We start from the raw sequence: 144,179 nt of genomic DNA, 5'->3' as shown, positions 1-144,179 counted from the left end.
CACCTGTGATCAAAACAAGTTGGCTGAGTCCATTGTCTGCTCTCATCACAGAATTTCTGAAAAGTTTTCAGAAGCTTTTCCCTGACAACTTCACTCCAAAGATTCACTTTATGGTTCACTATCCTCGATTAATCAAACAGCACGGTCCACTGAGAGCACATTGGTGTCTCAGGTATGAGGCCAAACACCTGTACTTTAAACGCCTTTCATCAATTGTAAACAATTACCAGAATATTGCAAAGACTCTGGCAAAGCGCTATGAAATGCGCCAGTGTTGGGAAGCACAATCAACTGGAAACCATGGCTGGAAGATGTCCCGTACTCTTTAATAGAGATACGTTTGAATGCACTACCCTCTCAGCTTAGAGAGATTATTGCAGAGGACACTGCTGAACTGAGTGAGACACTCTGGAAAACCAAACAAGTGCTATATGACAGAGTCAAATACACCACTGGAGACTTCTTGATCCTTGACCTTGTGCATGCTGAGGAAATCCCAGTTTTTTTGAAAGTTATACATATTGTCAAGTACCACAGTCAGTGGAAATTGTGCGGAAGACTCTACCAAACTTGGTGCTTCTCTGAGCATCTGCATGCCTACGGTGTCCAATCGACAACTCAGTGGGTGGCCATTTCACCTGGGGAGGAAACTGACTTCCATGCCCTTGATGCATACACAGATCAAGAGGACAACCTTGTAAGGACTGGGCTAAGTGGGTGAATCTGAATAACTAAATACATCCGGCTAAAGACCAAAAATCTCTGAATGTAAATTAACCCAAACACACACACACAAACACACACACACACATTCCCCCACCAGTGAAGACCACACTCAGGACAGAGCGTGGTGTCCGATTACAAGACATTTTATGACTGATCGGAATGTCCCAAAGGAAGTGGATTCCAAAGCGAAAAGAAACTTCTTTTCTTTAAAAGACATTTAACCAGATATATTCAATGTGTTTTTATGTGTGTCCATTTGCCCATGTCACATTGGAATGACTATGATTTTATCGTAGCTTAAAGTGAATTATAAATACCTTCATTATGCATTTTAAATATAACTGTCTATTCCCATAACTTGTACACATAGTTCTGGACACCTCCAGAATGCTTTCGGTGTGATCAATCAGAATACGTACAGTAATATCCAGTAAAATATAGTTTACTATGTTTTCCATCTTTGGAGTGAAAAGAGACCAAAACTAACATCACTGGTGTTCTTAGATAACGGCGTTTACGACCCAAAGGAATGTTCACAGAACTGTGGCCCCTCTCTGAATTCTAACCAAGGAGGAGAAATGAATCCTGTATTCATATATATATATGCTATTATATATCCACTTGAGAATTGTATGAACAATGTATCTAAGTTCCCTATTTCATGAGTTGCCTTTTTGTGGTTTGGTCTATGTTTCTCGACAACTCTATTGCGATAATGTTTTAAACTTTGCCAACTAATGTTTAACCAAATCCATTTGTGGCAAGTTTGGTCTCGATAAACTCCAATCTTCATTCCCCATTTGTTAATTGACATTACATTTTGCTAAACTTGTGACACATTAGTATTATAAGAATTGTGAAGATTCTGCTCTTAAACACCGACGAAATTAGGGTTTCAAATGTCTCTCTCTTAGACAAAGAGCAATAAAAACCAAAGTCCCGCCTGTGAAATTCCAACCCTCTAATTGGCCAAGTCAACAGGAAGAGGCCGGATTTCTCCAAGGTGATAAATGACGCTTCCCCCCTCCGCTCGCTCTCTTACTCCGCCTGTCTTTTTGTCATAATGTAAGGTCTCGCCTCCGGGCGAGCTCTTCGCCTTTCTTTTATTTGTTTCTAGTTTAGTTTGTGTTTTTCAGTCTTAGATAAGTCTCCGTGTTTAATTCCAATCGCCGAGTGAAAAGAACACCGCGTGACATATCTCTTCAGTAAATCCATCTACAAGGGACCTTTAAACGAGCGCGCGCTCGTTTTGAAGGAGAAACACGTGCACGTGACCACGTGGCGAGAGACGCACACACGCTTCTTCACCAGCCATGCAAAGATGTGACGTTAACTCTGCGTGATTTCCCCGTAGAGATCTTTATTTCTTTTCTTTGTTAGTCAAAGTTTTGTTTTCCGTAGTCGACTCTGTTCACTTCCACAAAGTGAAACGAACTTAGCCGAACTATTTTCCTTTGGTAATGTTACCCCAAAGACTTGGAAACTCCGTTCAACACGCGCGCCAAGCCGCACCCAGTGACGCTTCCTAAAGGACTCCGCTCACGCACGCGCAGGAATGCCGCGACACAGAGAGACCCAGAAACTTAAGTATATCTCTTTATAGAGCTTCTAAGAAGCATTAAGATGATGTTTTCGTGTTGTTACAGACAGGGGACTGTCAGGGTGAATGTTGCCAATGCTCTCTCTCTCTCTCTCTCTCTCTCCCTCTTCCCCTCTCACACGTGTTTCCATTGTCCACACTCTATGCATTTCTCGTTCATCGATGCTTTATTGTGTTTTGTTGTTTATTATGTTTGTAAATACATATATCCCATGTAACCGTAGTAAATACATAAGTAGTTCTGCCGTATTAAATTCATTATATTCATGTTGATTGTTTACTGGCTCTTTGCTCATTTTCAAGTCCCTTAAGTGAAAGATTAGCTACAAGCTTACAAATTAAAGATACTTTAAAGAGTATTTGTTTATAGGGCAGGAAACCCAATTCTTGTGGCCACAGAATTGTTTTTCCTGAAATCCTATAAAGTAGGATGATATTGTGGATCCCCACAAATATTATTCGGACAATTGAGCTAATTAATTTTGCCTGTTTTGTAGGACGTGGTCCGTGTAATTAATTACAATCAACTTGTGATTAATTGCAAGGATACGCATGCATGCAGGTAAAATGACATTTCATGTCATGATTCTGCCCTCATGTCCTTGATTTTCTCTATTCTTGAGGCAGGATCATGACAGAATCATGTTTTGTGTGCAAGCACATGGTCTTGTGTTTTGGCCATGTGCTTGTGTTGTCTCGTTCCCTTGCCCCGCCCCCCTGCCCCGCCCCCCTTGTTATCCTCGTTCTGTCCTTATCACCTTATCTGTATCACCTGTTGATCATTAGTGTTCCCTTTATAATCTCCTTGTGTTTGCTGTCCTGTGCCGGTTCATTGCCTTACGTGCCTTGTCAATACCCAGTGAGTACCTTGTCGAGTGTTTTGTCTAAAAGTTGCGATCTTGTAAAAGCCTGTCTTGTTCCTGTATAGTTTAATGTCAAAGTCTTAGTCTAGTGTGGTTAGTCGTTTACTTTATCTTGTACTGTTTTGCCCCCTCGTGGGTTTTGTTTTCCCCTGTTTTTTCTGTTATAATAAACGTTGTGTGTTTGCATACCGTCTGCGCTTGGGTTCATCTGTTATCTACATAACAGAATGAACCGGCCACTAAAGAACCCAGCAGACAATATGCCTTCCCTGCTCCAATCGGAATTCCGTGAGCGATGCTGGTTGCCTGCGCCCACCGACGTGAGCGGATCAACTGCCTAGTCCCGTCCCAGGGTGAGCGGATCATGAGGGATTACGCCCGCCTCTGGGATCTTCTTTCCCGGGAGGATCCGCAGGCTTCTTCCTCAGGCTCTCCACCCTCTGCTTGTCTGCCCGTGATCCCGGAGGGTCGCGTCCTCGCCGTGGCTACAATGGGGAACCAGACTCGTCCCAGCTCGACTCCCGAGACACCTACCGCATCGGTCAGCCTCCGCGGTAAGCGAGGTAGACATTTATCGTGGGAGTCAGTTTCGGAATCCTCCTCTCCAGAGTCTTCCTTGCCGGTGGTGGTTTCCCCAGCTCCAGCGAAGGACCCCGGTGATTCTTCATTTCCGGCTACTAGTTCGGCTGTGGCCTCTGCTCCGCGGCCAAGGAGAAAGAGGAGGAAGAAGAGGGCTCTCTGTCCTCCGTCCCTATCTCCCCCTGTGTCCGCTATGAGTTCTCAACCTGCCGCGGCCACAGTGAGAGCTGTTCCTGGACCTGCTGCAGGAAGCACGATGCCCGAGTCTGTGGCTGAGAAGGCTGATCCTGAGTCTGCTGCAGAGAGGACGGTTCCAGAGTCAGTGGCAGAGAGCGCTGTTTCTGACTCAACTACTGAGAGCGTAGTTCCAGATTCAACCGCAGATAGCGCTGTTTCCGTGACAGATTCGGGGAGCTTGGTTTCCGAGTTTGTTTCGGAGTGTGCTGATCCCGAGTCTGTTTTCATGAGCGCCGAGTCCGATTCAGAGAGTTCGGTTCCCGCCCCACAGCCGCCTGCTACACCCCCTGTTATGTGTCCTGTTCCTTTTCCCTCTGTTTCCCCGGTCAAGAGTCTTGTCTCGCCACCCTCAGCTTCCCCTGTCGTGATTCCCGCTCCGTCGCCCACTGTACCTCCTGTCCCTGTTCAACCCCGGACTGTTTCCCCCAAGACTTCTCACACTACACCACCCAAACCCGCCCGGATCCCTCGTCCTATGCCCACATCCCGTAAACCCAAGACCACCGTCCCACCTACCCACCCTGGACAGTTCCCCAAGGACCTTGTTGTGCCTCCGCCTCCCCTTCCTTGTTTATTATTTTTGATGTTTCATCCTAACACTGTTGTTGTGTTTTCGTGTTTGCCGTTACTGTTATTTGTCATGTTTTGTTGGTTTGTGTCGATGTCTCAGTCTGTCATGTCCCGTGTTTGATGTCCCCTTGAGGAGCGTCTGGTAGCCGCTCCTTAAGGTGGGGTTCTGTCATGATTCTGCCCTCATGTCCTTGATTTTCTCTATTCTTGAGGCAGGATCATGACAGAATCATGTTTTGTGTGCAAGCACATGGTCTTGTGTTTTGGCCATGTGCTTGTGTTGTCTCGTTCCCTTGCCCCGCCCCCCTGCCCCGCCCCCCTTGTTATCCTCGTTCTGTCCTTATCACCTTATCTGTATCACCTGTTGATCATTAGTGTTCCCTTTATAATCTCCTTGTGTTTGCTGTCCTGTGCCGGTTCATTGCCTTACGTGCCTTGTCAATACCCAGTGAGTACCTTGTCGAGTGTTTTGTCTAAAAGTTGCGATCTTGTAAAAGCCTGTCTTGTTCCTGTATAGTTTAATGTCAAAGTCTTAGTCTAGTCTGGTTAGTCGTTTACTTTATCTTGTACTGTTTTGCCCTGTTTTTTCTGTTATAATAAACGTTGTGTGTTTGCATACCGTCTGCGCTTGGGTTCATCTGCTATCTACATAACATTTCATCCCTTATCAGGAGATGTATTAACATGTAAGACTGATCTAATCCAAACATGTATGAATAATTATTAATTACCAATTATTAATTATGATATGCAAATTCCCCATGGATTAGATCCGCCCAAGAGTCTTTACAACCTGTTCATCACACTTCTTCATCAGCCTGTAAGATATACTAAGTTATTTGCAACTTCAAATTGATTTAAATTTATGCTAATGATTTGTTTGATTTCAGTGATGAACAGAATCGGAATCTTGATGTTAGCGATGCAATGTCAAGCTTTAATTTGTGATTAACCAATACCACTCAACCTATACCATGAGATTTTTCCAATGCTCTCCCAAAAGGAGAGTTGCAAAGTTATAAATTTTCTAAGCTACAACATCATTAATTTAGCTCTTATTGCTGTAATTGATCAACAGAATACACATTTTTCACAAGATTGTCACTCCCTGGAATGTAGCTGTTAGGTCACGAATCACAGGATCCAAATGCAAGTACTGGTAAAGTTTATTTATAATCAGCAAGACAAGCAAAGTAGGAAGTCTGAGATCGGCAGCAGATCCTTGGCAGCGCAGGGTGACTGCAGTGAGCAATCTGACAACAATCTGACACTGAACATTAGTGATGTGTCCTCCCGTATCGAGGCTTCGAAGCGTGTGTCGAGTAATCCGGGATTATTTCTGTGAAGCGCGTATCGAGGCTTGTGTCGGTGACGTATGTGGTGACGTTTGAAGCCTCGCGAGCCGCCTGTACCACGTGACTGCTTCAGGAAGTGGTTCGCGGTTTGGCGGTCTATTTGAAATATAAGGGCCAGCAAAATGCAATGGATTCCCCCTCACATTTTGTGGACTTGGGACTTTGCGAGTTTGTTAGCGATCTATTCAAGCTTCTTTTTTTTGCGATGGAACCAGCAAGAAAAAGGAGATTTTCCCCTGTCTGGGAACACTTTGAGCTGATCTCACCAAATAATGTATTTACATTGTAATAATAACTAGTGTAATATAAATAAACGCGGCAACACAAGGTATTACTTGTTCTAATGTCTTTCTTCTTATTTCTGGTATTTTAAAAGGTGAAGTGTCTGTTGTGTTCCAAAGAACTTGGATACAACAAAAACACCTCATCTATGCTGAGGCATTATAGAGCCCTGCACGTAAACAAGGAGACCAACCAAGGTGGACCAGGCTCAGGTAAGCCATTTTAGGATGCAATGATAAGACAGCATACCAACATAAAATGACATGGTATATTTGTATTATACAACATTAACTGATACTGTAAATAATTTATTAATCTAATTAAAGGATTTTTGTCATCAGGAGAGAAGAAGGATGTGGATGAGGGCTTGGTCAATATGGTGATTGAGGATTCCCAGCCTTTCACTATTGTGGAGGACAAAGGGTTCAGAAAGCTTGTTAAAGCTTTGAACCCAACCTATGTTCTCCCCACAAGGCAGGTGCGTATGTGAGCACATGTATTTTTCCCTTTTTTCCCATATTTGCCATTCCAAGAGTGTTCTCTTCTTTCCTTTAGGCTTTGAAAGCTATGGTGGAGGACAAATATAAGGAATCCAAGGAGAAAGCCAAAGCCTTGGTGTTGAAAGCCTCAGCAGTTAGTTTAACATCAGATATGTGGACCTCTATAAACACCGATGCATATCTAGCTGTGACATGCCATTTTATAGATGCAAGCACCTCTTTGCAGTCTGTTGTTTTAGGGGTGCTGTATTTCCCTGAGGCACATACTGCTGAAAATTTGGCACAAGCAAAAGCAGCACTTATGTCACAGTGGGGTATTACAAACAAAGTTACTTGCCTTGTGACTGATGGTGCTGCAAATATGGGTGCTTGTCCCAAGGAGCTTCGTTTGCGTCACACAAATTGTGTGGCGCATACTTTGAATTTGCTTGTAAAAAAGGCTCTTGACCAAAACGCTGTGTTGTCTGTCATCCGGGCAAACTCAAGGAAGATAGTGGGCTATTACAGGAGCAGCACAACTGCAAAGGTGAAGTTCTTTATTTCATTGCAATATTCTAAATGCCACTGTTTTGTGCTGCTGCAGTGACACTTGCATTAATCACTTTTTGATTGCTAATTTTACAGGAGAGGCTGACACAGGTGCAGGAGCAAATGGGCCAGCCAGCACTGAAGCTAGTTCAAGAAGTGGATACACGTTGGAACAGCACATACCATATGCTCCAACGTCTTTATGACCTCAGGGAACCTGTAGGAGCAGCTTTGGCAGGCCTTCGCACTGACATTGCCCACTGTCATCAGAACAGTACAATATTATTGCAGAATGTCTAAAAGTGCTGTCCCCATTTCATGATGCCACAGTTGAGCTGTCAGAGGAGAAGAGAGTGTCCGGATCAAAAGTCATTCCTCTTTTGTCAATGCTACACCACACACTGGAGGAGGACATGGGAGTTCTCCAAACTCCAGAGAGCAAAACAATGGCTGAGAGTCTGAAAAGACAGTTACGGGAGAAGCTATTCACATTGCAATCAATGAGCATCATGTCACTGGCGACACTGCTTGATCCCAGGTTTAAAAAGATAGGCTTCTTTAGCCCCAATAAAGCAGCAGAGGCCGAGAAGAGGCTCACTGCTGAATGTGCTGCTGTTATTCGAAATAGCCCGTCCTCCTCCTCGTCCTCCTCACAACCACACACATCAGAAGCTTCTCAGCCTTTGACTCAAAGTAATAGATACTGGATACATTCTAATTGTTGTGTAATAAATGTCTAATTATTAGTCACTTAAAGCCTGTCTGTCTGTCTTAGGTAACAAACTGTGGCATCGTTTGGACACCACAGTCCTGCAGTCTAGGGCTCAAAATGTCACTGCAGATGCAACAGTGGAGGTCCAGAAGTACTTGGGTGAACCAAACATCGCCAGAGTGGAGAACCCCCTGGAATATTGGGAAAGACAGAAAAAAGTATATCCCAACTTGTACCAACTTGCTATTGCTTTTCTCTGTACCCCTGCTTCATCTGTGCCCTGTGAAAGGGTATTTTCTAAAGCAGGTGAAATAATCTAAAAAAAAAAGAAACCGCCTGAAGCCAAGCACTGTGGAGAAGTTGTTATTTTTAAATAAAAATGAATAAAATGCTGACTGTGTCAGCACAGTCAAAAAATAAGTAACACAAGCACATTCACATGACAACGCTCTCCCTTGTTTCCATTTTTCATTTTGACCCTGTCATTGTATCATAAAGACAGACACCATATAAAAGTTTATACTTTATGTATAAGCATCACAAACATCATTGATTAATTCATTCAATGCTTCAGACATCAAAGCCATAGTGTCATTATAATCACACTGCACGTTTTAACATTTATTGTCCACTTGATGGCACAATAGAGCAAATGAAACACCATGAAGCTTCGGCACATGAGTGAACCAATTGGATGGAACCCTTCAATGCTTTATGAAGCTTCATCTCGCCATCACTACTGAACATGACAAACACAGCACTACATATAGGACTATAAACGAGGTACACCTGCGACTGACCTGACTGCTTGTCAGCACAGCTGACGCTGATAGGCAATCAGATCAGGGCAGTAACACACAGAATGAATAAGCAAACCCGCGAACCGTGACATTAGCTTACCCAATCACAATGCAAGGTCTAATTGGTAAATTCATAACAATGCTTGCTATTTATTGAACCTCTCCTTCTTTCCTTCTTAATTAAATGCTTTCTCGTTTCTAGAACATGAGATAGATGGAGCCACTCTTGCTATTATCTCAGAGAGAATGTCTGAGAGGCTCATTCCGGTCATTCGCAAACAGAGTCTGTTTCTGGCCCAGTTGGAGAAACTTAAAAGTAGTGATGGGCAGATCGAGGCTTCGTGAAGCAATGAAACAGTCGAAGCAAATGTGCCATTTTGTTTCGAGGCTTCGAATCAATCCGAAACCCGTCTCCACGGTGACACCTAGTGGTCACTTGCAGGTGTTGATCTGAAACAACCTTTACAAAGAGCTAATAAAAATTTTTTTTTTTTTTTTTTTTTATTATTGTATTTTTGTAATATATGAAGCTTGTAACCTGTAGTCTCTTCACATTGCATAATGTGATTTTGGTCATGAAAAATGAATATTAATAAAAATAAATCAAGCCACAATGTCTCCCTTTCTTATAGATTTTTATTCAAAAATATTAATTTCTCTGCTGTTGAAGGACTCAGCCTACTTCTTTTTTTACAGATAATTTCTCCAGCCTTTGAAAAAATTCTCTCACAAGGGACACTTGTTGCTGCATACAAAGATATTTTTTAGCTAGGACATACAAATGAGGAAAGATTACTGCTCTCTCTTTCCAGTAAGTTAGAGGATCATGAGTTCTGGGCAAAAACGCATCGCTGAGGTATTTTTTCACTTCCACTGTGGCATCAGCTGTAGGATTGTGTATCATCTGGGTCTCACGGATACGATTGTCAAAATGTTCCCATAAACTGTCTTGTGTTTCAACTGGTGTTGATGATGATGGGCCTGATGTTGACATTTGTGGTTCTGAATTAAAAGAAAACGGCAATTAGTAACAAATCATAAACTGACAACACATATGAAGTATAAATTTCATGAATCACATTACATAAGATAACATAGACTGAAACTCACCAGGAGTTGTGTTTGAACGCATCAGTGAAGCACACTCCAGTGTGATGTGCTTTTCAGCATCCAGGGCTTTGGCAGGATTTCCAAAAGCCACATTTTTAAACCTTGGGTCCAGCAGTGTAGCCAGTGCCAAGGCTCTAAAAGTCTCGTACCCTCCACATCTGGAGTGCAGACCTTCTTGTAGATGTGAGCCTATGAGCCAACACAAGAGAAAACCATATTAATTAAAATAATGACAACAATATGAGAGTTATGGCCAATTACACGTATGGTCATAGTGTCCTACCTAATTGTACAGTTGATTCCTGCGTTGCATTTCCTTTTTTCTGTGCAAGCTTGTGCTGCAACATCCTGTACAATGGTATGAGCTTTGAAGCAGACACTCTCTGTTCCTCTGACATCTCTGTTGTTGCTAGTTTGAATGGTTGAAGAAGTGTCAATGACTGTTGAATAATGTCATACTCAAGACTTGTCAGGGGAGCAGTATCACTGTTTAAATTGGCAAGTGCAGCACCCACTGGCTCACGTTGCTCATACAAGCGTTGTAGCATGTCGAATGTGCTGTTCCATCTCGTTTCAACCTCCTGTATCATTTTCAGACTCGGTCTGCCCATCAAGCTCTGCATCTCCACAAGCTTGTCCTTTGCTTTGCAGCTGGATCTGAACAACCCCACTATCTTTCTGGCTTTCTGGCGAATTTCATTGATGACTGGGGTTTGATCCAGGGCCTTTTTCACTATCAAATTCAAATTATGAGCAAAACATGGGACATGGCGAAGGTTGAGTAGCTGGGCACTTAGGATCATGTTGGATGCATTGTCAGTCACCATGCAGTGAACTTTGGAGGTTATTCCCCACTCAGCCATTAGCAAGGCTTTAGCCTCCATGAGATGCTGGGCTGTGTGGGTTTGGTAAAACCTCCTTACACCCAGTAAAACAGTTGCCATTGTTGCCTCTGGTGTTATGTAATGGCATGTTACACCAAGATATCCATCCATATTAATGGAAGACCACATGTCAGCCGTAAGGCTAACAAATTCCGCCTTTTGTAGGTCCTCCATTGTCTTCTCCTTGGTTGTGTTGTACCTTTCGCTGACCATTGTTTTAAGCACCTTCCGGGATGGGAGGACATAGCTTGGATCAAGCTTGTTCACAAAGGCCCTGAAACCCTCATCCTCCACGATGGTGAAGGGCTGCAGATCCTTCACCACCATGTTCAGAAGAGCCTCATCCAATTCCCTCTGTCTGCCTTTTAAAAGAGAAGACAAATATATTGGAAAAATAGTAGCCTACCGTGAAAGTAGTCTACTGGTTCATTTGGAAACCTTCCTAAACAAAGTTATGTTATGAATATTTATGCTCAGTGTGCAGAGAAAGATAAAGTGCATTATAGAAATACAACAATTACAAAAAACAAAATGATGTCTTGGCTGTAGATTGGGTACTCATATGTAGACACATAAAATGTATATTCACAAAGTATAATATTATATTGACAACATTTGTTTTTAAAGTGATTGGCAGTTGTGATTGGGATGTTAGGCATGTCTTAGTCCATGGCCTTTCTAAACAATGGCCCAACACTTAGTTATTATATTTCACTTATAATTAGCCTATATTTCAAACAATGCATACCTTGCTTAGATGGCCCAGCAGTGTCAGTAGCAGGCCTTGGTACAGGGGGAACACTACCATCCTCTGCACCCTGCAGAATGGCAGGATGAATGCTCCTCAAATGGCGCATCATGGATGATGTATTGTTGCAGTAGGCTAGCTGCCGATCACAATACACACATCTCACTTTATTTGGGGTTTCCAAATGGAAATGCTCCCACACCACAGATGTACGGCATCTCTTCTGTGGAGCCTCCATTTCTATCTATCTATCTATCTATCTATCTATCTATCTATCTATCTATCTATCTATCTATCTATCTATCTATCTATCTATCTATCTATCTATTTTATATGTAGCCTATCTATCTAATAATCTATATGTATCTGTAATATATGTATCTATCTATTAATCTATATATATATATATATATATATATATATATACTATCAATGCATCTATTAATGTGTCACTATATGTACTCTGTGTGTCTCTAAGTCAATGTGTAAATGTAAATTAAATCCTAAATATAACTAAACAAATCGCACTATAAATGTCACTATATCACCAAAAATCACTCAAAACCAAACTCCTCTCACAAAAACCCACGATATGAAAATGCGTTGACAAAACTTTTATACTGTGTGATTGTGTGATTTGTTCCCGAACCGACCAATCAATGAAACCCTGATTCGGAGGAGCACTCCACCTGATGAAACACTTAGACGCTTCATTTAGCCGTTGTCACGTGACGTGGGTGTTTTGAATCACGCTTCGGATCAGTGTTTCGAATCATCTTTGCTTCGGGATCTCGCAAAGCTTCGGAACGTCTGTTTCGCGCCAGCCATCCTTACTTAAAAGCACACCAATGAGCAGGTAATCAGAACAGTATCCCATACGCCAAAACACATCACTGTGCCCATTCTGTTACATTGTAGTTCACCATTGTTTTGCTACTGCTAGTTTGCTATTTTAATTTTTATTTTTGTTCTTGGTGGTGGCCCGGTTGCGCATAAACAATATTTAGTGTGAAAAAAAAAAAAAAAAAGTACAGGCCATAGTGTGACATGCTTAAACCAATGGTGTAAACCTAAATCATAGATGACGTCACAGGGTTTTATTTAAAAGAAAGAACGTAGCCTATGTGTCATGATTCTGCCTTCAGGTCTTTGATTTCTCCAGTCTTGTGGCAGGATCATGGCAGACCCATGTTTTGTTCAAGCGCATGGTCAATTATTTGGGCCATGTGCTTGTCACGTTACCCCGCCCCCTTGTTATCCCCGTCTTGTCATTATTGTCTAGTCAGTTTCACCTGTCCTCGTCATTAGTGTTCCCTATATAATCCCCTTGTGTTTGCTGTCCTGTGCGGTTCATTGTTTGACTATGTTTGACATTGTCATACGTTGTGTGAGTCTTGCCGTAAGTGATCTGTTGAAAGTCTTGTCATCTAGAAGTGTCTGTTCCTGTCGTAATTGTTAGTTTACTGTCTGAGTATTTGCCTTGCCCTGTCTTGTTTTGCCCCATCGTGGGCTTTTGTTTTCTGTTTTTGTCGTATAATAAATCCTGTTAAAGTCATTTGCTGTCTGCGCTTGGGTTCGTCTCCTATCCTCATAACAGAATGAGCCGCCAACTACAGAACCCAGCAGACAGTATGCCTGTTCCCGCAATACTCCAACCGACTAGCCCGGAACTATGGTGGCAGTCGGCTATCACCGACAGTTGGGATGGCAAGCTTCCCATTCCCCCCCCAGGGTGAGAAGACCCTGAAGGAGTACGTGCGGGTTGCAGAAGAGAGGAGGTTCTTCTTGCCTGACCCCCTCTTCAACCGTTACCTCATCGCGGGCCTCAGAGAACTTCCTCCTCTGGACGAACGTGAGAGGCTGGTTCGTCGCCCTTTCCGGGAGATGGTGGCCGGTTTGTCACGGAAGGAATCACGGGCTCCCATCATATCGTCTTCACCTGGCGTGCTGGCTGTGATCCCGGAGGGTCGTGTCCTCGCCGTGGCTACTATGGGGAACCAGACTCATCCCAGCTCGACTCCCGAGGCATCATCTGCACCCGTTGATCTCCGTGGCAAACGAGAGAGACGGCTGTCGTGGGAGTCGACTTCGGAGTCCTCTTCCACTGAGACCACAGTTCCTGCTGTGCTTCCCCAACCGGTCACAAGCCCGGCTACGGCCTCTGCTCCGCGACCCAGGAAAAAGAAGAGGAGGAAGGGGTTCTCTTGGACTCCGTCTCTGTCTCTCCCTGAGTCCGCGATGGCTGTTCCAGAGCCCGCTCCTGCAGGCGCTGTTCCAGAGCCCGCTCCTGCAGGCGCTGTTCCAGAGCCCGCTCCTGCAGGCGCCGTTCCAGAGCCCGCTCCTGCAGGCGCCGTCCCAGAGCCCTCTACTGCAAGCGCCGTCCCAGTGCCCTCTACTGCAAGCGCTGACCCAGTATCTGCTGAGAGAGTTGCGGCCGATCGAGCCGCTAAGGAGGTCCTGCAAGCAGTTTCGGCTCGTCAGGAGAGGCCCGTCATCATTGCCGCCAAGGCCCTTTCTGACTACTTGTCTCGTCTTGTCGCGATTCTTGAACCCCCTGTCTGTCCTGTCTCATCTCCAGCCCCCACGCCTGCCGCCGAGAGCGCAGCACCCACGCCTGCCGCCGAGAGCGCAGCACCCACGCCTGCCGCCGAGAGCGCAGCACCCACGCCTGCCGCTGAGAGCGCAGCACCCACGCCTGCCGCCGAGAGCGCAGGACCCACGCCTGCCGCCGAGAGCGCAGCACCCACGCCTGCCGCCGAGAGCGCAGCACCCACGCCTGTTCCTGCTCTTCAACCGCCTGATGCCCCCCCTGTTTTGTTGCCTCCTGTTTTCCCAGTCAAATTTCCTGTCCAGTCACCTACAGTACCTGTGTGTGTTTCCCCGGCCGTTCCTGTCATCGTTAAGCCCCGGACTGTTTCCCCCAAGACCTCTCCTTGTGTGTCTCCGTCTAAACCTGCCCAGAGTCCTCATCCTCAGCCCTCATCCCGTGGACCCCAGACCCCAAGTCCTCCCATCCACCCTGGACCTTCCCCCATGAACTCTGTGTTTCCTCCACCTCCTCTGCCTTGTATGTTGTTTTTGTTGTTTCATCCCAACCCTGTTATAGTTTTTTCATGTTTGCCTTTATTAGTGTTTTCCATGTTTTGTTGGTTTTTATCTATATTACGGTCTGTCTTGTCTTGTGTTTAGTTTCCCTTTGAGGAGCGTCTGGAAGCCGCTCCTTAAGGGGGGGGTTCTGTCATGATTCTGCCTTCAGGTCTTTGATTTCTCCAGTCTTGTGGCAGGATCATGGCAGACCCATGTTTTGTTCAAGCGCATGGTCAATTATTTGGGCCATGTGCTTGTCACGTTACCCCACCCCCTTGTTATCCCCGTCTTGTCATTATTGTCTAGTCAGTTTCACCTGTCCTCGTCATTAGTGTTCCCTATATAATCCCCTTGTGTTTGCTGTCCTGTGCGGTTCATTGTTTGACTATGTTTGACATTGTCATACGTTGTGTGAGTCTTGCCGTAAGTGATCTGTTGAAAGTCTTGTCATCTAGAAGTGTCTGTTCCTGTCGTAATTGTTAGTTTACTGTCTGAGTATTTGCCTTGCCCTGTCTTGTTTTGCCCCATCGTGGGCTTTTGTTTTCTGTTTTTGTCGTATAATAAATCCTGTTAAAGTCATTTGCTGTCTGCGCTTGGGTTCGTCTCCTATCTTCATAACACTATGTTTGTATGTAGGCCTAGGCAATTTATATCCTCAATACTTACTAAAATATAATTAATATTGTTTTATTGCATTTGTAGTAGTTATTTGAAGAGTAAAAAATAATCGTCCGGTCTTAATGCAAGTTTACAACCAGCAAGTCGGTCGGACTAAATTGACAGGGTCGGTCAAGTTACGGCAAACAAGAATATTTTTAAGGATGGTCTAAATGCACATCGATGAAATGAGGTAACTAACCAGACACAGGTGGATGAAGATGAACTAATCAGGGACTGAGAACAGGTGCAGACTAGACCGAACATAATTGTGACAATGTGCCCTTACCTTAGAATTTTCAGTGTGTAGTTGCTATGGCTGGTATAGTTACTAACACCAGTATGCTTTTTTCCTTCTGATTTTCCTGTTAGGTACCCAACTCATCTTCAGTACATTGAGCTTCTGTCAAACGTGATAATGGACCACCCATTTCTTAGGGAAAGTATTGGGTCTGGATATGTACGTTTTCAGTTGAATGTAATGTTATTCAAAATGAATTCATAGTTTTGAAAATTAATAATAATAATTAGAAATTAATTACTGGTGATATCAGTTTTTTTTGTCAAGAATACCTTTTCTAACCAAGTAGGTCCATCTGGTAATTTATTCCATGGCAGTAAAATGTTTTCTGAGGAAGAAGGCTCTTTATTTTCATGATGCGTTTAGGAATTTCTAAAAAGTTTTTACATCTAGAAGTCAAACTCTTCAAGAACAAACTGCAAGTATGCATGTATCCAAAATGTAGATGGTCAAAAATGTGTATACAACAACATAAATTTGCTCCATAGGTTCTGCAATGTGTCTGACTGTTAGCATGAAGGTAAACTTTTCATTAAAAACTACAATCTCTTGTTGTTTTAAGGATTCCCTGCTTAAATCACTGAGAAACAAGTTTAAGAAGGAAAGGCAGCCGCTTGTTGCCAACAATGAAATACAGCAAATGAAAGAGAGATGGGCAAGAAGGAAGCAACCTCTTCAGACAGCTGAAGCTTATCCAAGTACCACGGTAAAATCTCAAATTCGACAGTAAACTTTGTATAATTGCAATTTCTGCAATAGTCCATGGACATCAGAGAAAACCCTTTTAAAGGGATAGTTCACCCATAAATGATAATTCTGTCAGTAATTACTCACCCTCATTTTGTTCCAACCCCGTAAGACTTTCATTCATCAATCTGAGAGCTGTCTCACTCCTTCATAGGCTGCTAGGTCATTTCATCTGCCAGCCCAAAAAGTTAGTAAAGGCATCGTCACAATAGTCCAACTGACTACAGTGGATCAACCTTAAGTTTTTCAAGCAACAAGAATAATGACTCCAAATAATGACTTTATTCAACCATCCGTTCTCTTCCATGTCATTCTCCTATGCTTTTGACATAGTGTACACGGTTCTACGTCAGAACGTAGGCTCACTATTGGCCGACGCTGGTCATGTGAGTGTGATGCTGGCCAGTAGTGAACCTACGTTCTGACGTAGAACCCAGAAGCGCTGCACAGTTTACAGCATAGGAGAATGACATTGAAGAGAAGGTTGAATAAAGCCGTTATTTTGGCGCACAAAGTATTCTCGTCGCTTTATAAAATTAAGGTTGAGTCACTGTAGTCACTTAGACTATTGTAACGATGTCTTTAACTTTCTGGGCCAGCAGATGAAATGACCTTGCAGGCGATGAAGGAGTGAGACATACTATGAGCTTCCCATTTTGGAAAATTGAAATTCGATAGCTAATAAGATGTCTTATGTTCTATTGAAGAAATGATACTACAAACTGTACTTTGTATCAACCATTACAAGCTTTGTGTAATTTGTGACTACAAGTCAATGTCATGCCAAACAATGGTTAAATCGAACCTTGTTCCGACGAGTTGATTGGTCACTATAAATATGGTGGGATAACAACTAAGACTATCTTGTGTTTTTTGTAGTTATAAATGAGTCTATGCAGAATGACCATTAGGCCTTTTCTCCTCATAGTTTAAAAGTGACTGGTCCCAATGTTTTAGTTTATTGAGAGTTTGTAACAATTTAACTACCCCAATAGGTTGATGCAGGAGAAGATTAACTAAGCATCAGGGAACATCTGCGAGTAATGAAGGAGGAAACCGAGAAGCTTCGACCAAACATAGAGCTTCTCAAAGAAAGGATGACGCTGATAAAATGCTACCAGAAAGATTTTGTGTCAAACCACAGCACGGAGGAGACTATCTCTGAGTTCCCATGTTTCAGACTGGCCAAAATGGTAAGTACAGTAGTGTATTAATTGCCTCCTTAATTATGACATATGACAAATGAGTTATGACTATATTTTAATGTCTTTTCTACTTTGCCTTCATCTTAACATAAGCTCCTTTGGGATCTGAGAGACCATACCAATGTTGATGTGGACCAACAAATTCTCTCTCAGATCTCTGTAATGGCACCTCAAGTCCTTCAAGTTTCAAGGAGCCCCCTGAGGGAGAAGTTCAGGCGTGTGATTGACGACTGTGAAGATGGCAGACTGAAAAAAGGTAATTAAATCTGCACTGATTTTCAGTGTATCACTGACTGACACCCTATCTGCCTGAGATCATACATTCCTGCATGTATCTGTTTTGCTTAATAGTAATGACTAATTTCTAGTTAAGGGTAATTAAAGGTAGTACTAATTATTGTCTTAGTAATGCATTTTTAAAAAACAAAGAAAACCTATTAGATAAAAGCATCCACCATGTTATGTTAACCTAATTATGTTATTTTGTTTAAAGGCCTACAGTTGGAAGCATCTACTCTGCTCTTGCCTGCACTGTTTAAGGAGAACCCGGGGTTGCTGTTTGAAGTTGAGGTGAGCCATGAACAGTTGACTACAGTGTGTGAAGCAAATCTAATCCAAGCACTACAGTACACTTATTGCTCATTTTGTTGTGCAAATGACTTCAATGCAAACATTAGTTTTTTGTTTGCTGGTCTACACAAACTATGCTATCAAAGTGAAGAGAAAATTACATAAATTTTCTCTTCCAAAAGTAACATTTTCTGGCCAAAAGTATTTGAGCAGTTGTATGACAGGAGTTAAAATCAATTATAAAACTGATAGTTCAGGTCCTTGATTCTAATTAGTTGAGCTGCGTTCAAAGCCGTTGTAAATTACTCAACAAACATACACCTGTGACCGCATTACATTAAGGTACACTGTGTAATTTAAGTATTTTATTAGCTAAAATTAATGTCTTTATTCATAAATATGTCCTCATTGGTGTAAAATTACCTCAGCCAATGATCTGACTTATCCTTGTAAGCGAAGAATTTCTTATCTTTATTTACATAGGACGGTTAAGTCCACGGAGGCGTCCATGACGTTCCGCCATCTTGAAAAACTATAATAGCAGAGGGACAAAAAGCACTAGCCTACCACAGCGCATTTTGGTTCAGAGCCAGCATCATGTGACTGAAACCAGCAGAAGTGGAGGAGTGATCAGTGAGGCGCTGTCACTGCCCCGGCAAATTTGAGGAAGACTGTACTTCATAATGCAGAGTGAGGAGCTAGAGAGCACTATTCGTTTGAATGCAAAATACAATTTCACCGCTAAATGGGAGAAATTCCTACACCGTGTACCTTTTAATATTACTGCGCAACTGCTGTTTGTCACTGTCTTTGTTGCTTAGCAACCTTAGCTTTCTAAATTCACAGTAGAACAAGGCTTCAATGGGCTTATTGTTTTATTTAACTATTTTTAAGGTTTGCCTTTCAAATAAGTATGAGAATATGGTTAATGCTATTATCCCCTCTCCCCCATGGCCATGCTCAGACCTGCCCTCCTGACACCCCAACACCTAAAATGGTACTTAAAGGCTGCAGGGAGGGTCATCCCATGCAGTACGACCACATTGTCATGTTGGATGGCCAGTCAATTACAGAGGAGAGTGAGGACATCTCAATGGCACTGGGCCTCGTCCTTTGTGTATATTTTCTCTTTGGGATCCAGTATCCTAAAGGACTGAAAAAGACACTGACCTTTTTGGAGTGCGTTTTAAAAAAAAATTAAGAATGCAGCCGGACTTCCTGTCACGATTAAAAGGGTGTACAACTCAATCTGTGCATAGACCGGAGTCTCTCTCTTTTTCTCTTTCTGGGCCTCTTCCAGTTCCAATTTCTATTTTATTTTTCAGAGTATACAACTCTGTTAGCCAGTGTTGTTAATGTTAAAAAGCATTGATTATATCTGCAACTGAAATAAATGAATTAAACTGCTTTGAAAGTGTAATGCATTTTGTTTCTCAGTAAGCTTTTGTACAGGATTTTGAATCTTTCAATCCACGATTTGGTAAGTAAAAGTTTAATTTAGAAGCATATTTTGACTCATCAATTGTAGTATCTGGCATGATAATGGCCCCTACTACCTAAAGAAAAAAAAGGTTCTATATAGCACCATTTGACAAATGTGCTATAAAGCTTCTTAAGTGCCATACAGTACCAAAAGAGGTTCCAAATAACCACTGTCGAGCACCATTTTTATTGAAGCAATTGTAAACAATCAAGGTGCTTTATGGCACCTCTTATGGTTCTATATGGCAACCTCTTATGGTTCTATATGGCAACCTCTTATGGTTCTATATGGCACCTCTTATGGTTCTATATGGCAACCTCTTATGGTTCTATATGGCACCTCTTATGGTTCTATATGGCAACCTCTTATGGTTCTATATGGCACCTCTTATGGTTCTATATGGCAACCTCTTATGGTTCTATATGGCACCTCTTATGGTTCTATATGGTACCTCTTATGGTTCTATATAGCACCATTTGACAAAGGTGCTGTATAGCCCCTTTAAATATAGGTGCTATATGGCACTTAAAGTGGTTCCCCTATGATTACAAGCCAATAAACCACTCTTAGTGCTATTTAGCACCATTTTTGTTTAGAGTGTATCTCACTCTTGAACTAATTTTCTTTCCTCACTCTCTTTCTTTCTGCAACTCGTATGAATGTGTGTGCGCGTGGTTTTGTGTTAGATAAGGGTGTCACGATTTCGATTTTAAATCGAAATCGATCGAAATTAATTCACAATCTCAAAAATCTAAATAAAAAATGGAATCGTCGATACTGCCACGCCCCCATGTCGCGCCCGTGATGGAAAGTTCGGATCGTTTTACTGACTCTATTGTTCAGTCTCGTTCATCAAAATTAACTAATCTTTTTTCTAGTCATTTCAGGGGCTTTAAATGTTATACTTTTAACAGGCAAATTCCCCGAACACATCCAACGCAATCTTGATCATATTCTGAATTAAGAAATCATTATAATGCAGTCAAAAATAATTTACAGGGAACATTAATAATTACTTGACCTTCCGAGTCTTTTGTTCATTTGTCGCATGACAGAGGAAATGAACGGATCGTTCATGAACGACTCATCACAGCGCGGGGAAAAATACACACGTGTTGAAAGGCTGTGATTCCTCTGACTTAGATTCTATGCCCGAGCCCGAACTTGGCCCGACCCGGGCCGATATTTCCCGTCACTATCCTCGGGCCGGGCTCTTGATCTATAGACGTGCACTCCCAACGCAATAGAGTGCGGCGCGGGACTAGATTTGATGGCCGAGTGCGAGCGCGGGCGGTAATGCACTCACTCTGTGTGTGCGGGAGAATAAAACGATTCGCAGACTCCCGCAAACTAGAAATATCTATGAATAAAACATAAAAACTAATAAATTTGTATTTATCTGTTGCAGAAAAGCAACAAGAACAACTAAAACAAAATAGAAACGATTTACAGGCCAGAGATTCTATTTATAACATGTTTGCAGCGTTGAGCGATTTAGCCAATCACAGACATATGTGTTGATTTCTTGAACGCAATGACCAATCAGAAGCATTTAAGATAGACTCTACTCACCGCTCAAAACAGACTTTTTGTTCAGTGCTGAATTCTGTAAGCTGGCAAATCCTCTAATTATAACAAACAAAGTGTAGGCTATATATTATGAAAGATTCATTGTGCAGTCAGCTTCATTGATAATAACAGAGATGTGCGAGATTGCGATTAACTGATGTCAGCTTTTTAGGAGCAACAGCAACCTGTGCTTAAAAAAAAAAAAAAAGTAAAAATCGAGAATCCAATTGAACCGTGACCTTAGAATCGAAAATGTAATCGAATCGAGGATTTGGAGAATCGTGAAACCCCTAGTGTTAGATATTAGTTTTATGTTTTAGAATAATCAAAGTCTTGTTTATATTTTAAAGATAATTGTCTTGTGTTATGTGCTTACAGTTGTCTTAAACTGCTGATCTAAGTTACCTTGCTAATAAATAGTGTTTCACTATAGTTTGGATATTTATATCCGTTTTAGAGCTGATAGTTACGGCCCGTTCAAATGAACGCTGGACGAGTCATTTGCAAGCCGTTTCAGTGATTCTTTTAAGATTCCCTATAAATTAATTAAGAATTCCTTTTGAGCTAAATTGACCTGTCTGACACATTACCTACAAACCGCTTTGCCTCTTTAACGGATCTTTACAGATGGCATTGAAATGCTGAATGGATTAATTAAATTATAAGCACTTAACGTAAGCAGCACAATACACATATAGGGCAGAGGCACATTATTTGAAGGGTAAGTTCACGCGTCAATGAGTAACAAAGGAATAAGTAACTGGATTCAGCCTTGTCCCTGACCGCACAGGAATCATTATTTATTCAGATTTCTTTCATGTGACGATCAAGCTTTTATATGTAATTTGGGGTAACAAAAGGTTTTTATAGATTTGACTGTAATAATGCAAAAAACTGACACTTGAAATTAAATTGACAAAAAGTAGTTTTTGATCATACCTAAATATGTATCCAAATGCTAAATGTAATAAAATTGTCTGAGTTTTTTTTTTTAGCAACTAGGAATTGCACAAACCTTTTCATATATATTTTATATAGGGATATACAGGCATCTACAAAACGGTATTATAGATGATAAATGGTGCATAATTTACACTTTAATGGTCAACTTACAACTAATGCATTCAGATTTGAAAACTGCGTATTTCACAATGCACTGAACTATGTACTGTATATTACTGTCAACCAATATGGATGTGCCAAGGAACTGCAGTCTTAATCATAGGGATTAAGCATGTCCTTACAAATCAGAATAAACAAAATATTGGAGATGATTGTAGTGACAGACAGGGAAATACTGGAAATGCTAATTGTTGTCGGAAGATATATTTCAAGAAGTCTGTGGTACAAGGTCATTCAGTAAACTGAAACTTACATAATTATCTGCAATCTACAATGGATCAAGACCGATTAGTGCATCTGGCACTTATATCAATAGAGCATGCAATTGCACAATCCACACTTTGATGAAATGTTAGAATAATAATAATACATTTTATTTGTATTGCAAAAAAATAAATAAACTTTATTCCTATGGTTTGCTTTCTCCTTTTCTCTAGCTTTAAATAACATTACTACCGCAGTAGGGATTTCTCCGCCAGAAACTATCATCTTCTCTTCCTTTACTTTCTTCCCTGCTGCTGCAGTGAGCTCTTCCTCTGCTCCCACAGAAGCCCTCTTTCTCTTTTCACTACCTTTACTTTCTCCTTTCTCTATCTTTACTTTCTCCATTGCTACAGCAGCCTATTTTGTCAAAGCCCGCTGGAGCCCCATTCTCCCCTCTGCCCAATATTTATACACTGCCATTTCCAAATTTGTTTGCCATCATTTATCAAGACAAGATGAGCAGGTGAACTTGTGACACTGGTGTTAACTCATATTTGTCTTTTCACCTTAGACTTCATGCCGCTGAAAGAGGAGTGTCAAGATCTCAATGACGTGGAAGAGAAAAATCAATTTGAGAAACATTATGATTTCATGATTGTAGAAAAATCCACACGGACTGAAAAGATGACCTCATAAAAAAGAGCTCTAAAGATCAAATCTAATCCAACACGAAAACAAAACCTTGAAGTCCTCAAGAGAGTACACACAGGAGAGAAGCCTTTCACCTGCAAACTGTGTGGGAAGAGCTTTACACGAAAAGAATCACATGAGAATTCACACGGGAGAGAAGCCGTTTGTATGTGATCAGTGTGAAAAGAGTTTCAGATGTATAGAAAAGCTTAATTACCACTTGAGGATTCACTCAAAAGAGAACTGTTTCATATGTCATCAATGTGGAAAGAGTTTCACAGACAGGAAACACCTTAAGAATCATGTAAAGACTCACACCAGAGAAAATCCTTTCATGTGCCAACAGTGTGGAAACAATTTTAGATTCAGTAAAAACCTTAAGACTCACATGAGAATTCACACTGGAGAGAGGCATTTCACGTGCCATCACTGCGGAAAGAGTATCTGTTATAAAAATCACATGAACATTCAGCCTGGAGAGAAGGCATTCACATGTGAACAGTGTGGAAAATGTTTAATGTATAAAGCATCCCTTAATGTCCACATGAGAGGTCACACTGGAGAGAATCCTTTCACCTGCAAAATGTGTGGGAAAAGCTTCTCGCTTAAAGGAAATCTGAAGACTCACATGACAATTCACACTGGGGAGAAGCCATTCATATGTGTTCAGTGTGGAAAAAGTTTCAGACGTAAAGAAACTATTTTTACTCACATGAGAATTCACACTGGAGAGAGTCCTTACACCTCCAAACTGTGTCCGAAGATCTTCTCACGAAAAGGAAATCTGAAGACTCACATAAGTCACACCGGAGAGAGGCCTTTCACATGTGATCAGTGTGAAAAGAGTTTCAAACGTAAAGAAATTCTTAATTTCCACATGAGGATTCACTCAAGAGAGAGCAGTTTTATTCTCACCTAAAGGATTATCAGGAACACCTGGTCAATTTCTCATTAATGCAATTATCTAATCAACCAATCACATGGCAGTTGCTTCAATGCATTTAGGGGTGTGGTCCTGGTCAAGACAATCTCCTGAACTCCAAACTGAATGTCAGAATGGAAAAGAAAGATGATTTAAGCAATTTTGAGTGTGGCATGTTTGTTGGTGCCAGACAGGCCGGCCTGAGTATTTCACAATCTGCTCAGTTACTGGGATTTTCACACACAACCATTTCTAGGGTTTACAAAGAATGGTGTGAAAAGGGGTTAAACATCCAGTATGCGGCAGTCCTGTGGGCGAAAATGCCTTGTTGATGCTAGAGGTCAGAGGAGAATGGGCCGACTGATTTCAAGCTGATAGAAGAGAAACTTTGACTGAGATAACCACTCGTTACAACCGAGGTATGCAGCAAAGCATTTGTGAAGCCACAACACGCACAACGTTGAGGCGGATGGGCTACAACAGCAGAAGACCCCACCGGGTACCACTTATCTCCACTACAAATAGGAAAAAGAGGCTACAATTTGCAAGAGCTCACCAAAATTGTACAGTTGAAGACTGGAAAAATGTTGCCTGGTCTGATGAGTCTCGATTTCTGTTGAGACATTCAGATGGTAGAGTCAGAATTTGGCGTAAACAGAATGAGAACATGGATCCATCATCCCTTGTTACCACTGTGCAGGCTGGTGGTGCTGGTGTAATGGTGTGGGGGATGTTTTCTTGGCACACTTTAGGCCCCTTAGTGCCAATTGGGAATCGTTTAAATGCCACGGCCTACCTGAGAATTGTTTCTGACCATGTCCATCCCTTTATGGCCACCATGTACCCATCCTCTGATGGCTACTTCCAGAAGGATAATGCACCATGTCACAAAGCTCGAATCATTTCAAATTGTTTTTTTGAACATGACAATGAGTTCACTGTACTAAAATGACCCCCACAGTCACCAGATCTCAACCCAATAGAGCATCTTTGGGATGTGGTGGAACGGGAGCTTCGTGCCCTGGATGTGCATCCCACAAATCTCCAACTGCAAGATGCTATCCTATCAATATGGGCAACATTTCTAAAGAATGCTTTCAGCACATTGTTGAATCAATGCCACGTAGAATTAAGGCAGTTCTGAAGGCGAAAGGGGGTCAAACACAGTATTAGTATGGTGTTCCTAATAATACTTTAGGTTAGTGTATGTCACTAGTGTTGAAAGAGTTTCACAGACAGCAATCACCTTAAGAGACATGTAATAACTCACACAGGAAATAAGCCTTTTTTGTGCCATCACTGTGGAGAGACTGGTAAAAACAAAGCAATCCTTGATGTTCACACAAGAATTCACTCTGGAGAGAAGCCTTTCACCTTTCCTCACTGTGAAAGGAGTTTCACATTTAAAGGAAACCTTAAGTGTCACATCACAGTGGAGAGAGGCCTTTCAAGTGGCTTTAGTGTGAGAAGAGTTCCACATTTCATTAGACCTGAAACATTTAAACCAGGGGTCCCCAACTAAATTGGCAAGAGGTCCACTAACCCGATCAGCCCAGTAAACGAGGGTCCGGACATGCAAAAACACCCGGCAAAATAAGTGTTCTTTCATTTTATTAAATTGTAACCATGTCAACAAATTGACAAAATCTTTGACAATAAAATCTTTATCTTTAAATGTATTCAACTGATTTTGTTGAAATTCATTCAAGTATTATTTAATTTTAGTCCAAATATTCAAATGTCAAACCTTTCAACATCAATAACAGCAACAGGAAGCATAAAAATAAAGACTGAAAGTCACAATCTTAATATATTAGGTGCAAATGATTTACCTTCATAACTACTCAAAGAAAAACGCATTCAGTGTTGTGAACAGCTGCTATTGCACATAAACTTGCAAACATTGCACTTCAAAAGTGCAAAAGGTAACAAATAATGCACCTCATAATGCATTATATTACAAAACGTTAAACAATACTTCTATTAGTGCAACAAAAAAGAAAGTAAACATTTTTGTAAACAAAGCAAGTTTTTAAACTTGGCTCAGTGGGAGAAATTTGCATTGGCACTGGCAGCCAATCTCTTAAATCTGGGTAGGAATGGAGTCAAAGCAATTCTCAGACATCCATGCACATGGTCATTGGTCAGTTGTGAGCGGTACTTATTCTTAATGATGTACGCGTAGAGCGTAGAGAAGGCTGACTCGCAGCTATAGGTAGAGCCAAACATTGTTAATGTGTACACTGCCACTTTGTTAAGTACAGGAAACTTTGCCTTTGGCAGTCTGCAGCCAAAATGTGACAGGGTCAGAGGATTCACATTGCTCTCTTACACTACATCAGCCTGTAAATCTAATAGCTCCATTTGAAGGGCCTGTGCATTAGCCCATTTGTACATATGTACTGCCTCCTTTGAGAAAGAAATAACATTCTTAACAAAAAATGGACTCCTAACAAAGAGCATCAGCTGATCTCACAATGCAAAGCCATCAAAGCGAGCCTTAAAGTTTTCAATCAACTTTTGGATAAAGTCAGAATGAGCAGTGGCATTGATCTCCTGTATCTCCTTCATTGAAGGAAAATGTGTACAGTCCTGCGCAAGATCCATTTTCAGAATGTCCAGTTTCCTCTGACTGAACTACAGCCACCAAGTCACACACAGAATTGTCTTTCCCTTGAAGCTTCAGATTGAGGTCATTTAAATGCCCTGTGATGTCAACCAGAAAGGCCAGTGTGTCCATGTTACTTTCCTCTTCTAAAAAGTGCAAAAACACATGAGCCTTGTGATTTTTTTGTTGTGCAAGGAAATGTTTAATTTCTTTTCTTATCTTCCAAAAGCTATATCTTCCTTTACTCAACCATCTGACATTGGAGTGCAAGAGCAGGTCATTGGCAGGAGCATCTACTTCTGCTAAAAACTCCCTGAGCAGACGATGCTGGTGAGCTGATGAAGCCCTGAGAAAGTTAACTAGTTTGGTGATGGTGTTCATAACTTCTGCGTGGTGCTCTGAAAGTGTGGAGCAGAGAACAGACATGTGGATAATGCAATGATATGACAAGAGCTCTGGGTTGTCCTATTTCAGTCGACTGACTGCACCTTTTTCTCTTCCCATCATAGACGGTGCCCCGTCAGTGGTGATGGAGACAACATTTTTTACATCGATTCTCCTCTGTGTCAGCATTTCCTTTATGGCCAAATATATGTGACCCCGCCTGTGAAACCCCGGCTAAAGTCGCAGAATCTAATTATGAGTAAAAGAGCGTCAAAGTAGTCGTAGCCATAAAAATGACAAAAATAGGTCATGTGTGTTTATTGCTGTAAATGATAGATTATACCAAGGGTTTTCAGATGCAATACTCAAATTTTCATTTATAACATGATAAATACTAAAATTAATGATTTTATTGACACTACGTTATACTTTTGCGCAAAAAAAAATACCTGACGTGGACTTCCTAAACATTTCAATCGTCCCTGGGTTTATTTTTCGGCGCAACAACACCTGCTGATTCTTATATCATTCAGTCCAGGAACTTCTTTTCTACTCATTTTCTATTAGAAAGAGTAAACAGACCTTAATATCAATCCGCACGAGCGGCAATCAGGTCAACACAATGAAAAAAAAAATGCGACTTAAGCCGGGTTCAGATGTCATGAGGTTCATGAGGAGATTGTTTTGTGTTATCGCCAAACATTTAAGAACAGCTTATTTGTTTTGTAGCTCAGTATTCTGCCAATAATATTAATCTTATTTTAAGGACATTTTAGGCCTGCTAAGTGTCAATAATATAATTCGTTTGCTGGATGGTAAATTACTACGTTGTTTTGACATCTGACGGCAGCACCGGTGCATGAGCAGGAACGTAAAATAGCTGATTGCTAACAGCTTGTTAGATATTAATCTCGGTGGAATTGCCCCAAATTATGATTTAACCGGTTTTATAGTGGATTATTTTCTGGAGGATGATGGTGATGATGTACAGGACACATTCTTTGACGAAACTGACGAGGAATTTGACGGTAAGTTTTTGTCATTATTTTTTTTTTTTCATGCTGAATATGTAACATAGGCCTACTGTCAATGTTCAGCCAATGTAATGCTAACACAGAATTCATCCTGTAATGCAAAAATAGTGGATTTAAATGTTTCTTACATTTGTTGATTGGGATTGAGTCAGTTTAAATTAATTACGTTTATGACATGATGTTTATTTGTTTGATTACACTCTGAATTGAAGCCATGGCCATATCCATACCTGTTTCTTGTCCCTATGCCCTCCCCTCAATTAATCAGATCCAGTCTGATATTTTCATATAAAATGCTTCATTATCCATTTTAAATGTGGATTTAAAATGTATAACCCCCCTCCCCCTGCATGTTTAGGTCTCCATTTAGGTCTCTTGCTTTGAATTGAAACAGTTCTCCTTGTTTTTTCAGGCAGTGACCAACATGATGATGAAGACGAGCCAGTTTTGGTGATTGAACTCCAAGCTAGTCTGATATTATATTTTCACTGATATTTCATTTAACTAATAAAGTTATACAAATCATTCAACTGAATTGACATGGTAATTTTTGCTACAATCAATCAAGATCAAGCTCTTCTGGTACCCCCATTCGTTTTAAATGTTTTTATGCTTTTAGCTTTTTGGACATGCGCATCATAATAAATAGGCCTGTTTTACAAAACTTTAAGAATTTTCCCATAAATGTGTCGTATATCACTAAAAAGGGGATAATCTCAGCTTTAATGTGGTATATAGCACATATGGAGGATAATTATGGATCAAATGTGTTGCAGTTTTAAAAATAAGCTTTTTTTTAAATTGGAATTTCTCAAAAACATGATTTTCTAAACCCGAAATTCAGCAAATGTTTGACATAGCCTTACTCAGTCAATATTAAAGATATCAAGGTTATATTTTCACAGAATGTTCTTTACATTATGTAGGATGATTTTATGTAGAAAACAGTGAATCACAAAAAAATGACTTTAGCTGGGTTTTCACAGGCAGGGTCACATATGTCCTCTCCCCTGGTGTGCGTTTTTAAAACTGTGACGCCTAAAATGTCCTCTACAAATGTTTTAGTCTCCTCATGATAGAATCGGACATACACCAAGAGCTGAGCATTGTCACTTACGTCAGTTAATTCATTTACATGTATTCATTTAGCTGACGCTTTTATCCAAAGCGACTTACAATTGCTATATATGTCAGAGGTCGCACGCCTCTGGAGCAACTAGGGGTTGTCATGCTCAGGAACACATTGGTGTCTCACAGTGGATTCGAACCCGGGTCTCTCACACCAAAGACATGTGTCTTATCCACTGCGCCATCACCACCCCACTGATTCGCCATCCACTGATTCAACAGCAGCTAACACAATGCACGGGGCACTTTGGATGGCGCCGTCAAGCTGGGACTGCACATCTTCCGACAGTAGCTCAGCTCTTCTTGTTGTTGTTGTGGATGATAAAGGAATCTGACGAACCTTTTGTTTTAGCTGCTGTTCTTCATTACCCTCAAACAGCGTGTCTGCCAACGCCTCCATACATTCTTTCACCATTCTGGAGTCAGTAAAAGGCTTTTTATGTTTGCCCAAAATCCACTGTACTCGAAGTGAGCACTCGTAGGCTCGTTGCTGTGCTGTAAGGGACTGTGTTATCACCCGTGTTGCACGCTCATACTGTCCTTTCAGTTCACAAATTTTCCTCGTCCTCGCAGGTGATCCTGGCGGGTAATTTTCATTGAAAGTTTTGTGTCTTGTCTCAAAATGCCGCTTGATGTTTCCACTTTTAACAACAGCAACAGACTCCGAACAAATAAGACACACGGACCTCGTAGAGCTCGATGACGGCAAAATGAACGCGTACGATTCAGTCCACTCATCTCGAAAGATGCGGTTTTCAGAGTCCACTTTTCTAATTTTTGACAAAGCCATAATAATCCATTCACGAATATCATAGTAATGTGTGTACAAGCCAAAGTTTGTGATCTCTCCAGACCCCGGCTCTTGCAAAGGACCTGACACAGACATAGCTGCCCGCACGCACGCCTGTTCAAAAATTACTTTCGGTAAAAATTAATTTTTATTTTTTTTCCAAAACTTTTTAACCAAAATGTTTAGAGGTCCGGATAAAAAGGTATTGGGGTCCGGACCTGGGATGTGATGTGTGATGAAACACATATCACCCGAGGTGCAGGTCAAAGAAAACAAATCTTTATAAAGGAGATATGACAGATGTCATATCTCCTTTATAACAAATGTACAGATAAACGTAAATGTTTTCAATTTGTTGTCCGGATTTCAAATTACTCTTACTAGTACAGAAACTGATTATGAAAATCTTAAATAGAAAAAAGTGACTGATTTTTTTATTTTATTTTTAGATGAAGCTTGGCTTGTCTGGGAATTAATTTAATATGCTTGTTCTGCTCCACTCACTCTGTGCCAGCAGATATTCACCGTAAGACCCTCCAGCATAGTGTTGGCCATGTGCTTAAGGTCATTGCTGGAGCTCTTTATCCTGCCTCAAACTGTTGTCAAGCAACGCCAAATCTTCCTGGGTGTCCAGGGGGAGTAACAGATCCCCTGGCAGGGATAACTCTCCAACAGACACATTGGCACTGAAATGTTACAGCATAGTATCCATTTTGTTGTCCATGCTACGCACAACATCGCCAAACTCTCCAAGACATCGCAGCATTAGGGTCTGATCTGCACCTACAGTACACCTATAAAATAATAAAGTAGTCAGTCCTGGTCCCTTAACTACTAAACTATGACATTTCTATCTAGGTCTACTACCATGTACAGGTGGCCCCAGTGGGAATTAAACCAACAACCACAGGTGTTGTTTGCAAGTTGTACCTGATTGGCCAGTGCGAGCAAACGTCTTCAACATTGTCCCAACTTGTTCTCACCTGCTGGTGGATTGCTTTCCCTCAGGGCTTGGTTCTCCTCCCTCAGGGCTCGGTTCTCATCCCTCAGGGCTCGGTTCTCATCAATCACGGCTTGTTTTTCATTCTGGAGTCTCTGGAAATTTAAAAAAATAATAAAAAATACAACAACTAAAGGCACTATTTTCAATACTGTTAAAACACTGGACACTAAGACATAGGCCTAGAATATACCTTCATATCTGAAAACTTCATGCTGTACACGAGATGCCAGGGGAGTCCAAGGGCCAATAACTGAGCGATGACTTTCTCCTATTGATAATCATTGACATTTAAAAATATGTTTGAAGTTATTGGATACATGTAATGAATCGGACTTAAATGTAACACTTAGTTTAGCACAACGTATTACATACCTCCAGCGTTTTCACCCATATGCTGCCAGGGTAAATTTGCTGCTGGTGTTTGTCCATGGCATGTTGTAGCCATTCCATGTTGATGTTCATTAACGGGAGGATTTACTTGGTCAAAGTCGGGAATAAGCAAGTAGAGCATTGTTTGCAGCTTCAATTTCCTGTTTGTCCCTCTCAACTCCTTTCAATATTCTTCTCCTTTTGGCCCAGTAACTAGACATTGTAACTAACAATGCATTTACCTTTAACGCCAAAACAATTGTCCAAAAGTAGGTCTCTTGGGTGAAGATAACTGGTTATGCTCTGGTCAAGGTATCTGCAAGAAAATGTGAACACAACCACATTGCTAACGTTAGGAATATACAGTAGCTATGCTGTGGGGAAAAAACTGAACAGCCAAATTTGGAACAGTGAAATTGTTAAACATAAAATGTATTCATTCAGTGTAGTGTTTCAAGTGAACACAGCATTGTCATCAAACATTAAAAGTAAAACAGATCAGAGAAATAGAACTCATCATAATCCCCTTAAATCCTAGAAGTACAGTAGCAACACAGCACGTGTTAGCTAACACTTGCTAGCCACTGTAGCTACATTGTGAACTGAACTAGCAGCATACTTGTTCGGACGAACAAAATCATTTACACAACCTATATACATCATTATGTTTTGTTAGAAAAAAACACAAGTTATACTTAGTCTTTCTAGATGTAAAGCGTTGGCTAACTACTGTAAGTAGCTAATTACATTTCTACATGTAATGTTACTAGCAACATTGCTTAACCTCAGTGTGTACTGTAACAAAGGCAAAACAGCATGTGTCAGCTAACACTTGCTAGCCACTCTAGCTACTGGACTAGCAGCATACTGCAAGAACAAAGATGACTAACTTATATATTTTAAAAAGATAAACTAAAAACAATGTAAACATAATATTGCGTTACACAAAAAGGAAACATGTACTTACTTAATCGATGGTAGTCGATGACTTTGCTAGCTAGCAAACTGTAGGCTGTAGTAACTACTGACAGTAACTCGTGATGCGTGATTCGCAAACTGATGCGAATGTGCTCTAGTCATATTCAAGTTCAAGTTCATTTATTTATATAGCACATTTAAACAGCCGCTTAGACAGACCAAAGTGCTTTACAGAACACACAAATAAGAAAAGAAAAAACAGCAAAACAACCCATAGAACACATAAAAAGCAGCAAAGCTACGAGTAGCCTTGTCAGAGACTCAATTGTAAAATAGTAAAATAATTAAAAATAGAGATCAATATGCTAAAGAGAACAGGTAGGTTTTTACCAAAGACTTAAAGATAGAAAGGTTTGGGGCCGTTCGGATCTCTAGGGGTAGGGTGTTCCACAGACGAGGCCCTGCCACTGCAAAAGCACGCTCCCCTCTACGCTTAAGTCTGACACGAGGGACTACCAGCAGAGCCTGGTCGTGAGACCTTAGGCTTCTGGACGGAGTATAGGGATGAATAAGTTCGGAAAGATCGACTGGAGCTCAGCTATGTAAAGATTTGAAAACAAATAGGAGGATTTTAAAATCTATTCTCTGCCGGACTGGCAGCCAGTGTAATGATTTAAGAATTGGAGAGATATGGTCATTTTTGCGACAGTGGAGAATAAGTCTAGACGCAGCATTTTGGACCAACTGAAGACGGACAATTTGAGAAACTGATATCCCACAATAAAGTGAATTGCAGTAGTCTAGCCTACACGTAATGAATGCATGAACCGTCATTTCCAAAGTTATTGGAGAAAGAAAGCCTTTGATTTTAGATAGTAAACAAAGTTGGTAGAAACCGGAGCTGATGACAGCTGATATGTGTTTGTCAAATTTTAAAGACTGGTCAACAAGAACACCTAAGTTCCGCACTCCTGTAGACTTAAAGGGAGATAGGCTCCCCAAGTCTGGGCTTATACACTGAGACCTTTCACTCGGGCTGAAAACAATGACCTCGGTCTTATCATCATTTAGAGAGAGGAAGTTTTGAGCCAGCCATGCCTTCACCTCCTCTAGGCATAGCAGAAGAGAGTTTAACGCTGCAGGATCATTTCTCTTGAATGGAATGTAAATTTGGGTGTCGGCCGCATACAAATGAAATGATACACTGTGTTTCTTTAAGAAAGCGCCCAACGGTAGCATGTATAGAGAAAATAAAGAGGGAGCCAAAATGGAGCCCTGTGGAAGACCACAGGTTAGAGGAGCCATGGAGCTGGAGAAATTACCCATCTTAACTAAAAACTTTCTGTCAGAAAGGTACGACCGAAACCATGACAAGACAGAAGCTTTTAGGCCCACCTCAGTCTCAAGTCTAGCCAACAGAGTAGGGTGGTCAACAGTGTCAAAAGCTGCCGAAATGTCTAAGAGAACTAGAACCACAGAATCACCAGAATTAGTGGAGATAAAAATGTCGTTTAGCACTCGCAGAAGGGCGGACTCAGTGCTGTGGGCAGGCCTGAACCCAGATTGAAAAGCCTCATAGATACAGTTATTTAAAAGAAAGTGCTGGAGTTGATTAAACACGATTTTCTACAATAACTTGGAAATGAAAGGCAGGACAGAGATGGGTCGGTAATTTTGTAAAATAGAGGGATCCAGTGAAGGCTTCTTGAGCAAAGGAGTGACCATAGCCACTTTGAGATTAACTGGAACAGAGCCTGTATTGAGACACTTGTTAAAAAGAGATACCAAACCTGGACACACAGAGTCGATGATTAACTTTAGAAATTTCGTCTGAATGATATCATTTGGACAAAATGAAGGTTTGAGCTTGACGCTCACATCCTTTAGTGTCTGGAGGTTGATAGGACCAAAAACCTCCCAAACACAATTAGTAGGTGACACGAATGGGGGGAGAGTTAAGTTAGAGCAGACACTAAGGCCCAATCCCAATTCTACCCCTTACCCCTTCGCCTTCCCCTACCCCTAACCCTTCGCCTTCCCCTTGACCCTTGAAACAGAGTGGCAAGGCGTAGGGGTGAAAATATTTCCTAAGAAATGGGACACCACTACGCCTCCGTTAGACGTCATTATAAGTCGTCGCTAGCGCCTACGTCACAGGAGATGCGCCGATGTTTATCACAACTTCCAAGATGCCGTCGACAGCTGCAGTCATCTCAGTCGCGTGGGTTACAGCTATTTTCTTGCATTTATCTTGTGAAGTTCGGAGAAAACAACCGAGACGACGATATCCTCGACGCCTAAGTTAGCTGGTGGATCAGTTTATGGTATGTATGATGGCTGCAAGACGTTTAGTTGCAATTTTATCGAAAAGTTAGTTAACGACAACTTTGTAACATTAGAAGCTCTAAGTTACATGTAAAATGGTGTTGTATAAACACGCTGGAGGTACATACCTATGTTTTTATCCATTTATTTATTTACTGTCTTAAATGTTTACAGGGTTTATACGACTTGATAACCAATCAATTGTATGTGATAGCCTATTGCTGTATTTGTTGTGTTTACGACGGCAGGTGTGTTCAAGTTTTGTGTCTTGTCCTTGTGTGTTCGAGTTTAATTTAAATTTAATACACAAAAAATACAAGCAAGGGTTTTAAACTCTAGTTCTCAAAGAAAATCCCGAGCTTCCCACTCGTATTTACGATATTGTGTGGTGTTCATGTGCGTTCAACTCGTAAATACGATCTTTACGAGATGACTTGAACGCACCAATAGCTTGTGTGCTTGTGTGCTTTGTTCGGCGAAGAGGAGACGTACAATGTAGTAAAAGTGTTTCCAATGCAGAATAATGATGTGAATTCTTTTTTCAGGCTGGTCGTCCAGTAACGTACTGCAGGTTAAACCATAACGTGCCCATCTTGCGGTTGTGGTTTGATGTGGAGCTGGAGCTGAAGCAGGATTTCCGCCTGAGCAGAAGAGCAATGAATGCTTTGCAGAGGATCTTGCAAAGAGAACAGGACCATGGCTGGGGTCATCAGCTGGAAACTTTAATATATGTTTACTGGCTGGCTCGTGGACTATCATATCGAGTAGTGTCCAGTGTTTTCAATGTGCCGAAAGCAACAGTCCATTGTGTAATCCACAGAGTGGCACAAAACATATGGGTAAACCTGAAGAAAGCCATCTCTTTCCCACAAGCAGAGGAGCTGCAGGCAGTGAGGCAAGGATTTGTCCAACTATCCAGAACTCCTGCTTTTAACAACGTTATTGGTGCAATAGATGGCACCCACATCAGGATCAAACCCCCGCGGTGGCACCAAATAGATTATTTAAACTACAAGGGCTATTATTCCATCAACATGCAAGCAATATGTGTTTCCAGTGGACGATTCCTAGATGTATTTATTGCCTATCCAGGGTGTTTTCACGACACACGCATACTGAAAAACAGTTAATTTTATAGGGCACAACATTATCCCCCTACAGGGTACATTATTCTAGGTGATGGGGGCTATCCCTGTTTAGACACCCCACTCTGCTTGATCACACCCTACAAAGAGCCAGTGATTGGAGAAGTCCAGGGGCGCTTCAATTACTACCAGTCCAGGGCCCGCAGCATAATTGAAAGGGCTTTTGGTATCATGAAAACAAGGTGGAGGTCTACACTTTTCAGAGCCTTGGAAGTCAAACCAACATTTGCACCCCAGGTCATTGTTTCCTGTGCGTTTTTGCACAATGTGTGTTTGGACAACGGGGACATGCTCGAGCCAGATGACGACATTTCAAGGGAACATTTCTTCTTTCAACCTCCTTGTGAAGCCATGGCATTCAACGAAACATCTGGGAATGCTACAAGGGACAGACTGTCTGCCCTAGTTTCAGGCATTATGCAAGCCCCATGAAGATGACCCAGATGTGTATATAAATGTTTGTGTGTATATATATATATATATATATATATATATATATATATATATATAGGCTAATAACTTTTATCTGTGTATGTTATTAACCTATGTATGTATATATATATACATATGTTAATACCATACACAGATAAAAGTTATTAGCCTATATATATATATATATATATATATATATATATATATATACACACACATATACACAAAGTTCTTTATCTTTGCATGTTATTTGCAATAATGTGTGTGTGTGTGTGTGTGTGTGTGTGTGTGTGTGTGTGTGTATATATATAGGCTAATAACTTATCTGTGCATGTTATTAACCTATATATATATATAATTTTATATATATATATATATATATATTAGTTCTTACAAAAAAAAGTATGTTATTTGCAATAATTTTTTTTCAAACATATTGCCTGGTGAATTATGTATCTGTTTCAGGTATTTTACTGTTTTGGTACTATTATTGATGCACAGAAACACCTTTTTTAAGAAACATTTATATTTTTTTATTAGAAATATATCTAGAAATAGATAATACAGATGAATCCAGAACGGCATGTAAAACAAAACATGTGTGCAAAATTGAACAGTATATAAAACATTTGTGCAAAATTTAACAGTATATAAAACATTTGTGCAAAATTGAACGGCATATAAAACATTTGTGCAAAATCTAAATGGAACAGCATATAAAACAAAAAACATTTGTGCAAAATTGAACAACACAACTACATTTTGTCTATCAATTTTTCAAAGAGACACAAGAACCTCTCAGTCTCGGCCTCACTCTCCTTGTGGCGTTTTTGCTCCTCACGGGACTCCTCAATTAAAAATTCTAAAATTGGATTAGTTTGCCGCTTTCTTTTCCTGGGTGAAGGAGTTAACGGGCTTGATGTGGCCATGGGGGATGCTGCACTGGGAGAGGCTGTGGCTCCTGTATTTGGCAAAGGTGAGGAGGCTCCTATGGTGTTGGATGCAGTACTGGGCTCAACAATCTCCTAGGAGAACGAGACAATACAGAAGTAATTACAATACAGAAATGGTTAATAAATCATGTGTAGTATATCAACAATTAAAACCTTACCATGAGGATTGTTACTGGATCCTCATCATTGAATGATGCAACAAACACAGGAGGGTCCACTGAAGGCCTGGCACCCAGGACCTCGTGCATATCCTCATAGTACTGCCACGTAGCAGCTTTTGCCTCTCCCGCATTTGTCCCTGAACCAGTTTTAGGTGTTTTTAGGTCCTAGAGGAAGATAATATTCATAATTATAATACTCATAATTATATAATCCTCATAATTACTCCTTTCATTTCACTACGCTTTACATTAGTAATTATATGAAAGTGACAAGTACATATTGTAAGAAATGACAACTTCTCCTGCTAAAATGAGTGTGTTCATTTAACAAGGATAAATATAAAACAGGTTGAGAAAATAAATTACTAGTATTGAGATTGTTAAAGATTTTCATAACACCACGTTGCTTACCTTATATTTTCTCTTCAGATTCTCCCACTTCTTGGATGCTTGTTGGCCGTTCAGCTTTCCTTCCAACCCCATTTCTTTTACTAGGGTCCTGTAACATTTAACCAAAATAAACAGTAAGGAATTAGAATAAGAAAGAGCTTTATTGCCACATACAATTAATTTGTTTTGGTGGCAGAAGCTTCCACAGCACAAACAGAATGAGTAACAAGGCATAAGTTAGATAATTAAACGGTATATGTACTGGTACAAATGCAAGGAAATGCAATAAGAAGTATATGTGTGTTAAAGAAACAAATGTAGGTGTCACAGTTTGGGTTTTGTTTCTTGTTCCTGGTTCTTGTCTGTCATGTGATCCCCTGTTCTAGTCATGTGATCTTGCCTTGTGTTCCCCTGTCTGTTGTGTCATTGGTTGATTGTTTAAATGTTCACAGGTGTCCCTTGTCTCGTTGTTAGTCCAGTATGTATTTAAGCCCTGTGTCTTGTTCAGTCTTTGTGAGTTCTTAATGTTGTGTTGTTGTACCTTGATGTTGGTGGTTCTGTTCCTGAGTCTTGTGCCCTAGCCAGAGTCTTTATTATGTAGTTTGAGTTTATTAAATAAAGTGTGCTGCAATTGGATCCTGCTTCCTCCTTGCTTCCACCTCATCATAACAGAAGAACTCACCGCCAATGGATCCAGCAGTTGTTAGCAACCAGGCCTTAAGGAAATTCCTATCATCTCTGTCTCAAGATGGCCAGCCCTTGGAGAGGTATGTGAGGGACTTTTTGGCGTGTTGTCATCTGGGAGCGCTAAATGACGCCCAGCTCGTGGACCTGTTTTGTAGCGGGCTGGATTGGCACATCGCTCAAGTGATGCCGGAGGATCATACTGGCTGGACCCTGAAAGGGTTTGTTGATCTGGCCCTTTCCTTGGGCGGTTCGGCACTTGCAGAGCCTGAGTTTCCCCGCGTCACGCCAGTCAGCGGGTCTGACACCGGATCGGTCTATGGGCGTTCAGGGCTGATGTCCAGCTTGGCAGATTCCCCGCTAAGGTCCGTACGGTCTGCAAGGATCACCGTCCTGCCTGAATCTCGTCCCGTCAAACCAGTTCCAGAGCCCGTCCAGCCAGAGCCCGTCCAGCCAGAGCCCGTCCAGCCAGAGCCCGTCCAGCCAGAGCCCGTCCAGCCAGAGCCCGTCCAGCCAGAGCCCGTCCAGCCAGAGACCGTCCAGCCAGAGACCGTCCAGCCAGAGACCGTCCAGCCAGAGACCGTCCAGCCAGAGACCGTCCAGCCAGAGACCGTCCAGCCAGAGACCGTCCAGCCAGAGACCGTCCAGCCAGAGACCGTCCAGCCAGAGACCGTCCAGCCAGAGACCGTCCAGCCAGAGACCGTCCAGCCAGAGACCGTCCAGCCAGAGACCGTCCAGCCAGAGACCGTCCAGCCAGAGACCGTCCAGCCAGAGCTTCACGTCAGCCACGTCCAGCCAGAGCTTCACGTCAGCCACGTCCAGCCAGAGCTTCACGTCAGCCACGTCCAGCCAGAGCTTCACGTCAGCCACGTCCAGCCAGAGCTTCACGTCAGCCACGTCCAGCCAGAGCTTCACGTCAGCCACGTCCAGCCAGAGCTTCACGTCAGCCACGTCCAGCCAGAGCTTCACGTCAGCCACGTCCAGCCAGAGCTTCACGTCAGCCACGTCCAGCCAGAGCTTCACGTCAGCCACGTCCAGCCAGAGCTTCACGTCAGCCACGTCCAGCCAGAGCCGAGGCCCTCTTCGCCGCTGGTCCCGTCCAGTCCAGAGACTGTTCAAGTCACGTCTGTCGATCCAGAGACTGTTCAAGTCACGTCTGCCGATCCAGAGACTGTTCAAGTCACGTCTGCCGATCCAGAGACTGTTCAAGTCACGTCTGCCGATCCAGAGACTGTTCAAGTCACGTCTGCCGATCCAGAGACTGTTCAAGTCACGTCTGCCGATCCAGAGACTGTTCAAGTCACGTCTGCCGATCCAGAGACTGTTCAAGTCACGTCTGCCGATCCAGAGACTGTTCAAGTCACGTCTGCCGATCCAGAGACTGTTCAAGTCACGTCTGCCGATCCAGAGACTGTTCAAGTCACGTCTGCCGATCCAGAGACTGTTCAAGTCACGTCTGCCGATCCAGAGACTGTTCAAGTCACGTCTGCCGATCCAGAGACTGTTCAAGTCACGTCTGCCGATCCAGAGACTGTTCAAGTCACGTCTGCCGATCCAGAGACTGTTCAAGTCACGTCTGCCGATCCAGAGACTGTTCAAGTCACGTCTGCCGATCCAGAGACTGTTCAAGTCACGTCTGCCGATCCAGAGACTGTTCAAGTCACGTCTGCCGATCCAGAGACTGTTCAAGTCACGTCTGCCGATCCAGAGACTGTTCAAGTCACGTCTGCCGATCCAGAGACTGTTCAAGTCACGTCTGCCGATCCAGAGACTGTTCAAGTCACGTCTGCCGATCCAGAGACTGTTCAAGTCACGTCTGCCGATCCAGAGACTGTTCAAGTCACGTCTGCCGATCCAGAGACTGTTCAAGTCACGTCTGCCGATCCAGAGACTGTTCAAGTCACGTCTGCCGATCCAGAGACGGTTCATGTCACGTCTGCCGATCCAGAGACGGTTCATGTCACTTCCTCCAAGCCAGTGTCTACGGACAAAATGGCCGCCTCCGAGCCAGTGTCTACGGACAAGATGGCCGAACCAGAGACTGTTCACATCACTTCTGCTGATCCAGAGACTGTTCACATCACTACCTCCGAGCCAGTGTCTCGAACAAGATGGCCGCTTCTGAACCAGTGTCTACGGACAAGATGGCCGTCTCCGAGCCAGAGTCTGTTCCTGTTCCCGAGCCAGTGTGTGTGTTGTCTGTTCCTGAACCCGAGCCAGTGTGTGTGTTGTCTGTTTCTGAGCCCGAGCCAGTGTGTGTGTTGTCTGTTCCTGAGCCCGAGCCAGTGTGTGTGTTGTCTGTTCCTGAGCCCGAGCCAGTGTGTGTGTTGTCTGTTCCCGTGCCAGTGTGTGTGTTGCCTGTTCCCGAGCCAGTGTGTGTTGCCTGTTCCCGAGCCAGTGTGTGTGTTGCCTGTTCCCGAGCCAGTGAGTGTGTTGTCTGTTCCCGAGCCAGTGTGTGTGTTGCCTGTTCCCGAGCCAGTGAGTGTGTTGTCTGTTCCCGAACCAGTGAGTGTGTTGTCTGTTCCCGAGCCAGTGTGTGTGTTGTCTGTTCCCGAGCCAGTGAGTGTGTTGCCTGTTCCCGAGCCAGTGAGTGTGTTGCCTGTTCCCGAGCCAGTGTGTGTGTTGCCTGTTCCCGAACCAGTGAGTGTGTTGTCTGTTCCCGAGCCAGTGAGTGTGTTGTCTGTTCCCGAGCCAGTGAGTGTGTTGTCTGTTCCCGAGCCAGTGAGTGTGTTGTCTGTTCCCGAGCCAGTGAGTGTGTTGTCTGTTCCCGAGCCAGTGAGTGTGTTGTCTGTTCCCGAGCCAGTGAGTGTGTTGTCTGTTCCCGAGCCAGTGAGTGTGTGTTGTCTGTTCCCGAGCCAGTGAGTGTGTGTTGTCTGTTCCCGAGCCAGTGAGTGTGTGTTGTCTGTTCCCGAGCCAGTGAGTGTGTGTTGTCTGTTCCCGAGCCAGTGAGTGTGTGTTGTCTGCTGTTCCTGAGCCAGAGTCAGTGTGTGTGTTGTCTGCTGTTCCTGAGCCGGTGTCTGCGCCGCCCTGGCCGCCCGATGGACTGTCTTCTCCGCCGTGGCCGCCCGAGGGGTCTTCACCGCCGTGGCCGCCCGAGGGGTCTTCACCGCCGTGGCCGCCCGAGGGGTCTTCACCGCCCTGGCCGCCCGAGGGGTCTTCACCGCCCTGGCCACCGCCTGCGCATCCTGCTCTGCCCTGGTCGCTCAAGAGCCAGGTCCACCCAGGCTCTGTGGCTCAGGCTCGCCATTCCTGTGTCCTGGTTCCTGGTCCCAGTGCGAGCCTGGCCCTCCGTCCCTCCCCCAAGACCGCCTCCACTCACCACCCTCCTGAACTTGTGTTTTTTTTGTTTTGATGGGCGTCGGGAGCCGCCCATAGAGGGGGGGCTATGTCACAGTTTGGGTTTTGTTTCTTGTTCCTGGTTCTTGTCTGTCATGTGATCCCCTGTTCTAGTCATGTGATCTTGCCTTGTGTTCCCCTGTCTGTTGTGTCATTGGTTGATTGTTTAAATGTTCACAGGTGTCCCTTGTCTCGTTGTTAGTCCAGTATGTATTTAAGCCCTGTGTCTTGTTCAGTCTTTGTGAGTTCTTAATGTTGTTGTTGTACCTTGATGTTGGTGGTTCTGTTCCTGAGTCTTGTGCCCTAGCCAGAGTCTTTATTATGTAGTTTGAGTTTATTAAATAAAGTGTGCTGCAATTGGATCCTGCTTCCTCCTTGCTTCCACCTCATCATAACAGTAGGCCTATAAATAGTGTGTGGTGCAAATTATATCTAACAAGTCAGACACAAGCACAGTAACGTTTAACAGATTACTCAGTCCCAAAGTTGTTTTGCCCTGTATTTGGACTTCAGGAAACGTTGCTCATTTTCAGCTCGAAAGCGAATGATCTTCCGTGTTTCCTCGGGTGTCCCCGTTTGATAAAGACCATACAAGACTGGTTGATCTGACCATGTTGCAAAGAGCGCGAAACTGTAAGCACTGTTGTCGTGTTCACATATAACCAAAAGAAAACAATGCGTTCATAGCAGAAGATGTAATTGTTACGGTAAAATATAAGCCAATTCCCTTCAGCAATTACATTCACCAGTTGTCAGACATGAAAACATGTTTCGGGACTATTGTAAGCAAACTATAGTGATTTTAGCGATTTTTTAACAAACGTTTCTGTGAAGAAACTGACCGTAAATATGAACACAATATTGAATGTAACATAAAGCGAATCATTATTTGTCGTTAAAATACTTATTAAAGACAAAAATACTTACATTTATGGGTCTCCTTTTTCGCTTGGGCAGCCATTTTGCGTCTGTAGCGGTGACACTTCTCATACCCCTTCATTTGAAGTGTGGTCCCGAAAAATCTTCGTTTGAAGGGCTATCTGGCCCTTCCCCTTAGCCCTCCCCCTCCAACCAAAAGAGAATTGGGACAGCCCTACCCCTTCACGTGCAAAACGGAGGGGAAGGGGAAAGTGAAGGGGTAAGGGGTAGAATCGGGATTAGGCCTTAGTCTTAATTTAGTGATTTTGTTAACAAAAAATCTCTGAAAATCTTCACATAGAGCGTCCGAGGCGACAGACAATTTAAAAGAAGGATTTATAACAGACTGAATGACTGAAAACAAGAACTTTTGGTTGGAGTGGTTGGATTCAATTAAGTTAGAAAAATATGCAGCTTTAGCTGATTTAGCAGCCTTCTGGTATGCTGTAAGAGCGTCTTTGAACAAATGGAAGGAGACAATTTGCCTGTCTCGTTTCCATTTGCGTTCGGCCGTTCTACAAATTTGTGTCAGAGTGTCAGAGTTTTGCCACAGATCAGATTTTGGTTTGGATTTGTGAGGCTTGAGAGGAGCAGTCACGTTAGCTACCTTAAGCCAGGCAGAATTTAAAAGGCTGAAATGTTGGTCAGCATCCAGGTCAGATAGTGGTTGGTCCAGGTCCAAATGTGAGCATAGTTTAGCAAAGCACAGGTCGAAGTTAATGCTGAACTGGGGAGTAGACCCGCGACATAACAGGTGCAATAGTGGGTTGAGAGAGCTCCGGAAGAGACGGTGAGAATAAAATAGGCTTGTGATCGGAGAGCAGAAAATCGGAGAATACAATACCAGTGACATCGATCCCGTGAGATAACACAAGGTCCAATGTATGGCCCTGAATGTGCGTGGAGTTTTTGACCCACTGCAGTAGATTAAAAGCATCTATTAAGTCAAGAAACTCCTGCGACAAGGAATTTGAATGACAACAGACATGAATATTAAAATCTCCCACCAAAAGGAAGCGATCATAGTTTGTGGCAACATTGCCAATGAACTCAGTAAATTGCTGTATAAAACCATTAGTGGAGTGTGGAGGACGATATATCACCCCTAGGCAGATGGGACCATTCCAGTCTAGGTAGAGAAGCTGAGATTCAAAGCTGGGGAAAGCCGTTGCAGTGACTAGCCGGCAGCGAGAGGAGAAAGAGTTATTTAAAACAGTCATAATCCCACCCCCACGACCACTCGGACGAGGAGAGCTAAAAAATGTACAGTTTGCTGGAACCAGTTCTGAGAAGGGAGTCAAGTCACCGACCTTTATCCAGGATTCTGTGATGAACAGAATTCTGTGATGAATCCAAGTTGTGTGAGGAGTAGAAGTCGTTGCAAAAAAGGTCTTATTCACCGCAGAGCGTGCGTTGATTAGTGCCAGTTTGGGTGGAGGAATAATCACGAGATGACGGCGCCTTTCTCAATGAGCGCAGATTTACGTGATTAACTCCGTTCTGCCGGAATATTGTTACGGGAGGGGCCAGCCTCAGTGGCTCCACTGCGTCATCGACAGTAGGGGCGGGGCCAGGAGCTCAGTGGCTCCAGTGCGTCATCGAGCTCTGTTTCGTGTCTGAATGGACAAGTACACACAAAATTATGTTTAAATGTCCGTTTTGGAGAGTATTCACGTAAAATATGTCGGTTATGTCTTAAACAGAGTTGTCATCCAGTCTCTTTGGTAGAGAGAGAGAGAGAGAGAGAGAGAGAGAGAGAGAGAGAGAGAGAGAGAGAGAGAGAGAGAGAGAGAGAGAGACGAGGAAAACAAACAAGCATGCAAATGGAAAAATTATTGAGCTAATTATTTTTATCGTGTGATTAATTGATTTATTGACTATCGCGACAGGCCTAATCCAGATAAATGACAGCTAGCCATGAGCCGTGGCTAACAGCTGGCAAGCTACCAGCTGAGCCACTTAGCTAGCTAACAACTCGCTACCTAGTCAGAGCAACCTACCACCAAAATGATACATTTAAATTTTTTTTTATAATACATACATTCCCCATGATTAAATATAAATCCTTGGTGGCCAGGTGCCGCCATAGACAGTAAAAGAAGGATGCCGCACTTTTACGTTTGTTATACATCCAGCAACAGCATATTGATACGCGTCTGTACTCTTGAAAGCCTTCAACAAGCGATCCCCACTGTATGGGGAGGGGTTATGTACAAGATAAATATATATATATATCATGGAAGGCAAATTGGGGCAAGTCTGGGGCAGATAATAAAGGACAAAAGAAAACTGGGGGTAACATATAAGGATCGAAGCCTAAAATTTAAATGTTATCCATGTATCTCTGTCTTTCTCTCTCATTCAAATGGGCAGTTTGGGTGGCCATACCTGGCGTCAATATGGCGGCGTTCTATTTCTAGTGACGTAGGTTGAATAGCCAACATGGCTGGTCCATTTTGAGAGTAGAAATCCTTGTATTTCAAAGCGTCTTGCCGCCAGCCTGCCGCAGTCCATTACGGAGGCAACCGCCAGAGAAAATGAAGCAGTCGGCCCTCGCAAGAAATGGGAGTGACGAATTCGGCGGCAAACGTTTCATCCCCGCCAGTGGGACGCACCTATAGCCGACAGCTTAGAGCCGGCGGCAAAAAGAAGCCGAGCGGATATTTTTTGCTATCTGACCTATTGATTAACCTCATATTCTCCTCATGTACACTTTACACTCTTGGTGTTTGGGTTCCATTAAAGTCCACATATTTACAAAGCAATTGTATAAAAAATATATACTTCATATATACAAATCATTTTTATTAATCACTTCTCAATACATTTCTACCAGAAAGACTCAGGAGATAAAATGATGTAACAAAGCATCCATTTATTGGCAGCCCAGCAAGCAATTATTTATAAAGTTCTTTGGCGTAGGCCCCGTCCGTAGTTCATAGTCAAAGGGTAGCGGATCAGCATCTTCTGCCTGAAGACGAAGGCAGGGGCGCAGCCGACCCCCTGGGAAGTATAGACAGGACCATCCTGGTGGTGGTGGGGAGGGTGGAGGTTGTTGTCACGTCGGCATCTGCGAACTCAAACATGTGTAAGTACCAATCTTTTATACAGTAAGAATAAGGACGTGATTGGATAGATGTGAAGGTATTTAAGTGACGCAGTAATTAAGTCTTCCGGTAACACTTTACTTGAAGGGGTGTACATAAGACTGACATGACACCTTCATAACCATGACATAACATATGTCATGAATATGAAGTAGGGTTTATGTATGTTTATGACAACTGTCATTGAGTGTCTTTCGCTCAATAATGACATTTTGAATGCAAATATGACATTGTTTAAGATGTCTTTGTTATGACACCTTGACATAAACCATAACATCATAACCTGTCAGTGTCTTTGTCATGACAACTTCACATTAAATTAAGTTAAACTGGCATGTGGTTGGTTTTGACATTGGCTGTCTTGAGGCCATTATAACTGTGTAATGAATATTTTTCGTGACCTCAACTACAGTGGTACAAATTGAATTTGTCATTAAACAGTTATAATGGCCTCATGACAGCCAATGTCAAAACCAACCACCTGACAGTTTAATGTAATGTTAACCAATAAAGCTAAGTGGTTTCTTAAGTTTGATAATTAATCTGCTATGTCATGTTTATGACAGGTTGTGTTGTCTTAGTAATGTCAAGTTGTCATGACAAAGACACTGACAGGTTATGATGTATTGGTTTATGTCAAGGTGTCATAACAAAGACATCTCAAACAATGTCATATTTGCATTAAAAATATCATAATTGAGCGAATGACACTTAATGACAGTTGTCATAAACATGCATGAAACTTCCTTCATATTCATAACATGTGTCATGTCATGATTATGAAGGTGTCATGTTAGTCTTATGCACACCCCTTCAAGTAAAGTGTTACCCATAACTCCATAAAAATCAGATTATTACATTCCATTTCGATTACATAGACTTACAATTAGCCCACATTATGATTATTATCGATTATAGCCCACTTACACAACACAAGGCCCATATTACGTCATACAACGTAATGTTAATGTTAATAAAGGCGCAGTTTTATGGTTAGCCTATGTATTGAATTACAACTGAAATGAACAGACACAAATTATTTTACCTCTGGTAAAAACTGGCACCCAAAACTGTAGGCTAATTAACGTTAACGTTATGCATAATTCATCCATATAGCGGTACGAGGTAATCTATATGATAGGCTAGCTATTTTTAGCCAACTTAATGTAAGCATAACAATGTAATAACATACATTATGCACGATAGTAATTATATTGATATAAACATGTAAAACTGTAAACATTCATTAAAAATAATGAAACGGGCCGCTACCCTTGACCTCTGCTACATAAATAAGACGTTCTTGTAACGTGGGTACACGTAATACGCTAGCTAACTAGTGCAAGTCACTTAACTAAATATAACAACATTGTCGGTTTCTTACCTCGATGTAGTAACGTGAAATCCAAAGTAAACCCAGTACTTTGACACCTGTAAAGTTTCAACAGTTTTTTCAAAACCGCTGGAAACCACTTAACCTCTGGCGATGCCCCGTCAGGTAGATGTAGGGTTTTTGGGAATGAAGGATAGTGATTGGTTGTCAACAAAAGCAAGGAGACGGAGATTTCGGAAATGGACTTTATTGATTGGCTGTAAACTGTGAGGGAAAGATACACATACTGATACGTGATTGATGCATACGTATAAAAAAAAAAGGTTAAAAATGGATCATAATAATTGGAAGCTAGGAAAAGGAGATGATGGGATCAGGATTTATTGATTGGCTGTGAACAAAGATGGAAAGATGCCAATAGTTATACGTGATTGGATGGCAATTGACAGTCTCTCGTTCTCCAGGCACCGCTAGCCGGGCAACTGCGGTGAACTGCTTCGGGCTGGTCGCGGTCTTTATCCGTGCCTAAATTGCACCCGTGAAAGGGAGCCTCACATTTCGCACAGGCTTGGCATAGCCTCTTGCGGGTAAAGTCAGGGTTAAGCCTAGAGGTAGGCTTAGATTGTACTTTGTTTGTTTGAGCCATATCTGTTGTTGGGGGATACAAATTGACCCAGTAGAGCAGGCCAATAATTAGCACCACCCGGAGTTAAAGTTCCGTTTCGGTCTGTCGAGTGAGAGAGCGGTTACTGAAGACAAACTTCTCCAAATATCCAAAGACAAAAGTGAGTCATACAACAAAGAGTTGGAGGGACACAACCTCCAACCGGAAGCAAAAACGCTAGTACATATAGGCCTATGCCGAATCGATTGACCTCATGCATGAGAGCCTGATAGGTTACAAGTTACCGGTGCCCTCCTTATGAGAACAAAATCCACGTTCGATCGATGTCGTAAGTTATTACGGATGCTCAATGGTGTTTTAAAAGGAGTTTTGAGCAGGAACTCTCTGGAACACAGGCCTCGACCACCCGGAACAAAACATGAGTATTCCATCCACGCGCCACAGCAAACATAAGCTTATGTAAACTTTCACAACACCCGCTGTCTTCTTTGAACACAAAGCAACTGACCAAGCTGTAAACGCTAAAAGGGGCCAAGAAACATCTTGTCATGCGTCCGAAATGACACGGATGTGTTAATGGAAACACGTGTGCTAAATTCTGCAGCTGTGTTGGTTGTTGCATGGCAGGACGTCAACGAAAAACACCATTCGTCCCTGGGTGGGCTCGAACCACCAACCTTTCGGTTAACAGCTGAACGCGCTTACCGATTGCGCCAAAGCTGGGGAACAATATTCTGTTAGAGGGGGGGAAGAGACGGAAGAAGGGGGAAGAGGGAAAAAAGAGGAAAAAAGAGAGAAAAGAAGGAAAAAGGAGAGGAAAAGAAAAGAAAGAGATTTTTTATGACTTTGTCCCCCCAATATCAATATTTTTGAAAGTCTACGTTTGTCATAAATTATTGCAAAAACTGTTTTTTTGTATCTTCCTATACATTTATATGGGATTAAAGATGATCACAAGGTTGGTGGTTCGAATCCCACTGCTGCCAGAAATTAAGATGACTGTGTTATGGTGTGAATTATGTTTTATCATTAAAAATCACATAACTGGTTTCCATATTACAGAAATGAGTTCTGTTCTGTCGTTTTACAATATAAATGAATATTGTACTAATGACATTTAAATGATTCTAGATATTTTATTTATAGTAAATTATACTATACTTTTAATTATATTCATTAAACTATAGTTTTAATTATATTTCTGCGTCAGTAATTTTATAAAAACTATTCTAAAAACTAGTCAATTATTGTATTACTGAATTCATCCATTACAACATTTTTTTCACAAGTGACTAACTTTGGAACGATACTATAGTAAAGGAACACACAAAAAACAAGGAGAGAAGCATTTATGATCAAAAGACCAAACTTTCATTTTATTTTCATCCTTTTTTTAAAAACTATATACAAGGAGAACTATATACAAGGAAAACTATATACAAGGAGAAATAAATTATTTATTTTCTTTTTTTATATCCTCCAACCACTGCTCCTTTGCCACTGTCTCTACTGAGGGGCAGTATACAATTCCCTTGTACTGACTGTGCCCAGTCTCTGCTGTTCTGAACTGCCCGCATTTCTTGCAAGTGTTGTGCTGCACTTTGCGGGTCAGTTTTCGAACTGGAGCTAGAGCTGGAGCAGGAGGGGCAGAGGAGAGGCTGACCCTTAGAGCCTGTGGAGCAGCAACCAGGACGGGCCCCTGCTGTGAGGCAACTGGCGTCAACATCAGCAGTTGAGTTCCTGGGGGAGGAGCAGGAAATAGTTGCCGCTGGGTTGGTGGTGTCTCAGCTGCTGGTGTCAAAACCACTGGGGCTGAAGGGATCTTCCTCTTCCTCTTCACCTGTGCCTGGCCCACAGTGCTACTTGGCAGGTGGTACTGGTGAGCCGGGCCTGGCTGGGGGGGCGCAGATGGGGGGCGCACATTGGCAGGGAGCAGAGGGTCAGCAGCAACAGACAAGCGGCTAGGCAGTTCCAGCCCCTGCATTACAACTGCAGTGTCCTGTCTTTTTACCCGGCTGTTGTGCCACTGAACCAAGGTGGTGTGGCTCACGTCCACCAGCTGGATTGTGGTCTGCTGCATTACTGTTGCATTTCCCAGAATGCACCGCCTGATTTTTCTATAGTCCTCCAGGATGAGGTCCCATCTGGACACTGTGCCAGTCCCCTTCTTCTTGGGACTCCGGTGAATGGCACAGAGCCTGACAAAAATTGTCTCAATCAGGCGAGAACAATCTGGCCACTGGGCAAGTGGGGCAGTGGTGGTGAGTGCATGCCTCTTCACACTCTCCACCCCTGGAGTGAACTCCTGCCTCTTCTTGGGTGACCTGAACCTCCCAGTATCCAGCCTGCTCCTGTGTCTGGAAGAAAACATGACTCTCCTCTTGTCGAAGTCCAGCAGGTTCTGCCAAATAGCAACAATATTGCTCACCTAAGCAGAGAAGAGCATATAATACAGAGCAAATGAGAAAAAAAACAAGCAAGTGTAAACATGTATGACAAGTCAAAGAGGGAAAGTATAAAAAGTTGAATGATCCTGACCTGCTGGTTGGTGAGTGCCAGAGAGGGATGGTTCCTGAGTTCCACAAGACACTCCGCCAGGCTGTCGACTCTGTCCATACCTGGCACACCAAAGTCATCCACAGCCTGAAAAAATAAAGATATGAGCAACAATATGAGAACAGTGAAGTGGGATAAAACACAGATACATATACACTGTTCTATAGAAATACCAGGATTGATTATTGCATTCTAAAATGTCAGCAGACTGTGACAATAATTTAGACATTTGTAATAAAAAAAAGTATTTACATACCGCAGACTCATCAGGAGATGCTGAAGCACCTGGCTGCAGCATGGAGGAGGCAGCAGACTGGGTGGAGGAGGCAGCAGACTGGGTGGAGGAGGCAGCGGAGGAGGCAGCAGACTGGGTGGAGGAGGAAGCAGAGGAGGCAACAGACTGGGTGGAGGAGGCAGCGGAGGAGGCAGCAGACTGGGTGGAGGAGGAAGCAGAGGAGGCAACAGACTGGGTGGAGGAGGCAGCAGACTGGGGGTGGAGGAATCAGCGGAGGAGGGAGCAGACTGGGGGGTGGAGGAGGCAGCAGAACGGGGGGTGGAGGAGGCAGCGGAGGAGGCAGCAGACTGGGTGGAGGCAGCAGACTGGGGGGTGGAGGAGGCAGCAGACTGGGTGGAGGAGGCAGTATGGGTAGAGCTAACAGGCTGGCATGAGGGAACAGCCAGGTCAACAGCCATGGTGGATAAGGCAGCAGGCTGTGTGGATGAGGCAGCGGGCCGGGTGGTGTAGGAGGAGGCAGTAAGGCTTGAGGCAACAGACTGGCAGGAGGGAGGAGCCAGGGCAGCAGCCAAGGTGGATGAGGCAGCAGGCTGAGATGGGGTAGCAGCAGGCTGAGAGAAGGTGGCAGGCGTGGTGGAGGATAGAGACTCAGAGGGCATAAAGCAGGAGGAGACAGAGAAGCTAGGGTCATCGGTAAGACTTGACACATTAATGTCATGAGTCAGGTCTTACCCGAAGCCCTCGTCTTCTTCGTCCAGGCCTTCATCCACATCCTCCAGCATGTTCTCTGTCTCCTCTGAGTCGGGGTTCACCACCAGAGGCTGTCCAGTCTGACTCAGGAGATAGTCAACACCAAGCAGCTCTCCTATGAAAAAGAACAAAAAAGCACACACATACATGACTAATTATATTCAAAGCATTCGGTCAAGATATAATGCAACTGTAATCAGACTCAGTGTATGGTTGGCTTTGTTAATGGGAATAATAAAATTATGGACTCAATCTCTAGTTGGAACATTAAAAACCCACAAATTAAAAGTATAATGTAGCCAGATAAGGGTAAGACATACCAGTGTATTTGGCAGGTGCCCTGAAAGTTGGCACAAAAGCCCGGCCAAACACCTTCAGGCTGTTGGTGTTGACGCAGTGAGCCATATCCCCGGAGTAGGTGAGAAGGGACGCTGGCTTGCCGGTCACTGCCGCAGTCCCCCGATCCTGATTCCACCTGTTCAGGCCTTCCAGGAGGTATAGCTGGAAGTTCAGTGCATTGGCACTGGTTCCTAGAAGAAGAACAAAACATTTATACCACTGTAAAAGGATGTGCCTTTCAATCTGAATAATGCATAGCAGTTATTTAAGACATCATACATGCGAGACACTAACCTGGAATGAACCTGTTCAGGTGGCAATGGAAAGATTCCAGGGATGTGGACCCTCTGGCACAGCGATACCTGGTCAGGATGACCCCCGCCTTTTTGGTGGTGCCTACCTCAGTGTAGAGCGGCACTTCTGGCAAGTCCTGGATGCACCTGACATGGCGTTTCTGCACACGCCAGATGTGCTCCATGCGCACTTGATCCAGAAGTGGCACACCCATAAGGTCCCTCCCATTGGCCCCCCCAGCTCCTGCAGCAGCCTCTCGATGAGGCGAATGGTGTCCTCCTCACTGCGCGTCCTCCTGCGGCAGTAAAGGCTGAGGTCCCTTTTACTGATGCTCCTGTCCACCAGGAGGTCAGTAATAGCTGGCCTACCCTCCTGCATCAGCTGTTGTTTTTTGGCCTGCCGCAACAGGATGAGGTCCCCCGCATCCCACTCAAAAATGCAGGCGGACAGGCATCCCATGAAGGTTGGGTAGAGGGGATGGGCATCGGTGGTGCAGCCCACGGCCAGCCTTCTCATAAAGTGCCAGATGTCCAGCCGGATGTGGAGGTCTGGCCATTGCCCAAACCTTGTGTGCAGCTTGCTATTTGCCCCCTCACTACTCACGCAGCAGCCACAGTCCACATACAGCAGCACTGGGGGGTGGAACGGCTGCCAGGCGGTACCGCTCCATGACACCAGCCACCATCCTGTCCAGTCCTGGCCCCTCCTGCACCGACAGGACACTGGTCAGTATCTGGCCGACCTCATTGCCAATAGAGCTCACCCAGAGTGCTGTCCCCCGTCCATGGCCAGCCAGCTTCTTTGTGATCTGGAATTTACAAATGTAACGACACATTCAGAGATCTGAACTTATTGTTTTAAGAGAGAAAAATCTCATTTGAGAATTGAGCCACAGCGATTGAGAAAAATGTCTATTTGGCAGTATTTAAGAACATGTAAGTCTATTACAGAGTCAGATTATTTATTACCTTTTTGGTGGAATCCATCTTTAAGATGGTGCCAAAGGTCGACGTGATGCTGGCCTTGATGTGGTCTGTACGGCAGAGGATGTCCCTGCCGTATACGGACAGCACCCAACGACTGGTGGGGATGTCGATGGGCTCTGGAGGCTCCTGGCAGACCACCGGAAAGAGGCTGGGTCGATCCACAAAGTCAGCACACTCCCCAAGATAGTGTGCCAACCGATTCAGCCATTCTTCCCCATGGTTCTCTTTCAACTCCCTCACCAATCGAGCTGGACTGTTGCCTAGCGTCCGGTCCTGAAGCAGCCTAATGACACGGATGTCACAGGCATACCTGAAAACGCATTGTTGCTGTGATTAGTTACATGTTAATTGAAGGGTCAATTCAGTGGTTTAATTCTTACAATCAACATCTTTTCTACACTGATTCACTCACTTGCGGGTCAGGATCAGCCGGAACATTTTCTGGTGAGGCAGGTCAAGCAGGTCCCGGACAGTCTGACTTGTTGACAGATAGTTAAGAGAACACACAGTGCACCTGAGTGTCTCTGTCACCATCATGTAGTACCTGTCCATGTCCAGGACCTTCCGAGCCCTCTTGTGAACACCATTGCCCGTCAGGTTCTTGCCACAATCTGGGCAGGACACCCTCACCTTCCACAGGTGGTAAGGCATCCACACCATCAATCGATGGGTGAAGAACCGGTCTGGAGTTGGTGTCTGGTGGTAAATGAGGGCTGGGACAGGGGGCTCATACCACAGCTTCAAATCTGGCCGCAGCTTGCCAGAGTGAAATAAGGTGTTGGCAATCCACCTCTGGTCCTGCACAGGGATGGTCTTGCTCATTTCCCCTGGCAACCAGAATGAAGCTGAGGCCCCAGCCGGGGCTGGCATGACTCCTCCAGGCTCCTCCTGTTTGGAAGACAATTTGTTTATTGTATAAATAAAGGCTTCTGTGATATACACCACAGCCTGTCCAATAGTGTTTTTTAATTGCTTTGTTGCAATTCCCAAAAGCAATTGGTAAATAAAGACATTCTTTAAATTACTACATTATTAGCTTAATAACTATGTGATTTGTATATGTACATCTCTGTTAACAGGTCACTCTAAATTGTATCCTAGACGCATGCATTTTCTGTAAAGCTGCTTTGAAACTATATACATTGTAAATACATAATTATAATTAAAATGTATAATTAATAAATAAATAATAATAAAAAATATATATACATATACAAATACATGTGAATTGAATTGAATACTATAAAACTGAATACTTGAATACTTCTCATTTAGGTTAACTAGAATGAAAGCATGAGATCAGGTTTTGAAAGAATGACTAGCTGTATTACATGTGTGATCAGCTTGGAGTTTTGTAAAGAGTTTTAAAAATGCATGCCTTACTTGTGAAACAGTACCAAAGTGAATTTAAAAAATAAGTAAATTGCTGGTATACTCACAGAGGATGGAGCAGGACTGGGGCTCCTCACAGAGGATGGAGCAGGACTGGGGCTCCTCACAGAGGATGGAGAAGGGGTGGTGGTCCTCACAGAGGCCATAGATGGGGCCCTCACAAACGATGGAGAAGGGTTGGTGGTCCTCACGGAGGATGGAGGAGGAGACGGGCTGGGAGGAGAAGGGCTGGGGGTCCTTGAAGAGGATGGAGCAGGACTGGGGCTCCTCACACAGGATGGTGAAGGGGTGGTGGTCCTCACAGAGGCCATAGATGGGGCCCTCATAAAGGATGGAGAAGGGGTGGTGGTCCTCACGGAGAATGGAGGAGGAGAGGGGCTGGGAGAAGGGCTGGGGGTCCTTGAAGAGGGTGGAGGAGAGGGGCTGGGGGTCCTCCGACCCACTAAATTTGGCTTAAGTGACGACATCTGAGACCCACCAAAGCGTGACTTAGTGAACTAAAAAGAGAAACAAAGTTAATTGTATGACAACCACACTATACATTTTCAACACAAACATTTTTATTCAAATCGAGTGTTTACTTATGTGTGGTGGGTAGGTTTAGGGGTAAGGGTCGGTTTGGTGATAGAAAATATAAATTAACCTGACATAAAGGCAATGGAAGTCTATGCAATGTCCTCACTAATATAGTCAAAAAAAAATGTGTGTGTGTGTGTGTGTGTGTGCGTGCGTGCAAGCGTGCGTGCGTGTAAAAATGTGAATGGCCTGACTGATCAGTCTGCAGGAGTATGCTAGAATTATTTTGATGTTGGTGGGCCGTAGATCATATCAAACAAATACAAAATGAATCTAAGTCAACATTAATTACAGATTTAATGTTCACCATTGACAAACTTGGAGGGGGCCTCAGGAATGTCCGTAGGGTAGGATTAGTGTCTGAAGCCTCAGACTGGGGAGCAGCTGTGCCAGGAGCCTCAGACTGGGGAGGTGCAGCAGAAGACTGAGTGGCAGCGGCAGGCTGCGTAAACAACACCAGAAGGGCATAAGATGTAGTGAAACAGCATAACAGTATTTTAACATATATGTAATGCAACATTAAATGTCATTTTCAAATGCATCACCTTAGTGGTGTGGAATCCACAGTTGCAGACCATGGACCCTCCAAAGAGGGTGGTCTGTCCGTGGACCTGCATGGGGCATTTCTCAATCTGAAAAGACAAGAAGCATTATTTACTGATATTTTCTGCACCATTCATTTTCAGGTGCATACTACATACTATGTAATGAGATAGAGATAACTTTGCTTTACCTTCTGATAGAGGTCATACCACTTCCGCTGCCTTGGGGCTGGTCTATTTCCTCCTCCAGAAGGCCAAACCCCAGAGCTGGCAAAAGCCCTCAACCTCATCATCCACTCGCCATCTCCCATGGCCTTGTGGCTCTTTGGCTTTGTGCTCATCTAAACATAACAGGGAAATAAAAGTAAACAAATGGATTTTTGCAAGTACTGGACTACACTGATTTTTTCCCCCACTAAATTATAATGATACAACTATATAAAAAAAGAATTCAAACAAAACTTCAAGCTAACTAAATGATGGCACCCCTTCCGGAAAATGATTTTACAACAAATAAAACATGGTTCATATAGTTTAACACAAACGAACCATGGTTTTGCTACACTAACCACAGTCTAACCATTATATTCATAGTAAAAACTGTGGTTATATAAATGGTAATCAGCTAAATAAACATACTATAGTAAAACCATGGTTAATTTTCTTAAGGGATGACTATTTCTACTACTTATAACATTGCTTTATTTATTCAAACCAAACTTCAAGCTGACTAAATGGTGTTTATTATTTAAGATTATAGGCAACTGGTGATAAAGTGACCACAGTTTATAAACAGAAACACTTATACTATAGTAAAACCATGGTTATTATAAGTGATGACTTTATCTACAACTATAAGAGGTTTTATTTATTCAAACCAATCTTCAAATGGTGTTTAATATTTAAGATTATAGGCAACTGGTGATAAAGTGACCACAGTTTATAAACAGAAACACTTATACTATAGTAAAACCATGGTTATTATAAGTGATGACTTTATCTACAACTATAAGAGGTTTTATTTATTCAAACCAATCTTCAAATGGTGTTTAATATTTAAGATTATAGGCAACTGGTGATAAAGTGACCACAGTTTATAAACAGAAACACTTATACTATAGTAAAACCATGGTTATTATAAGTGATGACTTTATCTACAACTATAAGAGGTTTTATTTATTCAAACCAATCTTCAAATGGTGTTTAATATTTAAGATTATAGGCAACTGGTGATAATGTGACCACAGTTTATGAACAGAAACACATATACTATAGTAAAAACATGGTTATTATAAGTGATGACTTTATCTACAACTATAAGAGTTTTTATTTATTACAACCGAACTTCAAGCTGGCTAAATGGTGTTTAATATGCAAGATTAGAGGCAACTCGTGATGACGTGGCCATAGTTTATAAACAGAAACACTTATTTTACCATAGTAAAACCATGGTTAATATAAGTGATGACGTTATCTACAACAATACGTTTTTTTTTTCATTCAAACCGAACTTAAAGCTGACTAAATGGTGTTTAATATGTAAGATTATAGGCAACTCGTGATCACGTGATCACCGTTTATTAAGACAATCACTTTTACTATTGAGAATGAGGAGATGTCCTCACGACACAGCGCCCCGCCCCCCGGAGACAGCTTTCCGCCATTTTGGGAGGACACCCGCTAGCAACGCTTATTGTTTATATTGGTAATTGTCGCAGTGTTAGAATGCCTGGAAAACACTGCTGTGTAAAAACTGCTCCAGTGTCTCACACGATCGTCGTGGGAACTGTAGCAACCATTTGTTACATTTTTTTCGTTTCCCTAAATGGAAAAAGCAGGAAGGAGAGCATGTCTCCGATGTGACAAAGAGACGTCGGATTTCTTGGGTTGCAGCTGTTAGAAGAAAGGACATTACTTTCGACCGCATCTCCGACTCGATGAGAGTGTGTTCTATGCATTTTCATTCGGGTAAGTTCTCTAAAAATTCTTTAAATGTGTTTATGTTCAGCTTTTAAAGTCATGAAGTTAACCTGACGTTATTGCCTAGCCTGCTAACGTTAGCTAACTAAGTTACAGTGCTAAGCAAAAGTGATACATCCATAATAAATTTGACTAAAAAGAGGAATAAAAATCATATTTTGTAAATTGATCTTATTGCTTTAATTAAAAAAAAAATAGTAAAAATCACTCTACCTAGAGATTGGCATGGGGTAGTTTCCATAAGATTATCTCTCAATGCAAATCCAACCAGCTATTAGGCTAACTGAAATAAAACCATGCCATTATCAAGGTTTGGTACTAAGGGTGTGTGATGATGTGGGGCTATTTTAATTCCAAAGGCCAAGGGTACTTTATCAGGATGCATATTATCCTGGATCCATAAAATAACTGGCCTTTAAAAATCTGCCTGCCTCTATGGGAATTTAACATGGGGTGTCCTGACTTATGCACCCTGTATATAAAGGAAGAACATTAATTTATTTACGATACATTATTCATTCACAAAGAAAGTTGGTGTCTTAAAGGTTGGATTTTTTTTAAATTAAGGCATTTAGATAAATTTCCAAAAGATGTCATTTTTTATTCCTCTTTTTAGTCAACTTTAGCATGGGTCTATTCACTTATGCTTAGCACTGTATCTATCAAACTGTTGTTTCTTTGAAAATACTTGCACAGCCATCAATGTTGTTGTTTTTAACAAAACTAGTGTTCATGACATTATGCTTGCTTGTCAGTGAAATGTGCTCGCAGTAATGTGTTTGCCCCACACAGTGGTTCTCTACAATAACTTTCCCCACTTTGGATGCATCACAAAGATGCATATTCCCTCATGTCCTTAGCCTTTTTTCTGCAAGATGTCTTAATCAAATCAAATTTCTTAATCAAATTATTCTGTTCTAGGTAAACCATCATATGAGATGTTGGAGAACCACCCTGACTGGAAACCATCTTTGCGGTTAGGCCACAGTGATGTTAAGCAAACAGATGAAGCAAGATTTCTGCGACAAGTAAATCGCAGGACCCGGCACCAGGAGCAGCCACCATCCCCAGCACAGCACCAGGAGCAGCCACCATCCCCAGCACGGCACCAGGAGCAGCCACCATCCCCAGCACAGCAACAGGAGCAGCCACCATCCCCAGCACAGCAACAGGAGCAAGTGCCACCATCCCCAGCACAGCACCAGGAGCAGCCACCATCCCCAGCACAGCAACAGGAGCAAGTGCCACCATCCCCAGCACAGCAACAGGAGCAAGTGCCACCGCTGGCGCAGCACAAGGAGCCGCCATCCCCGGCACAGGAATGTGCACTCTGCTCATCTAGACAGGATGGTATTAACAGTCTTTTGGAGGAAAATAGAAAGCTGAAGGAGGAACTTGAAGAGTACCAGATGAATGAGAACTTTCTGAGTGGTGATGATAACAGAGTGAAGTACTACACGGGACTTCCGACCTATGTAATGTTTCAGACACTTCTGTTCAGTCTCATGCCATATCTGCCTCAAGGTAGTTTGAAGAAGCTCTCACCCTTCCAGCTTGTCCTGATGACTCTTATGCGCCTTAGACTGGACCTGCCAATACAGCATCTAGGCCATCTGTTTCGGGTGCACAGGACAACAGCCAGTGATGCCTTTCACCACACTCTTAGTGTGATGTATGGACGGCTGTCTCCTTTGGTGTACTGGCCATGCAGAGAAAGTTTATTGACCAGTATGCCACACCAGTTTGTGGAATCGTTCGGAAAACATGTGGCTGCAATTGTGGACTGTTTTGAGGTTTTTATTGAAAAACCCTCAAATGTACTTGCAAGGGCACAGACTTTTTCTCAGTATAAACATGCATACACAATGAATTATCTGATTGTGATTACACCCCAGGGTGTAATTTCTTTCATATCCGAAGGGTGGGGTGGGCGCGCTAGTGACAAACACATTACAGAGCAGAGTGGTTTCCTCAACAAACTGTTGCCAGGTGACATTGTGCTGGCAGATAGAGGATTTAATATCAGGGAAAGTGTGGGTATGATGTGTGCTGAGGTTAAGGTACCTACTTTCACAAGGGGTCGTGCACAGCTGGAGGCAAAGGATTTGGAGGAGACTAGGGCCATAGCACATCTCAGGATTCATGTGGAGAGGGTGATTGGTGTTGTGCGGAACAAATTTAAATTCCTACACTCAACTGTACCTGTGAACATGCTTCTCAAATGTGAAGGTGAAAACATAATGGCGTTGGACAAGATTGTCACTGTTTGCTGTGCCTTGGTAAATATATGCAAAAGTGTTGCCTGAGTGCAGACTTTTTGTTGAAAATAAAGTGTAATCTAATCTACTATGAAATTAATGTAAATATGAAATAAACTCTTTAAACACCTTTATATGACTTAACAGTATTTATTGAGAACTGACAATGAACAGTGTATTAATGTTTTCACAATATGCTCTAAATAAATAACAATAAAAAGTGCATTAATGTAAACAATAAAAAGTGCATTAATGTAAACAATAAAAAGTGCATTAATGTAAACAATAAAAAAATGCAATGTAAACAATAACAAACAAAAATCTCAATGTAAACAATGTCAATGATAAAAAAACACAAAAAAGTGCATTAATGTAAACAATAAAAAGTGCGTTAATGTAAACAATAAAAAGTGCGTTAATGTAAACAATAAAAAGTGCGTTAATGTAAACAATAAAAAGTGCATTAATGTAAACAATAAAAAGTGCGTTAATGTAATGTGCATCAAACACTATTCAGCACAAGAAGGGCAAAACCAAGGAGTATCAGCAGAAGGGGTGTCCACAAGCCCCACACAATGGAAGTGAAACCATTGTACTGTACAGTTCTCGTTGTCACATGCCACCATTTGACCTTTCTCGGGTCCAGCACAGAGACACCACACTGACTTATTTCTCTTAGGTGCTTTGTCTTTTTTGGCAGGCTGCTTTCTTGGCGTCTTTATGCGCACTTCCAGTGGCTGTTGTTGCTTTAGCACACTGGGGCCAAACGATGCTTGGGAGGTAGGTGGTACTGTGTAATATTGCATCACGAGTTCAGGGAGAGCCACCTTCAGGAAGAACTCCTGTGCCTTCAGAAGCCGTGCCTTCCAAAAAAAGGTGTCTGGAGATATGCGTAGAATCACACAGTCCTTCAGTGTCCATACTACAAAGTCACAGTATGCACTGTCGGTTACAAAAAGTTGAGTCTGGACCTGGCTGTAGTACTGGTGGTTCTTCTTGAGGTGCACCTGACCATCAACCACATGCAGGCAGAAATTGCGGTCATCTGATGAACATGCATCAAGGACTATGTAGTCCTTGTACTTAGCTGGGCATTTTATTTCAATGCAGCCCTTTCCACAACAGGTGCAACTCACAATGGCATCTGGTGATGCTCCTACTTGTGGGAAGGCTGGGTTGACAAAAACCCCACAAGTTTGCACTTGTTGAATTCTGTGCTGGTCTTTTGTTTGGGTGATGTATGCCAGCCTCGCTGTCTCCTCCTGTTTGATACCCCAACTGGTGGCTGCTGTTCCTGGCCCGCGCGTAGGGTAACAAACCCTCTTTATGGTGGAGAGAGCTGGTGAGCTGATGTCTTCTGTTGCATAGACACTGTGCATTGAGGAGGCCGTGATTCTGCCTGCCCTTGCTGCAAACCAAAGTGACGAGGTGTGCTGTCCCCTCGTCCTTCTCTCAATCTGCACTGCCTGTTCCTCTGACACATCAGCGACGTTTCTTATGGCTTGGCAGTGCTTCTGCAGTGCTGACAGGTCACTCCTATCAAAGCTAGTGCCACAAACATTTGCCAGAGACTGTAAGCTTCTGATGGGCAGAATAGGGTCTCGAAATTCCTCACAGTATTCTGGTAGCACACTCAAAATGGCTGATCTTGAGCCTGTGTTATGGAGATCCCTGTAGAATGTTTCCAGCTCTTCCGGTGTTGGTGTGGGTGTTTTTTGTTGTTGTTTTGGTTGAACGTGTTCTCAACGCAGGACTGTTGTGGGTCTCACCATCAATGCGTCTGTTTAGAGACTTGCGTGTGGCAGCAGCAGATGTGAAGTCAATGCTGTGGCCAACCTCTGGATGGACTTTGTCAATGCTGCTTGGCAGCATCCAGTAGGCCGGTTCATCAGTGACTGTGGCCTTTTCCTTCAAACGGACACAGGCATCAACCATAAAGAGCAGGGCTCCAACATGGGTGCATGACTCAGCTACACCAGCCATGCATGTGCAGTGGGCTGAACACACTTGTCCCGATGGTGTAAGGATGACCCATGGTGTGAGAGGAGGTTCGCTGAGCCGCCGTGAATGCATGACCTGTTAAATACAAGAGGTAAAATGTATATATTACAAAGTCACATTTTTTCAAGTTACACACATCACATTTCCATTTGTCTGCAGCCTTGCCTGGATCACAAATACGCCATGCACTCTCACCCTTAATGCACTCAAGTCCCCAACACACAAACCTACAACATTACAATGTAAATGTGGATGTAAATGAATAGGCTTGGACTTGGTGCTGGAAACCCAATGCACAGGACAATAGAGACACCAGAATAAAAATATTCATGACTCTGAAGCTGAAAATACAGAATTATTTTAGACGAATATGCTTGCACTCTGTCACTAACAAAATATATTTAAAATAATGTACGCCACTTTTTACTGGTAACATTAGACATACTGCATTATCAGGACCCACAAATATTCCCCCAGTGCATTATTCTACATTATATTCAACATTTATATATAGAAGTTTAATGTAGTACTGACACTAAAACTGTAAACTTGTTGTTGTTTTTTTCACAAAGTAATTTTAATTTTGGGTGAACTATACACACTACTGTCACTATCCACGATATATTGTTGCATTTTTGTATTGCGATATATTGTGACACAATATTGTTACAGCCCCAATTGACACTACTTTCTTTGAACTGAATTTCATCACTGTTTGATTCAGAGCTCCTGTACAGCAGAAACAAACTTTGTTATTTTCCTATTATTAAGCTGCTTTGATGCAATCTGGATTGTAAAAAGCACTATATAAATAAAAGTGACTTGACAAAAAGTGAAGCAACTTACCTTTGCCAGTACAACGGTGTTTTCACAGTTTGGGGGCTTGTAGATGACCAAGTCACGCACCCAGCCGCAGCAGAATGTCTCGTAACTTTCCAAGGATTTCAGGCTTTGAATTCTAGCATAGTGTAATAACTGATGCCAAAAACCAAGTAATTAACTATTTCCATATACGTACAAGGTGGTAAAGAGTCTAGGTCTCTGTTCCATTCAGCTGCAGGCAGCTCGTATGGGTCGACGTTTTTAATATCAGCCAATTTCTCCAAATACCTCTGTTTGGCATTGATAGTAAGTTAACCCTGTAAGGACCCTTTTCTTTTGCCGCATTCTTCTCCATTTCTTCTTAATTTCTATATTATATATATTTATTTATATATGTATATATTATATAATATATATATATATATTATTTATATAATTTCTCGTAATTTCTATCCGTATATCCGTTTCAATTTGTATCCGTCTCTGTATCGCTCTTACACTGTTGCCCCTGGCAACCAATAGCGTGTCCTCCCAAAATGGTGGGCGGCCTCAATTCGTCACGTGACAGCAAGCTACCGTGACGCATGTCCTCATTCTCAATAGTAAAACCACGTAAACATCGCGACAGACAGATCTAGCATACAGAACACCGATTCCTAATTACATCTCACAAAATAAAGTCATTTAACATGAATTTAATGATGGTTTTATTCATAATTCTCCTCAGAACGTTAGGTTAGCAACTTAGTGATTGCTAAAAGAAAACACTCGACAAAACGACTTTGTGTGAGGGATGAAAATGTAAATAATATATGAACAATTAATCATATAGTCAACAGAAGAAGAAAAACAAACATTTAAAACTTACTTTGCTCGGTAATAACGGAGTTATAGGGGTTTCTGAAGAGCGCGTTTCGTCATCCAATCTCACAATGGATGTAAGCGCGGTGAGTGGCTGTGTCCATTCTCATGCGCGACGCGATTGGCTCTCGTCCAATCTCACAATGGACAGTGAGCGATGTGATTGGCACTTGTCCAATCTCACATTGGAAAGCGAGCGACGCGATTGGACGAGGATAGAGCGCCAGAGACAGACGATCCTGATCCAGGTAGCGCCACAGAGACCTACGGCTAGCCTGTCCATGGGTTAGCTTATAAAAAAAGCAGAGCTGGACTTTTCCGACAATGGCGGAATCGCTTTCCACGCTGGAAACCAAGAGGGCTAATAGATGCGCCCAACATGGGGCTCGAACCCACGACCCTGAGATGAAGAGTCTCATGCTCTACCGACTGAGATAGCCGGGCAACTGCAGTGAACTGCTTTGGGCTGGTCGCGGTCTTTATCCGTGCCTAAATTGCACCCGTGAAAGGGAGCCTCACATTTCGCACAGGCTTGGCATAGCCTCTTGCGGGTAAAGTCAGGGTTAAGCCTAGAGGTAGGCTTAGATTGTACTTTTTTTGTTTGAGCCATATCCACGCTCAAACAAACGTACTTCCACGTTCGATCAATGTTGGAAGTTATTAAGGATGCTCGATGGTGTTTTAAAAGGAGTTTTGAGCAGGACCTCTCTGGAACATAGGCCTCCACCACCCGGAACAAAACATGAGTATTCCATCCACGCGCCACAGCAAACATAAGCTGATGTAAACTTTCACAACACCCGCTGTCTTCTTTGAACACAAAGCAACTGACCAAGCTGTAAACGCTAAAAGGGGTCAAGAAACATCTTGTCATGCGTCCAAAATGACACGGATGTGTTAGTGGACACACGTGTGCTAAATTCTGCAGCTGTGTTGGTTGTTGCATCGCAGGACGTCAACGATAAACACCATTCGTCCCTGGGTGGGCTCGAACCCCCAACCTTTCGGTTAACAGCCGAACACGCTGACCGATTGCGCCACAGAGACCTACGGCTAGCCTGTCCATGGGTTAGCTTTTAAAAAAAAGGCAGACCTGGAATTTTCTGACAATGGCGGACTCGCTTTCCACGCTGGAAACCGAGAACCCGTTGGGAAGAGAGAGGGCTAATAGATGCGCACAACGTGGGGCTCGAACCCACAACCCTGAGATTAAGAGTCTCATGCTTTACCGACTGAGCTAGCCGGGCAACTGCGGTGAACTGCTTCGGGCTGGTCGCGGTCTTTATCTGTGCCCAAATTGCACCCGTGAAAGGGAGCCTCACATTTCGCACAGGCTTGGCATAGCCTCTTGCGGGTAAAGTCAGGGTTAAGCCTAGAGGTAGGTTGTACTTTGTTTGTTTGAGCCATATCTGTTGTTGGGGGACACAAATCGACCCAGTAGAGCAGGCCAGTAATATGCACAACCCGGAGTTAAAGTTGCGTTTCAGTCTGTCGAGTGAGAGAGCGGTTACCGAAGACAAACTTCTCAAAATATCCAAAGGCAAAAGTGAGTCATACAACAAAGAGTTGGAGGGACACAACCTCCAAACGGAAGCAAAAAGGCTAGTACATATAGGCCTATGCCGAATCGATTGACTTGATGCCTGAGAAAATGATAGGTTACAAGTTACCGGTGACCTCCTTATGAGAACAAAATCCACGTTCGATCAATGTTGGAAGTTATTACGGATGCTCGATGGTGTTTTAAAAAGAGTTTTGAGCAGGACCTCTCTGGAACACAGGCCTCCACCACCCGGAACAAAACATGAGCATTCCATCCACGCGCCACAGCAAACATAAGCTGATGTAAACTTTCACAACACCCGCTGTCTTCTTTGAACACAAAGCAACTGACCAAGCTGTAAACGCTTAAAGGAGCCAAGAAACGTCGTGTCATGCGTCCGAAATGACACGGATGTGTTAGTGGACACACGTCTGCAGCTGTGTTGGTGGTTGCATGGCAGGACGTCAACGAAAAACACCATTCGTCCCTGGGTGGGCTCGAACCACAAACCTTTCGGTTAACAGCCGAACGCGCTGACCGATTGCGCCACAGAGACCTACGGCTAGCCTGTCCATGGGTTAGCTTATAAAAAAAAGCAGACCTGGACTTTTCCGGCAATGGCGGACTCGCTTTCCACGCTGGAAACCGAGACCCCGTTGGGAAGAGAGAGGGCTAATAGATGCGCCCAACGTGGGGCTCGAACCCACGACCCTGAGATTAAGAGTCTCATGCTATACTGACTGACCTAGCCGGGCAACTGCGGTGAACTGCTTCGGGCTGGTCGCCGTCTGTATCCGTGCCTAAATTGCACCCGTGAAAGGGAGCCTCACATTTCGCACAGGCTTGGCATAGCCTCTTGCGGGTAAAGTCAGGGTTAAGGTTGGAGCCAAAGTAAGCCCAAAGTAAGCCCACGTGAGCCAATTGTGTTTCTCTGCTGTGGCTTACTTTTGACCAATCGCGTTCTCTCCTGTGGCTTACTTTTGACCAATCGTGTTTCTCTCCTGTGGCTTACTTTTGACCAATCGCCTTTCTCTCCTGTGGCTTACTTTTGACCAATCACGTTTCTCTCCTGGCTCTGCTCCTGTGGCTTACTTTTGACCAATCGGCGACCGCTAGTATTATCGTCATCTTTGCAATCTTTGCAACAGGTAAGTCTATTCTTCACTACTGTATAATCGATCATTATTTATTCATAAACAGTGTTTGTTTTTAGACAATTAAACATGCCAATAAAGCTAGCTAGTGTGTAATAGCACACGTTTTCTTCTGTACATATGAACCTGCAACTTTACCATGATATACAGTAAACAACATGTCACTACTGTCAAGATAATTAGCCGACCGCTAATTAAGCTATATCCTCCTTAAACCATTTTTTTGTTGTTGTTAATTTAGTATTTTTTGTGTCATTCATTACATTATTTTTAGCACAAGAAGATTTTTACTAAAACCTTTAAAAAAAAAGTTTAATTCATATATGTTATACTATACTATGTTATACACCAGTATACATATTTATGTTATCTTTTTAAATACTATGTTATACATATTTAAAAAGACATGAATAGGCAAAAACAAGTGTTTTTTTGTTTCAACAAATGATTCTCAACTATGTTATAAAAGATATACCAAAACGATTTGATATACCATTTTTAAGTTTTAGATCTGTTTGATGATCATTTTATTATGAATTGTCATAAACGCCTTTATGTTATATTTGGTGTTTCTTAGTAATCTCTGCCACAAAAGCTAAACAAAACAAAATGATTTAAGCATGGAATGATACCAGCAAGATTGTACCAAGAAGTGTTATTTATTTTCTTATTAATAAGTTCATCACACTATTTACAATTTGTACACAAGGCAATTCAAAGTGATTCACAGTTGTATAAAAAACAATAATGCTTATGCTCATAATAATAATAATCATTAATTATTATAATATTATAATAATTAATTACATAAAAAACAAATGCTGTAGTAAAATACTTTCAGTTGGAATATGACAGCTATGTAACGTTCTGTTTATGCCTGTGTCCTTTCAGATTATGTATGCATACCCGGTTTTACGAAGAACCTCTGAGGGTCGACTCCTGTTGGCAGGGAGGGCCAGGTGTAAGGAGGAGGTCCTGGCTGAGGCCACTGCCTTTGTGAGGCAGAATGGAGGGAATCCTGGAGACCAGTTCCTGGTTCTGGCTCACTGCAAGATCCAGTTTGGGAAACACCAGGGTCAGAGGTTCCTGTGGCTGCTGGAGAACTCACTGGGGTATGCCTGCTATCTGGTCAGCAGCATTTTGGGGGAGGAGGAGAGGGACAACCCGCTGTCGGCCAACAAACACCTGTTCCTCAGATACACCTCGCAGATCAGGGAGGTAGGCGAGCTGTGGAGGTGTATCAGAAAAAACAGGTCATGCTGCAGGAGGCCCAGAGGACAGGAGACTCTGGATGTCTGATGGTGGAGTTTGGGGATTTTAAGGGTAGGTCAATGAAGGAGGTGTATGAGGACCCAAGCAAGGAGGCTCAGGCTCTCATCACCTACCTGAAGAAGGCAAAGGCCAGGCCTAACACCAATATGGCCCTTTTCAAAGCATACGTGCTGAAGAGGCAGGCTCCAGCCCACGTGCCCACCACCACTGTGCCCACTGCATCTGTCCTCACTGCTGCTGTGCCCACTGCCACTGTGTCTGTTCCTCCTCCACCTACTGCCACTAAGAACAGGCCACTGCTGGCGACCAATGTGAAGGCCCTGTTGGCGCGGGGAGGCATTTATCTGCTTCACAGCTGGCACAAAAATTTTGTCTCCAGCCAAACCCTGTAAGTGATTTGCAAGCTTTAAAATCATTACAGTATATATTATGCAGTATATATGTCTAACGAAAATACGTGTTCAACAGCTGCAGGACCACGTGTACCTCCTGCGTCTGAGTCCGCAGCCCGGAGACAGCTCTTTACATGTGGTGATTATCACTTAACGCATACAAGTGTGTTGGTGACATGTGCTTAGTGTTTTATGTTATTTTACAGACTCTGCTGCTACAGATTTTTTTGAGGAGGAAGATGACCTGGAGATGGCAACTCTAGCCTCGCAAGCTGAGGAACAACTTCCTCAAGGCATGTAAATCTTAAACAATATTTTACAAACAATTACAAATAAAATAAAACAGTATTTTTTAAATGACATTATTTTATTTCACAACACAGATGAATGGCACTTCTTAGGTGTCAATCTACATTCACTCTTTGAGTGAACATCCTCAAAGGAAAAAAGAGAATTTAAAGGTGTATGTAAAAGGTTTTATTTCATTTTTTATCGTAATCACTGACTAAAGCTCATTCTTGTCATCTCACACTTCCCCCACTCCCCTTGGAATAAGTGGCTGTTGTAGTGTTTGGTCTGCTTCGCTTCACACTTGGCTGATCCCATCTTTTTTTCTTCTTGTATTTCTTCTAATGGTGCTTGGATGAAAAACAGGATGATTTTCACTGCTTCCTTCCATCTTTTCATCATCATGTCGTCTCTCTACTAATCATACATGCTTTGCAGTAAACCTTGTAATCGCAGTAGCTGTCCAGCAGATCTGAGAAAGTCATGCAGTTAAAGTCTAAAACAATAAGATAATTTTGTTGTGTTTTTTTACGCTCCAGCCACTGCAGGCTCGAGAGGCCCTGCTCCTGCCCCGGCTCGTGCTACTGCCCCTGCTCCTGCCCCTTATCCTGCTCCTCCAGCATAGTGGACCCCTGGCCAGGTTTCACAGTCGCCTGCAGAGCTTCCTGTCCACTGGAAAGAGCAACTCCCGTCTTTCCAGCAGGACTGGATCAGGAAGACTCTGTTCAGGGCCAACATAAAAACAGGGAAGCCTGAGCTGACGCCACATCCCAACTTCTGGTGGTATCCTCCCCAGCCCCCGACCGTCTTCACCCAGCCCCCTACTTCTCCTGATATCTTCTTGTCTTAGTCCAGCCAGCCTGCAATAACCACAAGCTGACAGCTGCTGGCCTTTATCGCACTGTGCGCAAGGTCCTGGACATAGACGGGTTGTATGACATGGCCACAGAGTATCTGGAGTGCAAAGGGTGCAAGAAGAAGTATCCAGCCTGGTCTGAAGACATGCTGGGACAGCTCGACATGGGACACCACAGAAAATTCCCCGCCATTCTGACATACAGGTAGAACACTTTCATATTTAGAGCAATGCACTGTAATTTGTTGTACTGTATAAAATCAAATACGTTGATTTACTGATATTAACATTGAAATAATAAGATGTGGTACTGAACAGAATTATTTGACTGTCAGTAGGTACTCGTGTGACTACCGTGTAGTCATAATGATGCGGGAGAGGACCCGGGGCAACAGTGTCACACAGCTTCACAAAAAGCTGCAGGAGCAACACACCTCAGCGTGGTCACAGCGGACGCTGGAGTACCTCACTGTCTGTGAGCCCTTCACAGACTCCTCCATCGTTGAGCCTCCACTCTTTTCTGCGCCCCCGCCCCTCCCACCCATCCCCAAACCCAAGTGGCTGTTGTCTGTGTATGCCAGGGACGTCCTCTCGCGGCTACCTGAGGTCAAGGCCAAAATAACCTCAGTCTTTGGCTCTGTCCTCAAGATGGACTCCACCAAAAAGGTATAAAAAGTCAAGTTTGAGTAATAATAATTGTTATTATCTTAAATTTTTCTGACATTTGTTTATTCTACTGTTTTTTTTTTTACATAGGTCACCAAAAAACTGGCCGGCGCTGCTGCCAACACTTCTGGTTGGTGCACTAATGTAGGCAATGAGCACGGCCAGGTTTTGGTGTCAGTCCTCACAGCGGCAGAGGGGCATGGATTGTGGCCCATGGCGGTGGGTCTCATGAAGAGGTACAGGGAGGGGGGAGTGGCACCACCCGCCGTCATGTATGTGGACAGAGACTGCTGCAGCCCACACGCGCACAGACAGTCGCAGGTCAGAGCCATGTTCATAGAGTGGGATGAGCTCCAAGTGCGCCTAGACATTTGGCACTTCATGCGGCGCTTTGCAGCAGGTGTCATCACGGAGGCTCATCAGCTCTACGGCACCTTCATGGCTCGGCTTTCCAGGTGCATCTTTGAGCTGGATCCAGATGATGTCGCTGCTCTACGGTTGGCCAAACAGGGGGAGTTACAGGCCAGAGAAGTTGGTCCAGTCTCATAGAAGGCTCTGGATAAGCTACCGTGGAAGGAGTTGGCACTGCACTGTCGCAAGCGGACCAGAGGAGTTGAGGAGACCACCTGGAGGATCAAGGCGCTCATTGATGAGATGGACAGTGAGAAGGGGAGGGACACTCTGGGTGTACCACTGCTGGACCATGAGCGAATCCAACAGGTCTGGATAGACCAGCAGAGGCACATCGCCTGTATTCAGGACCCAAATGGCTTCCCTCTGTACCAGAAGACAGACACATTGAAGAAGGGTGGTGTGGAGCTCAGCTGCTATCGCTGTGCTCGTGGCTCCACCTCCTTGGAGTCTTTCCACCTCCATTTAAATCGCTTCATCCCAGGTAGGTTATAACTTTTATAACCTGCAAAAAACTTTAAACTTTTATAACCTATTCTGCCATACTGAATACATAGATAACTAATATTTGACTTTATTTGACCCGTAGGGACCAGTGCCAGTGATGCGCATTTCCAGGCCTATCTCCTGGAAGGCCTGATGCGCTGGAACCAGGACCGGATGGATGAAGCAGTGAGGGGAAAGACTGACCTGAGGACCTACAGTAGCGTTGAGAGGGAGGCAATGAACCGGCTCAGCTGCAAAGTAGTGAAGATGTCCCTGGATGATCGCTACCAGCCTCCAGGGGCTTACACAGGTGAGAATTATTCATGTTATCTCAAACAAAAGATTATACATTATACAGGTGAATGAGTGTTTGAGTGTACATTTTTTACATTGTATTTCAAATAATTAAACTTTTATTTGGAGTTATTTGTACTTTGTTTAATTTAGGCTTAATTTGACCCTTTATAGCCTTATTTCTTTGCTTTGTTTTGCTAAAGTGAATTTGCTTTATTTTGCATTTATGCTTATTATCTTTTTGTTTAGTATTTTAATTTTTTGATCTGTTAAACTGCGTCAAGCCTACAAACGATCAAACTTTGAAAAGTTTGATTGTTTGTTTTTTGTTTCAGTTTATTATGGACAAATAGCCACTACAGCTATAATAACGTGAATGTGCTTTGTATGTGTGTTCTTTTGCAGGGGAGCTGCTGGGTATGGAGTATCTGTACAGTCAGTCTGGGAAATCCCTGACTGTTATGGATAACCCAGAAGAGGAGGATCGGCTGGTGGAGCAGATGACTGATGAGGTGGTGCAGGACGAAGGCTTTATTGAGGAGGAACCTGAGGACCTCACAGTGCCAGTCCTCTATGACCCCATTGAGCCTGTCCCAGTCCACAGCAGCGGCCCCCAGGCCTTCAACCCCTGTCCCTCTGCACCAGGACCATCCTCACTACAGCCACCCACAGGACTGCAGCGCCCTGCCCAGCCTCCTCTGCAGTCTCCTACTCTGCGCCCTGCCCAGCCTCCTCTGCAGTCTCCTCCTCTGCGCCCTGCCCAGCCTCCTCTGCGCCCTGCCCCGCCTCCTCTGCGCCCTGCTCAGCCTCCTCTGCAGTCTCCTCCACAGCCTTCTGTCCAGCCAAGTGCTGCCTCTGCTCCTGCAACATCAACTGGGTCCAGTGTTGCAGACCAGGCTCCTGTAAGTAAGCTTCTCATTATTAGTTTCTATTTGCTTTTACACTCTGACATTTAACATGCTGTGTATTGTTATTGTAATACTTTCCTGCAGGCTCCTGTTCTTGGACCCGATGGCGTTGCAGGCTGGGATAAGGTGCAGGATCTGGCTGAGTACCTGGTGTCCCTCCGTCAGACACTCTACCTGGACGAGCAGCAGGTCACAGAGGTCGTCCGTCTGTGGACTGCTCTTCCTGATGGGGACAAGAGGAAGATCCACTATCAGCCCAGACACCAGCCCAAACTGACCCACGGACGCTTCAAGGCTCCGAAAAACACAGGAGTGACACCGGGTGTGGACAGTGTGAAGAGGTGCCTGATTGGTCATCCTGGGGGTCCAGCTCAGTGGCCCAGCACCAGTCGCTTAGTTGAGGCCATGTGTATCAAACTGTGTGCACTTCACAAGTCCCCAACTAAGAAGGATGGAGTCTGTCTTCCTCGTTGGACTAAGGTGCTCACGGATTACCACCACATCCGAGACCTGGTGCTGAACTGCCAAACTCTGATGGAGGCCACGTCACTTCAGCTGTTTATGCTGAATCAGAGGACTCTCACTCAGTGGTAAGCATGGTTTTACATTGACATTTGAAAGAAAGGGATAGCAGTTATTTATTATGAATAAATTTTTTGATTGCAGGTTTAATCGAAGGGAGAACACCCAGGAAGTGACTGTCCTTACCACAGGGCCTTGCTGCAGAAGACCGCATCGCTGTGGCCAGCTCACAGCTTCCTGCTCCGCGGGAAGAGCTGGATGAGGCTCCCTCCACATCAGGGGCCCGGCACGAGTTTGTCCTTCCTCCTAACAGAGCGGGACAGGCTCCTAAGCTACGGCCAGGCAGACGACCTGCCAGTGCTGCAATTGTGAGGCCAATTACCCGAGCAGTTCCTACTCCTCCCCCAGTTCCTGTATCACTGCCCCAGTTCATTTTATTGAACACTGCGCCCACGGTGCTGGCAGCTGGTGCAGGTGGCGCTTCAGCTGCTCCTCTCCTGGCTCCAACTCCAGTGTTTCCTGACGTGCGAGAGGCTCCTGCTCCCACTGCCCTGGTGTCTGTGTCCCGCTTCACTCAGAGGAACAGACGATGCAGGGCAGAAGAGGAGGCCAGTGGAGCCCACAAAAGGAAATATGTCCGTGAAGTGTCATATAACAAATGCTCTAAGTGTGGCAAGCCCAAAACCAAGGAGTTCGGCCACAGCCGCTTCGGCAGTGCCACGTTTTGCCCCAGTGTCTCTGGTGGCTAATCTTTAGAGGAGTGGCTGGTAGAACAGTGCCAGCAGAAAAAACCTGGACAGCCACCTCCATAATAAAAATCTTCCAAAACAGAAAAAAAATGTTTGTTAATACCTGTAAATAAATATCTATGTGTAAATACAGTTATGTTCTTTTTTCTCTCTCAATCTTTCTGTAATGTCTTGTTTGTTTAATTTATATTACAGAATGTTCTATTCTATTTCTACATTGTTAGTTCTTTATTGTTGTTCATTAATGTCTTGTAGTTTTAGTAAATAAATACTGTTCACACTCTTATTCATTGTGCTGCTTTTAATTGCCTTGGGACTGGAATGTGCAAACTGTACATGGCCCCAACCACTCTTTCATGGAGTATACATTGTATATAACACATATATTGTGTGTATGTCCATATATTTATGTGTGTGTGTACTTATTTCAATATTTGTGTGTATTCATTTTAATTAAAAAAATTACATTTCGATATTTGTGTGCATTTGTGTGTATAAAACATTTGAAGTGTCCTAAAATAAATCAGATAAATCACATCAATCAATCCCACACACAAAAAACACATATTTGAATAAACATTTGTATTAGTTTTATTAAACCATAAACATGTAATATGCTTTTTAAAAAATAATATACACAATTAATATCAATCAATATTATGATATGTCACATTGATAACCAAGTGAAGGCGCATGCGCAGTTGATCACACACTAGTCGCGCAGAACACGGGTTCGAGCCCACCCCGCGGAGTGAGACTTGTTTCACATGTAACTAAAACTCTTCCATAACGTACAGGAATATAGCCCGAATACGTGTGCAGGTGCTGCAGCGTGATTTCCAATGACCACAAAAAAAGAGGCCGCATTTCCTCTGTGCTGGCAACTTTGCACTGGCTACCTTTTAATTGTAGATTTAATTGAAATATTGCGCTTTAAGCCATGCAACCTGAAATGTTTGCGGCCCGGCAGCAGCAGGGAGTACGTATGTTTCGGTTCGTTGGTCTAGGGGTATGATTCTCGCTTAGGGTGCGAGAGGTCCCGAGTTCAAATCCCGGACGAGCCCATTATTAGGCTTTGCTTTTAATCTCTTCAGCCTGATTAGGGCAACCAGGACATTTCTGAGAAATTGGGGATAAAACGTGCCAGAGAGAGGCCGGTTAGCTCAGTTGGTTAGAGCGTGGTGCTAATAATGCCAAGGTCGCGGGTTCGATCCCCGTACAGGCCAATCATTTTCTCTCTGGGACCTTCGCTCTGCTCTTCTCGAAAATGACGGGCGGTCTCCCAGACATAACTGCTGGCTAAACCACACAAGTACCTGGCCGAAATAGCTCAGTTGGGAGAGCGTTAGACTGAAGATCTAAAGGTCCCTGGTTCAATCCCGGGTTTCGGCAGAGGAACCAAGACCGCCTCTTTTAGTCTAACTGATTCCACCTAGCCTCATCGCTATCTTCCTTTCAATAGCTAGCCTATCATATAGATTACCTCGTACCGCTATACGGCTGAATTATGCATAACGTTAACGTTAATTAGCCTACAGTTTTGGGCGCCAGTTTTTACCAGAGGTAAAATAATTTGTGTCTGTTCATTTCAGCTGTAATTCAATACATAGGCTAACCATAAAACTGCGCCTTTATTAACATTAACATTACGTTGTATGACGTAATATGGGCCTTGTGTTGTTTAAGTGGGCTATAATCGATAATAATCATAATGTGGGCTAATTGTAAGTCTGTGTAATCGAAATGGTATGTAATAATCTGATTTTTATGGAGTTATGGGTAACACTTTACTTGAAGGGGTGTGCATAAGACTAACATGACACCTTCATAATCATGACATGACCCATGTTATGAATATGAAGGAGGTTTCATGCATGTTTATGACAACTGTCATTAAGTGTCATTCGCTCAATTATGACATTTTTAATGCAAATATGACATTGTTTGAGATGTCTTTGTTATGACACCTTGACATCAACCAATACATCATAACCTGTCAGTGTCTTTGTCATGACAACTTGACATTACTAAGACAACACAACCTGTCATAAACATGACATAGCAGATTAATTATCAAACTTAAGAAACCACTTAGCTTTATTGGTTAACGTTACATTAAACTGTCAGGTGGTTGGTTTTGACATTGGCTGTCATGAGGCCATTATAACTGTTTAATGACAAATTCAATTTGTACCACTGTAGTTGAGGTCACGAAAAATATTCATGACACAGTTATAATGGCCTCATGACAGCCAATGTCAAAACCAACCACATGCCAGTTTAACTTAATTTAATGTCAAGTTGTCATGACAAAGACACTGACAGGTTATGATGTTATGGTTTATGTCAAGGTGTCATAACAAAGACATCTTAAACAATGTCATATTTGCATTCAAAATGTCATTATTGAGCGAAAGATACTTAATGACAGTTGTCATAAACATGCATAAACCCTACTTCATATTCATGACATATGTTATGTCATGGTTATGAAGGTGTCATGTCAGTCTTATGTACACCCCTTCAAGTAAAGTGTTACCGGCAGTTCTTGATTATGGATGTATAATTTATCAGTGTGCTTCGAGAACATTACAAAAAAAATTGGATGTAACTTAATATCAGGCGTTAAGACTCTGTTGTGGTGCTTTTAAAACAACACCAGTAGCAGCATTACAAGTAGAAATGAATGAAATGCCATTGGATATTAGAAGAAATCAGATAGCATTAACATATTGGGTAAATTTAAAAGGGCATAAGTAAAATCATCTAACTCAGAAGGTGTTACAACCTTGTCAAGAAAAGGAAAGACGACAGATTAAGATCTTTGGTTGGATATTAGGAGATGCAGTCAATGAGATAGGGATAGGATATATAAAGGTAAGCCCCACTGTGCCATTATCCATTGTCCCACCTTGGATATTAGGGGAATTAGGAGTAGATTTGCACCTTTTGGAGTGGAAAAAAAGAGAAGTATTGACAGGATTCAGGTTAGTAGATATTTAGAGAAAAATGATTCAATGTTTATTAAGATATATACTGATGCATCAAAAACTGATGACAATAGAGTAGGAGCTGCGTTCATTATACCAGAAATAAATGTTATGTTAAATAAAAGAGTTAATGATAAATTGTCAGTGTTTACAGGAGAAATGTTGGCCATTCTTTTGGCACTTGAGTGGGTAGAAAATAGTAAGCCAAATAAAGTGTTAATACGGTCAGATTCAAGTAGTGCGCTAACCAGTTTCAAGAACATGCAGTCAGAAGCAAGACAGGATATTATGTTGGAAAAAGCCCAAACTGTTTATAGGATCAATAAAGCCGGAGTAATAGAAAAATTTATCTGGATTCCAGCCCATATAGGAGTAGTAGGAAGTGAATTGGCAGACAAATATGCAAAAAATGCTACAAAAAAACAGAGGTAGATATGACAGTAAGTTATAGTAAGGCGGAAGTTAAAAGCTTAATCAAAGCAGAAATTAAAAAGAAGTGGCAGGAGGAGTGGAATATGAAACTAAAGCAAGAATGTTCTACAGTATCCAGAAGAAGGTAGGAGAAATGAGAGAAAATAATAGAAATAAAAAGGAAGAGGACATTATTTCAAGAATGAGATTTGGGCATACTGGATTAAATAGTATGCTTAAAATAATAGGGAAACATGAAACTGGGTTGTGTGAGCAGTGTAATAGTAGTGAAACATTAGAACATGTAATTATTAATTGTCGTAGGTATAAGCAGGAAAGGATGTTTCTGAAAGATTGGCTGAGTAAGAAAAAATTAGATTTGAAATAAAAGAAATATTACAACTGAATTCAGGGCATGTGGGGTATAGAGCAATTTTTAGTTTTTTGGAAAAAACTGGGTTCATTAGAATGATATGAGTTTAGTAGTTATTAAAAGTGTATTAATAATGATAATGTGAATGATAATGTATTTATATTAATAATTTTATTAGATATTTATGTATTTATTTATTTAATTAGTAGTGAATTAAGAAGGCTATTTTGTTCCACACTCCATTTCAGAAGGTGGCGGTAATGCACACTATAAGTTGTTTGCCAACCACTAATAAAAAATCAGAAGAAGAAGAAGAAGAAGGACATGGCAAACACCAACAAAGACAAAGCCATGTGCTGACACACAAAACAAACATAGAGACATGAAACCAAGACAACACAGGGCAGAACCCTGACAGGCCCTAACATCACAAGTAATCTTGTCGGTGTAATTACAAGATCCAGACAGGAAAGTATCGCTATTATGGAAGATGTGGAAGCTGTTTCACCAGGTTTGCGTCCATGAATAGGATTCAAATCCTTTAAGGTTCTTGTGGTGGCCTCAAGGAGATTATAATGGAGACTTGGTGGAACAAGTCTCCATTATAATGGTTGTCCACTTGTTTGGCGCTACTTTTTCGCCCGGCTGCGCCTGCTTTGCTTTGAGGAAGTGTGATGAAGATCATATCACATTATTCAAAGCTGACGTTGCTGATGCTGTTCTACGAAATTTTTATGTAGATGACTGTTTAAAGTCCACAGCCACTGAGACACAAGCCATAGAGCTGTATCATGGTCTACGAGCAATATGTTCCAAAGGAGGTTTCCGCTTGGTTAAGTGGACAAGCAACAGTCGTGCTGTTTTAACAGCTATCCCTGAGAATGAACGGGCTGGTGGAGTGAAAAACTTGGATCTTGACCAAGAAGCACTGCCAATGGAAACAGCATTGGGCATCCATTGGAATGTTGAGTCAGACACATTTCAATTCAAAATAGTCATTAAAGATCGTCCATTCACTCGAAGAGGATTACTCTCGATTGTCAGTTCTATCCATGACCCATTAGGGTTTCTTGCACCTGTAGTTTTACCATCAAAGATGATCCTGCAGGACTTATGCATACTGAAAAAAGGATGGGATGATGATCTTCCAGAGCAAGTAAAACAAGGTTGGGCAGACTGGCTCAATGAGATTCATCAACTTGAAGAGTTCAAGGTGAATAGATACATTAGACCAGTAGGGTTTGGAGAAGCTGTTGAGGCACAGCTATATCACTTCGCAGATGCGAATCAGGATGCATATGGTACAGCAATTTATCTTCTTCTATGTAATCAACAGGATCGAGTGCACTGTGCATTGATGATGGGGAAGGCTAGGGTTGCCCCTCTAAAAAGACCCACAATTCCACGAATGGAACTGACAGCTGCGACAGTTGCCACAAAAATGGATCTGATGTTACAAAGAGAACTACAACTGAAACTTAAACCTTCAGTCTACTGGACGGACAGGACAGTTGTGCTTAGATATATCAGAAACGAGAGCACAAGATTCAGAACATTCGTGGCAAACAGAGTCAAAAATATTGTATATTGAAATATTGAATACAAATATTCAAATATGTCAAAGATTGAACAATGGAACCATGTTGATACTCCATCAAATCCAGCAGATTGCGCCTCGAGAGGGCAAAGGGCTAGCACTTTCTTGCAAAATGAAAAATGGATCTCAGGCTCAGAATTTCTTTACGAATTCACAAATGAGTGGCCAAAGAACATGGACCAAATGATGATATGATCCAGAGATCAAGAGGTCAGTGTCGGTCATTTACATTAATCAACAGGAAAACAAATAATGGCAGATTTACCATCAGACAAAGTGTTGCCAGATGATCCACCTTTTACCAGAGTAGGTGTAGATTACTTTGGGCCATTCATGGTTAAACGTGGAAGAACACTTGTCAAGAAATATGGGGTCATATTCACTTGCTTAGCAATTCGTGCAGGGCACATCGAAGTTGCTTCTTCACTAGACACTGATTCCTGTCTAAATGCTATACACCGATTTATAGCCAGAAGAGGACAAGTGAAAGTTCTCAGGCCAGACAATGGGACTAATTATGTGGGTGATGAGCGTGAATTAAGGCAATCCATTGAAAAATGGAACAACCAGAGGATTCAAGACCATCTCAGTCAGCAAGGAATTAAGTGGGTTTTCAATCCTCCCACTGGATCTCACCATGGTGGGGCATGGGAGAGATTGATATGCTCAATAAGAAAGATCCTTAATGCTACAATCTGAGAAAAAGTTCTTGATGAGGAATGCCTTCAAACAGTTTTCTGTGAAGCAGAGGCTATAATCAACAGTCGTCCAATCACAGCAGCATCAAGTGAAGTAAATGATTTGGAAGCTTTGACTCCGAACCACTTTTTGTTACTCAAGTCAAAGCCATCGTTGCCTCCAGGACTGTTCGACAAAGACCACCTGTATTCTCGACGCAGGTGGAAGCAGGTTCAGTACGTTTCTGATCTGTTCTGGAAAAGTTGGTGTCGGGAATTCTTGCCGCAGTTGCAACAGAGACAAAAGTGGAATAACACGACAAGAAAATTCTCTGTTGGAGATATTGTTCTGGTAGTTGATGACTCCGCCCCCAGGAATTCGGGGGTATTAGCAAGGGTCATTGAAACCATTCCTGATAAGAAGGGTCTCGTCTGCATTAAGACAAAAACTAACATTTTGGAAAGACCCTTAACAAAACTTTGCTTGTTGCAGGAGGCAGAATTAATATAGTGAAGGCCATACATCTATTAGAACCCAAATTTCTGTTACTTTCGACTTTAATAATTCACTAAGGATATTAAAGTAAAATGTAAGTAATTGTTTCGAAGAGTTTGAGAACAATTAGAGGCCGGTAATGTAGGAGCCTAATTTTGCTTATGTTCAGTGTACAATTATTGCATATTATGTGTTGAATTTCAGTATTTGAATATTTGTGTTTTGATTGTAAACTTTCTTTATTTGTGTGTACTAATTAGATAAATATTCTCTATATTTACATTGAAATGTTATTAAAACTGTGCACTGGTCCTTTAAGAATTGTGACTGTAAATGATGTGGTGGTGCGTCCCTTTAGGAAATAGAGTGGAGTTTTCTTTACCACATCCGTGATATTTAGGATTTAAGATTATATTTTGTTTCTTTTGTTTTATTTGTTTGATTTACTTACGAGTCTGGATTAAAAGGAAGATTTTACATGAAGATTTTACATTGTTGAGTGCGATGCGCACACAACAATTACAATCAAATTGTAGTTTAATTTTTTTAACTTTATGTGCAAACATATTGGCAAACACTTGTTTTTAGAACAAGCCAACAGAACATGTAAACACAAAAAATAATTATGTAAACCTGAGCCATCAGTGCAATGGTAGTGTCCCGGTTCATGATGTTCACGTCTGTGCTTCACGAGGCACTCACGCACATTTGCACACACACGCAAGGTCTCTCGCTCTCTCCCTCTCTGCCGTGTCCGCGCTACACGGTTTGGAGCTCGCGAGCTCTAGATTCCGGAAGATTTGAACTAATTTGCGGGCATCAGGGAGCCGCTATCAATATGCTGGAGACTCCCGGAACTTCCGGGAGACTTGGGATGTCGGTATTCATTTATTTCTCCTCCCTGAGGATATGCTCCATTGAGCAACTGTGAGTAGCTTGATGATGGAGGGGGCTGTTGGTAAGGAGAAACCTGAAAGAGCGGCTGATGTGGAACTGCACGCTCCACAAAGTGGGAATATGTAGATTGAGTAGGAAGGCCAGGAGGATAAGGTACTTGCTCCTTACACTGTGCAGACATAAACCTATCTTGTGCTTCATATAAAACTCTCATTATTGCTTGCCTAGCCTGCATTTTCTCTGCAGTATTTTTAATAAGATGCATTTCGCTGGCAACTTGTTTGCCAAAAATGTCATCCGAATCTTCAGTGTTGCCAAAGACACCACTAGCAACTTGCTTAAGGATGTCCACCTTCTTTCCTCTCCAACTTTTCATCTCTCAGCTTTGGCTTTTGACGCTGCTTGTACCAGGTTGTGGAGCCTCTTGGCTGAGATGTTTCAAGTGACAAGGACTCTGATGCAGCTGTATCTGATTCCTCTATTTCCTCGTTTTTCAGCACTTGCTCGTCTCCGCTGTCATTCATTTCATCCAACTAGATGCAGAACAAAGATGTAACAATGGGAAATGTACTATTGTAATCAAAAAATATATTGACTATAAGATTATGTAATATATCAATGTATGAGTGCTCCTTTTTAATAAAATACTTGTTAATATGAATATGAATACCAACTAATTGTTGACTGGTTCTCTGTGGTTGTCCTCTCACTAAAGTGCATGTATGCATCACAAACCAAATACTACAATTACAGAATATTTGAGCTTTTAAAAGTTTGATTTACAAATGATGAACATAATAATCTAATAATAAAAACAACTTCATACATGCTACCAATTACGCTAATAATAAGGACGATATATTTATAATATGCAGATTACTCTTGACTTACATTAACTGTACTGGAAACCTTGGCGAGACTGCACGTGAGACCTGAGAAAATCTAAATGCCTGAGAATCCAGTTCTGTCTAGACGTGAGCTCTTTTGTCCCGCTTTCACTTGGTTTGGGGTGCAACAATTTGGAGAACTGTGTGTGCAGCGATGATGCACTTGTTTGTACTTCCAATGCTACAAAAGAAAGTAAATTATTAATTTTGATTAAAGGATATACAAAATCTATTACAATTTGAAAAACAAATTAGTGGTAGTTAAATTAAACGGTCATGTTTAAGAAGGAAATAGCTCACCTGAAAATTGTATTTCCAGAGCTATCTCTCTCCATGTCACTTCCTTTTTAACCCTGTCATGATACAGCGGCGATGACACGTCATATAAACACTCCTTTTCCCTCCATAACTCAATACGTTTCTCTTCTTGCTGTACCATACACCTCACTCTTTTCGACATATTCCCTGTGGTGGTTTGATGTTGTTGCACGAATTGCGTCATCAGGTTCTGTCCTCATATTGGTTCTTGATTTGACAGTCACCGTAGAAGTCAGACTGCAGGACTTTGAGTCTTTGACTTTCAAATCTTCCGACATTGCCAGAATTTCTTTGAAGAAACTTTGATCGCAGCGGCAATTAATCTGCTGTCGGGGAACATGTCAAACTAGCAATCAAAGATTACAGATTTTAGCCTAGGAATATAGAAATCTTTAAGGATTCTTAAAATTTGTCTCAGACAGCCAAATCGTTGCCAAAAATAGCACAGTGTGCACCCGCCTTAAAAAGAACTAATCAACAAGAAAAACTACAAAGGACTACAAAACATGGCACTAGGACAGGAAATACAACAAAAATCCAGACAAGCCGTGGGGAATATATGACAATATTTTTGATATCATGAGAAATTTGTTATTTTTAGGAAAAATTTTTTTTTGGTAAATTCTAGTTGCGATTTTTTACATCCTATACACCCCTAGATAATGTTTTGCCATGATAACCCTTGCCAACTGGCAGCTTAGTAGTGGTTATGACCGCTTGAAATGACTGACCCCTGTCAGCAAAAAAAAAAAAAAAAAAAATGGCAAAAGTACCTACCATGGAAAAAATCTGGTTCATCCAGTTGATAATTCATCAAGTGGTTCATTCATCACGAATAAAATAGGTTCCAAATTAGTGAAATAATGAGATAAAGGGAATAATTTCAAAATATATGGCTAAAAATGGCACAATTTGGGGGGTATTAGCATGTCAAACCGCAATACCATAATATCAACAATATATATATATATATATATATATATATATATACACACACATTACGCAGTACTACAACATCCAATAGGAAAATTCAACTGCAGTAGCCACCGTTCAGCCTGGAGACTGAAGAGCAGCACTCGTTTTTACACCATTTATTGTAGAATTAAAACACTTTATACTCAAATGTCAAAAAATGTATTCGAATCAATGAACAGCATTATTTAAGACCCAGTCTTACAGATCATTAACTAAAAAAAGTTGTTTTAGGCTTTAGTTACCCTGAACAGTTACCGAACTAGAGGTAAATATTAGATCATTATATCCTGTAAAATAATAATGATGAATTTCTATTTCAAAAAATGATAGAGCTTTCTGTGAATTTCATCAGGTGTTAATTGTATCTGTGACACTTATTAGTGAGCGAATTTGAATTGCAGCAACACACATGACATTGAAGACTTGATTTACTATTAATTTTCATTAAACATCTTTGAAATACTCCCTTTTATTTAGACTGAACCTTTATATCAATACTTTTTTGTATTAAAATGAATCAAATTTTTACTTGATATTTATTTTCTACTGATTCTTGGAAGATCATCAATTTTAGACAAATTAAAAAATGTTTAGTTTCCAACTAAAAACAGAAGACTTTTTTTATGTGTTTTGGCCATTCATTTACACAACAACGGCATTTTGGTGGCCTGAAAAATGCAAACTTTTGAAAACGGGTTTCAAAGTGTACGTTTTTGTAAACGACACCCTTATCATCTCAGTGTAAACTACAAAAACACGAATCTGTGAAAATGGATTATTACATGTTTAGTCTATATGGCTTTTTTTAAATTCAAGGTTTCCTTACAACAGACTCAAGGATGATATGTTTTCAATATCTATGCCTTTGTGTTCAAATGTTTGACATTTTATTAAAGGAAGTATAAAGGGACTTTATCAGAGGAGAACATTACATTGCGATAACAGTGAATGGTTCTGGCTTTGTAAAGATGAAATTTACCCAGAAGACAAAGTAATAATATTGTATTACAAAAATTAACATCCTTAGACTGAAAATTTTACAAAAATATGATACATTATGTAATTTGTGTCTAGGCATGTACGTTCAGCTTGAGTGCTTTGTAGTAAAATAATGCATGTGTGCACAGGCATGTAGTCTTTTTTACAAAATGACATCGCCAACTACTTGTCTGGTATACATAATACAGCGTTATTAGTCGTTTTCACGGATTGTCATCTGTACAAAGGAAAAAACGTTTCCTTTTTTAGCATATCGTTGTCATGTAAAGGACAGATTCATATTATCCACATTTTAATATTAGATGAAAACACTGCCTTTTATGTGTGATCTTAAAACAAGGGTACCCCCTCACCCCTCATTAATTAGTAGTTTCTAATAATATTTTAAGCACATCATTGTTCACGTCTGGACAGGACTTTTATTTTGATGTTGTGATGTGACGCCATAAGGTTTCGTCATTCGTCGTGCTTCTGCTATTGTGACTCTGCTGAAGAAAGGTTTGTGTTTTTAGCCATTTAAGTGTTTTAATCGATACAAACTGTTGAATCCGCTTTAAAGCTTTTACAAGCCATTTGAAATGAATCATTTATTATCAAATGTAACATTGCAATGCCATATCTAATATTAATGAACGTTTTTTTATTGTCAGCAAAGTGCATCCACACGAGTAACAGAAAATATGCGTCTCATTTCACTCCTTATCGTGAATTGATTAATCGTAAACGCGATTCAGTTACTACCAAGTAGTGATGGAAAAACGGCTTTTTGAAACTCCGAGTTAAATTAAGCAAATATTTTCCATAAAATTCAGTGATTCAAATACACTTTAATCACCACCGCACGCTGACGTCACATACTGGTCAAAACAGTGTAACTTACTGTAAATGCAACGAGAACACAAACATTTGTAATGACAACTTTTACAAACCAACAGCATATATTTATTTGTTTATTCTACTAAATTTTATTTAAAAATCAGTTAATGTAAAGCACGAATGTGTAATTGTGAACCTATATAATTGGTGAAATTGATTTACTTGTAGTACCAGTTTTGAGTGTTTTATGAGTGATTAAGTTTCACTCTGACTGACTCCCTTACTAGAGACAGACCCAGATAATTAATTGTGAATCCTGTTAATATTACTGTTAACTATTCTAATCTTAATTTATGTCAGAGTGTCCAAAAACACAGAAAAACTCCTGGTGAAGCGACTGAGATCCACAAGACACACTATTATAAAGATGACGTTTATTAAAGAGGAGAGTGAAGACTTGAAGATTGAAGAAGCATTCAGTGTGAAACAAGAAGAAACTGAGGAACAAACAGGTTGGTTTCATTCTCAAAGCTGAATTCAGTCTTTTGATCCTTATTAAAATGTCCAGCTCTACAGAAATTAATGATAATTTTGAAGAATATCGTATGAGTGTCCTGATTAAAGCGTTGTTTTGTTTTTTTACGTAAAGCAGGTTGCATCATGTGGACAGTAGCGATGCTCATAATTAACCGGTAAACCGACAGTTAGACTTTTGACTGATTAATACTAACGGTTAAACGGTTTAAAAAGTAATTTTGAAAATGTTTGCTACATGGCTTAAAAAATATGCTACACAATGTCCTCTTGAGAACAGTATTTCCCTTCCTCACAAATAGGAACGTAAGAGTAACTTCCAGTCTTGTTACCACTTAAAGGTATTGCGGAGGATCTTTCCGAATTTTAGAGAAGACCCGCCCTCTCCAATTTTTTTAAAAATGCACATGTGCAACACTCTATTTGCTCCCGAAAGGGAACGCCTATTAAACGTGTGCACGAGAGATCATGCAAATTATAAACTAACTCAAAAACATTCATGCAAGACAAAATGTCAAATACCCTTCCGTGTTTTATTTACTTATTATACTGATCGATTGAGTGACCGAGGACTCAAGACATGATATGCAATGGAGAAGTAGCTTGTTGCATTTGTGTAATAAATACTATGGTGAACACATTGTAATTATCGAAAATGAACACACAAGGTTTTAGAATATTTCAGCGTGACACCATTTACCATTTGGTCATAAGGCTACTTTAGACAAATTGAGATGTTCACCGTGTCTACGCGGTGCATGACTTGTGCCAGGGCTAGCATCGCTAATCATAGCTTACATTAACTTTTACTAGCAGTGATTTTAAACGTATTTCTCCAAATAGCATGACAAACTTTACCTGTCTAGTAGAATCTTCGCGACTGCGGCATCAGTGGGAAGCCCAACCTGTGCTTTTAGCGCACGCCAGCGTGTGAAATATTCACCCAAAATCACTCTGGTCTTGTTTCTATATTCTGCGGCCTTTCTCTTCTTATCATACACTTCGTATACATTTTTTCTCTTTCGACCCTCAGCCATTTTCAAAGGAATGGCTGAAACTGTAACTCATCACACATAATACACCTGAAAGTGTGCATGCGCAGAAAGCGAAAACTACATAGGGACGAGCACGTACGACGGCCTTACGTAAACATATCACCAGAATGATTGACACTTAGGTGGACCAATAGTATAGGCTACCCACCCGGAAAAAGAAAATCCTCCGCTATACCTTTAACTGTCTCTTTATGTGTAGGGGAGAGCCGGGACAGTTGAAACACTTTTCAGATAAACGTCGGTTTCTAAGATAAGGTTACAGATAGATATTTTTTTTTTTTTGTGATTAACAACTCACATATGTGTTCTCTTTCTATCATGTGTTATTCGGTACAAATATAGAATGATTATGTAAAATTTGACTTTGAATGGATGAAACATAACAGTTTAAACAGTAACAATTCATCTAATGCTTGATTTTATGAACAATACCTGACAAGTAACTTATGAACATATTGTTAAAAACATTTTTTTTTATTTTCAAGGTTTATATTAACACTTTGTTCTGTCGCCCAATAAACAATAGGCGATAATCCTATGCACATTTTGCATAATCTTTCTAATATGCTATTTTGAAGAAGACAGACAAATCCGTTTACAATTCATTTTTTTATATTTCTTCCTTGAGTCATATTGAGTGTTTGCTAGTTGAATAGCCTGTTGTTATGAAGAATATTAGGTCAACCGGAAGACGATAAAAGATTGATGATTATTAAAGAGATAACATGGAAGAGTATATATATATATATATATATATATTAGTTTATATATTTGTAATTTTATATTAGGGGTAGGGATGCGCGGTATACCGGTTCTGCCAAAATACCGGTATATGTTATATTTAAAACGGTACAATATCATAATTTTGTTCAATTCGGTATTTGATGCGCTACTGTTTCGAAGTTCACCGGTAGGCGGCAGTGCGCTACCTAAACTGACCCGGGTCATGCGAAACCGGCAAACGGTGACAACAGAGGAACACGGTGGATCAAGCGAAGCTCATTCGAATTTCTACACGCCCGAAATTAATAAATAGAGAGAGCAGTATGAGTGAAATAAGGCATTACTTTGCCTACAAAAGTAATGAGAAAAGTAAAGAAACAGATCTCAATGCACCACTCTGCAAACGGGGAGGCAACACATCAAATCTGCCTAAACACTTGACTCGTCAGATGCTCATCCTTGTTCAAAGAGTTCAGAGATTGACAGGTTAGTGACCGTTAGTCCATCATTCAACTGATGTAATTTAGACTTTTATTGAACACTGAACAGCGCACATACATAAGAGCTTATCAATTATATATGATACGGTAAACACGAAAGCTCAAATCTGCTTGCATGACACGCTAGAACCAATTAAGTTTAGGTCTCATCATTTTTGCACTTAGAAACAAACATATATTAATTGAATTTGAAGGAATAAAGAATACAAATTTTAAGAATATTAAGTTTAGTATTAGTGATAGTAAAATGAATGGCATATTAGTGCCGCTGTGGCGACCCCTAGAGAGAGAGAGAGAGAGAGTAGTAATATGAATATTACAAGTAAGCTACATTTGTCAACATTCATTTGGTAACCTGACCTATCATTATTATAGCATTTATTAATCTATATCAATCAGTAATTAAATGACCTAAAAAATTAAATGTACTAATACATGTTTAGCATGTTAACATTACTTTATGCAATGCACTAAACTAATATGAACCCAAACAGTAAACAAACCAAGATGAATAAATGCAATAAATGTTGATAATTCATGTCATTTCATTATTCTATTATTATGTGAATCTATCATTATAGATATTAACCTATTTTAATTGTATAATTTCAGGGGGGGGGGCATCCCTAATTAGGGGTGGTGAAAAAAATCGAATATTGATTAATCGCGAGTATGTTATGGACGAGTATGAATCTATTATTACATTTTCAAAAATCGATTTTTTATTATTAAAAAAAAATGTTTGTAAAAAATGTTATACCGGAAGTTGAACGTCACGAACGCGCCCAGTTCCAGTTAGCAAGCACGTGTAACGGCAGCCAGAGCGAGTGAGAGCAGGTGTGTAAAATTGAAGAATCAGGAACGAGCAACCAACCGATTCACCCAGCTCCATCTGGGCTCAAAGCAAGCGTGTGGATTCATTTTGGTTTTCATGGCAGGAGCTCTAAACATGTTGATATGACGCATGGCGTATGTCGACATTGCCACACCAAACTGAAGTACTGCGGCAATACGAGCAACTTGAAGGTCCACATTTCCCGCTTTCATCCAGGGGAGGCAGGGTGGGTTAAAGACGACTGCCTGAAGCCCGTCATCCCACCGAATCAGCGCACTCTCCACGATATGACAAAATTGGCCTCGGGCTCGGAGAGAGCTAAGAAAATCACAACGTCGATGTTCGTCGAAGTTATAACTACATGACACAAAAAGTGCTTTGAGTTGTTGTTACTCAATAAAAGAGTTAAGTAATTCAGCAGCTGACTTTTTTAATACTGCAATCACTTTGTAGTGTATTTTAGTTTACTGTTGTGAAATGGAAAATCAATAATTGCTAATCGAGAATAGTTAATAATCGAAAATCAACTGTAATCGAATCGGGACTTCAATAATCGTAATCGAATCGGGAAATCAGACAGATTAACCACCCCTAATATATAGGTAGATAGATAGTAAGGTCTCAGCTCAAATGGGGGGAATGTATAATCAATAATTACTTATTCACAATTAATAAATGTTCATACGGGTTATGAGTTATCACCTACAATTTTAAATCGCCCCAAAAAGGGAATATAGTCCATGTATCTGTATCTATATATATATATATATATATATATGAGACAATTGACCACAACGAATTATAATCAATTGAATACATATAATATACAGATAGAATATTTTTTAGAATAGCCTTTAAACAGAATTAGTGCGCCTCGCCATCTGTTCGTCCACCGAACCTACCGGCGATTCTCTGATCAATTTCGCAAAAAGGATTGTTCTGATCACTATCAGGAGAAGCTATCCCTCTGTTTGTGAGGAATAAATACTTTAATTAGTAATATTATCCGAAAGTTATCAAGCTTGTAGCTTAAGATCACGCATTTAAGAGGCTTTGTTTGGTGAGCAACATTCAGAGACAATAAAGAGTATAATGGGGTTTAATAAATGAAGCTATAGCACAAATTACATTTAACAACGAATATATACAGAATAACAAATAATGGAAGTAAGGAAAGGAAGAGAGAGAAAGCAGATCACAGAAATAGCACTTCACAAACAGTTAACCCGTGAGAGCCAGCAAAGAATCACAACGCATTAAGACAGGGCACTTAATGCATTTGAATTACGATGAAACAATACTTGCATATGGATCTCTGTGTCACTGAATAAGGCTGCTTGGAGGTGCATTTCAGTCCTCGTTGAGTCCTGGAGCTGGAAGCGTTCTGGAGCGCGTTTCGGAGCACGTGTAACTCACGGGAAGTTCAAAGCGTTACGTGTAGGTGAGTTGCTGGAAATCAGGCTAAGTCCGTTTCACCCGGAGGTCGAAATGACTACGGTACAAAGTTTAAAACAGAGAAAAGAACTAGAACGAAAATAAAAAAAAGCTAGAACTCTAACACAAAGGAAGAGAGAAGTGTAGTCGTAGAAAGGATCACGAAGAGAAGAGAACGAGGAGTTCGGGCCCTCATCTTTTCAAGGAGGACGGTCCACGCCTCCTCAGGAGCAAACTGACCAATGACATTCTGCAATATTTGGCGGGAACAGATTCTTATGTTTCTTCTAACAACCTAATTTGCATGGTTTATGAGGCCGCCACTGATTTGGGTCATTTCACTTTCAAGATGGTAAAACATAGTAAAATACATTTTATCATAACCTAATATATATTTCTAGCTAAAGCAGACCGAGAGGATTAATTCGGTACCAAGAAATGTATGTTTTGCATATATGAAGGTGCGTATATACTCTTAGAGTTTGATATGAGCACTTAGAGTTTAGCTAAATGATTATAAAATCATAACTAGGCTTGGTACAAAGGCAGAAACACAAAGGCGTACATGAATATATTGTATACTTTTCAGAATTACACATATTTTAGGTTTCACTATAAGAAAGTTTGGTTGTGTGTGCGTTGTTAAGTCTTCAACCCGGAATTCTTTCCTGTGGTAAAGGGGTGTTGGGGGCGATAGGAGTTTGTTTGAAGCTCACGCATTCTGGTTTATTGCTGTTTGTGTGATCACTCTCATGCCATAAAGATGTCAATGGGTAATTTGGACCCAGACCCTTTGGCACGATATTTGTGAGTTACCGGGCCTCAGTCAGAGGTTAAAAGGTTTTTGGCATGTTGGAATGAGTGAGTCATCATGACATTGTCCAGATACGCTACAATATATATATATATATATATATATATATATATATATATATAAGGTTTAATTCATGTCACAATGGTCACAGATGTAAATCTCTGCACCATCGGTGACCAGATTTAACTGGCAGGAGGCGCTGTCGGGGTGGTTGAAACACGCCAGTTAAAACACCTCCTGTCAGTTAAAGCTGTTTTGCCCTTAAAGGGTTAGTTCACCCAAAAATGAAAATTCTGTCAGTATTTACTCACCCTGATGTTGTTCCAACCCCGTAAGACCTTCGTTCATCTTGGAACACGAATTAAGATATTTTTGATGAAATCTGAGAGCTGGATCAAGCGACGAGAACACTTTTTGTGCGCAAAAACAAACATAAATAACGACTTTATTTCAACTATTAATTTCCTACTCTTTGGGCCTCTAGTCAGATAAACTAGTGTAATTGCGTAGAGCTACGTCACACGTAGGCTCACTATTGGCCGACGCTGGTCATGTGTGTGATGCGTGTGACTTAAAACAACAGAAGCGTACGCTGTTAAACTAGTAACCTGCATCGAGGCCCAGAGAGAAGGAAATGAATAGTTGAAATAAAGTCGTTATTTTTGTTTTTTTTTGCGCACAAAAAGCGTTCTCGTCGTTTGATAAACTTAAGATTGAGCCACTGTAGTCACTTGGACTATTTTAACGATGTCTTTAATAACTTTTCAAGGCCGGCAAGTTCAATCCCTGAAGAAGCCTATGGAGGAGTGCTCCAGCTCTCAGATTTCATCAAAAATATCTTAATTCGTTTTCTGAAGATGAACGAAGGTCTTATGGGGTTGGAACAATATGAGGGTGAGTAAATACTGACAGAATTTTCATTTTTGGGTGAACTAACCCTTTAAACTAAAAAACTCTATTACACTCTTAAGGGTGTGTTGTAGTACTAATACATCTTTCGTATTATCATTACAATGGCACATGAAAACATAAATACAACTTGTCAGTCAATAAAAAGTACCGCACGAAACAATTCACTAACTGCACTTAAAAACAGTTTTCCGGCTCTAAATTTAAAATGGCATGACGTAAAGAAGAAATGTTTTGACGGGTCTGGTAGGCATTGCGTGTTGTACGTGCTGACGAAATTTGACGTACTTGATGTGAGTGGTTTTCAAGGAAATCTCAATGTTTCATCCGTCCCGCGTTTCAATTGTCCCGGCTCTCCCCTACTGTATACGTTCAGTCATCTCAAATTTTGATTTGCATTCTTTGAACTTGTGGCGACCTAATAAGTCTTAAGGCCTCTGAAAAAAGTCAGGGGACTGTAGCACTTCTTAAAGTTCTGGACATGCAACAAGATGAAATACATTTTCTTTTATTTAGATGATGTTAAAGAAATGCATCATAATTGTCCTTGGAAAAAAAGGAAACAAGAAACTTGCATCATTATAAATTTCTTTGTTATATCATTCTCTCAGTAAACAATGGTTAATCCTGAACAAATGATAAACAAACCTTTAGCAAATGATCAGTATATTATTTTTTGATGTATTGTGAAGTTGTAAGCTGCAAAAGGTGCAATAAAGCAGTATTTTTAAGAAGTTTTTTTTTTTATAGTGAATAAACATTTATAAATGACTTGCAGTCAGGGAATTCCAGCGGGTTATGTTAAATCCTTTCACGCGAAGGTTCGAGCTTCCGTGTTTAGCATATTTGATGCAAATGTTTGTAACAAATCACTCAAAAGTATTTTTTTTACTGTTTACCGTTATCTTTCGTCAGACTATCTTGGACGTTGTTAGGTCTTGCTTATTGCTTGACTGACAGACTGGAATTCTGACACTGCAAGTTTCATGCTTTTTAACCTTAATTTTTTTTTCATTTTGTTGCAAATATTTTGCTAATTGTACATATAAAATACAAGTTTATATCAGTAGTCTCATATTCATGATTGTGACCACACAGTCTGTTTGCATATAATATCTTATTATTTGAATAACTTTAGTGTAATTGAAGTGTGCACCTTGCACTAGAAAAATACAAGCATCGGATCAAGACCAATATTAAACCGTTTTGAGGGCACAAAAATTAGTTCGAATTAATTAACAAATATTAAACTAAAAAAATAAAATAAATAAATAAAAATAAAGTTAGTGTTTTAACTAAAACACCAACTTTTAACTCTAGTGTTAATCTTTTGGTATAAGTCTACTTGCGTACGGCTGTGTGGCGTAAGCTAGTAATTTTGTTTGATAAAGTCCTAAATATGGATATTTTTCTTAAACATATGTCCCCCCCAATTTGTCACAGATAGATACGCTTTGATGGACTTGCAAAAAAATATACCCATTGACTCCCATTATAAAGCTAGGAAGAGCCAGGACATTTTTTTAATATAACTCCGATTGTATTCGTCTGAAAGAAGAATGTCATATACACCTAGGATGGCTTCAGGGTGAGTAAATCATGGGCTAATTTTCAATTTTGGGTGAACTATCCCTTTAATGTCGTTGTTTCCTTCCACTGTTGTACAAATCGATGGAGTTTTGCATGCTTTTTAGAATTATCCCTCTGAGGAAGGAAACCATTAACTCTGTCAGACCAACATCAACACACTCTCCAACCACGTTATTGTACTTTTCCTCATCTCTTTTATATTATAGACAATTTAATTACCCATCAAAGAGAACAGTGGTTACCAAACTTTTTGAAAGCATGGGACCCCTTTGTAGCATTTTTTTCCCCACGGCACCCCAACCCAATTAAACTAAACGTACATGTGTACATATACATAGGTTTAATGTTATTATGAAAATACTATATAAATGATCTAATTGACTTGTTTTATCAAACAACTTGAGAAAAATAGTGTCAGTTTTGTGTAATTTAACCACTTTTTACACTCACTGAAGTTAGCTGAGCAGCGTGTGGGACATGTCACATACATCCAATCAAAGAAAACGGTAAAAAATGAGAAACATTTCTAGAGATTTATCATTGTGTTTATCATGTGTGTAAATGTTTGTTGATTTATCATAAAACGACAACAGAAAGTATGATAATCTCAGGTACTATTTATGTTCTTTATTTAATGTTAAAAGCGTCTGTGTAAGTTTGATTATCATTTTGTGGGTATTTTATAGACGGAAAGCCACAATTCATCTCAGATCTTTAAAATAAATAAAAGTGAACAAGAACGTTCAAACTGTCAACTCATTCTTAACAGACAAGTGTATTTTATGACAACGATTGTTTCAGTAAGTGATTTGAACCAATTACTTTATGTTGGAATCATTGGAACAAAACACATTTAAAGATTGACACTTAACTCAGTGGCAGCAACCATACAGAGTGCGCATACACTGACACACACACACACACACACGCACGTGATTGCCGCCGGCTCGGGATAAAATCCGTGCAGGACAGTCATGTTGTGTACCAACTGCTTTGACGTGATTATCGAGTTAACTGACTCGTAACGTGTGCGATATCTCACAACCTCCCGAGTGTCCGAACTCGCACCGTGTACGCCCGCCTTAACAGCAATAATGACTACGATTGGGACTGTCAAATGAAATAACATTATAAATAGAATAATATTGTAATAAAACATTGTGTATTATTTGGGTTTAGTTGCCGTGTTTGATATTGTTGCTCCAGGAAGACAACATGTGTCACACATTCTGCCTAGCATGTAACTTAGGTGAAGTTGTACACATTTTGTGCAGATATAATTTGTAATATTATGTTTATTTTGTATCTAATTAATCTCATATAGGATGCGTTTCTTTGAGTTAAATAATGCGTTAGCAAAGTGCTCCAGTTTACCGGTGTTCATTTAGCGTGCGCAGCTTAAACCGCAATGCATGACTAACACTAGTTGAAATGTAAAATAGTAAAAATGACACGTTGTATTAGTCTTTATATTTGATTATTAAATATGTAATTTAATAAATGATCAATCATATTGATTCATTTTATAATCCTACTAGCCCTTTATTTAGATTAAAAACCCTTCTCATTCATTTGGTGTGGAACATGGCGTTTTAACCAGCATTTGCACACCTTGTCATGCTGTTTGTTAAATTTACATCCCTACTTTGTAACTATCGACAAGTAAAATTATGCTATTCTTGACTGCTTTAATGTAATTTTGGGCTCTTATGAAAGGTTACACTTCAGAGCTATTCTATCCCAGATTCACTGTCAATAATTACTGACGCATAGTAACTGAAGCATAAACGCATTATAGTGCTTTTTTCAATTTTTGAAATCAAACTTTGTTTTAATACCAAAGCACTTGTTTTGTCTCTTTATATACTGTGTGTGTGTGTGTTAATTTGTTACGAATTAAATATTAACTCTACTCAAAGAGAACAAAACTACCCGTAACAATTAACAGGGATCTGATCAACAAGACCCCTGGAGTCCCCGCTCTCACTCCCAAGGCTTCAGAAACAACGGAACAATCTTAAAGTGCAAAAAGTATATTTATTAACATAAGTAGCTAAAGAGCCACAAAGTTCAGGAGGGGGAAAAGCCAAAACAAATAACAAAACAAAGCTAACTAATTTAAGGATACTAACCTGGAAATCAGATAACAAACAAAAGATACAAAAACTTCCCTCCCTACTTATCAAAAACAGGAGAAAACCAAATAATAAATAAAAGAGGCACCCACCTCCCTACCATGCTCCAAAAGGGTTTAACATAATCAATCACAACTTAACATAAGGTTGTGGTTCACATCAAATGTCTTTAACATGTACTAGTAGATCACAGTAACACATCTCTTCATCAAGGAAGCCATGAGAGCGGGGAGCTGTAGATCCATGATTCAGGAGACTTAAATACAGCGGCAAGCATTCCCGTCACCAATCAGGTCACTCGTTAGCAGCTCCACCTGTGAGTCATTACAGTGAGAGAGAGAAACGAGAGAGAAAGCACACCAGGGAAACCTACACTGTTTTCCCCAACAACACAAGGCAAATACACTTCCACGTAACAGTATATATATATATATATATACACACACACACACACACCAAACTTTACGATTATATTTTTAGAGGTTATTGGCAACATACCAGTCATAATAACAAACCCGATTTGGCACAAGGCACCAGTGAAGTGCATGGCAGTGTCTGCACCTCAGATGACCTGTGGTGCTGTCTACTGATATGCACAGATGTGCTGTGTGTGGAGTGGGCGATGGAGCAGGTTTGTCAGCTGTCGCTGTCTCCCTGAATGCCTCTGGTGCATGAGTACCTCTCCTTTACCTTTTGCGATACACTTGTAAAGCAGGAAGGCATTCACAACGACAATGTCCATAAAGTGGTGATAAATGCCTCGTACAACTTCTGGTCCTCTTGGTCTGCTAGGAGGAAGGTTCCTCTCCTGATGAGATGCTGTCATCATGTCCCTCAGTATATGGCTTTTTGCTGACTGTCTCCCAGTCTTCACCTGATTCAATGTCAGATGATTGTCTATGATATAAAAAACAAAGAAATATATAATTTACAAAACATTTAAATCTCTTCTGTATTGTACTCTTCTTCTTTTTTTTTTTGCTCACACGCATATAAACAGAAACGCAGGCACACAAACAACCAGACAAACCAGTGCATGTACACACAAACAAACATACATATACACCTGTGCATGAGCACACATAAACACCAAACACACACATACACTCCTGCATGAGCACATGCTTAGGTTTTTTTTTTTTTGTTGTTGTTTTTTTTTGTTGAATGTCTCAAAGTTAACCCTATAAAACACAGTCTACCGCGAGCGGCACAGTGGAACACTAAAAATACGTCTTTGCATTTCTTTTGGGTGTTCAAGTGGACTTTTACAATCGAAAACCGTTAAGTCTTCTCTATATCAATATTATCTATCTGTTACCAAGTGTGTTTGTAACAAGTAAATATTCGTATAGCTTGTGTGCTGTCCATTTTACTTCATTGTTTATCACTTTTGCTGTTTGATATCTCGTCTCAACACAACACAAAATGGCTGTGTATAATCTGAGCAGGAGTGTTGGGCAACTCTTGTGCAGCCGTGGCCTTATAACAATATCGTCGCACAGCGGTGAAAAAATGGTCTTGAAATGTAAAAGGTTTGATAATCACTTATTACAATGGTTGGCCCTGCAAGTATACAATGTTGGCCATAGTTGTTCGGTATCGGCCTATATGTGTTCAGTTTTAATGTTATCGCCCCAATAAGAAAATTTGTAATGCAAGTCTGTCAAATCAGCTACATAAAATTATAATGAAAACTTAATTATAATTGTGTGCTTGGGACATGGCTTTTTATGGTGAGACTTTTGTTTTTGTAATCAGGCTCTTTAAATTATATAAAAATTGATTTAGATTTATCGGCTATTGTAACGCTTATCTGCTTTGAAATATAAAGAGTTATCGGTATTGGCAAAAATTTCCATACTGGTGCATTGATGCATCCCTAGTTGTTGTTGTTATAGCAAAAAGGTACACTGTAAGCCTTTACAGGTTGATTGAACTTAAAATATTCATGGAAACTCGTTGCCCTAAAAAAGTTAATTTTGTATTGTTGAAAAAACAGCATATTTTAAGTTTAATGTACTTAAGATTTCAAATGCATTTAATTGAAAACTTTCATTGAACTAACAGTTTTTAATGCAGTGCAATTGAAACTTTAGGTACATTAAACTTAAAATATGCTGTTTTTTCAACAATACAAAATTAACTTTTTAGGGCAACGAGTTTCCATAAATGTTTTAGTTCAATCAACCTGTAAGGGCTTACAGTTTCCATAAATGTTTTAAGTTCAATCAACCTGTAAAGGCTTACAGTTATGCACAGACAACATATGTGAAACCTACAATCTGGATGAATGTTGTGAGTAGACCCAAAACTTTAATTTAAATATAGCTATTTACTGTAAATGATTTAATAAAGATACACCTGCATTACAAATAAGGACAAAGGATAACAATCTTTTTTTGAACTTACAATTTATTTGAATTCACTTATCAAAATCAGTTTTCAAAGACTGACAAAAACAAAGAAATATCTTAAGTACCAATTACCAAATTTTAAATCTTTAAAACAGTATTTTAAAACTTTTCAAAATATTTAACAAGCACGGTGTTATACTGTATTATTAAGGAACATGAACATTTGTCCAACCCTAAGGCATAGTTCAATGAAAGGGAACGTTTTTTATCTAACGATTCTGAAAGAGAACCAGAAGAAAAATGCATTTACCTGTTTACATGGTAAGCTGATTTGTAACAGCCAGAATCTTGCCCTTCAACTCCTTCTTTCCTAAACCAAGCAAAACTTGCTGAATGAAAAGAAAGGTGTTGCCCATACACTTTGGGTAGTCTAGGTGCAGTGCGTAGATTAAACCAAAAAGAAGACGCATGGCCTGGGGTATGTTGTCTAAATTGTCCATCCCAGATCATCTTGATCAGCTTTGAACTGGAATCTGCAGAGTAACAAAAAACATTAGATTGCTTTTTACATAACAAATAAAAATTACATCTTTTTGATCTGTTATCTACAAATTTTATATCCAAAATAAAAAAATGCTATCTAGCTATCCATTTATTTATTTAGCATGTCATGATACACTAGACTCGCATTAACTGAAATGTACTAGCTAACACCACGCTGATGAGCACGAGGTTGCATTTCTTTGGCTAGACTAACGTTACATAACTACATGGGCTAGTATTTCTTGCGGGCAGTCGAATTTCAGTTTAAGCTATTTGTTTAATACTTCACTCACAAAGAAATTCTAAAAAAATTCTAAAATGTTAATGATAAAGTTGCGCTGTATTTAAGCCATGTTGAACATTTATGGCAAACCGCCAAGATGCAAAAACACCATCAAAAAAAGATATCGTTTTACACAACAGACGACATTTTCGTTCATTTGTTTAATGAGAATTATTGATCAAAAAAGGTTAAGCATTAGATTTTAAATGTGACGATCACATAGGGCTGGGCGATATGGCCTAAAAAAAAATCCCTGATTTTTTCACAAAAATCCGATTTACGATTTAAATCGATTTTTTTCTCTCCCTACTTAAAATCAATCTGCAGATGACAAAGAAATTGTTCAAAACAAGTTTTAACTTTATTTTGTTTTAATATTCCCTTCTGGGATTTGATCTCCATTAAAGTGCAATCAGAAACAACAAGCCAAAAAGACAAGAGGACAGGCCCTGTCTTTGAAAACAATGAAAATGTAACATAAAATAAAATGGGTGGATTGGGATTGGGGGGATGTGTAAAAAAAAAAAAAAAAAAAAACTTGCATCACAATAAGTGTATTGTGATTGTCAAATTATTTGGTAACTAAACATAATTTTATTAAGTTTACTGGTATGCTACTGTTTTTATTATTGCTTAACACAAATTTCACAATTTCATTTCAATTCTTGTGATTTGATTCTGATCTTGAATCAATATAAATTCCTTTGGATAAATAGGTACAGTAGATACGTTAATGTGTTAATTGTTCTCCCTCAAAAAAAAAAATCACCTAATGCTGTAAACATACAGAAAGCCCTGTCAGCTGGTATTATTAAAGGTTAAAACTAACTCAAATTAAATATAATGCGTTTTTTATGTTATAATGCGTCTAACTAACATGCGTGCTATGGGTCATTAAAAGCCATCCTGAGGTAAATGTAACGTTACGTGGCATATGTTGTTCTCCAACTGTTTTATGGACATCTTTCCGCGGTTGAAAAACACCGATCGATCGATTTTATTACATTTCGGTAAGTTTGTAGTAAAGAGTAACAGATGATCGGTTCACGTGCCGCTTGAACTGAGATCTGCCAGCGTTCTTTCACGTCACATTTACAAGCGCCAAAACGGTGTTTATTGTTTGAATTTTGTAATAAAATTGACAGAATCAGCTGAGAATCTGTTTCATAACGATAGTAAACTGCTCTGTCTTGTCTGTCGGTGTCAGTGTCCTCTTTGCTTCGCGATTTTTCTCTGCGTGAGAAAATGGATGTGTGGCGTGAGAGCGTGTAGTGACAGAATTGCGTCTCTCACAGTGAACTCGTGAGAGTTGGCGGCCCTGCAGATTCAGCTTGAAGCCTAAATGTTTTGGGCGGGTGTGCTTCTGCTGCCGCGGTCTTGCTCATTTGCCATGTTGTTTGTGTATCTCTATCATGGCAAGCGCTGAGCCCGGTCGGAACTACGGGAGCCCAGATGGGAGCGTCGGCGGTTGTTAAAGAGAAAACCGATTTTCATTCAAAAAAAATCGGCGTAAACTACACATTCGAGTTAATCGATAAAATCGATTTATCGCCCAGCCCTACGATCACAAAGAGCATGTCGTTTCAGAAATAACTTATAAAAGTGTCGGTCGCGACTGATCGATACAACACGATGGGGAACGTTAACATGTAAACACAGCCTAAACTTACATATAGTTTTACTGGCTAAATCTTATACATCTCATTTATCTATGTGACGTATTCGCTGTTTCAGACCAAAATGTACTACTACTCACCAGCAAACGTGCATGATGAAAGTCCAGATGAACCGATGAAAATGCGCGCTCCATCCATGTCTGACGTCAGTTCAAAGAGCCATCAACATCTTCCTTGTCATGCGTTGCATTGACAACAGACTAAAATAAGCTAAGTTAAGTACATTCAATCTAAACAATTCAATAGAATGAAAAGTATCATGCAAATCGTACAACAAACTAAAAACATGGAGTAATTGTGCAAACATTTTGGAGTTTATGTTTATTGTACCTAAGTAGTTTGAATTAAAACAATTTCAGGGATAACAGTGTATGAGAGGAATATATGAATATAGTTATGGATAAAGGAGAACACAGAGAAAATTCCTTGAGAGAACCCCTCAGTTTTCTTAAGACTTTTCAACATGTGACCACATAAGGGGCTTTCGCACCGGAGGAACCTTTTCACAGTTCCTAGAACTATTATCGAAAGTACCCGGATGTTGGCGTGTTCGCACCGCAGGAACCAGGAACAATTTTAGTTCTAGGAACTCTTTTGAAGGAACTAATTTAGCTCCTCCTTCATAGTCGGGTCTAAACCAGCACAATAGGAACTACCAGTGACGTTAGTGTTCGCTGATAGGCTGAACGCTCACAAAACACCAGCACCCGCCATTTTAAAAAAGCTATGTAAACACACAGATTATAGGGTATATATTTAGTCCAGAAACTAACTATACGAACATGGAAAACAGTGATAGGTGGGCCTCATAACCTTTACACTTGACATCAACCACACTGCATACGCTAATAACTTTTCATGTACTGTCTACTTTCTATGTTTAATCTAATAACGTATTAGACAGGAGTCAGGACTGTTAGACAGATCGTAACCTAATGAACACAGAGAATGCGAGCACTGTTCATGTGCTCAGGCTCTGGCGTTCTGAGCGCCATCAAAATAAAGGTCACAACAACAATCTTACTGGCGGTGCAAATGCAAAAGGGAACCGTTAGTTCTCAGGGAACCACCCTGGTGATTAGTTCCTAGAACTACCTGGTACGAAAGCCCCTATACTTGCTCTGTCTTTATTAAGTGAGCTGTAGACATTTTCCCCAACTCCATTCTGAAGGCTCTTCCCAAAGCAGTCAGTAACCGACACCAGCCAGTCTGACAAGTTCTTTTCACAGGCTTAACGCAGGGGAACACCGAGTTAGACAAAATCAACAGACCATGGCTTCACATGTGTAAAATAAGAATATATATATTATCCCGCATTTTCCTGAAAAATGTGTACTCCAATAATGCTTGGCTATTGTCAGAACAGGGCCACATATTTACTTGATGTAAAACGATTTGTAAAAAACATCGAAACAGTCTTTTCTAGATTTAAGGTGAGGCATGAGTTTTTCAGCCACAGAGAAACTTTCTTCATCTCTTTGGTCATTTTTTGAGCGACTTTCTCAGTTTTTCCATGTGCACATAGCACCATATCATCCGCATACATAATTTTACTCTTACACACAGTTGGCAGGTCATTTATGTATAATGTAAACAGCAGGGGGCCCAGAATGGAACCTTGTGGCACTCCCATGCTGCATGGTCTTAAGGATGATTTTTTATGGTCGACCGCAACACGTTGTCTGTCATTATGGTAAGATTGGATCCATGCTATTGTGTTTGTGTCAAGAGAAAAACCAGATAGTTTGCTGGTGAGAAGCTGGTGATTAACTGTGTATAATAAACTGTGATTAACTTTCTCGAATCCAGAAAGATCGCCTCCACCATCAAGACTGGATTTGATGTCTTCTAGTAAGTAGCAGCACGCAGACTCTGTGGAGTATCTTTTCCTAAACCCAAACTGGCAGGGATGTAATGCGACAATGTGGTCGAGATGCTCTACTAGCTGCTCTGCCACAACCTTCTCAAAGATCTTGGAGATGACTGGTAGGATACTAATAGGTCGATAGTTTGACACACAGAGCTTGTCTCCTGACTTGTAAATCGGCTTAACTAGATTCAAGATTCAAGAACTTTATTTGCCATTTGTGTTTACACACATAGGAACTCTTGTGCGGTTGTTACTCAGAGAGTCAAGTCAAGTTTAAAAAGACACACAGAAACATATACATTATAAATAAATTGCACAAACCCATTAAAAATGTAAATTTGCATTTATAAATTGCAAAAGTATATTTCATATTGCATATTGCCCAGGCTCCCAGAGACAACCTCGTATGATATAATATATAATAGTGCACAGTTACGTTATAATTAAATAAATAAGATGCACAGGTGTATTGCACAGCTATATTTCACAGGCCTTGGCGACAGTAGTTCATTTTGTTTTGGCCAAGAGTCTCACTGCAGCTGGGAAAAAGCTCTTATAAAACCGTGTTCTTTTTGTGATAATGCTGTCCGCTCGTCTGTGCCTGAGATTATATGTACAATTTTTGCGTGTGAGCAGGGAGTGAGCTGGATGTAATGTGTCCCTGATAATTCTCTCTGCACTTTTCTGACAACACTATGTGTAGATTGTGTCCATGGAGGGGAGTTCTGCTCTAATAATCCTCTCTGCAGTCTTTATGACTCTTTGCAGAGCCTTCCTCTCTGTCTGTTACCCCTTTTCCACCAACAAGAACCGGGTGCTGGTTCAGAGCCAGAGCCAAAGCTGGTTCAGAGTGGGTTCGACTGACGAGCTTAATAAGAACCGATTTGCCTTTCCACCGGCTAGAGAGCCACAACAGAGCCAGATCTTACGTCACTGTATACGTCTCATGTTGCCCAGCAACGCTAGTGCGGTAGCGCCAAACAGTACGCCAGGCTTGTTCGAGATGCATCGGCTTCTCGCAGATCGATCTCCGCATGACATCAAAGCACTGCGATAGCGATCTAAAAGCACAAGGAGTCGTATGTTCTCCAAACACTCCCGCAGCTCCGATCGGTCCGCGCCACTCCGATGCATCTCGAACAAGCCATCAACAATAACGGACGTTGCAATACTATGGATGCTCATGGGTTTACAAAATACATCGGAGTCCAACGCGTTTGTGCAGCTCGCCGTAACTTACATAGACGGATATTTATAATCGAGCTGCTATTAGCTCGACTAGCTGCTATTTAAAAATGGCGGTCACAAGTTTCTATTCGTCTTGTTGGTCACGGTAACCCCGCCCCCAGCCCCTGACGCAAGTGGTTCTTACTTGGCTCTGTTCTAGACCAGCAATGATTTGGTGCTACTTAAGAACCACTTTTCCTGGTTCGGAGCTGGTGCTTTGCGTGTGGAAAACCAAAGAACCGAATTGAAACTAGGCTCTGGCTCCGAACCAGCACCAGCTCTGCCTTGGTGGAAAAGGGGTATGTGTGGTGTTTCCATACCATACAGTAATGCCTGTGGTGAGGATGCCTCTATCAGTCCTTTGTAGACCTGGGTGAGAGGGCGACAGTTCAGGCCAGCTTTTCTAAGCAGCCTGATGAAATAACGTCTCTAGTGGGCATTTTTCACTGTGGCAGCAGTGTTCACAGTCCAGTTCAGATCTGATGTTACTTGTAGTCCCAGGAATCTGTAGCTATCAGCCCTCTCCACCTCAGTCCCCTTGATGATGGGGTTCTTGAAGTCCATAATTACTTCTCTTGTCTTGTCTGCGTTAAGGCATAGGTCATTCACCTCACCATAGGCACGAATGTCGTTCACCAAACTCCTGTAGCCCGACTCGTTCTCCCCCTTAATGAGTCCCAGAATGGTGGTATCATCCGCATACTTAATAATGATTGTATTGTCCTGGCTGGAGACACAATCGTGTGTGTACAGGGTGAATAGTTTAGGACTGAGGCAGCAGCCTTTTGGTGATCCTGTGCTGACGATGAGCTCTGCGGACACCCTCTTTCCCATCCTCACCACCTGTGGTCTTTCAATCACCTGTGGAAATCCAGGATCCAGTTACAGGTGGGAGTTGGGACGCCGAGGTCTGTCAGCTTCTCAGTCAGCCTACCCAGGCGGATGGTATTAAAAGCCAAACTATAATCTAGAAACAGCATTCTGACATATGTTCCTCTGCTGTCCATGTGTCGCAGGATGTGGTGTAGAGCAGTGGCCACTGCGTCCTCCACTGAGCGGTTGGGACGGTTGGCGAACTGGAGGTGGTCGATCGTGCCCTGGACCATGTGATTGATGTGTGTGAGAACCAGTTTTTCTAAACACTTCATGGCTACTGACGTGAGTGCCACTGGCCTAAAGTCATTCATGGTAGATGGATTTGACTTTTTTGGAACTGGTACAATAATGGAGGATTTAAAAATACAGGGGACTACTGCTTGGTGTAGAGACAGTTTGAAAATGTCTACGTACACGCCAGCGAGTTGTTCTGCACAGGCCTTCAAGACTCAGGGAGGGACGCCATCTTGTAGAAACTCCACATCCTCAGAGGAAGATTTAGAAATAAGCTTACAGTCGGTACACCAAGTCTGTTTAACGAGGACGGCCGTTCCTCCGCCACGAGTCTTACCGCTATCCACTGCACTCCGGTCCTCCCTGAAGGCCGTGTAGCCATCTGGTGTTATCGCCTCGTCAGGTGTCCTTTCCCCCAGCCATGTTTCACAGAAGCACAGCATTCGTGGGCTCGGGAAACTGAACCGGAGGTATGGGCGCGGTGCTTGAATACGGCGACTCGCTGACAGCGGTGGCTGGCTGTTTCATATGTGACGTCCCGATTGGTTTGAATGGGGAACGTTTTGTGAACAGGGAACAGACTTAATGGACTGGCAACAATCTCCATAGAACATGAAGTGGCACAGAGAATCGAAATAGAGGATGCAGTTAAGACCTTTGCTGCGATGAAGGCCCGCCGTGGGCGCTTCTGAAACGTAAGTTAAGCTTCATTTGCTCTTTAGTCGTTATTTAAGATGCTGAACCTGCTGATGATATAATGTGCTTGCGGACATTTAATTTGTGTGTTTTACGCACATAAAAAAGATTTGCAAAAGTAATTTGAGGTGGTGAAATGTGATTATTTGGAAAATTCCTGTCATAACTGCTTAAAGAAAAATGCCAGCAGGCATTTGCCTCCTGCATAAACTTCAAATATTGTTGAAATTTTTGGGCACACACGCGTTGCGCACTATTTGCGTTATACATGAATATCAGATGATGTCACCAACGTCTCCTCACTGACGTCACTCAATTCTAAAACTTGTCTTCCGCCATCTTGAGTACCTGATTCGGCAAGATCGATACGTCAGTCGCAAAGGAAGTAGAGCTTATTCTCTGGCCGAGCCCGAACTTGCGGGCCGATATTTCCCGTCACTATCCTCGGGACTAGATTTGATGGCGAGTGCGATCGGCAATGCACTCTCTGTGTGTGTGCGCGTTGCAGGGAGAATAAAACGATTCGCGGGACTCCCGTAAACTAGAAATATCTATGAATAAAACATATAAAAACTAATACATTTTTGCAGAAAAGCAACAAGAACTAAAACAAAATGGAAACGATTTACAGGCCAGAGTTTCCTTTTAAAACACGTTTGCAGCGTTGAGCAATTGTAGCCAAAAACAGACATACTTGATTTCTTCAACGCAAAGGCCAATCAGAAGCATTTAAGATAGACTCCCCTCACTGCTCAAAACCTCTATGCTCAAAACTGACTTTTTGTTCAAAGCTCTGTATGCTGACAAATCCTCTAATTGTAACAAACAAAGTGTATGAAAGATTCATTGTGCAGTCAGCTTAATTGATATTAACAGAGATGTGAGATCGCGATTAACTGATGTCAGCTTTTTAGGAATTATTAAGGGAGCGCACTTTGCGCGCATTCAGTCAAAATCCTTCAATCATATCATGCCCAACCATGCACGCAGCTGCTTGCTTTTATGTTATAACAGTGGTTTGTGTGTGCAAACTCTCTGTGCAGTGTTCATGTTGTCTGTGGTGAGTGGATGTAGGATAATGAGCTTACGCTAGCTTAGGGCAGTGCGATATCACGATTTATGATCGTGGATTAAAATATATCCACCATCTGCTTTTGAAGAAATGTCGTAGTATCGTGCATTCTATCAGTTGCAGTTCTGGCGCCTCCGTCTCAGCATAGGCTACAACGCGACATATATTCACATCAAATGTTAACGCAAAGGAACGGGACAATGCAGTAAACATAAGTTCATTATTTGCATGTGCTAACAAGTCATTCACGTGTTGATGCGCGGTTCTTACGAGCGCTTTTCTGAGCGCGTACACCCGATGCGCACGCGCACTAAGCCTGTCTAACAACAGCGACAGGTTACTGAATGAAGTTATTTTTCTAGTCTTATTGCGCGAATACTGTCAAATACACACAGGGTTTACATAAAAAAAAAGTTGGTTATGTATAAAGTGAAACAAACAGAGAAAATCTGCTTCCTAGCTAATGCCGTCAGTATTGTAGACAGTACCCGGCAGGTACTCAAGATGGCGGCAGTCAACTGGAAAAAGAGCGGATGACGTAAGAGGTCATGTGACTGATATTCATGTATATGTAGGCCTATGGCTTATTGGTCTTTGTGTGTTGTTGCTGGTTTTGCGTTATATGTATGGCATACTGGTCTTTGTGTGTTGTTGCTGGTTTTGCATTATATGTATATGGCATATTGGTCTTTGTGTGTTGTTGCTGGTATATGTTGCAAATAGAGGGGCAGCACAATTGTTTTTCGCCTAGAGTGGCAGAAGTGCATTCGCCGGTCCTGGGGGTGAGTTTCCATAAACATCAAAGTTTGTCGTTTTGTGTTCATTCTAAGAACATGTACACGTTAACTCATGTTTAGTCCATGTTTAGACCTTCCCATACCTACCTATTGTTATTAGCTAGCTCAGGAAAGAAAAAAAAGCTGTAAACCACAGGGGGGAGCTTTACAGGGGGTATGGCTTATCTAAATGAGATGTAAATGAGAGCTATTGTCACTCCCAGCAGCAGAGAGAGGTGAGAACTGCACAATCTTTAGAGGCCGTTATTTGACCTTTTAGCTTTTTTGAGTGCCTACCTTCAAATGGCCACAACTTCTCCAAATATGATCAGATTTCCATGTGTTACACATCGTTGGAAAGCTTGGAGACTACACTTTCAGAATATATGAATAACTCAAAATGCCCCAGAGCCGACTTGTGTCCCTAGTTTCCGTGATCGGACACATTTTTTAAATTTGCTATTATTTTGGAAATGTTGTCTTCATCTATATTCTGCAACCTTACAGTAAGACGCATTGCCATCCCCATGATCATCTCTGCAGCAGTTCTCTTTAGGGAAAGTCTCCGCCAGGTCTAACACAGAATCCAATAAATAATCATTGTAATATTGAGCCAGAATAGAGCCCTCATTTTGAACTATACCATTAATTTTAAGCTGTAAATGCTCCTGATATATTTTTTCCCTTCCCAATAATATATCCATGCCCCTCCACATTCGATTTAGGAAAAAATTGCTTTTGCTTTTCAAAGCAGCATGGTAACTATTTCTCATAAATTTATAAATATAATAATCAGTGGCTAATTTAGTTTTAAGTGAAACCTTGAGAGCTTTATCTCTCGGTTTCATTGTGTCCCAAAGGGATTCATTAAACCACGGGAGCCTCTTTTTATCTGATTTTCTATGTTTAGGGCTGTACATATTTATAAATTTTATTCTTTATAGCAGTTATTATATTGTTACATGTATGTACACAGCTTTCTCTATCAATTTTGGAGGCACAATCAATTTCATTTAAATCATTTTTAAGGAGCTCTTGATTTCTTTTAGGAATATGAGGAACTTTGCATTGTTTGTTTGATTTGTTCTTTATGTATCTTGATTCATTTAATTTCCTGGCTATTAGAACAAAATTATGATCAGACAGTCCAGTTACTAGGTTGTATGTTTTAATTACCCTTTCTAGTTTATTGATGAATATTAATTCTATCAAAGTTTGAGATGTTTTTGTTATTCTAGTAGGCTTTTTAATCACTTTTTAATCCGTCTTTTAGGTGTTTCCTCTTGCCTTTATCAAGCCAATTTATGTTGAGGTCGCCCATAAGCAATATTTCCTTTCATTCATATGTTTTTAGAGTTTTTGTTAAACCAGTATAGAAATCGCTCATTGCATTGGGAGGTCTATATACACAAAGTACAATAAATTACATTTGGGGCAATTTAGTTTAATTGTAACACCAACACACTATATAGTTTGATCTGGAATGTCTATTTGGTGACTGTCAATACTATCTTTTACATAGATCAAGACCCCGCCCCCTTTTCCCTTCCCTCTGTCCCGTCTGTGTACTTTGTATCCAGGAATCATAAATGCTGATACAGGAGTTTTAGCTGTAATCCAAGTCTCAGAAAGACACAGGTAATGTAGATTTGATCCCAACAGTTGATGTTCCAATTGCTCCGTTTTAGACATTACGCTACGTATGTTAATATGTCCTCCGAAGATTCCTTTCGGCTTTGTCAATGGGTTCCAAAGGATCGACGCATGGTTGACTGTCTGAAATAGTTTCATCTGGCTTTGGTTTGAAACAACTATAGTCTGCATAGTGTTTCATTTACCACTTTCATTTGCTGGCTTAAGTGCGTGTAGTGCCAGGAGGTTACCTTGTTGCAATATATTGGTAAACGCAGATGCTCATGGATGCCCACTATTAGCAATGTTAGGCCTACCCGATAGCATCTGCGCTGTGTTGGAAGCATGCGGTGTGTTGATCAGCGTGGTCTCCGCCACCTGCAGTGGTCGTTATTGATCCATCGGCCCAGGGTTCACTTGAATATCCCTGCATAGAAGTAGAATAATGCAGAAAAAAGTTGTACTGCCCTGGTAGACTGTTGTTTGATGAGCCATTCTCCGTGCTCTCGGCTTGCGTTGCTCATTTATAGCATTCACACGCCCATCATCAAGAACTTTGGAGAAGATGACATACTGGCTCCACGAGTCGAGGGGTATAGCAGGCCTAGGTGTGCCACTTGCTTGTGAGATTGATCGTTCACTGGCAGCAGTCCAACTCCCATACATTTGCATAGTGATGATCGTCGTCAGGTAGAGCGATACAATAAGCACATTTAACGCCTTGGCTTTGATTGCCAATATATCCAGATTTTAAAGGCAGATGTTAGATCAGACGGTTTTCCAGATGTCTTTAGAAAAGGAAGAGCATCAGCACCTGCCAAGCTGCTACCTGCCGCCGCCATTTTTTTAATTCAGGCCACAATTCAAACAGGATCCAAATATTTGTTGTCTCTCGCCATTCCATAGTCATGTTTAATCAATCAAAGCGTTTCCATATTTTTTTTTTTTTTTAGCTACACCGATTTCCTGGAATGATGTGTGTTGTTGTAGTTCTGCGGCTGAGCATATTTGGCCTGTCTGCGTGAGAGCACCCTCTCAGATGGCGTTCAGATGGAGCAACATTTACTACCAATCAGCCGTGATGCACTGACAATCTGCGCATAAAATAATCACAGCCTTTGCCAAATCATGTGCGGTTTCATTGCGATTAATTGTGCAGCCCTAATTTCAATATACCATCTTTATGTATCATGAGCTGACATAGATTAAATTATATACAAAAAGCATAGATAAGTTATTTTAAAGGTACAGAAATGGAACTTTCATATCTACTCTAAAATATTGTACCTTTAAAACTCGTTTTGGGTACATAATTGTATGCATTGTGGACCTTTAAAGGTACAGTTTAGAGGTCTTCACGGAGGACCCAGGAACCGACCTGGGACCCGTAGGGGTTGAGGGTCTATATTTTAAATGCTCAGCCGGGTCTGAGTTGGGTTCCAATGTATTACTTCGGGTCCCTGGTCTGTTTAACATTGTGTGTAATATCCGAGTCGATCGGAGAACACCCTGCCGTGATCAGAGCAGCAAGAAACAAAGGCATAAAGCCGTAACTGACGTTACAGGCTTCTACCACAGTTTCCCCTTGGCTTTTTGAAGTTATACCGAAAACATAATCTTATTTCCCCCAACACAATCGAATTGAAACTTGATGTTTGTCTATTTGATAAAATGTATGTTTATTGTCCTAAAAATGACTAACTCATTTTCACCAAAAAACAAAGTTACGACCTTTTGCAGCAGAATTGGTCTGATTGTTTTGATGTCTGCTGCTTTGTGGCATTAACTTGTGCTTAAAATTGTATTTATCTTTTTTTCACCTTAGACCTGATGTCACTGAAAGAGGAGAGTCAAGAACTGAGTGATGTAAAGGAAGAGAAACGTCATGATTTTATAACTGGAGACAATTTTATTTGCTGCTCCCAGACTGAAAAGACACAAAAAAGAGCTCTAATAACTGGAACTAGAAGTCAATTCACCTGCACTCAGTGTGGAAAGAGTTTCAGTCATCATGGAAACCTTAAAGTCCACATGAGAATTCACAATGGAGAGAAGCCTTTCACCTGCCAACAGTGTGGAAAAGGTTTCACTGAAAAAGGCAACCTTAAAAAACATGTGCAAATCCACACTGGAGAGAAGCCTTACACATGCCCTCAGTGTGAAAAGAGTTTCACTGGAAAAGGAAGTCTTAAAATCCACATGAGAGTTCACTCTGGAGAGAGTCCTTACACCTGCCAACAGTGTGGCAAGAGTTTTACACATAAAGCAACAATTAAAGTCCACATGAGAATTCACACTGGAGAGAAGCCTTACGTATGCTCTCAGTGTGGAGCGAATTTTACACATCAAGGGTCCCTTAATGACCACATGAGAATTCACACTGGAGAGAAGCCTTTTGGATGTGATCATTGTGGAAAGAGGTTCAGACGTAAAGTAAACCTTGATTGTCACATGAGGATTCACTCAAGAGAGGACTGTTTTATATGTCATGAATGTGGAAGGAGTTTCACAGACTGCAATCACCTTAAGGCGCATGTAATAACTCACATTGGAGAGAAACCTTGTGTCATGTGTCATCATTGTGGAAAGACTTGCTCAAGCAAAGCAATCCTCAAGGTTCACATGAGAGTTCACACTGGAGAAAAGCCTTTCACCTGCCCTCAGTGTGGAATGAGTTTCACAGTTGAAGGAAACCTAAAGACTCACATGAGAGTTCACACAGGAGAGAAGCCTTTCACTTGCCCTCAGTGTGGAAAGAGTTTTACAGTTAAAGCAAATCTAAAGACTCACATGAGGCTTCACACTGGAGAGAAGCCTTTCACATGTCTTCAGTGTGAGAAGAGTTTCACTTATCACACAGAGCTGAAACGTCACTTGCAAAATCATACTTGAAAGAAATTGTAGTGTTGCTCAGTGTGATGAGATTTTAAAAAAAATGAACAATTTCAAAAATCACCTGCATATTCAATTCAAAGTGGGAGTCCACTTGTGATAATTGTGTAAATATTTTGTCATCACACTTACAGATAATATATCAGAGGTGAGACCCTATTTGTGTTTTTTGTGTGAGTAGTTTTAGTTTACTTAAACTTAAAATGCCAGAAAATGTGTATCTGATACCTTGCTGTCAAATGGCACAATGTAATGAAAAGTATAAATAAAATGGCATAAACTGGCATATTAGTTGATTAATCTTTGATTCATCTATTCAGGCTCGTCTGATGATATCTGGGAGCTCGTTCTAGCTGTGGTTTTGTTTATTAGCTTTCTACATAGGCAAGAATAAGTTTGAGAACACTTTGAAAACATCTAGTTTATCTTCATTGATTACTCCAAATGTGACCTGATCTTGATTAACCCACTATTATAGACAACGACAATCTGGCTACACTAATAACACAATCATTTGTACTTTTCACACGTTTATCGAATACAGTAAGTAATCATTCACACTTCAGGGTGGAGAAAGTAAGTGAACCCTTGAATTTATTACTTTTTGTAGATCCTTGTTTAGCACCATTTTTGGGCCATCCATCAAAATCCATTAATCCTCACATAAACCCATAATAAATGTCATATTTACTTGTGCCCTTCCTGTCTAACAGGTAGTACATATACAGAAATGTAATAAAGTTATCAAACAGTCTGCGTTGCATAAATTATATATAGACTAATCCTTATTAAAGCTACAAAAGTTCTTTAGTCAAGAGCAGTAAGTAATTTTCTGTGTTCCCCTTGTTCTTTGATTAACTTTACTGACACAAAGCTTTATTGTCTGCTTGCCCTTTAACCCTCTGGGGACCAAGGTGTTTTTGGGGCCCTTGGGATGTTTTGACATGCACTGACATTTGTGCTTTTTTTTAGTTATTTATAAACATGTTAATGGCAAAGGTGTAAATTCACTCTATATGGCACAAACAGGGCTACCATAATATGTTAGCAACATGTATGTACATGTTTGTATTTTTTAATGTTTATGCGTGGTTATTGGAAAAAAATTAAAATGAAAGTTGCTGAAATAAGACCACAAAACGCATACTAAATATGTGTCCACAAGACCTTTGACTAATGGATGTTGTCGCTTCGAGTTCTGGCTTCAAAATGATGTGAAAATCATCCTGCCTAATCGTCCACATAAAACAAAACATTAATTTATACTTTGTATGACAGTTTTTTTTGTCAGAAGAGGTTTATGGGTGGGAGTGGTAATGGCCTATCAATATTAATGAGATTCAGACCAGGGGTGTGACAGACACTTCTCCAATGGCTAATGGCCCATCAAGTGAGGCAGCCTGAACAAATAATGAGAGGAGATTCAAAGGTTTTGTTTTTCAATCTGTTTTATTGTAATTCCTCTATGTGGAGAAACTAAATGTTCTAAATTTAGTTAAGAAGTACTTCTTCTTAAGAACATTAAGAAGTACTTCTTAATGTTACTCAGAAAACAGGTCACAGGTTTAATTCGTTTGAAGTACTTGTGCTAAATGTTACGCTCTTAGATGCAAGAAACAAATCCATATTATCTCTAGCCTTGGCTACCCTATATAGACCTCCAGGGCCCTATGCTGATTTCCTAAAAGAGTTTGCATACTTTCTCTCAGATCTATTGGTCAATGTCGATAAAGCAATAATTGTTGGAGACTTTAACATACACGTAGATAATACAAATGATGCGTTAGGGACTGCGTTTACAGATTTATTAAACTCCTTTGGGGTCACGCAAAACGTCAGCGGTCCCACTCATCGTCTAAATCATACACTAGATTTAATTATATCATATGGAACCAATCCAACTGATATAAATATTATACCGCAAAGTGATGATCTCACTGATCATTACATGGTAACTTGTATAATACGTACTGCTGAAATTTGTCACGTTGCGCAACGTTATCGACCAGGCAGAACAATCCTTCCAACCACTATAGATAGATTCTCAAATAGCTTACCTGATCTATCTCAGCTGCGCAGTGCACCCAAACAAACAGATGAACTAGAGGAAATGACTAGCAGTTTGAGCACCATGTTCTCTAGTACACTAGATATTGTTGCACCAATTAGATTAAAAAAGGTAAGAGAGAAAACTAAAGCACCATGGTACAACAGTGCTACGCATGCAATCAAGAGAGAAACTCGTAACTTAGAGCGTAAATGGAAACAAACTAATTTAGAGGTCTTTAGAATCGCGTGGAAAGACAGTATGTCACGTTATAAAAAGGCTCTAAAAGCAGCAAGGGCTGAGCATCTCCGCAAACTAATAGAAAATAACCAAAATAATCCAAGGTTTTTATTCAACACCGTGGCTAGACTAACAAATAAACAAACATCACCAGAGCAAAATATTCCATTACAATATAGTAGTAATGATTTTATGAATTACTTCAATGAGAAAATAGAAAGCATCCGAAACACAATTGTAAATATACAATCCTCTATGATGTCTTATGATTCAGCCTCAATTATGGCCCCTCTAGAACAACTACACCGATTTACAACTATAGGACAGGAAGAGCTAAATAAACTTATCATTGCATCGAAACCAACAACATGTTTATTAGATCCAATACCCACTAAACTACTGAAAGAAGTGTTACCTGTAGTCGAAGAGCCTCTTCTTAATATTATTAACTCGTCTTTATTTTTAGGTCATGTTCCAAAAATATTCAAGCTGGCAGTAATAAAACCTCTCATTAAGAAACCGCAATTAGATCCAAATAACTTAGCAAATTACAGACCCATCTCAAATCTTCCATTTATGTCTAAAATACTAGAAAAAATTGTGTCCGCTCAATTGTGCTCTTTCTTACAAGAAAATGATATCTATGAAAAATTCCAGTCGGGATTCAGACCGCATCATAGCACAGAAACTGCGCTAGTTAAAATTACAAATGATTTACTTTTAGCTTCTGACCAAGGCTGTATCTCAATACTAGTTCTACTCGATCTAAGCGCTGCGTTCGACACTATCGATCATAAAATACTCCTGGATCGACTACAAAACTACACTGGTGTTCAGGGACAGGCATTAAGCTGGTTTAGATCTTACTTATCAGACCGTTACCATTTTGTCTGTCTAAATGGGGAAAAATCAAAGATAACGTCAGTAGACTATGGAGTGCCGCAAGGATCGGTGTTAGGCCCTCTGCTATTCTCAATATATATGCTGCCACTTGGTAATATTATAAGAAAACATGGAATTAATTTCCACTGTTATGCTGATGACACTCAATTATATATCTCATCACGACCAGATGAAAACACTAACTTATCTAAATTGACAGAGTGTCTAAATGATATAAAATGCTGGATGACGTGTAATTTCCTGCTATTAAATTCAGATAAAACGGAGGTACTACTTATTGGTCCAAAAAACTACCCACAAAATCCCTTACAATACAACTTTAATTTAGAAGGATGTCCTGTTACTTTGTCCACTACAGTAAAAGACCTGGGTGTTATACTAGACCGCAACTTGACTTTCGAAAATCAAATTTCATATATTACAAGAACAGCCTTTTTCCACCTTAGAAACATTGCTAAGCTACGCAACATGCTATCTGTTTCTGATGCAGAAAAGTTAGTTCATACTTTCATGACCTCGAGACTAGATTACTGTAATGCTTTATTAGCTGGCTGTCCTACATCCTCAATTAACAAGCTACAGTTAGTGCAAAATGCAGCTGCTAGAGTTCTTACTAGATCAAGAAAATATGATCATATAACACCTATTTTATCATCTCTACACTGGTTACCTATTAAGTTACGTATCAATTACAAAGTATTCCTACTGACCTATAAAGCCCTAAATGGTTTAGCTCCTGTGTATTTAACAGACCTTCTATCGCCATACAATCCATCGCGCTCTTTAAGATCACTAAATTCGAGGCTTCTGGTCATTCCTAGGATATCTAAGTCCACTAAAGGAGGGAGGGCGTTCTCGCATTTAGCTCCTAAACTCTGGAATAGCCTTCCTGATATTGTACGAGCCTCAGACTCGCTGTCCCAGTTTAAAACTAGATTAAAGACGCATCTCTTTAACCAAGCATTCACTTAATGCTTAACCTTTGATACTGCTGAATCGGTTCGAATGCATTAACATTATGAACATCAGCTATGCTAATTATTTCCCATCTGCCTTTCTGCTGTTATCTCGGGACGCTAGTCCCGAGGTAAATAGCGTTCGTCAGCTCCAGTTTGTATCCAGCCTCTCACGGAGACTTCAGATGCCCCAACGCCTGTGAAGAGACGACTCGACGCCTGTGAAGAGACGACTCAAAGCCGGCGATATGTTATGCCATAAATTAATACTTGATTAACTAACTGTATTTTTCTATGTACATTTCCGAAATGCAATTTCTGTAAAGCTGCTTTGAGACAATGTGTATTGTGAAAAGCGCTATACAAATAAATTTGAATTGAATTGAAATTGAATTAAATTTGGTCAGCCTGAGCATTGGTGTTGTGGCACAGAGTTGACACTGCATTCTCAGAAAAAAACATTTTGAAGAGAATCTGTGGAGTGTGTGTCAGCAGAACTCAGCTGTGGTCCAAGTTCCCGGGCAGGCAGGAATCTCAGAGTCTGTGGAACCATATCAATGTCAGTTTCTGTTTTCCATGACAGAGTGGACTCCTTGTTGCTCGTCTGAATGTTTGTCTTGGCCCTTTTTTGCCACATTCCTATAAAAATAATCATATTAATAAAGGTTGATCAAAGTACTATCAGCATGTCAGGGCTATCAGGGCAATCAGCATGTTGATAAAACAAAAAATATATAAGCTCTTTTATATTAACATTACCAATCAATAATTGTAATATTGTGCATGCATAACACATTTTTTGCAAAGCCACGGTAGTAGGTAAAAAATAGTAGATAAATATGTACTTACTCTTCTTGATTTCCATTGCTGCATGTCCTGCAAGTTGCCGTGGAAGGCGAGAGTGAACAAGCTACATTCCTTTTTAAAAAAAGTTGAAAACTATTATTATCATATATTTTACAGAGTACTATTCCAGCACATGCATAACTGATGGACATTTAGCAATGCTGATAAAGCAACACAATATAAGCTCTTTAATATTAACATTACCAATCAATAAATGTTATATTGTGCATGCATAACAACACATTTTTTGCAAAGCCACACAGGCACATATACATTTGTATCATCACTAAGTATATAAACAAAATGTAACTAACATCTGTAAAATAGTAGGTTATTATGTACTTACTCTTTTTGATTTTTGTTGCTGCGTGTCCTCGTTGCAGTGGAAGGCGAGAGTGAACAAGCTCCTTTTAAAAAAAGTTAAAAACTATTATTATCATCATATATTTTACAGAGTACTATTCCAGCACATGCATAAATGATGGACATTTAGCAATGCTGATAACACAAAACATATGTAACATCATCAACCAATCTCCAAAAATAAATAATAAAGTCATACAGGCTCATATTGTATTAACACTAAGTATAAACAAAATTGAACTAACATCTGTAAAATTGTAGGTAAATATGTACTTACTCTTTCTGATTTCTGACTGTGTTGCTAAGCGCACTCCGAGTTGCAGGCGGAGGTAGTGATGAAGCTACATTCCTTTTAAAAAAGTTGAAGAATATTATTACATAAATATAACCAAAGTAGCATTAGTCTTTAACGAATAACTGTTGTAAATAATTTTAGACGCGTGCAATAAGCCTATATGCATGTTAATGGGCCATTACCGGAGAGGCACACCGCAAACTAAACACATTTGCGCAATTCATTAACTGGGTATATTTACACATTTCAGCACATTTACAAACATTTACAACTGATATTTGCGAGCATTATCGTTAATGATAATGAGGCAGCATTTAAACTAGTCAAAATATAATCTAAACACCTACTAGGCCGTCATCAGAGTAGTCACGCTCTTCTTCTGATGAAAATGTGGATTCTTCGTCGCTAGTATCCAGGGCGAGCTGAAGAGCTTCCACACCGGTGTATCGTGCCATCTTTCCAACGCGCAGGTGACTGATTGATGAAACTTGAAGCCTTTAATGCATTTGCTTGGGGGCGTTTACCTGTTTTGCATAGATGGCTTAACACATTATCTTGTTAATAGCGCGCTCCGTGAGTAGGCGTGAACGAATTAAAGTAAATGAGCTCGTAATCAGCTGGACTGGAATCGCTCTATTTTCATACAGATTACAGAAGCTGAGAATATTTGTTTTTAATATAAATTACTTCATTCAAAAGATGCGATCTCAAGCTTTATGCCCGTGGGTATGTTTGCCTGTTTGACTGAATTTCCGTGGAGTTACAGAAAATTTCCGAACGTGTTTCAAATTGGAGTTCGCTGACAGAGAGAGTGCAGAACTTGCATCATGTTAATTTTTCTTTATTTGGCAAAAAGCAAAACACTTTATTTTTATTGTGAGTAAACAGGATCGATTGATTTATAACATGAAAATATCGTGCAGCACTAATCCCCACAAACTTGTTTACGTTTATCATTATTTATGTTATGCAACAGTTTCTGAAATGGCAGGACTCAGGAGAACATGTACATTGATCAGCCACATTAAAACCGCTCACAGGTAAAGTGAATAACATTGATTATACTATAATTACAATGGGGTCAAGGGGTGGGATATATTAGGCAACAAGTGAACAGTCAGTTCTTGAAATTTATTTCACGTTTTAACACTAGCTTATAATCATATATAGTATAAAATGTTTATTTAGCATGCTGTCTTAGGAGAAGGCTCTGAGATCAGGATTTGGCCCAAACCCAGAGCACTCCTCCCCATTCCTCTCTGGGATAGGAATAATCAAGAGTGAGGAGTTGGAAAAACTTTTGTGGAACAGAGGTAAATTAGATCTATATACAAGTCTACTTAATAAAACAGAATTTCACAAGTCCACACCTAACATAATTGAATATAGTAGAAAATATGCATATTTTGTATGTTGTCCGAGGAGGCTGTTGAGCTTGATCTAAATTAAATTTCGATCGGATTGAAAGGAGTGGTTTATTCATTTTTCTTATCTGATCAAGAGGACATGTAAACACTTGATTGGATTGAAAACTGAAAAGACTGCGCATGTGCAATGACATACAAATAGCGCAATGATGTATGACACGCGGAACGACCTGTTCTTCCTGTTGAATAAAGTGTCAAATGAGATAAATGTCCCGTCATTCTAAAATTCTCCTTTCACCAAATCTGTCACAAATTAGATTACTCAGAGATAATTGAAGAGTGTGCAGCAGCCAAAATAAGAAAGCTCGTCTTTTAAAGGGGTGATGAACTGAGAAATCAAATTTTCCTTGAGCTTTTGACATACAGGAGGTCTTCAAACTATAAGAATATCCTGTAAGTTTCAGGACTGAAAACTTCCTTGTTAGTAGTTTTTATTGACACCAGGCTCAGCGAACGACAGGTTTTTCAAAGTGGGGATCTATGACGTCAAAGATGATAAAACCCCTACTCTGCAAAAGAAGATCAATGCCTACTTCAACACGGCCTGTTTAGCCCCGCCCACCGACTCGCGCATTACATAGGCCCAAGACGAGGTAATTTTGCTAAACTGGATCGAGCTACCAAGCAATAAACATTTACGAAATATTGTGCAGTACCTGGTTTTGGAAGAAGACAGTTGCTGCATAAGCTTCCTTCGGATTCCAATATTAGGAATGCATGGTTAAGCTTTATTAAATCAACAGAAAATCAGTCACAATTTCCAACACAGTCTCTGCAAACAGACTTTTACGACACGGTTCTGCCAGTAACGCCACAAACATGTAAGTAACCATGTTTATGTTAATGCCTGATCTGTGAGCAGTGATTTCTGATGTGTAATTATTCAAGTTCAGTATTATCTTTCTCTCAAAATCATTCAATACTTTTTATGCATCAGTGACTAAACGATCAACTTCACATCGTTTATCTTAAGATGAAATAATATTAAAACTGTGATTAAGTTATAGAAAGAAAGCGACCAAAGAACGCTCCCTTTCCAATCGCCCAAGCTGTCAGTCAATCAATCACACAGCGCGCAAATCTCGTAATGAAATCAATGACGCTGTTACACTGCACAATGAAGCTCTACCTGTATTTACGTCGTGTTTACATTGTATTTGGTGAAAAAGCATTCGTGAGTGTGCAAAAACTGCGTTGCAATAATGAGATCTCCAGACTGTATGTCATCTGCTCAGCTCATCACTGCAACCTTTCATGTGATGGAATAGATTTAAATATAATGCTTTAAACAATACATTTAAAGTTTTGTTAATCTTCTCGATAGCTGTAATAGTAAAAACGTAGCAGTTTCCGAGAGTTTCACATGTAATACTAGCTATTTTATATGCAAACATGTCAGTCAATCACAGCGGTGGGCATTTACACTGAAGTCTCACAGCAGACACGCCCCTTCAAACAGAGCGTTCAAACCAGAGGCTAAAATCAGGCCAGGAAAATGCCTTTTATTTCTTAATTTTGACAATGTTTGATGTAAAAATCATACTAACATTATAAGGGCACCCCAGGCAACATTATAAAATAATAAAATAATCCAGTTCACGACCCCTTTAAATGGTGACTCAATTGTATTAATTCATTACACCTGCCTTTTTTTCTCTTAAAAATTTGAACGAAGGGGGTGGAATATTCCTATTTTGCCCAGAGCACTGTATTGTCTTACCCTGGCCCTGTGTTATACCCCTTAATTGCAATAGTGTTCCCTGATGGCCTCTTTCAGCAGGATAATGCGTCATGTTTTTAAAATAGGGAAATTAGTTTGGCTGTAATGCACAGTCACTTGCAAAATAGTAAAAACAACATGAAAAGGATCGTAGTAAAATCATGAATCATGATTTTCCTGAAAAAATCGTAATATGATATTTGTGCCATATCGCCCACCCCCAGGGGCGGACTTCACCATTAGGCAAAGGTTGGCAATAGCCTTGGGCACCGAGCTACCTAGGGGCCCCCAAAATCCTGCATTAACTTATGGTTATTTATTTATTTATTTATTCTACTTGTCACAAATTATATATTTCTAAAACTCCATTCGATAAAATGGCATCACAATGCTTAAATCATTATTTTTGCAGACAGGAGGGGGCCCCCGACACTACATTAGACTATTTCATTATCTCACTTACTGTGTATCTACAAAAGTGTCAATTGATTGACAAGGCTGCGACAAGCCAAAAAAACTGAAGGAGACGAAGTGATTGACATACAGAGCGTACAGAGTAGATAGCAAAATGAAGCGAAACTACCCAAGTGTTCCTGAAAAAAGGAGGAGGCAGGAGGAAAGCAAAATATTTTTAGCAAATTTGCCGAAGGTAACAAACTATTTTGTGACGCCTGCTGCTGCTGACGCTAACGCGGCTACCACGAGTGTTAGCACTGCTTCTAGCGAGGAAGAACTACCCGTTGCTGCCGACAGTGCCACTGCCAGCCCAGGCTGCTCAAGCGATGTTGCTGTTACATGCAAGTCAACTTTACAAATGGATGAGGATCCTTCAATTGCAGGTAACAGAGTTCCGCGTTCACTTTCAGTGATGATGATGACATCTATGACGAAGAAGACAATACCGATGAATACTTAGTGAGTACTAGCAGTCATTCTGGCCAATGTTGTACACTTGAAGATGACCCAGCACTCTGGCCAAAACATCTCACTGACAAAAGGGCGCTGCTCAATAGTCCAGAGAGGCCTGTTCAGATCAAGGATAGAATTTAACCTAAAATTCAAGAGGGGGAAGCAAGCAACAGTTATTACCTGCGAATGAAGAAAATATAAAGAGGTCCTGGCTCGTGTAGAGTGAAAAAAAAACAACTGTTATGTGTTTTTGTTGCCTCCTGTTTGGTAACCCGAGAAAAGGCCACTCAGCTAAGTCGAGATGAGTTCAGTAACTTGAAAAATCTTTCAGCCCATTTGACAGCATGGGAGGTCTGCAGAACACATTACAAACATGGATACTTGGGGCAATCTTTCACAGAAAATACACTGAACAAAATTATAAACGCAAAGCTTGTTTTTCCCTCCATTTTTCATGAGCTGAACTCAAAGATCTAAGACTTTTTCCATGTACAAAAAGGCCTATTCCTCTGAAATATTGTTCACAAATCTGTCTAAATCTGTGTTAGTGAGCACGTCTCCTTTGCCGAGATAATCCATCCACCTCACAGGTGTGGCTTATCAAGATGCTGATTAGACAGCATGATTATTGCACAGGTGTGCCTTAGGGCCACAATAAAAGGCCACTCTAAAGGCTCATTCACACCAAGCACGATAACTACAAAGGTAACGATAAAGATAACTATATGCGTCCACACCAACGACCGATAAAGGCTGGTTTCTAAAGTACTTCTTCCTGCCTCTATGTATTAATGCTCATGGGTAGCCTAAATGGGTTCCATTCAGACCTTAAAGTCCCACTCCGATCATATTTTTTAGCTATTTTTAAACATTCCCAGTGGTCTTTAAATTATGATTATGCCATTTTTAGCCAAAATCACAAAACCTGTGCCGTTTTCTGGGACTTCGCTTCAGCAGAGCGGCAGTAGCTCATTAGAAATTCGCCTCTGCGTTGTGGGCGGAGCCGTTGGCACGGAGGCACGGGGACGACCCTCCCCCTCCCCGTTGCTGAGAGCTCTGTCTCTCCCGCTAGCTGACATCCCCAACCTGTCAATACCGGTGCAACAAAAATGGAGAACAATATTGGAGCTATCCAGCCGTACAGTTTTGAGCCAGATGCCAGCTCGGACGAGGAACAAGAGGACGTACATAGATCTAGTCGTCTACAAGTGGATGTATCAGAATGGTAACGTTATTGTTTTTGTAATCTCTTGAATTGACTATTTCAGGCCAATAACTCCTAATAACATGTTAGTAAATAAATATGTTTGTGGACATGCTCCAAACATTTAGTCAGATTAACCTTTTTGAAGTTTTCATAGCTATCACACAAAGAATAAATCATAGTGCTGCAGAATCAAGTTTAAATTTAAGTTTACTTATAGAGCACATTGAAAACCTAAGTCTAAAGTTTAAAGATCAATTGTGCATGTATTTATTATTCCCCCTCCCCTATCAGGTGTTCTTGTGGTAAATGCATTACTATGCCCATTGCTACTGAGAATATTTGCTGCTGGGAAATACCCAAGGTAGATTATATGATGCTATAAATTACTTATTTACAATTGTATTGATAATTATTTTGTCTCCAATATAGGCCACTGTCCACATAATTGATGCTGTCTGTATTTTTCCCCTGTAGGTTGTTGTCAAACTAAGGGCTCTACTGCAGCCTCATCCTACCTGCATGAGTCTTCACCCAGGATTAGAGCCAGTGTGCCTAGATGAATATGCACTTGAAAATGCCCTCAATATTTTCAGAGCCCTCCATGGCCCTATGCTAGTAAATGTTTATAATGCGTAAGTAAAATACTGTTAAACAGTTCGTGCACATCAAAAGATGCGTAGGAGAAATCACAAGATCCCACATTGTGTTGTCTCAAAAATGTCTGTATTTCGGATTTTAGTAGTACAAAATATTGAAACAAATAATGATTTACTAAAACATTAATCACATTTTATTTATATTATTATCAAAGTATAAATTTAAGTATATACAGTAGTTACAATCTTGCATTTTTTTCCCAGGCAGAGGAGGTATCTGGCCTACCGCCAGTTTGTCAGCTGGGTGTGGGGGTACTTGGGCCATGGCAATAGGATAGTGATCCCATCCTGTGTCATGGTCAGAATCCACCAGCAGTATCCAGACCCTGAGGGAAATTATGTTGGCTTCTTACACCACTAGATGATTGCCTTTTTTCAGATGAAGAATAAAAAAAAAAAAAAAGAAATAAAAAGATTTTGAAAAAAAATTGGACTTTACTATTCTCTGCATTTTCATTAAAATGCAGCGAAGCGAGATACAACCTGAAATCACAAATATATAAAATGGCCATTCCAAAAAAAAAAAAGAATAAATTCCAACCTGGATTCAACCAAGAATATAGGTGAGAGACAGGTGTGTGCTTTTCCAAATAACAAATAAATTGACTATTCTGTTTACCTGCATAGCATTCCCCTGTAGGAGAAGACAACATTTTTGAGGGCAAATCGCAGAATGACGCTGTGGAAACCCTCAATGGCCGATGTTTGGTGCCTTGGGCTGAGTTTTGCCACAACTTTTAAGAGGTATTTGTTTGACACAATCCTCTGCAGTTTAAACAAAGCCGTTGATGCTGCAATTAAAATAGTGATAGAATTAATATTAGAATATAATTTTTCCCTACACATATCCAATATCACTTTTAGGAAAGTTGTGCAATAGCACAAACAAGTTGGCAAATTATTGTTGATATGTATTATTTTTAGCAAACAAAAGCATGGATACCAGTACACTACATGATCTTGAGATTACATGCCTGATTTCAACCACTTTTTGGGGCGGCTTCCATCCAAGGCAGGGTGCAGACACTCAGGGAAGAGGACGTTGTCATGGCTGTGGATGTTCTGGACATGATTACTGAACGATGTCCACTTATTTACAGCTTCTTCACCCGATGAGGAAGAGATGGCACACCAGTACAGATGGTTTACCAGGCTCTGCTGCCATCTCTTTAACTCATCGCAGTCCTTCATCTTTGCCAGAGCCTCCACTTTCTTCGAAACACCTGAATGGCGAGAATGAGCAAATGGAAGTCTGTTACTTGGGACCGTGTATATCACAGTTCAAGAACCATGTGAATAACAATTTTTTTATATTTACTTCACCTTTGGCAACATGCCAAACATCATAAAAGTGCTCAATATCGTTCCTCTCAATTCTCAAAAACTTCTGGATTTGAGAGTGTCTGTCAGTGACAATTGATGCAACTTTCACAGCAGATTTTTCCAGGAAATCGAGACTCCTAATCAGGCCCTCTTTCTCCATTTTGGCACTGCCTCCACATTCGTTACTCTGTGGGGTTAGAGAAAACAATAGTGCACAAACACATGATTTTTTTTATATTTCACATCAACATTCTGTCATAGGTGAGATATTAAAATAAATGATTAATGCAGAAGGTCAAAATGTCATATTCACCATGTTACATTTATTTTCATAGATTTATTTCAAACTATATGAATTATTCAGGTTTTGCACATGAGCATAAATGAATAAAATCTAATTCAGAAATAAATTAAATGTTTTTATTGGGCTCCTAGACTTCTGGGGGAAATCAAACTTTACCATTTATATGTGAGCATGTAGTCCAAACGGCCTCAACCCTCAAAAAGTGTGAATGGGTGCTCAATCCTCAAGCAATTAAATGACAAAAAAAATGCACAAAAGTACAGGACAATATCCTGTACCTTTTGGACTAAGTGGACATGTGCCATAATCTCACCTGCACCAACTGGACATCAATAATTTTTCCCGTGTTGAGGTCCATCATTGAGTAAGAGCCATATTTTGCACAGTGTCCCGGGCTGTCGGCTCTCATGTCACCCCCAAGCTCGGCTCCCCCAGGCCTACTCTTTGTTTCCTGGATCAGGTCTGCTTGGGTCCGCTTCCACACAGCGAAAACACATGGCTCCATAAATGATGAGGCATGGAGGAAATATGTGCTCTCTACTATGTTGCAGACTTTGAGTGCAGACAGAACCTGTAACACAACCAAATCTTGATAAGTTGATTATGTTTTGAAATTAGACATTAGAAGTTACACACACATACTTCCATTAATGCTGTATTTTTTTATCCACTTCATGCTACATTTATGCACATTTATGTACTGTTACTTACTTTGCTGATCTGTCTAAATGACGTGCCAGTAAAGTGTACTGCAGCAGATAACTGCAGGTTGCCTGCTGGGGTGCTGCCGATGATCGGCTGACTTTTCCACTGCCTGGAGTAGTCACAGAAAGGACATTTCTGTCTGATTGACAAAAATGTTCCCCTGACATACTTCTCCAGCTCACATGTCCGCTGACAGATTGGACAGTCATGGAACAGAGCAAGGAGGCAATCTTCATATACAACATATTTTACAATATCTTGTATTGGTGTTGGAGGGCTGTGGGGTGGGTGGAGGATGAAATATATTATATTACTTCATCTATCTTTTCATAAAACGTAATACAGCAATTCAACTAAAAAGTAATTTAAAAAAGAATATTTAAAGAATTGTATTATAAAATAAAGGAATTCAAATCAGCAATATCAATCCATTTTCTGAGATCACAAAATGAGTAGATTGTGAATATTATTCGTATTTGTAGTTAGTGTGTAAACCAGGGAAAAAGTTTTTTTGAAAATATGTAAAAGATGCAGATTTTTGTATAATTGGCAGTGAGTGGTCACCTGACAATGGTTGAGTCACTCAAAGAAGACATGCTGGGGTGATATGTTGACTGATAACGGTCAACTGGTTCTTCCTCAGAATCATCCAGATCCTCTGTGTCATCCAGCAATGTCTCAAGGCGTCTCCTTTTCAAAGGTGGGGGCCTTGTCTTGTCCGGTGTTGAAGTAAAGCCTCCAAACTCTGCTTTAACCTCAGTATTGGTTCCAAAGGAACTGGTGGATGGATTGACTTGGATAGCTGTAATATGCCAATTTTAAATATGAACAGACATGTATTACTATGACTACTACATATAGTCCAGGGGTCAATACACATCCGGTGACACTATTTCATAATAATAAGTGACATTCACATATTCAATTTTAAGAAACGGTGCATACAAAGACATCACCAATATACTAAGACAACACCAATGAACACTAGCACAGATATTTTCACAGATATTTCATTCTAAAAATATTAAAGACAATAGAAATCATTAGATCATGTCATTACACAGATCAACACTAACCTTTACTTCGAATGGATTTGAGAGTATACTCTGACAGCTGGGTGGCCACAGTTGCCCTTCCACTGACAGCCGACATCTCTTGTCTGTGTGGCAGCCGCAGAAGTGACGTTACTCTTAAGAAACAGAGAAAACAGAACACAATAAATAACTTTACCATTAATCATACACTTTTCTCAGTAAAGTAGTAGTCAATATAGAAGCATTACAGTATTATATACACGTTAATTATTATTATCCGAAGTTAATCAAAGTTATCACCGATCATTATTTCACTCCAAGACGTGGCGGGAAAAAAAGCTCGACTTCGCCTCGATATTTCATCCCTCCTGGAGGAGGCTGGCTGCCCTCTCTCATTATGCAATGATGTAATTACTGACGGGATCAGTCGGTGTTCTCCAAACTTTAGTTTTGACGATTGATAGACGGTGAAAAGTGACTTATTTGTTACAGTATGTGTTCCAATTTCAGCGCCACTATCGGAGCTCTGTTCACAGTGACATGCAACGGCTTGTGTGTGTGTATCTGACCCTGCTGCTGAGTAAAATTAAACACAAAACACAACTTCAAAAAAGCCCCTGTGAAAAGCATTACATTACATTATAATCTACAACGCTTTAACACAGATGAAGTTAAGTTAACAGAGAGTTGCCACATTATGCAGCACTGGGGTTTTTGCCCGGTAGATAACGTTAGCTGATTTAATGAGTAAAAAGGCGTGATCGTTGAATTAGCTCCTGACAGAAAAGCGCCACTTTGGCCGCACTGTGCTAGCAAACAGGCGGGATCGTTGAACTAGCTCCCGACAGAAAAAAAAATAAACTTACCGGTAAAGACACAGGCTGTCCAGTTGATGGTGTCTTGATGGAAGGCACTGCATCCGGCTTCAAAAACAATTTATTGACGAAGCCCATTTTCTTCTCCTGCCAGTTGGTGAAACAGTCTTCTGTAAAGTGCTGACTGCAAACCGATTTGTGGTTTTTATCATTGCCGTGACCAAGGAACGTCAACCATCTATCTCTCACAGCAACATGTTTTGGTAAAGCATGAAAGCTAATACCACTATCTCTCCTCTTAGCATTGCAACCCGCTACCGCACATAGGTGTTGATCCGCCATCGTCTTCTCTACTCCTCAGAACCTGAGCGGGCGTGGCGGGGAGTATGAGCTTGTGGCCCCGCCCAGTGGAGTTACTACGTCACAACTCCAGTCTATTTCAAACGGCATTTTTGCGTCTGGAGGTGGCGCAAGATGGCGACCTGAACGGTTGTGTTGGTTCGAGCTCTGAGGCGCTTTTGAGGAGTCGTATCTTCTGGCCGAAATTGTAAAGCTTCATTACACGTCATGTAACTCTTTTAATGGAAGAATGCAATAATTAGACTTTATAAAAATTTCACCTGACTGTGACGCAGCCTATATTGACTGAGCACACTGCAAGACCACGTGCGAATTATCCATCATGCCAAAGAACAAGGACAGAAAGTTACTTTCTTCGCTTTTCGAAGCATCAGCTGGAGCTGATTCATCCCCAAATACTCCAACAGGTAGCCCTCTTTCAAAAAAAGCATGTCAGGAAGAAGACCTCAATGTATCTAATGCTGACATACTTCGTGCTGTCAATGCTCTTAATGAGCGCTTTTCGTCGGTGGAACAACAGATTGCCCAGAACTCGGTCGCTATAGTTAATCTTTCAAAGACGACTGATTTTGTGGCCGAGGAGATGAAATCTCTATCTGCAAGAGTCAAGACTAACGAGAACAAGGTATTGCAAATTGAGCAGGTGGTCCGGATGGTTCAAGGCAAGTGCGATCAGGCCGAGATCTACAGTAGGAGATGGAATTTGAGGCTAAATAATTTGAGAGAAACAGATGGAGAAAATATAAGAAGGAAAGTGCTTGAAATCCTAAAAATGCTGACTCCGGACGATGTAGATGACATCCCTTTTTCTGTCGACACAATCCACAGGATTGGACGTCTTGAATCTGGAAGTAACCGTCCTAGGCCGGTCATCATTCAGTTCGCGCTCAGATCCTACAGAGAGAAAGTCTGGAAAGCTGCACGGGACCATCCTGCTCTCAAGGAAAGAGGGGTTCGCCTGGCAGAGGACCTGACATTTGCTGAAAGACAACGGAGGAAGCTGCTATGGCCAAGGGTAAATGCGGCGAGAGAAGAGGGGAAAAGAGCCTACTTTCGTGGAGCAGATGCATTTATCGATGGAAAAAAACTGTCTGTTGACGACTTTCAAGATGAGTATTGACTGAGTTTTTAACTTCGCTGGGTAAACAGTCGAACTGAAATCTTGTGCTCTGTCTTCAGACCATTTGTGTTCGTCCAGGTGATGCGATTCCTTGAATTTTTGGAGTGGATCAATACCGACTGGTTTGTGAATTTTCGTTGTTTCAGGGTTCTTTGTTTGACATTGTTCTGACATCCAAATAAGATTATTCCATGTCTGATTTTGTTTTTAGTTGTTTAAAGGTTGTTTCTCTGAATGTTAGGGGTTTACGAGACTCCACTAAAAGGAAGTCTATGTTCATTTTTGTTAGGCGTACAAATGCAAATATAATTTTTTTACAAGAGACTCATTCGTGTGATTCTGACGTTAAATGGTGGCGTTCTCAGTGGGGCGAAGAAATTTTCTTTTGCCATGGTTCTCATCATTCGGCTGGTGTCGTTATTCTTCTAAATAAATTTAAAGGCAACGTATTGGAATCGGTTAGCTCCAAAGAAGGTAGATGGTTACTGGTAGTTGTTAAATTGGATAACACTTTATTTGTTTTAGGGAATTTTTATGGTCATAATTCTTCAGCTCAAGCCAAAAGTATTTCTACGGAGGTCATTCATTCTATATCAGTACTGATGGGGAAATATCAAGGTGCCTTTTTGATATTGGGTGGTGATTTTAACGATGCCCCAGATGATTTTTTAGATTGTTTCCCACCCCACACGTTTTCTAACGCGAAATTTAAATTTACTACTGCTTTAAGTGTCCATCTTTCCTTAGTGGATATTTGGAGATTCTTGAATTTTAACGAAAAATGTTATTCTTGGAGTAACTCCTCTAGGTCTTTACAATCAAGGATTGATTTATGGTTAATTAACCCAGGGTCTGTCCAATATGTCATGGATGTTACATACAGTCATGCACCTCTTTCGGATCATAAAATTGCTGTTTTGACACTTTCTGGAACTGAAGTTAAAAATAATGGTATACGAGGTTATTGGAAATTAAACAACAATTTGCTTAGTAATGAAGGGTTTGTATCCCAGGTTCGAGAAGTAGCTCAATACATTTTTGGAAATAAGCAAATGTCATATGTTAAGAAATGGGAATTGTTTAAGTTTAAAGTTAGGCAGTTGGCTGTTTATTTTAGTAAGCAAGTAAAAGAAAATAATTTGAATAAGGAAAAGGCACTTATGACAGAGTTAGACTTTCTTTTGAAAAAAGTCAATCTTACAGAAGATGAAAAAGTCAGATTGGAGACAATAAAAACACAAATTGATCAGATTTATATTAATATAGCAAAAGGTGCATTTATCCGTTCTAGAGCCAAATGGTTAGAAAAAGGGGAAAAGAATACAAGTTATTTTTTTTCACTAGAAAAACGAAATTATAAAAGACAAACGATCTCCTCTCTTAAAATCAATGATGTTATCACCTCAAATCCAAAATTGATTGCAAATTATGTGGAATCATTCTACTCTAAGTTATATGAATCTATATTTGAAAGTGATAAATGTTCTGACTTTTTTGAGTCAGTTAAACAATCTGTCACATCTGTTTCTAATCAATTTCGAGATCTTTGTGATGAAGAACTAAGGAAACAAGAGATGGTTACAGCTATTCGTTCAATGAAAAAAAAAAATCGCCAGGAACAGATGGTCTTTCAGTTGAATTTTATCTCTGCTTCTGGGATATTATTGAAAACCCATTATTTGAAATGTATAAGGAGTGTATTGAATTGAATGAATTATCGACTTCGATGAAACAGGGTTTAATAACCCTCCTTCCAAAACCCGATAAAGATCATTTGATCTTGGATAACTGGCGTCCTATAACATTATTAAATGTAGATTATAAATTGCTATCTCTTGTTTATGCAGTTCGATTGAAAAAAGGTCTAGACGAAATTATTAATGAGTGTCAAACTGGATTTATGGCTGGCCGACACATAATTTGGAACATTAGACTAATTTTGGACTTGTTAGACTATTCAAATTTAGTAGAATCAGAGGCCTTAATTGTTTTTTTAGACTTCCACAAAGCGTTTGATACGATTGAGCATAAGTTTGTGTATAGGGCTTTTAAATCCTTTGGTTTTGGGGAAAGATTTATTTCTATAATTGAAATGTTTCATAAAGGTATTAATAGCTCTATTAATTTATATCCAAACACTTCTAAACGATTTCCCATCTGTAGAGGAGTGCGCCAAGGTTGTCCTATAGCCCCCTTCGTATTCCTCGTTGTAGTTGAGTTTCTTTCCATTAAAGTCTTGAATTCTCCATATATTCAAGGACTTACCATCTTCAACAAACAGCTTAGATTAACTCAGCTTGCGGATGATACTGTTCTTTTTTTGGAAAATAAGGAACAGTTGCCCGCAGCACTGCAGTTAGTAAGTACATTTTCTGATGCCTCGGGGTTAATGCTGAATGTAAATAAATGTGAGATAATGTGCCTTTATGATTCGAAGGAAAAACTTTTATGTAATATTCCTGTAAAAAATAAGATTAAGTATCTAGGATTAACTGTAACAAAAGATATAGCGGAGAGACAAGAGTTAAATTTTTCCCCCAAACTTAAAAAAACTCAAAACATCTTTAATAACTGGCTTCAAAGAGACTTGACTATGATAGGCAGAGTCCTATTAACCAAAGCAGAAGGGGTATCTAGATTTGTTTATCCGGCCTTATCTCTTTCTGTTCAAGACTCGATTTGTAAGAAAATAAATGACTTATTTACTAGATTTTTTTGGAAGAATAAACATCATCATTTAAGAAAGGAGATTCTTCATGGTCCAAGAAATGAGGGTGGTTTTGAACTTTTGGATTTCTTTGATTTAAATTATACCTTTAAAGTCAAATGGCTCAGAAACTGTCTTCTTAAATCAGACTCGATATGGTTTTTTATTCCATATAATATTTTTAAAAAGATTGGAGGTTTAAATTTTTTGTTATTATGTGATTACTCCATTAGTAAACTGCCTGTGACATTATCCAATTGTTACCAGCAAGCTCTCAAGGCCTGGAAGTTATGTTATGTACATAACTTTTCCCCACATAAAGCAATCTTGTGGAATAATGCTTATATTACAGTAAATCGGAAATCCCTTTATTTACAGAGTTGGAAAGACAAAGGAATTTACCTTTTATCTGACCTTTTAGATCAGTCAGCTCAGTTTCTTTCTTATGAAAGTTTTATGAATAAGTGGGCATTTCCTATTAAATTTAGAGAATATTATTCTGTGATAAAAGCCATTCCCACAGGTCTAATGATGTTAATGAGGAGCCACATGTTGTCCCTTAACATATGTAGAAGTGATCCTGTACTTTATTTAAATGGTGTGGACCTTAATAGTAAAAAGTGCTCCAATAAATTTATTAGAAATATTTTTTATAAAAATAGGTCTTTTCAGCCTAGAGGGAAATTTTTCTGGAATATTTGCTTCCCAGAGATTAACTGGAAAAAAGCTTGGTTGCTTCCATTTCGGTTTTGCATACCTAACAAATATAGAGAAATACATTTAAAAATACTTCATAACATTTATGTTAGTAATTACACTTTATCGAAATTTATGGAGATTGATGAGAATTGTTCATTTTGTCTGAATCAGCCAGAAAAAACTCTACATCTTTTTTTTGAATGTCATCATTCTAAAAAATTTTGGGAAAATTTAACTATATATTTTCAACGGAAATCAGGTCATAATTTTGTATTAACATCCAAAGATGTAATCATATATTTTGAGTCAAAAACTATGTCTGTAAATTTTATGATTAATCTTATGATTTTATTAGGTAAATTTCACATTCATAAGAGTAAATTCAATAATTCTAAGCCTTGTTTGAAGGTTTTTTTGACTGATTTTATGTTGTATATTGAGTCTCTTAAATGTATAGATAATAAGAAATGCACTGATACAATTGTATTTGCCAAAGAATTGAAGATAATTGAACAGTGAAGATTTATATGATGTTTCTCTTTTTCTTCAATACTGATTACTGGTTTGTAACTTTCTCGTAGCTATTATATTATACAAATAGTTAAACTTAGCCCCTTTATTTAAATTTTATTTTTTATATATTTTTTTTCATTTTTTCTTTATATTTTAGTTTAGTTTCTTACTTATGTTAAACTAACTTTGGAAATTCTTGGATTGTTGTCTTTTTGGATGTCATGTTATTGTTTGTATGTTATGTCTAATAAAAAAAAATAAAAAAAATAAAAAAAAAAGCATTTTTGCGTCTGCTACTGATTCACAGCCATTTGAATGTAGAAATACTCAGAAATACAACTTTGAGCCTATTTTTCTAAAGATATGTCCTCTAACATAAAAAAAATGCCACAAGAACATGTTAACACCTAGAAAAACATTATTTTCATCGGAGTGGGTCTTTAACATTTAGTATTTTACTGTTATGTGTCAACAAGATTCAACAAGACATTTTCACCTGGCTAGACCCAATGTTTAGATCTGTTGTGGTATTTATGCAAATTAGCACATACGTAATTAGATTATGCACCGTTTGTCCATCTTAACAAACAATTTTTAAAAACTTGGAATACATTTTTTTTTTGTCTTGATGTAAGTAATCAACTCAGTAATTTTCATGGTGATATCTAAAGGTTAAACTTTTTACCCTATTCTCGTAAGAAAAAAAATGAATAGGCGTATGAATAGGCTACATTTGTGGGGGGTTTTCTAAACTTTCCCTAATGGGATTCTTTGGGACTTTTTTTCCTTACTCAGGACATATTGAGGATACAAAATCAGTTGAGTTTGCTTGTTGCAATTTGTTCAAGGTTGGCCCCCATTTTGGCTTAAAATGACTGGACTAACAGGCAGATCAGGTGCAAACAGACCCCCCAGCCCTTGCATCACCACTGGCTAGTCAGAGTCAGTGTGGTCAGACTTCAGAACCAGCAACAGGTCAGAGCATCTACCAGACACAGGCAGTCAATCACATACACAATTCAGGAATTTAAGTTGAGATGATTTTGCCAGATTAAAAGGATAGTTCACCCAAAAATGAACACAAAAAAATAATTATAAATTAAATAAATAGAATTAGAATTATTTTAAATTATTATAAAGAAAGAATTATGTTGTATTTAATCTTCCCAGGATAAGATTTTATATTGATGGGCAATAAAATTGTTTAACTTTTTCAAGGAAATGTCTGCTTGATGCCTGCTATATCTAATAAAAGATAAAATAAAATATATATATTTTTTGTTGTAAATGTGAGTTTTTTTGTAAATAAATGCAGCAGTTCATAACAGACACATGCGGTATCTTATCTACTTGGTGCTTCAGCTTTGTTTTCTGCAAATATTTTGGATGTTCAACACTTATAGACACAAACAGAGTGACCCAATTCCTTCCACAAGCTTTTTCACTCTGTGTGTGTGTGTGTGTGTGTGTGTGTGTGTGTGTGTGTGTGTGTGTGTGTGTGTGTGTGTGTGTACTGTGTACCCCCGAAAGTAGCAGTGGCCACCCCCTGGCCACCCCATGTATAAAACGTACTCGGTTACTAACGTAACCTCGGTTCTCTCTAGAGAGGGAACGAGTACTGCGTAATATCTTACGCTATGGGGAAAACCTCTTTTCCACGAGATATTGAAGCCAAAAATTATCCTTTAATTTTGATTAATGTAAAACGCTGTGCGGCAGCGTGCAGACATAGGCAAGACGGCTCGCGCGCCTATTGGCTGCCCTGCGGCCACAGCAGCAAGCCTATCGAGAGAGGCCCTGCGTGACGTGACGTCCAATGGGGGTACTTCGCGCCCATTTCGTCGCGTCCCGCCAGAATAGGCGTGGCCTTGGCCTATAAATACGCTCGACAGGCTGATACAAACTGGTTTTCAACGTTGAAGCGAACCAGCGCTGTTGTATGCACGGCAAGATACGCAGTACTCGTTCCCTCTCTAGAGAGAACCGAGGTTACGTTAGTAACCGAGTACGTTCTCTTACGAGAGTATCTCTCGTACTGCGTAATATCTTACGCTATGGGGAACACAATGTAAGACGCCGTGCGTACTGGGATCCGACACCAAAGTCCCAAGGGCAGTAGCCCGGGGCTCATATAGTGCATAATCACCGTAGACTCACAGAGAGTCGGAGAAGAGAGGCTACCAGCATCATTCCCCACGTAATAGCATCCCATAGGAGCTAGTTATGTCAACAATATATCCCGCAGACAGGGTGAACGCGTTCAGCCTGAACTGGGCAAAAATACGGGCCATTCAACACCCATGGAGGTGTTCCATCGATCAGTGAGTGATACTCAATCAAAACTCAGCATTTTGCGCCGGCGCAGCGGGACAGATAGTACTGAATTCTAGACCGACAGCAGCTTGGCCTGTAAGGCGGGAACTTCTAGGTTATAGAACCTTATAAATGTAGACGGCGAGGCCCAGCCTGCCGCCATACAGATATCATGCAAGGAAATCCCACTAGACCACGCCCACGAAGAGGCCACGCCTCTCGTGGAGTGCGCTCTGACACCCAAAGGACACTGCAGGTCCTTAGAGGTGTAAGCCAGCGCTATGGCATCGACTATCCATCTGGATAGGCTCTGTTTTGATGCGGCCAGTCCCTTGGAGCGTCCGCCAAACAAAACAAAGAGCTGCTCGGTCTGCCTGAAGACAGACGAGCGGGACACATAAGCTCTCAGCACCCTGACGGGGCAAAGGAGATTAGCATCCGCTTCCTCATTGTTCACCGGGAGGGCGCACAGGGAAATAACCTGGGCCCTGAACGGTGTGTTGAGGGATTTTGGCACGTACCCGTGCCTTGGTTTGAGTATGACTTTTGAGTCATTAGGCCCAAACTCAATACAGGACGCGCTTACTGAAAGCGCTTGCAAGTCCCCCACGCGCTTCATTGAAGCAAGAGCCACAAGAAATACCGTTTTGAAAGACAGGTGCTTCATGTCTGACAAATGGATTGGCTCGAATGGGGCACCTTTCAGGGCTTCCAGAACCGTAGAAAGGTCCCACATAGGGACTGAGGGAGGTCTGGAAGGATTCAGCCTCCGCGCTCCCCTGAGGAATCGCACGACAAGGTCGTTCTTCCCCAGTGACTGGCCAGACGTCGGTTTTGCAAACGCCGCTATGGCCGCCACGTATACTTTGAGCGTGGACGGGGTTCTACCCTTATCCAGCAGCTCCTGAAGGAAGGAGAGCACTTCCGTAACCCCGCAGTCTACGGGTGTAAAGCCCTGAGCTTGACACCAGGTAAAGAACACTGACCATTTCGAGGAGTAGAGCCGTCTAGTAGACGGGGCCCTAGCCTGCGTGATCGTGTTTAACACTCCCTCCGGGAGGTTAGCGGGTACCCGTTGATGGCCCACACATGTAGGGACCATAACTCCGGGCGAGGATGCCAAATCGTGCCCTTTGCCTGAGAGAGGAGGTCTCTCCTCACCGGTATCGGCCACGGGGCAGTGCTGGCCAGCTGCATCAGGACTGGGAACCAGGTTTGGTTCGTCCATAGCGGAGCCACGAGCAGCACTGGGCATCCATTTTCCCTGATTCGTTCCAGCACTTGGGGCAGGAGCGAGACGGGGGGAAAAGCATAGAGGGGGCGTCGGGGCCATACGTGGGCCAGCGCGTCCCTGCTCTTGGAGAAAAAGTCCGGACAGTGAGCGTTTTCCTGGGACGCGAACAGGTCCACCTGCGCTCTGCCGAATGTCTCCCACAGCAGTTGGATCGTCTGCGGGTGCAGCGACCATTCCCCTGCTGGGACATTGTTTCTGGACAGTCTGTCTGGTCCCAGATTCAGGTGACCAGGCACATGCGCTGCTTTCAGTGAAAGCAGGTTGTGCTGAGCCCAGCCCAGGAGGCGTTTCGTCAGCCTGTAAAGGCTTCGGGACCTGGTGCCGCCCTGGTGATTTATGTATGCCACCACTGACATGTTGTCCGACCGGACTAAGACGTGGCGGCCTTTTATCTGGGGACAAAAACGCCTTAGCGCGTTGTCTACTGCCAGCATTTCTAGACAGTTTATGTGTAGGAGCTTCTCCCGTTCTGACCACTGGCCAAAGAACGGTCTGCCCTCGAGCAGTGCTCCCCACCCCGAGGTGGAGGCGTCCGTGGACACCACCATCACACTCGAGGGAGTCCCCAGACTCACGCCTGACTGGTACCAGTCGGCTTTTTTCCAAGGTTTCAGAGCCGAGACGCATTTCCTGTCGACCCTGAGGCGAAACAGACCAGCGGCCCAAGCCCCGGGCGGAACTCGTGCTTTCAGCCATAACTGCAGTGGGCGCATGCGAAGCAGGCCCAGCTGAAGTACTGAAGATGCTGAGGCCATAAGGCCCAGCATTTTCTGAAACCGTTTGAGCTGGACTATAGAGCCGCGGCGGAAGGATTTCACGGCGCGCTGAATGTTCAGTCCTCGCTCCGGCGACAGACGTGCTGTCATAGACAGGGAGTCCATCACTGTTCCCAGGAAGGAGATTTCCTGGCTGGGAGACAGCGAACTCTTCGCCCAATTGACTGTGAGACCCAAATTCTCGAGATGCTCGAGTAATGCGGTCTTGTGTTCTATGAGCTCTGATCGTGATCGAGCTAGAATCAACCAGTCGTCCAAGTAGTTCAAAACTCGCATGCCCTGAAGTCTCAGGGGTGCGAGAGCCGCGTCCATGCACTTCGTGAATATACATGGGTGCTGGAGACAGGCCGAACGGTAGGACTGTGTATTGATATGCCTGGCCCTCGAAGGCGAATCTCAAGAATCGCCTGTGACGTGACGCAATCTGTATTTGGAAATAGGCGTCTTTCAGATCTATTGACATGAACCAGTCTCCCTGGCGCACGTGCGCGAGGATTTTGCTGGTTGTCAGCATTTTGAACTTGCGTTTCAGAAGCGCTTTGTTCAATTGTCGCAGATCTAGAATGGGTCTGAGACCCCCGTCTTTTTTCGGTACCAGAAAATATCTGCTGTATACACCCCCTTCGCTCTGAGCCTGAGATAAAGGTTCTATGGCCCCTTTGCTCAGTAGTTTCGCTATTTCGGTTCAAAGTAGATGAGATACTTCGTTGTCCACCGTGGTTTCGACACGCGCCGTGCAACGGCGGGGACGTCGAGCGAACTGTAGCGAATAGCCCCTCTTTATAGTGTTCAACACCCATTCTGATACCCCGGGAAGCATTGCCCATGCATTCGCGTGGATAGCTAGAGGCAGAATGATATCCGGGCTCTGGCCGCGGCACAGCGGCGGCTGCAGAGCTTCGGTGTGCTGAGACATGAACACTGCGTTTAGAGTGCGCGAGGCGGGGGGCGCGCCGATCACGGCGGGCAGGCTGTTCGCACTCGCTTTCTCTATGACACATTGTGGAGAGAGAACGAGCGGGACAAGCCCCGTAGGGTTCAGCGTGTCTGTGAGTGAATGTGGGCGCGGGACAGCGGGCACATTTACTGCACTGAAAACACCGTCGGCTTGCGCTGACTGAATATGTGTTGGTTTCGTTTTTACAGAAACCGTGGGACACGCACTGTGTAGTGTTTGTGGGCACTGTGTCGTGGGCACATTCACTACGTTTGCACAATCGACATGAGTCGATTTTATTTGTGCTAGCCCTGAACTGTGGCGGGCTGTGTCTGTGTGTGGGAATGGGCACTGTGACGTGGGCATTCTTACAACACTCATAACACCATCGGCTATGGCCGGGACACCAGAAAATATACTCTTTATTGGATTTATCTGGGTAGCCGTAAAAACGGCTGTTGTGTGCAGGCAAGCGGGCAAATGAACCGACTTGTTGACTGCTAAATACACTGGAACAGTCACATCGCATGGAACTGGACGAGCGAAATGTTTCGGTGAAAATCCGGCCGCAGCGAGATTTGAACACCGTCGCTTTCCTAGGATGGCTAGGAAGGCTTTGAGACCTCGGGCTTGATCTCAATCCTCGGCCGGGGCCCGCGCTGAGGGGGGCGGCGTCCAGCAGAGCGAGAGCGCGGTCTCTGTTCTCGGGCCTGGCGGCGCTGAGAAGCGGCGGCGGGTGGTGCAGGCTGTGGCTGTGAGCTGCGGGCAGACGGCTGTTTCGAGCGACCTGCTGCGGAGCTAGAGCGCTTCGGGAGGAAGTGCTTCATAGCCTGCGATGTCTTCTGAACCTCCTGGAATCTGTCCGCGAAATCTTTGACGGCAGATCCGAAGAGGCCCACTGGCGAAATGGGCGCGTCGAGAAACACAGAGCGCTCCGAATCCGTCATTTCAGACAGCGTTAGCCATAGGTGTCTCTCAGCCACGGTGAGAGAGGCCATGTTCCGCCCAACGGCCTGTGCAGCAGATTTAGCGGCGCGAAGAGCCAGGTCTGTAGCGCTCCTTAAATCCGCAACGCTGATCGATCCCACGCCTTCCTCGTCCATTTTTCGGAGAAGGTCGGCCTGGAAGATCTGCAGGATGGCCATTGTGTGTAGCGCCGACACAGCTTGCCCGGCGGCGGTGTAAGCGCGACCGTGCATGGCTGACGTCACTCGGCAGGCTTTAGATGGCAACACCGTCTGTGCTCGCCGTCCAGCAGAGGGCGGGCAGAGATGTGATGCTACCGCTGCTTCCACAGGAGGAAGAGAAAGGTACCCTCTGTCTTTCGCACCGTCTACAGTGGAGAATGCAGCAGAGACAGATGTACGCATTCTGGCCGAGAAGGGGGCGTTCCAAGACCTCGCGACTTCTTCGTGAAGCTCAGGAAGAAAAGGCGCGGGTCTGGACTGTGATGGGGCGTGGTCCTTCTTGAGGAAACATCCATCCAGTCGGTTGCGCGGGGGTTGCGCGGGCGCCTCCCAGTCGAGGCCGAGGTTGTCGACGGCTTGAGAGAGCAGACGCATCAACTCAGACTCAATGCCCGCTCTTTTCCCGGAAGGCTCGCGAACAGCGGAGGGGAGGTCCACAGAGCTCGCCCAATCTTCGCTGTCCGACGCCAGGATAGAACAAGCCTCGGCTGTTTCGTCGATCTCAATGGCGGAAGCGGTGGCAGACGGCGGCCGCTGTCCATCGGTGAGTGACTCGAGCGATGCCGGCGAAGCTAGCGGGCGAACCGGCGAGCTTAGGCGGGCAGGAGAGGGCTCGGGAACGCGTTGAGCGCGGCGCTTTTTACGGCGCGGCGTCACAGCGGGTTGAAGTGCAGGCTCTGAGAAGGATGCCAGGCGAGTCCTCAGAGTCACCATAGGCATTAGCTCGCAATGAGGGCATCCGCCTTCGACGAGAGCGAGAGCCGCATGATCCTCACCCAGGCAGGAAGCGCAGATGACATGACGGTCCCCGTCGCTGAGTGTGGCTCGGCACGAGCCGCAGGATCTTTGCATCTTTAAAAAGACGCTTGCTCTTTTAGAACAGATAGAAAACAGAGATAGAGTGTGAGTCGCAGCGGCGAACACACACTCAGCAGTGAAAAGGATATGAACGCCGGAAAGCGTAGCAGGTACGGCGGCTGAAGGCGGCGAGGTGCAGGCCAGCGACTTCAGGCTCGAAGGCTCGTCCCGCAGAAGGCTTACAATCAGACGGCGCGGCTTCTCACTCCGGATCCAGCGATGCAGTAGTGCTTCGCTGAAGAGTTGAAAATCAGTTTGTATCAGCCTGTCGAGCGTATTTATAGGCCAAGGCCACGCCTATTCTGGCGGGACGCGACGAAATGGGCGCGAAGTACCCCCATTGGACGTCACGTCACGCAGGGCCTCTCTCGATAGGCTTGCTGCTGTGGCCGCAGGGCAGCCAATAGGCGCGCGAGCCGTCTTGCCTATGTCTGCACGCTGCCGCACAGCGTTTTACATTAATCAAAATTAAAGGATAATTTTTGGCTTCAATATCTCGTGGAAAAGAGGTTTTCCCCATAGCGTAAGATATTACGCAGTACGAGAGATACTCTCGTAAGAGAACTCTAGTTTCGCCACTGTACTCTCGTCAGCTGTATCTCTACCTGTTTGGTGTTGTAAGACACCATGGAGAGAATAGTCGGCAGCCAAAAGAGGATGTCCATCTCTATGTGTGGCAGGAAAATCAGGGTCCCAAGAACAGCAACATGATTGCATCTGCTTTGAATGACTGCTTCACAGTTCGCCTTGCCAGTCAAATTCGCAGATCCAAGGGGCTTCGGCTTGTAAGGAACTCAGCTTTTTGGAAATATTAATAATCAATAATATCTTGTTATTATTAATTATAAATATTTGGGTCAGTTAATTGGATTAACTTGATGTGGCTGAATTAATATTACAATCAATTAATCAGTTCTTCCAACGAACTCTTTTGATTATTAATTTATTCTAAGAAAAGGGTATCTTCCATGGCCACCGAAGAATAATTATTTCTTCGCCTGTACAGTACTTTGAGCCAGTAGCAAAAACCGTGATCGTAAAGTGACTTGTATTGCAAACAAAACAGAACCAAATACATATTATGTACAAGTGTTATTAACTAAATATAGATATTTATATGAATATAAATAAACTAAACAACATACACACATGAATACATAAATAGGTTAGTGATAGGATGAAATTGGAAACCGGAAGAGGGTCTATGAGAAGAACCATCAGAATTTCATTTTCACATTTCATTGAATTGAATACTTGCATTTGTAATGGGAACAATTCTTGAAGTTGTTGAAAATTGAAGTTGTTGATGGTTCCGGCAGTGTCAAGTGGAAGTTGGTTGAGCGTTCTCTTTCTCCAGGAACGCATGGCTGGTTTGGGCAAGGCCTGGGACTCTGTTGAGGCCACGCCGAGCACCCAGGAGAAGTGAGGAAGTCGGAAGGATGGGTGATTGGAGTCGTTGTTGGTTGGAGTCTTTGTTCCAAAACGCTTGAGATTGTCCTTGGTTCTTTGTGAGAGAGTCATCTCTCTCCTGCCTGAGCCCATATCTGGTTGGAATCGAGGCCTGCTGGGCCCTGGGGCCCCCGTGGAGGGGGAGGGGGCTCCCCAGTATCACCAGAACAGTGTTGCGGCTGGATGAAAGAACTAAGAGAGAGAGGTCACATGTGGACTGTCTCTAATAAGGCCTGGAGAAGATCCTCCCCTAAGGGTTGAACTCGACCAATCAGAAAGGGGACATGTCTGAGAGGGAAAGTGGCTCTTAGTTGATTTACGGATCTTTGTCCCATAATATGATTATACCTTCATTAATGCTAAAATAGCTATAACACATCCACACTGCATTCTAGAAGAAGGTGATGTACAGGATCAATTAGTTAGGAGGCATGATACAGGTGAGGTTACATTGATCGTTAGTTGGTTGTATACCAGGATACATACCATAATATATACCTAATAGTACACGAGACAGTAAACCATTTACACTGTTTCTTTCACAGTTTTATGCATGTTCATTTATAGATCAGTTAGTCTATGATTAATGCAGCAAAGTCTGTTTTAAAGAGGGTTTCTGTTTCATAGTCTCTCTCTTGAGTATGTGGCCACATTCCTCGGAGGTCGTAAAATCTCTTTATCATGCCCTGTAACCTGACACTGTTTCTGCCCTTGTGTTTGTTCATTTGGGCTGTGTGAGGAGTTTCATAAACCTTTGTATATAATGAATAATTAGTATGTGTCTGATTGGTCCATACCCTACAGACCCCCCCTCCTCAAGGACAACCACGAGCGAAGTTGGAAGTGCAGAGAGATCAGACACACACTTGTCATAGAAGGCTGGAAGGCTCTGGTTGCTCGTGTCTTCTGGAGCGGTGGTCGTTCCACGGCTGGTGATGTGGACAGTAGCCAAGTCCAGGTCTCTGCAGCAGGTGTTGAGGCAGCAGGTGTTGGGGCATTCTGAAGTTCATTAGTTTTGGGGCAGGTGTTTCCTTGTGGTTGCATGAAGTGGTTAGGCCTCTATGTAGCATAGAGAGGTTTTCAAGCTGACCTGGTGCTGGTGGCCGGAGGTCATAAGGTGGTTGTTAGCCTCTCAGTCACGAGAGGTCTGAAAGATTGAAGTGTTGTTCTGTCCTTATGGTGGTGCCGATGCAAGCTTGCCTAAGCTGGGGTGGGCAAGGAGTCGGAAGCTTGTACCTTACAGGACTCCTCGGGTGAGTCCTGTGCAGGGAGCTATTTTGCGTGTGTCAGCGGCTCCAGTAACTCTGAGGCAGGTGCGTCCAGCTGTCCTTGCGGAGCCTCAGATTGACACCTGTGTGAAGGGTATGGAAGAGGATGCTGTCGTTGACAGCCGTTGGTCTTCCTGTGGTGTTTGCAGGTTGAGGGTGCTGTCCTCCATGGCTTCTCCAAGGGGCTTGGCTGGTACCCGGGTTGTTGCCATGGTGACAGTTCTGTGCTGGTCCTGGGCATGCTCAGTCCAGCTGCATTGAATCTGGTTCGAACCTCAGTGTCTAGCTGGTCTGTAAGGCTTTGGGCACAGGTCCGCTCCTTGTGGGACGCTGTGATCTATTATGTGAGGTTGTTTACCTTCTGTTTTATACCCATAAGGTGAGGTAAGGAGATGAGAATCTTGATCACCCCGGTGTGGCTGTAACTCTGGCTTGGGTCATGGGTCGTTTGTCCTCTTCTCTCATGGTGCAGTTCCGTTGGCTCCGGTGCCGTCGGATGTCAGCAGCCATGGGTGGAACAGTGTTCCTCGCGATGGCTTGTCAGTCTTTTCGTTCTCCTAACCGGTTAAGGTCAGGTTAAGCAGAGGATCTGCAACATTTTGGCACACCTGTGGTGAGAGACTAATGCATGACCCTAGAAAGTTCAGAGCCACGGTTTAATGGGTTTGCTAGATATGTAGCATAAAGCTAGGTATTTCATGTGTAGCTAGCTAGTGAAGTGTGTATTGTATCCTTATCATCTTAGCTGTGGATGTTAGGAGGCTAAGACTTGTGTGGTTCCGAGAGTATTTCCTGGAAAGGGCATAGCCGAAATGAAATAAATGACTTAAGATGGTTCTTATGACTAAAATATTTCTCTGGACTTAACTGGTGGTTCACTACGGCTTGACGAAGTGAAGAATAGGAGGAAAAAGGACAGCTTTCCTATTCAAATTATGCTTATTATCAATCCTCAGGACTATAGTTATGCCCTAGTAATCGTTGAAGTTACTTGTGTTGCAGGGTCATAAAAATTAGTGCACTTGTTGAAAATAAACAAAATCACAAATAAAGGTGTCTCTGGTTCCTTTCTGGGCCCTATGGGAAATGGAATCACATTTGAACAAGAGAAGAAATGGAAATAAATCATATACATGACAGAATAGACAAGTGAATAGCTGAATGCTATTATTATCGAAGTAAAATAAAAAAATAAAAAGGACTTAAGTAACTGATCAAAACAGCGGGAATGATCTGAAATTGAGAATAATCAATAGCACTAGTGACTAACCTTTAGATTTGCCTGGACCAACACTCCATAGTGGGTCACAGCTGTTGCGTGTTTAAGGTTTAGTCAACATGCTGATGAAAATTCTCATAACTATAAGAATTCTTCTCTAGCTACACAGCTTACATGTAATTAAACTTGGGTTTAATTGACAGGGCATCTGCAAATTTAGCCTACAGCGCTCAGCAAGGACTATGCCTAAACTAGTGAAGGTGAAATTCAGCTGAGAAGAATTGAAAGTAAGGAAAGAGAAAAATTAGAAACCCTAAATGGGGTTAAAGAAAGTATTTTAGAATACTTTGCGCTGTATACATAAAAGCTGTAATTAAGGCTTCAAGTAAATGATGCTAACCGCTAACTGTAGAAGTTATTATGTAGCTTAGCCTAAGCTGGATAGATGCTAGGTTAGCTTAGCTTAGCCTAAGCTGGATGGACGCTAGGTTAAGTTAGCTTTAAGTTAGCTTAGCCACCTAGGCTGGTTTGTTTACAAGATGACGTCACGAGTTAGCACTTCCTGTGACAAGTCGTTGTCATGGGAACCAGTGCATGTCAGAACAATTCAACAGTCCATGAAGAATGACTGCACATTTTAAATGAGTTATGCATGTTTAAACGGGTTAAAAGGGGGCGCCTATACTTTAAGTCTTTCAAGAACTTGATGTTACATTCAGTAAAATGCAAATGTGGTTTGGCATTTGCAAATCTTACTCATGGAACTCTTCTCTTTACTGTACGCAACTTATTCTATTTGTTTACAG

The 144,179-nt window shown here is 41.4% G+C and overlaps 6 protein-coding genes and 8 non-coding genes across 16 annotated transcripts; 6 read left to right on the top strand and 8 right to left on the bottom strand.

The window, feature by feature from the left end:
• Positions 1–52,463: 52,463 nt before the first annotated feature.
• Positions 52,464–53,406, bottom strand: LOC143742378 (uncharacterized). Its single transcript, XM_077235239.1, has 3 exons — positions 53,267–53,406; positions 52,837–53,164; positions 52,464–52,676 (listed from the first exon to the last, which is right to left on the bottom strand). Exons 1-3 carry the CDS (start codon positions 53,404–53,406, stop codon positions 52,464–52,466), a joined length of 681 nt encoding a protein of 226 aa, XP_077091354.1.
• Positions 53,407–54,840: 1,434 nt separating this feature from the next.
• LOC143741601 (uncharacterized) lies at positions 54,841–63,339 on the bottom strand. Its single transcript, XM_077233873.1, has 4 exons — positions 63,294–63,339; positions 55,556–55,705; positions 55,368–55,454; positions 54,841–55,264 (listed from the first exon to the last, which is right to left on the bottom strand). The coding sequence occupies exons 2-4, from the start codon at positions 55,703–55,705 to the stop codon at positions 55,070–55,072; spliced, it is 432 nt and encodes a 143-aa protein (XP_077089988.1). The 5' UTR covers positions 63,294–63,339; the 3' UTR covers positions 54,841–55,069.
• On the top strand, positions 58,622–59,650 carry LOC143742377 (uncharacterized; the record flags this gene model as incomplete). Its single annotated transcript, XM_077235238.1, has 1 exon — positions 58,622–59,650. A coding segment is annotated over one exon (1,029 nt), but the record flags the coding sequence as incomplete, so codon positions are not given.
• A 318-nt stretch (positions 63,340–63,657) lies between the features above and the next one.
• Positions 63,658–63,730, bottom strand: trnak-cuu (transfer RNA lysine (anticodon CUU)). Its single transcript has one exon. It is a non-coding gene; the product is annotated as a tRNA-Lys (tRNA).
• A 529-nt stretch (positions 63,731–64,259) lies between these two features.
• trnan-guu (transfer RNA asparagine (anticodon GUU)) lies at positions 64,260–64,333 on the bottom strand. The gene has a single exon. It is a non-coding gene; the product is annotated as a tRNA-Asn (tRNA).
• Positions 64,334–64,460: 127 nt separating this feature from the next.
• Positions 64,461–64,533, bottom strand: trnak-cuu (transfer RNA lysine (anticodon CUU)). The gene has a single exon. It is a non-coding gene; the product is annotated as a tRNA-Lys (tRNA).
• A 778-nt stretch (positions 64,534–65,311) lies between these two features.
• trnan-guu (transfer RNA asparagine (anticodon GUU)) lies at positions 65,312–65,385 on the bottom strand. The gene has a single exon. It is a non-coding gene; the product is annotated as a tRNA-Asn (tRNA).
• A 126-nt stretch (positions 65,386–65,511) lies between these two features.
• Positions 65,512–65,584, bottom strand: trnak-cuu (transfer RNA lysine (anticodon CUU)). Its single transcript has one exon. It is a non-coding gene; the product is annotated as a tRNA-Lys (tRNA).
• Positions 65,585–73,819: 8,235 nt separating this feature from the next.
• Positions 73,820–73,891, top strand: trnap-agg (transfer RNA proline (anticodon AGG)). Its single transcript has one exon. It is a non-coding gene; the product is annotated as a tRNA-Pro (tRNA).
• Positions 73,892–73,979: 88 nt separating this feature from the next.
• On the top strand, positions 73,980–74,053 carry trnai-aau (transfer RNA isoleucine (anticodon AAU)). The gene has a single exon. It is a non-coding gene; the product is annotated as a tRNA-Ile (tRNA).
• Positions 74,054–74,146: 93 nt separating this feature from the next.
• On the top strand, positions 74,147–74,219 carry trnaf-gaa (transfer RNA phenylalanine (anticodon GAA)). The gene has a single exon. It is a non-coding gene; the product is annotated as a tRNA-Phe (tRNA).
• Positions 74,220–83,848: 9,629 nt separating this feature from the next.
• Positions 83,849–111,209, top strand: LOC143741592 (uncharacterized). Its single transcript, XM_077233859.1, has 3 exons — positions 83,849–83,945; positions 84,624–84,775; positions 109,857–111,209. The coding sequence occupies exons 2-3, from the start codon at positions 84,691–84,693 to the stop codon at positions 110,921–110,923; spliced, it is 1,152 nt and encodes a 383-aa protein (XP_077089974.1). The 5' UTR covers positions 83,849–83,945; positions 84,624–84,690; the 3' UTR covers positions 110,924–111,209.
• A 10,516-nt stretch (positions 111,210–121,725) lies between these two features.
• Positions 121,726–122,888, top strand: LOC143741599 (P2X purinoceptor 7-like). Of its 3 annotated transcripts, none has more exons than XM_077233872.1 (4): positions 121,726–121,854; positions 122,128–122,197; positions 122,311–122,451; positions 122,697–122,888. In XM_077233872.1, exons 1-4 carry the CDS (start codon positions 121,739–121,741, stop codon positions 122,763–122,765), a joined length of 396 nt encoding a protein of 131 aa, XP_077089987.1. In that variant the 5' UTR covers positions 121,726–121,738; the 3' UTR covers positions 122,766–122,888. The 3 variants fall into 3 exon arrangements, with proteins under 3 accessions (XP_077089987.1, XP_077089985.1, XP_077089986.1); XM_077233870.1 differs by having other exon boundaries at positions 122,311–122,468; XM_077233871.1 differs by having other exon boundaries at positions 122,128–122,199; positions 122,316–122,468.
• A 570-nt stretch (positions 122,889–123,458) lies between these two features.
• On the bottom strand, positions 123,459–125,434 carry LOC143742375 (uncharacterized). Its single transcript, XM_077235237.1, has 5 exons — positions 125,389–125,434; positions 124,831–125,101; positions 124,433–124,690; positions 123,816–124,002; positions 123,459–123,715 (listed from the first exon to the last, which is right to left on the bottom strand). Exons 1-5 carry the CDS (start codon positions 125,418–125,420, stop codon positions 123,459–123,461), a joined length of 1,005 nt encoding a protein of 334 aa, XP_077091352.1. The 5' UTR covers positions 125,421–125,434.
• Positions 125,435–144,179: the final 18,745 nt, after the last annotated feature.

The sequence above is a fragment of the Siphateles boraxobius genome, unplaced genomic scaffold (assembly GCF_051911475.1).
Source record: "Siphateles boraxobius isolate OS27281-9 unplaced genomic scaffold, OSU_SipBor_1 19, whole genome shotgun sequence".
In the NCBI taxonomy this organism is placed as follows: Eukaryota; Metazoa; Chordata; class Actinopteri; order Cypriniformes; family Leuciscidae; genus Siphateles; species Siphateles boraxobius.
Note: the sequence above shows the minus strand (reverse complement) of the source record. Positions and strands in the feature narration are given on the sequence as shown.

What these genes read in the sequence shown, in the direction of transcription:
- LOC143742375 (XM_077235237.1), bottom strand. Translation starts at nt 125,420, where the DNA reads ATGTCTTCTTTGAGTGACTCAACCATTGTCAG. An exon ending in TTGATGTCCAGTTGGTGCAG is followed by an intron (nt 124,003 to 124,432) that starts GTGAGATTATGG and finishes CTAACCCCACAG; the next exon opens with AGTAACGAATGTGGAGGCAG. An exon ending in TGTTTGGCATGTTGCCAAAG is followed by an intron (nt 123,716 to 123,815) that starts GTGAAGTAAATA and finishes CTCGCCATTCAG; the next exon opens with GTGTTTCGAAGAAAGTGGAG.
- LOC143742378 (XM_077235239.1), bottom strand. Translation starts at nt 53,406, where the DNA reads ATGGACAGGTACTACATGATGGTGACAGAGACACTCAGGTGCACTGTG. An exon ending in CGGCTGATCCTGACCCGCAA is followed by an intron (nt 53,165 to 53,266) that starts GTGAGTGAATCA and finishes ATGCGTTTTCAG; the next exon opens with GTATGCCTGTGACATCCGTG. An exon ending in AGATGGATTCCACCAAAAAG is followed by an intron (nt 52,677 to 52,836) that starts GTAATAAATAAT and finishes TGTAAATTCCAG; the next exon opens with ATCACAAAGAAGCTGGCTGG.
- LOC143741592 (XM_077233859.1), top strand. Translation starts at nt 84,691, where the DNA reads ATGACGTTTATTAAAGAGGAGAGTGAAGACTTGAAGATTGAAGAAGCA. An exon ending in AGAAACTGAGGAACAAACAG is followed by an intron (nt 84,776 to 109,856) that starts GTTGGTTTCATT and finishes TTTTCACCTTAG; the next exon opens with ACCTGATGTCACTGAAAGAG.
- LOC143741601 (XM_077233873.1), bottom strand. Translation starts at nt 55,705, where the DNA reads ATGAGCACAAAGCCAAAGAGCCACAAGGCCATGGGAGATGGCGAGTGG. An exon ending in GGTATGACCTCTATCAGAAG is followed by an intron (nt 55,455 to 55,555) that starts GTAAAGCAAAGT and finishes TTGTCTTTTCAG; the next exon opens with ATTGAGAAATGCCCCATGCA. An exon ending in GTGGATTCCACACCACTAAG is followed by an intron (nt 55,265 to 55,367) that starts GTGATGCATTTG and finishes TTGTTTACGCAG; the next exon opens with CCTGCCGCTGCCACTCAGTC.
- LOC143741599 (XM_077233870.1), top strand. Translation starts at nt 121,739, where the DNA reads ATGGAGAACAATATTGGAGCTATCCAGCCGTACAGTTTTGAGCCAGAT. An exon ending in CAAGTGGATGTATCAGAATG is followed by an intron (nt 121,855 to 122,127) that starts GTAACGTTATTG and finishes CTCCCCTATCAG; the next exon opens with GTGTTCTTGTGGTAAATGCA. An exon ending in GCTGCTGGGAAATACCCAAG is followed by an intron (nt 122,198 to 122,310) that starts GTAGATTATATG and finishes TTTCCCCTGTAG; the next exon opens with GTTGTTGTCAAACTAAGGGC.